The sequence below is a fragment of the Panthera onca genome, chromosome X, assembly GCF_046562875.1.
Source record: "Panthera onca isolate mPanOnc1 chromosome X, mPanOnc1 haplotype 2, whole genome shotgun sequence".
Taxonomy (NCBI): Eukaryota; Metazoa; Chordata; class Mammalia; order Carnivora; family Felidae; genus Panthera; species Panthera onca.
The window spans coordinates 6,948,325-7,092,503 of record NC_138357.1 but is presented as its reverse complement, the minus strand read 5'-3'; positions in this window follow the sequence as shown (position 1 = coordinate 7,092,503).

The window sequence follows — 144,179 nt, the reverse complement described above, 5'->3', positions numbered from 1 at the left end:
TAAATAAATGTTAAAAAAAAAAAAAAACCCACTTAGATTACACTTCTTTTTTTTTTTTTTTTTTTTTGCTTATAAGTGACAGAAATTTATTTCTCACAGTTCTGGAGGCTGGGAAGTCCAAAGAATCGGGAAATTTGATGTCTGGTGAGAGCTCATTTTCTGGTTCATACATGGCTGTATTTTCAAGGTCCCGACATGGTGGAAGGGGCAAGGTTACTCTATTCTCTTCAAAACTTCCAAAGGCTTCCTGTTTCACCACAACCTATAAATCCCTACATGATCTAGCCCCGCCTCCATTACTCCTTGACTTTATCTCCTATTCCTCTCCTTCTCATGCCCTTTACTCTGCAACGGCTTCCCTGTTTTTCCTTGATCATCAAAGTATGCTCCTGCTTTTAAGCCCTTGTTCTAGTTGTCTGTGATAGCAATTATCAATTCTCTTCCTGTATGAGAAATCCCACAACCTTTTCCTTAAGCTCGGGGATTCACTAGAAAGAATCCCAATTCAATACCAGGTTTATACTCTGGCTAAGATTAATCACAGAAGAAGATAGGAGTGAAAGTAGCAAAGAAAAAAGATACGTATTGACAGAGTCCAGAGAGATCCAGCATAGGCTTCTGATATCTCTTCTAATCCAAGGCCATCCAGGATGGACTTTCTTCTCTGGCAAAAAACTACAGGCACAAGTGTGGAATGTCTCTACCAAGGGAAACACGCTCGAATCTCAGGGCCTGAGGCTTTAATAGAAAATTGGTCACTAGGCACATCTTGCTAGCAATTGGCCATGGCAACTGAAACTCAGGACCAAAATAATGAAACCAGATGTACATTATCAATCTTAGTATTTGTGCAAAGCTACTGTGGTATGCTTTATATCTCCCAAGTATACACAACCAAATAATCAATTCATCAGCGATACAGAGAACATTCTGAGGGCTATATCTCTACGGATTGGCTAAGAGTAAATCCAAGACACTTGGAGACATTCAAGGAGCAAGCAACCAGCCCTGGCCATGTGAACTCTTTCTTCACACTCCCTAATCCTGCCATGCTTCCCTGTAATGGAATATACAACCTGGCCCCTGACACACTTAAATAACTTATAATTATGTCTTGAGAGAGGAAAATATTTATTTTGTTTGGTTTGGGTTTTTCCCTTCAAATTTTTATTTAAATTCTAGTTAGTTAACATATAGTCTAATATTGTTTTCAGGAGTTATATTTAGTGATTCCACTTACATATAACACCCAGTGCTCAAAACAACAAGCATCCTCCTTAATACCCCTCACCCATTTACCCCACCCCACACACACGTCCCTCTTTCAACCCTCAGTTTGTTCTCTATTACAAAGAATCTCTTATGGTTTGTTTCCTTCTCTCTTTTTACCCCTTCCCATATGTTCATATGTTTTGTTTCTTAAATCCCACATATGAGTGAAATCATATGGTATTTGTCTTTCTCTGACTTACTTATTTCACTTAGCATAATGCAATCTGGCTCCATCCACATCACTGAAAATGGCAAGATTCCATTCCTTTTGATGGCTTACTAATATTCCTGTGTGTGTGTGTGTGTGTGTGTGTGTGTGTGTGTGTGTGTGTGCGCGCCACATCTTCTTTATCCATTCCTCAGTCGATAGACATTTGGGATCTCTCCATAGTTTGGCTATTGTTGATAATGCGGCCGTAAACATCAGCATGCATGTACCCCTTTGAATCTGTATTTTTGTACCTTTTGGGTAAATACCTAGTAGTGCAATTACTAGATGGTTGGGGAGTTCTATTTTTAACTTTTTGAGGAACCTCCATACTGTTTTCCAGAGTGGCTGCACCAGTTTGCATTCCCACCAATAGTGCAAGAGGATTCCCCATTCTCCACATCCAAGAAAGGAAAATATTTAAAACAGTTATGGGAGTGGCTATTGAGCATATAATATGAGCAAAACCTAAGTGTTTGTGCTTGTGGGAGCCTAATATACGTTAGGGTTCCATTTTGCTGAAGCAGAAGCTAATATATTGTTCCTTCAAGTCTTTACTCACATCTCATGTCCCTCATTAAGGCCTACCCTGATTATCAAGTTTAATACTGTTACTGGCCCCCATGCCCCCGCTGCAAATGTCTGATTCCTCTTAACCTGTTTTATTTTGTTCTTTAGCATATACCACCTCTTAATATACCATGTAATTTACTCATTCATTATGTCTCCTTTCCCCACCACTTTCTCCCTGCCACTCCTGCCCTGGCCAGAATGTAATCTCCGAGGAGGCAGGAGTCTATTTTGTCCACTAATTTATTCAAAGAACCTGGAATAGTGCCCAAGACATAGTGGGTGCTCAATAAATATTTAGTATTTATTGAATAAGATACATAGAACATATCAAAGATTATTATTTCCATTTTTTAGATAAGGAAATTGAGGCACAGAGAGGTTAGGTGATTCAGGCAAATCATTTACTAAATTCATAGAGCTGAGTCTAAAACCATTCAGTAGAATGGCTTAGCAAGTTGTGACCACAGAAAGGACAAATTCAAAGTAATATACAAAATTAAACTGGATATAATTTTAATATCTAAGTAAATTTTATGATTCAATAATTATTAAGGATAGCAAGATTCCTCTGAGTTCAAAGATCTTCAAAATTAAACGGAAAAGACAATCTTAAGATACTTCCAGTTCAAAGATCTTTTGAGTTTGAAGGAAAATACATGTGATGATAAATAACAGTTAACACCTACATAGCCTGTACTATTAGCCAGGAACTATTCAAAGACTTTTACATATATTAACACATTTAGGGGCACCTGGGTGGCTCAGTCAGTTGAACGTCCAACTCTTGATTTGGGCCCAGGTCACGATCTCATGGTTTGTGAGATGAAGCCCTTTGTCCGGCTCTGTGCTGACAGCGCAGAGCCTACTTGGGATTCTCTCTCCCTCTCTCTCTCTGCCCCTGCTCGTGCCCTCTCTCTCAAAATAAATAAATAATTTTTAAACAACACACATTTAATTCTCATGACAACCCCATGAGATAATTTCTAGGATTATCCATTTTACAGATTAGGAAACTGAGGTACAAAGAGTTTAAATTCTTTGTCTAAGATCACACAGTTAGTAAGTGGTAGAGCCAAGATTGAAACCTAGGCAATCTGGCTCCAGAGTCCATCCTTGGGCACTAAGCACTATAACGTATCTCAAGAAGCACCAAATTGTAAGTGATCAACTTGGGTGGGCAGTGGAGGGCTTCTTCGAGAAATAAAAAATTAGGTAATGTGAGTTAGGAGGCCTATTCCCTATTAAGTAGAGTCATCTGAGACACAGTGACTGTATAGAAAAGGGCTCAGAATGACAGCACAGGTGGTCCAAAGACCTATATAGCTCCAGGTCCCATACCTGCCAACATCTCTGATTGTAAGTAACCAGGATTTAAAACAGCAACTATTTTCTTTAGTGAGTATAGATATTCTAAATGTGAGAAGATTTGAAATGAATAAAATAAAGGTTTGAGAGAACCAAACTATATTATTATATTTTTGTACATATTTGACATCTATGCACTTGATATTTAAGATAATTTGAACTTTTAGAGTGACAGCCTAGTAAGTCCAATTTAAAATGTGAAACTGAAGAACTGATTATACTTATGATTTTTTAAGTGAAGGCTTTTATTTTTTATTTTTAAAAGTGTATTTGTTTATTTTGTGAGAGAGAGAGAGAAGTGGGGGAGGGGCAGAGAGAGGGGGGGAGAAAGAATCCCAAGCAGGCTCCACACTGTCACTGCAGAACCCAATGTGGGGCTCAAACTCACGAACCATGAGATCATGACCTGAGCCAAAGTTAGACACTTAACCAACTGAGCCACCCAGGCACCCCTATAGTTATGATTTTAAGTGGAATTTTCCTGCATTCTTTAATATTATTGGAGAGAACTTATCTAAGAGAACTTTTGGTTCACTTTATACATAAATTCAACTTATTATGAGAATTTACTTAATACTCAGAGGCTTTGTTTACCAGACAATTAAAAGGCTTAAGAAAGGAAAATGAATACTATATATTAAGAATATAAATGCAGTTTAAAATATTTGAGGATGTTTAATTAACTATGTTGATAAATGCTACTATACATTATTTAAAAGCACTTTGAAAGGTTATTAAAATCGATTAGATTTATAAAGAGAATAATAAGATTTGTATGCAGAACTCAAAAGGGAAGAAAAAACTAGGTTTCGGGATTTATAAGCTTAATAAATTGAATATCAATATTTAAAATCCAAGGAAAACTTCTGAATAGTCTGCCTCAAGAAGACCAAAAATTCCCCTTCAGAACACCTAGGCTCTCTGAATTGGCACTAATGTCCTCGAGAAATCACCATGTTCCCAGAAATCACACATCACAGCTGTACATTTTCTTTGAGATAGGGAAGGAGAACTTTCTTCACTTCCCAAGCTATTTCCTCACAAAATTAAAGTGGGCAGATTCTTCCCCATCAGGAAAACTGGTTGTAACCCATCTGTTGTGTAGTACCAGGCCATACTGAGCAGATCTAACTTACGGAGCAAGATGGCATTTTTAGGAAAACCTCTGAGAAACCTCAATGAAATCCAGGAATCTTCAAGGAAACTTCAACCTCAAAGAACTTCAGTGAAATCCAGGAATCTTCAAGGATAAGGACGGTTTATTTATGTTTCTCTTTGCTTCCTTTTCTCAACCTACTCACAATCTACTCTGCCAATAAATTATCTTCATTATCTAGTTAAATGAAAGAATTGCAACTGCTGTAATACAGCCCGTTTTTGTGGCACATTTTTCCTCTGGGGATGAAGTTATTTAAATAATGTCCTCTGGCTCTGGTAATTCATATACTCAACAATCAACACTTTGGACCTCAGTATTGATTCGCTTGAATCTGTGGGCTGTTGTTAATGTCACAATCCCAGGAGGGTTGTTTGTGGCAGAGAAATCTTCTTCCATTAAAACTCTAGGTGTCAATTCACTAAAATAATTTTCTTTTAGATTGCTATTGAATTGAAGGAAAAGTTTTTCTAAGCCCTTTCTAATTGAATCATAAATCTGAAGAACAACCTTCTGAAAGCCATGAAGGATGCTCCCTAAGTGAAGAATATGTCATTCTTTAACCTAAAATCTTGTAAATCAGAATATCCCCCGGTATCTAATGTATAATGAATGTGGAAGGTTATTTAAATTCAGAAAGGTACAGCTATGTTGCACACATCGTAAGATAAATTTAATTGTGAATCTGTATGTAAGAGCACAGAATTTGACATTTAATAAAATTTATAGCTCAATGCAAAGCCAAAAGTATATGTTTGGTGTCAGGTGAAATTCAAGAATCAAAGAAAATTGAAAGATGTGGCCTGGGAAGACCTGAACGTGAGAATTAGTCTTTAACGCCTCTTGGGAAAGTCATTTGCCTCTTTGAGTTTCAAATTCCACATTAAAAAAAAAAAAAAAAAAAAAAAAAGGTGGGGTGGGGGGCACTGTTGAGGGATCCCTCACCTGCCTACCTCCCAAACTTATGAAAATCATACGTTCTCTCTGCACTTGGCCTTAATCTAACTTCTGGCAGTGATTCTGGTTTTGAAGAATATGAAGCCCCTTATGATGGATGAAATCTTCCATAGACTAATCTGATATTAGATCACAGAATGACGACATGATGAAAAATAGTAGATTACATGCTGGATTCCATTATCACTTTTTTGGACAATGGAAATTACTCTTCTCAATTTTCAATTAGCTCTATTTCTATCTCACCAGTCTTTTTTTTTTTTTTTTTTTTTTTTTTTTTTTTTTTTTTTTTTTTTTAGCTATCTTACCTAATTGCTCTGTATATGAGAGAGAGGCATCAATAACATTCAGATATGATATAGCCCATAATTTAGCAGGACTCAAAAAGATTTGCTAGCACACAAAAACTAATTACACAGAGTTTATAAAAGGGTCTCAGTCTTCATTAAAGGCACAACTATTATTATTTCCCCAGCTACTTTCTAATTGCACTCTTTATTATTGTTGACAAATTCAGAAGCTTAAGACTCAATTATGGAGACAGCCTATTGACTGCAACCCTCTCTCTATTAACTGTTCCTATTATAAGGAATTAGCAAAACTGTCAGATTCTCTCTAATTCATGAGGAATAGTTCTCTTTATAGATTAGAACTTGAACTCTCTGATTAATGGCCTCTTGGAAAGACATTCTCCTAAAATGATTTTCCAGTCATGAACTGACAATCTTCCTGTATTTAGAATTACGACCAATGTAATTCTTTTATTTTTGTATCTTACTCCTGACACTATGATTGAATTCAAGGTTGGTTATGACTTTTGGCATATACTGTAAGACATTCTGCTGGTACAAGAATCAGAGAATCAATAAAAATCGGTTGGCACTGTGTATTTTTAAGTTATCATCTCTGTATGTGTAAAAAAGTACTCTGAATTGAGTGAAAGAGATAAAAGAATAGAGGCATAATGCAAAAATCTGGTAGACGAGCTCCCAGCTCCTGAGACTTACACTTGTCTTCTCATCCCAACTTTACCATGAACTTCTACCACTGACATCATAACCTTGGTTTCTTCTTCTACCAAATGAGAAGTTGAGACTAAGTGATTACAAAGGCCTTTCCAGCTCTATAACTGAATGGTGCTGTACATGTAATGAAAACAAGGTGACACTGTTACAACAAAGTGTTCTTTATCCTTAGCATTCCAAGTCTCCAGTTTGTGACTTCTCCCTAGAACAAATCTGTCTTACAGTCAGTATTCCTTCTTTAATAAGTTCTCATTTTCCCCCCAAAGTCACCAAAAGATCTTTATCATACATTCTAGAAGAATGAACTCAGATTAATAGTCAAAAATAAGCAGCACATTAGATTAAAGCCCACCCAAGTGCATTCAATTTTTCCATCTGTGCCTTCCCAAATCATTAATACTGGCATATACAAATCACATCAACAGGTCTGATAGAAGACAAAATTTGTCCTTCCCACTTCATATAACATAGAAAATGGAGAGTTTCCTAGATCATTCAAGTTCCATTATACACATAAGTACACACTCACATCCCTTGCTTCAATTATGCAGATATTTCAAGAGAAAATGTGAGCAGAACAGACTCAAAGTTATGTTAAACCTGCTTTCACAGATTAGAAGAATGCTGGAGAGGAGCTTCAAATACTTTAAGGCAGGAATAAGATAGAACTTCAAGGTCTCAGACAGCTCTAGAGTAGTGGACAGCACAGTGGATAAGGAACCAGAATTCATTAGTTCAAGTGCAAGGTCTGCCCCTTATTAGGTATGCAAAGCTCTTCACTCCTCCAAGTCTGAGTTTATAAAAAGAGGATGGTAACTCTGTCACCCTCACCAAATCGGGCTCAAGGACTGAATGAAATACGTGTCTGTGAGAGCCCTGTGTGCTATAAAAGTGTTATGCAGTATGATCCTAACCTTGAAAATCTAAGAGCCTATGAAAAATCTTTTGCATCTCAACCGTATGGAACACCTACATTCTCCTGCCTTTAACACTAAGCAATACAGCTGAGGGGGAAAACTTTGAACTCATAACAACAGAAGACCTAGATTCCATGTCCCACATGGTTCCTCACTAACTATGTTTAATTAGATCTCCTAAGTCTGGTAATATTCCCATTCAACTTCTCCCTTATCCACTAAGAGAAATCCAGAACCAAACAGTGATAACTGGAAACCTACCTAGAAGAAACTTACAGAACGGCTAAAGCAAATTCTAGACTATTGTATTAAATTTAAAGGCCTATAAGAGACTCTTAAAAACTGAGAACAATCTGAGGGTTGATGGGGTGTGGGAGGGAGAGGAGGGGAGGTGATGGGTATTGAGGAGGGCACCTATTGGGATGAGCACTGGATGTTGTATGGAAACCAATTTGACAATAAATTTCGTATTAAATAAATAAATAAAATTTAAAGGCCTATGAATCAGATCTATGGAATGGTGAGTGTGAGTAATCTCTTTAGATATGCTCAGAGCCAGATGGAACAGGAATTGATCTTTACAGTTAGATCAACAGAAGCATAGGGAAGGATGACTGAGTTGGAAAAGATGAAACTCTCTTCCTTGGAGAGAAACTGCTGATAGCATTTTTGAATTTCATTCAAAATATTTAAGATACAACCTAGTAAACTGCTTTAACTATATAAATGATTGAAGAAACTAAAATTCAATACCTTCTATTCCATTGGTTGTACTAAGGGGGTTGTCCCCTTGAGATCATGTGACAGTGGCTGACTGATTTGACATTTCTTAGTAATAATCATGATACCACCCTTGTATATGTCCACATGGTAGACTGAATAATGGTCCCCAAAACTATCTACATCATAATCCCTGAAACTCATACATGTTACTTTATATGGCAAAGGGATTTTGCAGATGTGATTAAGAACCTTGAGATGGGGGCAATGCACCTAGGTGGCTCAGTCGGTTAAGCATGTGACTCTTGATTTCAGCCCAGGTCATGATCTCACAGTTCGTGGGTTCAAGCCCCGTGTCAGGCTGTGCACTGGACGTGAAGCCTGCTTGAGATTCTCTCTCCCTTTCCCTCTCCCCCTCCCCCATGCACGCTCTCTCTTTCCGAATAAATACATAAAAAAAGATAAATAAAAATATTAAAATATTGACAGTAAAGAACCTCGAGATGGGGAAATTGTCCCAGATTATACAAGTGGTCCCAAAATGTAGTCAGCAGTGTGCTTATGAGAGGGGGAAGCAGAGGGATATTTAACAACAAGAAGAGAAAGTAGTACACGTGACTATGGAAATAAGAGGTTAAAGTGATGTAGGCAAGAGGCCAAGGAATGCAGACAACTCTGAGAACCAGAAAAAGGCAAGGAAACAGATTCATTCCTTGAGTTTACAGAGGGAGTGTGGTTACCCTGCCAATACCTTGCTTTTAGCCCGGGGAAACCCATTTCAGACTTCTGACTTCCAGAACTGTAAGATAATAAATTCGTGTTGCTTGAGCCTCTACGTTTGTGGTAATTTGTTACAAGGAGCAGAGGAAGCTACTACAATTCACTCTCGCTATTTCCTTTTGACACACTTGACTCTTGACGGCTGACTTCATTATCACCTGTAGCTACTCTCAGAAAAGCTGGTCAGCATGTGGGCCTCGGATTCTTTCCAAAGATGCTCAGCTGCTTTCCTTGCAGCAAAGAAAGCCAGCCCCAGCCTATGTATATACTTCCTTCCGGCGGGGTCCGTTGACTGCTGAGGCTACTCAGTTGTCTGTGGTTATACCATGGGTTGGAAGCTGAGAAACACGACACTCTATCTTTCAGACACTGTGAGAATAATTTCATTCAAAATATTTAAGATATAACCTAGCAAATTGTTTTAACAGTTACAAATAACTGGAAAAAGTAAAGTTCAATATCTTCTAAACCGGTTGGTTTTACAAAGAGTGCTGACCCCTTGAGATCATATGTGACACTGGCTGACGAACTTGACATTTGTTAGCAATAGTCATGAAGCCACCATCTTATATGTGGAGAGCAATTTACAGTTTGTATATATTTCTTCATCTTCACTATAATCCTACTGGGGGGAAATATTATTACCCCCATTTTATAGACAAGGAAACAGGGGCTGAGGGAAAGTTTCCCAGTGTGTCAAAACCTAAGGAAGCCCCAGACCATCGACCCCAAACCTGGTGTTCTGACTACAAAGTACACAAACTAGTCACTATCCAAAAAGATAAGTGAGTTGCCCCCAGCATTTCTAGTGGCAGGATGAATAATATTTTATGGATTAATATATACTTGCTTAAGCTACGATATTTTATGAATTCATATGTACTTGCTTCTTTGTTATCTTCACAACTCAAAATCACTTCACTGAAGAGGCACTGTCATGCTCTAGAAAGAAAGCAAAATGTAGAATAAGGCACATTGGCCTTGAGACCTGACTGTTCCTCTTTTTATCTGTATGATCATATGACATCCGAAAGGTCACTTCATCCTCCAGGCTTCAGTTTCCTACAAAGTGTGTAGTATGTGGATAATCAACCCCATTTTACAGATGAAGACATAAACTCAAAGAGGTTATTTCCCCAAGTTCATATAGCTAATAACTAGAAGAGGCGGGACATCCAAACGGGTCTTTTGAAATCATTCGTTTATTAAACAAACCATTAATAAGCATCTATATCAAGGTAGGCCCCAGAAAGACAAAGAGGAAAGGCCAACCATGAAACACCCCTCATAGAGCTTACAGTCTGATAAGAAGGGACATAAAGGCTAACAGGCAATTAGAATGAAGTGTGGTAAGTCGCAGAGCCAAAGCATACGGGAGGACTTCTCAGAAGAAAACACACAGAAATTGAGATGCAGAGAATAAAATGTGACAGGCAAAGTGGGAGAGGGGAGGGAAGGGTTTTCCAGACAATCTGCGCATCTTGTGTGCAAAGCCTATACACACTGCCCAGTGCACACTCATGTCTATTAGTATTGTACCTTCTGACCTTTCAGCTTAAACAAGTGCTCCTAAACACAGTTTGGGATGGCAACCAGGGCATTCCCATGAGCCCGTGATGTTTAAAACTGCCAAAATGCGTAGAGCACACAGGAAATCGGTTTGCTAGCTCTAAGTGTCATATATTCTCTTCTTTAAATTTTTTTAATATTTTTGAAAGAGAGAGAGAGAGAGAGAGACAAGAGTGCAAGCTGGGGAGAGACTCTGTGTCTCTGTAGCAGGCTCCAGGCTCTGAGCTGTCAGCACAGAGTCCCACGCAGGGCTCGAACTCACCAACCGCAAGATCATGACCTGAGCTGAAGTCGGACGCTTAACCGACAGGGCCACCCAGGCGCCCCTATATTCTCTTCTTTAAATATTGTTTGTGGGATAGGGATACCAGTTGGCTATCACATTTTGAAGGGATACCACCTTTAAAAATCAACGAAGACTAGTTTTGAAATCAAAGCAGACTGAACACAAACATTCAGAGAATTCATACCAGAGGGAACAGTTCCTGATTTCTTCAATAGGAAAAGCAATTGCGACTGCTATTCAGGACCACCAGGTGGGCGCCTGGGTGGCTCAGTCATTAAGCATCTGACTTCAGTTCAGGTCATGATCTCACAGTTCCTGAGTTTGAGTCCCACTTAGGGTGAGCTCAAGCACTGCTTCAGTAAAGCCCCCCAGGGAGCCCCGTTTCTCTCTCCATCTCTCTCTCTCTCTCTGCCCCTTGCTCACTTGTGCCCTCTCTAAAAGACCACCAGAAATATTTTCTACTCAACAAGATGCAATATATAAAAGTATCTGGAAAAGTTAAAGACAGAACTCAATAATTTTCATTTTTCACATGAAGAACACATTTCTCTGCTTTAGACACTTTCCCATCAGATCCAAGACAAAAAATAAATCAACTAAAACACTTTTTTGAAAGGTTTAATGCATCATTCTAGTGGATGCCTTCTTTCATTGTGATCACATTATCCCCTTTTCAGTATGGTGCATATGCCCTCAAATTTCTGAAATATATCTTTAAATTATAAAAGTGTTTTTCCTTTCCACGTAACTGACTTGATTTAAAGATAGCAAATTCTATATTCCAGAGTAACATAAAAAAAAAAAGAAAGAATTAGAGCAAAGCAGCACTGATGTGTTCATTATTCAACCTAATTTCTTGAAATGATTTTTTTTAATAAAAATGTCCTTTTCCATGACTGAACCCTTTAACAGACTATATTTGACTTTTGAACATGTGCGATCTGAACTGAATATTGAACATCTGTTTAATCTTAGACCAACTGGAAAGCCATCAAAGCCACTCCTCTGTGTCTCTGCTTGCACAGAAAAGAAAATGAATTCTCCTTTTTTGAATACTAATTGAAATGATCTTTCCTAGATTCTTTGCTATATCTTTCCTGGGTGCAAATGTGAATAGGCCAACAGTGTAATCCAACATTTACCAAGTGCCAGAACAATCTCTGTCCTAATTCTAAAATTAGAAAATCAAACAAACAAAAGACTTGAAGCCTACACAATGCTGATTAAAATATTCATATTTTTTTTCATCCTCCAATTCAGGGGTAAAACAGTGATGATTGTTACGAAAATGTACAGACCCAACTAAAGAAACATGCCTCATCAGACTCCAGACCACGAGCTGGCAGTTTGAGCAAGTTACAGGCAAGGCGGGTGGTATTTAGATGCAGCTGTTTTGAATGAGCCTTTTTTTTTTTTTTTTTTTTTTGTCTTCCACTTTAACGCAATGATTTTGATGCCTGGAACAAACCATTAAACTTTCAGCTTAGAAGAATCACTAAATGCGTGAAGCGGATATCCTCACCTCATTATGTGGCTTCTCCTTCTGGCCTACCTCCATCCCAGAACATGAAAGAAGGATGCAGGACGGACTGAATCTCAGAGATGGGGTGAGGTAGGGGACGGAGAAATGCCCCACGGGGTAGATATCATCTGGTAGCTAACCCACATAAAACCAGGAATCATATGCTTACCATATTCACTCCTCGAGTGAAGTGTCATTTATCATTTTAGCAATTTCTCAGAACACAATGGTTTCTGGCATGGTCTGCATCTCACGGTTTCAGATTGTGCCTTTGAAGTTATAATGGTCACATGAAGTTATTTTCTGAATATAGATATGGATATACATATAGAGGTAGGAGTGGAGACAAAGAGAGAAAATCTAGTTGTCCTAATGGAACTATTTATTTGAAAAGATTCCTGAATATGAAATTTTATTGGTCATATGTATGACAGTGGGATAGAAGTAGAGGTAGGAATGAGAAAAGCTATTTGGACCCCAATGTAGTCTCTTATTCTCTGCTCCTGAGCACACAGGAAATCCTAACATGAAATGTCTACCATTTCTCTCAGTACGCAAATCTCAGCCACAAACTCTTGTCTAGGAGATATAGAACTTTACCTTTCTTCAATTCAAGTTGATTTCTACTTTGCAACTTCCTTCTTCCCAGTTGGTAGAAATTTAATCTCAGTCAGTTCATGAGTCCATCTTCTTTCACCCCTGTCGTATCTGAGTTCTATAGGGACCTCTATTCCCACTCTGCCATAGTGGGGAGTCCCGCTAGTTTTACCAACATCTCCCCCAAATATTTTGTTTGTGCCAGGAATATTCTCTTCCCCTAAGACTTAGGCTTTTGTAAACCATAGTCAGTTACCTCCTTTGTTTCTATGGCCCACTGTGTCAAATCCTTCCCCTGAGGCAACTTCATTCAACAAGTATTTACTGAAGTTCCACTACATTCCAAGCACCATTCCAGCAGTGAACAAAATAGGAAAAAATAAATCCTTGCTCTCATAGGGACAAACAGAAACTCGGCACACGACTACACAAAATGCAGTGTCTCAGTTGCAGATGAGGGCTATAAAGAAAAATCAAGCAGGGGAGGGCTGAGGAATGGAGGGTGCAATTTTGTAACTTTAGATAAGGCTTCACTATCAAAGTGGCATTTCAATAAAAACCTGAAGGAAGGGAGGGAGTGTGCCCATGTGACTATCTGGTGGAAGTGCATTCCAGACCAGCGACCAGCCAAGTAAAGCCAGGAACAGCAAGGAGAATGGAACAGGTCAGTGAGGCAGCAGAGGACCAGATGGGGGAAGCCATCCGCACAGTATGGTCTTGCCCAGCTCTGTGCAAAACAAGTATAATGCGAGCCAGATATTAAATTGTAAATGTTTTAGTAGCCACATTTTTTAAAAGGGTGGAGGGAGGTGAAATTAATTTCGATATATTTTATTTGATCTACTATATCCAAACTATTTCAACAGGTAAGCAATATAAAGATTATCAAAGAGCTACTTTGCTTTTCATACTAAGGCTTTACAACGCAGTATGTGTGTCACACTACTGGCACATCTCGATTTGGACTAGCCATATTTCAAGTGCCCACTAACCACATGTGGCTTGCAACGATCATATCGAATCGTGCAGTTCTGGATACCTGAGTGAGGAGAAGGGCAAAAAGGGGAAATATTAGGGGAAAAAAACAATATATCATTGACATCGTCCTGTCTACATACTACTTTCTATTTCCATATTCCTTTATTTTTTTTTAATGTTTATTTATTTTTGAGAGAGAGACAGTGAGAGCCGGGGAGGGGTAGAGAGAAAGAGAGAGACAGAGAATCTGAAACAGGCTCCAGGCTCTGAGCTGTCAGCACACAGCCCGAGGTGGGGCTCAAACGCACAAATCATGAGATCATGACCTGAGCCGAAGTCGGACAGTTAAGCGACTGAGCCACCCAGGCGCCGCTCCTTTTTCCTTTATGATGCGGGTCTAGAAGGTTAGGAGTACCACATTAGAGGCAGAATTTTCTTAAATCTTTTCCTTTTCTGAGTATAAAAGTCATATGTACCCATAAATATTCAAATAACACAGAAGTGAAAGTGGATATTTGTTCAAATCAGGTAAAGGTTAGGGATGGAATGAGGGTCAGGCAGCTCGCGGCACACATGATACGCTCAGTACCTGCAGCTTGACGTGTTGACCCATTGTTTTGGCGTGACAGTTTCGATCCATTTTTTTAAAGTTAAAGTTGAGAGAGCCCAGGTGCTAGGGACAGAAAATCTTTAATGAGAGCATGTAAGTTGCCATTACGAAGACATACCTAGGTAACTGCAAACTGATATACTAGAGTATTATCTAGAGATTAAGATAGTATTTGCGTCTCCTCTTCTGCACATCTAATCCATTCGGGGCACCTCGGGCTCATGGAGGGGTGGACAGACGCTTAAGGTCGCCATGCCTAGAAGCCGGAGGTGTGTGAGGTGGTCAGGGGAGTCAAGCTGGAACCGCACTGCTCAGGAGAGAGCCCTGGATGCGTCACTGACCATCAAATGCCCAGACATGATCCCACTCTTTTCCTCCAGCAGGCCTGTTTCAAGCCTGCTTCTAGCTCCTCAAACCTTGCATACCCACTCTTCCACACTTAGCTCCACTAGAATTTAAATTCCACAGGGACAGGGATTTTAATCTGTTTCATTCCCTGCATTCCCCAGAGCCTGATGCAGTGCCTGGCACAAAGCTGGTGCTCAAAAAATGTGTTAAGTGAATGCACAAAGCAGGTCGCTTTTGGCTTGAACTCCATCATCTTCCCATGGCCAAATCTGCAAACCCACCCACGGTGGCATCCTTTTCTATTTACTGTGGAGACCCTGTCTCCAGTCCTCCCTAAGGCAACACTTCCACTGGGGTTTTGGGTCCCATCCCTCTTCTGGGCTTCTTAAGGCCTTCAAGTCCTTCCCTAACCACCACCACACCCACCCCCCCACCCCCCCCCACTCTTTCTGGCATCAGTATCTCCCAACTTAATGAAAAACCCCGTCACAACTACATATTCCTCTCCACCACATGCTCCCAACTTCTCACCTCCCATTTAAAGCTAAAGTCTTCAAAAGATTTGTCTATATTCACTGTCTCCAGTTCTACTCCCATTCTCTCTTTAACCCACTCCTGTCTCTTGCCCACACCAAGGACACCCGGGCTACCACAGATCACCAGTGACATCCATATTGCCTAACCCAAGGGCTATTTCTCTCTACTCATCTTATATATCTCCTCAGAATCCCTGACAGAGGGAACCACACTGCTGATTTTCCTTTTATCTCAATAGCCACTCCATGCTCACATCCACTGGCTCTCCTCCTGCAGAGGCCTCTAGAGGTTGGGGTGTTTCCCCCACCCCCACAGTCATACTTCAGGGCTCTCTTCCTCTCACCACCATGTTCGACCCATTAGCAAGCCCCGTCACCTCTATTCCCAAAATAGACGTAGATCCCGTCAGTGTCACTCCCTCTTCGCCACCACCCCTGTAGCCCAAGTCACCATCCTCCTCACCTCAATTGCATCCTCCCATCTGTTCTCTCTCTGCTCCCATCCTGGCTCCCACAGTCTATTCTAAGCCCGCATGCAGTGATTTCTTTTAAAATCCAAGCCAGACCAGTCACCATCCCGCTGCGTGCCTTCCAATGACTCCCCGTTATGATAAGAGTAAAATCCAGGGTCTTTACTGTGGCCCCTCCTATCTGCCCAGTCTCATCTCCTACCATCCTTCTCCCCTTGTTCATTGGACCCCGGCCGCACTTGGCATTCTTGCTATTCCTCAGAAACTCTAATCTCTTTCTTGTCTCAGAATTTTTGTATACACTATTCCTTCTGCCTGCAACTCTCTTCCCATTTTCTCCGTCCGGCTGCTCCTTGTCTGCTGCAACTCTCAGCAAACGTGTTTGCTCTGCAGAGGCCTTGCCTGATAACTTTAACTCCCCTCCACCCTCCAATCTTCCCTCCCGAGCTAAGCTGTTCATGTGTTAACTCCATAGAACTTAAGATAATTCATAATCATGTCACTTGTTTTTTTCTCTGACTCTCCCACTAGACTGTCAGCTCTTTCAGGTCACTATCTCCCAATCTTGTTCAGTGCTGTATTCCCAGTGTCTAGCTCAGTACTTGGCTCATTCCATTCTAGGTGCTCAGTAAATGCTTGTCGAATACATGAACAAATAAATGAATGAATGGGCACGTGATGACCTAGAAAGGAACTGGGGGAAAGGGGGCAGAAGGGAAGAGCGCCAAGTTCCAAATTCAAATAGTTGATCTTCATCCCTGAGACTAGCCCTCGCATTTGGACTGTGACAGGAAATGCCAGAGCCAGTGGCTCAGTAGGAAAACTGAAGTGAGCACCTATTAGCTATTCTCAATCAAGAGTAGACACAGTCCACGGGCCCTGCCTTTATCTCAAGCCTGCACCTATAAACTGTCCAGTCATAGTTTGATGGTATTACTAGCCCATTGGTGCTTCAAAGCCTGAGCAACCAGATTGTTTAGACACCTGTCAAGACAGTTTCTGCCTTAGGACATTCATAAGCTATTCGAATCAGCAAACGGGACACAAGGGAAAGAGAAATGAGAGAGACTGAGACATCCTTAAGCTGGAGGTAAAGGAGATAGGCACACTCCTACCATGATTAAATTTCAAGAGAATACCCTTTTAGAATAAAAAAGCAAAAGAATGAAGTGTCTAGGTTCACTCAGTAGTCAATCGGTGTTGCCTCTACTTCCCTAATGCATACTCTGCAAAATAGTGGCATTCGCTGACCTTAATATTTGTAATATGGAGTTCATAATAGCAAGAGCTACCAAAGTCATGAAGATTGAGGTAATTCATGTAAAACAATTAGCACAGTGTTTGGTACGTAACAAATGCTCAATAAAATTTATAATTTTTGATTATTAGTAGTGGTAATAGATACACCAAATGGAACGTTTCTCATAGCATGAGACGCAACTAGATGATGAATGTAACTAACCTAACCGAATGCCTACCACGTAGTAAGTGCTCAACAGATGATAATAATCACTAATAATATTTACTTGTGTATTATTTTATTATTATTACTCTCTCAACAGACATGTGAAGTAGGTACGGGAGGTAATGCCATTTTAGATATGCAGAAACTGAGGCTTAAAAGGGTCACACAGTGAGTAGATGACAGAGCTTGGACATGAGTCCAGGTCTGAAGTCTCTTGGGCCAATGCCATTATGATTACTATGTGACTGTGTCACAGGTTATATCAGTCTGGCTGTCTTGTAAATAAAGTTTTACTGGCACACAGCTACACCCATTTGTTTACATATTACCTACGGCTGCTTTTATGCCACAACCATAAAGCTGAGTAGTTGTGGCAGAGACCATATGGCCCAGACTGCCTAATATATTTACTATCTGGCCGTCTCCACAGAAAGCACAGACCCCTGCTCTTCTAAAGTTTATTGAAAGACACTGCGAACAAACCTATACGTTGTAAACAATCTATACACAATCATTTTGTAAATTACCAATTACAAAATGAAGTATTAGAAATGGATCATCACCTAAATTCAGTCTTTTCCCCAAAGCACAACAGAATGTGATAACATCCCTTGGGGTCAGTGCCTCTTGATGCCAAGCAGGGAGAGCCAAAGCATAAACAACAGCATTTTTCCACGCAGACCTCTCAAGGCTTCCAGCCCTTGGTGACTGGAGGTGCCCTTTGACCCCAGGCATAAGCGCCGCCTGCTGTGAACCTTCTCAGACACACCTTCAGACTAAAATCCACATCATCCCCCACTCCTTTCATTCTATTCACTTTAACCGCAGTAGTAGTAGTCATCCCAGCTTGCTTGACCCCAGGACTCCCAGTTGGCAGCACTTATCACTTGGCCCCAGCAACAGAGCAAGAAACAAAGAGCACTGTCATTTGTGTAATGGTGCTGGTCGCTCGGTCCTAGATGCATAATATGTTTTTGATTATTAACACAGGGCCCTGTCCCATCTGGAGGTCAAGAAGCCACAATTCAATTAAACGTTCTGAACCCACAGAGACCACACTGTTCCCATCAAAGAAGAGCTTTCCTGGCTTAGTGTAAAACAGACTTGGCCCTTCCTTGTACACAGCTGGGATGGAGAAAGCGTCTTATCAATCAAATCTGTAACTTCACCAGCGGCCCTAGACAGCAACTTATGAAGAGGGATCTACAAAGTGACTGAGAATGACTTTAACAAAAGTCATTATGATAAACCCACTGACAGTCAACATACAGCTTTGAGTGTTTGAAGCTGTGATATGCGTCACTGAGAGTGATATCCTTATCACCGTTATCGAGCTTTTCCTTTGGGAACTTCCTGTAATTGTGCTGCACAGGAAGCTATCTTCTTCACTCTAACACTCTAACAATCAACATGCAGTTGATTGTGTAAGGAATATGCGGGCTGGGTGTCTTTCCCCCTAAATAGGTCACTATAAGAGAAAGTTAATCTATTGGTAGTAGGGATGAGAAGGCCTTTTCTTCCTGGGTGAAGGAACACACCGATGTATGAACGCAGTTGAAATTGGAATGTTTACACTGACTTACACTCTGTGTGAGAAATTAGTACACTCAGAGAGATACAGACTGAATTCTGTAGAAGGGCCATTCTTGAAAACATAAGAAAAATTAACTCCAAGTAAAAGACAGTATCAGATCCTCAAAGGGGTCATCTTTAAAAAATGCAATGCACTGAGATATTTTGATTCCTAAATATCACTCATAATCCAGACATGGCACCACTAAGGAAGCAACTGAGTCATATTTTACACTAATTATCTGAGCAACATTCAGGCCTTTGTCATATTTATTTTATCGTACTTCTTGAGGGCTAAATTCCGGTTCAGCTTCTTTCTGCTAAAATGAGATGTCAACCAGAATAACATTCAGGAGCTCATCCACAGTCTCTCTCGTCGCCAACTCAGGTCAAGCACCCTCCCCTTTTTCTTACGTGTACAGAGACAAAGACTAACTTAAGAAGCAGCAGCAATGTGGTTTTCTTGGCAAAGATGTATGCCGAGAATTGATGTTTTAGTCACAATTAACCTTTTGGAAGAAAATACACACTCCATTTAAAGAAACCCAGGTGTCAACAGTGAAACCGTGTGGGAATGCAACAGGCATTCGTCATTCTTTCTGGAAGTCCGGGATACGAACCCCTTTCCGATGTATGCTGGGAGGCAGGGCCCGCCTTTCCCTTAGAGAGGCTGGAAATGCCAGACATTTATCTTACCAGGCTCCTTGCTGCTGGAGTATGGTCATGTGTCCCGGAAGAGTACTTTGCTAACTAATGATAAGAATCACCTGAAGTTCTGGGCACCTGGGTGGCTCAACCATTCGACTCTTGATTTCAGCTCAGGTCATGATCTCACAGTTTGTAGGTTCGAGCCCCACATCAGGCTCCATGGTAGCAGTGCAGACACTGCTTGGGATTCTCTCTCTCTCTCTCTCTCTCTCTCTCTCTCTCTCTCTCTCTCTCTGCCCCCCCCCCCTCGTGTGTGCACTCTCTCACGCAAAATAAATAAATAAACTTAAAAAAAAAAAGAATCACCTGATGGGGCGCCCAGGTGGCTCAGTCGGGTAAGTGTCCGACATCAGCTCAGGTCATGATCTCACAGTCTGAGAGTTCAAGCCCCGCGTCGGGCTCTGTGCTGACAGCTCAGAGCCTGGAGCCTGCTTCGGATTCTGTGTCTCCCTCTCTCTCTGCCCCTCCCCTGCTCATGCTCTCTCTCTCTCTGTCTCAAAAATAAATAAAAACATTTAAAATGTTTTTAAAAAAAAGAATCACCTGAGGTTCTTGATAATAGCTACATGGGCTCTTGTCATAGAGATTCGGACTTAGTGACTCTGGGATTAGGCCAGGGAATGTTTACCTTAACAAGTACTCAGGAGATTCTTCTGATCAAAAAAGCCTGGTAACCAAACATTGGCGTGAAGTAGACAAGTGGTTCTTTACCTTGAATGCACATTAGATCCACCTGTGAAACTTTTCAAACCTAGGCTTCCTGGACCCCACCCTGGACCAACTGAATCAAAATCATCTGCAGGATGGAGGGGAGGAGAGGGGAGGGGACAGAAGTGGAGGGGATGGGGAGACAGGGGTGGAGAAGAGAGTGAGAGAGGGAAGAAGAGAGACAGACACAGAGATGGAGCCAGAGAGACAAAACGGGGGGGGGGGGGCGGGGGGGGAGCTAGGGAGGGGGAGAGAGAGAAAGAGAGAGAAGCTTCACAGATGATTCCACTGCACAGTGAAGTTTAAAAGAACCCTATTTTAAGCCAATGTCACCAAACAGGTGCTGGGACTTTGCTGTAGGAGTGACTCCAGAGGAGAGTGTGGCTGTGAGCAGGGATTAGTAGTGACTGCAGACAAGTGGGTTGCTGAGGTAGCAGGGACAGCAGTGCCAGCGACAGCACCCATCCTCAGTGGTCCTGCATTTGTGGACCTCAGTGAAAGCGATAGCATTCAGTAATGTCCTCACTCAGTCCATTCTTTGGTCTGAATTTGAGTGAGCATTGCTCACGGCTGCATAGTTCTGAGACTCATATTCCAACATTCCTAGTGATTAAATCCCTTCTCCGTCTAAATCTGCCAGAAGTGTTTCTGTTGCTTGCAAATAATGAAAAGTACTGCAAATAGGGGAGGCTCTGACTCTGCAGCAAGGGTACCTGAATTTGAATCCTATGTGACCTCTCTCAGTCTCTGATTTCCTCATCTGTAACATGGAAATGCTACTTAGTCTTACAGAGTAGTTGTGATGATTAAATTAAATGGTAACTCAAAGTATTGTTGGCAGGCCCCAGAATCTCTCTGAGAGGGGCTTAGGAACAGCAATCTGGAAAGCGGGTGAGGGATGTGTCTTGAAACTATTTGCACAGCAGACACAATATATTTACTTTGACCATATATTTACCTGCGGTGACTTTGAGGGTGGTTTTTAGAGATTGGTACCCAAAGCCACTCCAGAGAACTACCACTGGAAAGAGTTTGGCACAAGCCATTAAACGTTATTTTCCTTCTTTCATTCCTTAATACTTAACGTGCAAATCTAATCAGAGAACTAGATCCTAGGATAGTAGGATTTCAGAACTTGCAGGAAACTACTGTTAGTTACCTAGTCTACCGAACAGTTTTAAGTTACAAAAGTTCCAGTATACTTAAAGAACATAATTTACACACCCCACATATTTTCTCTAATATGCTTAACTATCATCCTATTTCCTATTTATAGCCCTTATTTATGTGATTTAGAATCCAATATGTGGCCAATGTCTTCTAATCAGAAGGCTATATTTTGACATATCAAGCAATATTAACTCACTCAATAAGGTCCTGCCATTAGTTGGCTGTTGCTATAGCAAAATGGAAATTAAAACTTGAGAATTCTAAATCTGATATCTGCCAGACGGGTAGGATGCAGACAAAATATATTTCCATTATGATGATGATTTTTTTTTGTAACTTGGCTCTCTACTCCCTCTTCTCTCCCCCTCACTCCATATGATCCCCAGCCCCTCCTCACAGGAAGATAAACCACTTTAACCACCTAGAATTTGATCATCCATATTTTTCCCCACTCAGTTCTATACAAACACATGCCTATATATACATCTCATGTAGAATTTTTTTTCTGTTGATGATTGTTTCACATAGATAAGATCATCAAAAACATAGTCTTCTGCATCTCGCAATTTTCATTTAATATTACTCTGTGGAAACCCCTTCAAATATTTTTTTCTTAACGGCTGCATAATATTCTATGATTTAGATATACCATATTTTATTCAGCCATTCCCCTATTGATAGATGTTTATTTTTCTTCCACCTTTTTACATTATCAAAAAATTCAGTGTTTATGTGTATATATATATATGTTCATATGTTCATATTATATATATATATATATATATATATGTATATATATATATATATATATATATATTCATATGTTCCTATATGTGGAGGTATCTAGTAAACCTAAAAAGCGGGAGTTGTTCAGGAGCTTGACACATCCCACTTCCATGGGGACAGAAGCTCCTATGCTCATGATCCTTCTAGACCTCACCTTATGTACCTCTTCATCTGGCTGTTCATACACATCCTCTATAATAAACTAGTAAACAATCTTGTGCTCAAGATCCTTCTAGATCTCACCTTATGTACCTCTTCATCTGGCATGCATCCTTTACAATAAACTAGTAAACAATCCTGGAAAAGCCCAGGAACTAGAGATGGGAGGTATCACTGGTGGTAGGATGTAGAAAGTTCTGAAAACCAGAAGGATTAATTGAAAGTCTAATTGAGAAACCCTTACATATATTGACTGTGGTAGACTGTGGAGAATCTAGAGAAACTCTGGATTTTTAAACACCAATCAGAGCTAAGGATGGAAATGCCAAAAGAGGAGGAGAATTAAGGAAAAGATAGCACCCTGAGGAGAGATACCCCACTATGGCTATCAATGAACAGCTAAGTAGCACCATACACTTGAAGAACATGAAAGGATCATACAAAAAGAATAATAAATTTAGAAGAAAGATGAAGAGGGGCACCTGGGTGTCTCAGTCGGTTAAGTGTCTGTCGACTTTGGCTCAGGTCATGATCTCACAGTTTGTGACTTCAAACCCCACATCAGTCTCTGGGCTGACAGCTCAGAGCCTGGAGCCTGCTTTGGATTCTGTGTCTCCCTCTCTCTATTCCTCTCCCCTGCTTGTGTTCTGTCTCTGTCTCTCTCTCTCTCTCAAAAATAAATAAACATTAAAAAAAATTTTTAAAGGAAGATGAAGAAAAGAATGAATACAGGAAACAATATAAAATTATAAAACAAAAATAGAATCCTATAAGGCATATCCCAAAATAGCTTTAGGAAATTAAAATATGGTAACAGAAAGTTTAACAGTCGATAGAAATACTGGAAGATAAATCTGAGGAAATCTCCCAGAATCTATAACAATAAAGCAAAGACACAGAAAGTAGGCATTTTTCAGAATATGAGGTTGCAGAAGTTTAATTCCTTCAATAACTTAGGTGAAGCTACCAAGAGGAAATATACCTATCTTTTAAGAGAATATGATGGTATAACAGTGACAGGTATATGAGAGAAGAAAAGATAATTGTTAAATTCACGGAGATTAGAGAGTTACATAAGAAAGGAAATATAATCATAATATACTACATGATTTAACCATCATTAAAATTTCTATGATAATAATAATGTAAATAGGGACTATAAATATAATTGTAATATGACCATATTAGAAGGATGGGATAGGAGATATGTATTAGGCTAGGAAGTCTGCAAGCTATGTAAGAAATTCAAGTCCTTTTATTCATATTTGGAAGTAAAAGAAAACATGTGAAACTTCAGTATAAAGAAATATAAGTAGTACATGTTATTTATACATATGGAGATAAATATGACAAGAAAGAGCTAAAAGAGTTTAAATTAACTACATCTGGGAAATGGTAATGAGGTTTGGGAAATACTGGATAGTTGACTGCTATTTTTATAGAATTTATACAACTATTTGATTTTAAACTATAAGTACATAAAACCTTGACAAAAATAAAATGAATTTTCAAAATAACACTGAAAAGAAACAAACCAAAATGTTAATGGCATATATCTAGGTGGTAAGATTATGAGTATCTTTAATTTTCTTCATTATACTTCTATTATGAAATTTCTCTTTAATGAAACTGGATTATTATTATAAGCAGATAAAAAAGACTGAGAGAAAAACTGAGGAAACTCAGCAATTACAATTATGAATACCTTACTATTGGGGTTAATATACAAAATATAGTAAGAACTTATACAAGTCAACACCAAACAATTCAATTACAAAATAGGCAGAGGACCCGAACACCTTTCCAAAGAAGACACATAAAAACATGCTCAACATCACTCATAATCAGGAAAATGCAAATCAAAACCATAGTGAGATATCACCTCACACCTCTCAGAATGCCCAGTATCCAAAAAACAAGAAATAACAAGTGTTGGCGAGGATGTGGAGCAAAAGGAACCCTCTTACACTCCTGGTGGGAGCGTTAAGTAGGTGCAGCCACTGTGGAAAACAGTATGGAGGCTCCTCAAAAAATGAAAAAAAGAATTACCATATGATCCAGCAATTCCACTACTGGGTATTTATCCAAAGAAAACAAAAACACTAATTTAAAAAGAGATATGCACCCCTATGTTTAGTGAAGTATTATTTACACTAGCGAAAATATGAAATATGGAAGCAACCTAAGTGGCCATCTATAGATGAAACGATAAATAATATGTGGCCTACACACACACACACACATACACGCACACACACTGGAATATTGTGCACCCATAAAAAAGAATGAGATCTTGCCATTTGTGACAACATGGAGGGAATTAGAGGGTATTATGCTAAGTGAAATAAGTCAGATAAAGACAAATATCTTATTATTTCACTTATGTGTGGAATCTAAAAACCAAGACAAATGAACAAACAAAGCACATAGACCCATAAATACAGAGAACAAAGGTGGCTGCCAGATGGGAGGTGGGGGGATGGGCAAAATGGGTGAAGCAGAATGGGAGGTAGAGCTTCTAGTTGTGAAATGAGTAAATCATGAGGATTAAAGGTACAGTGGGGGAAATAGGGTCAATGATACTGTTACAACATTATATGGTGACAGATAGTAGCTACACTTGTGGCAAGTATAATATAACCTATACAGTTGTTGAATCACCATGTTGTACCCCTGAAGCCAGCATAACACTGTATGTAAACCATACTTCAATGAAAAAAATAAACTAAAAATGCCTTACTATTATGAGAAAATTATGATATTAAAGATGAGTATATTCTGAAAATAAAGAAATATCTTGACTTTATTTTTTTTTTATTTTTTAACATTTATTTACTTTTGAGAGAGAGCACGAGCAAGGGAGGGGTAGAGAGAGAGGGACACACAAAATTTGAAGGAAGCTCCAGGCTCTGAGCTGTCAGCACAGAGTTGGACGCATGGCTTGAACCCATGAACTGTGAGATCATGACCTGAGCCAAAGTCAGACGCTTAACTGACTGAGCCACCCAGGTGCCCCAGAAATATGTTGATTTTTTTTAAAAAGGAGTTGTTCAGGGGCACCTGGGTGGCTCAGTTAAGCATCCAACTCTTGGTTTCGGCTCAGGTCATGATCTCACACTTAGTAAGATCGAGCCCCGCGTCAGGCTCTGCACTGATAGCGTGGCACCTGCTTGGGATTCTCTCTCCCTCTCTATCTGCCCCTCTCCCACTCACACTCTATCTCTCAAAATAAATAAACATTTGGAAAAATGTAGAAAAAAGAGTTGTTCAATGTGTGATGCTTTTGGCTGCAAGTAACAGACCTCTAACCAACAACAGGTTATGCCAGGAAGACATTTATTGTTTACTGAACTAGAAATCTAGTGGAAAACAGTCCCAGGGTTTGAGCGCTCAAAGACCTGATCCACAATTCAAGCCCTTTTTATCATCCTATTATACCATTCTCAGGTTTGTCGCCTCTTGGTCACAAGATGCATCCTCTAGCTCCAGACATTCATACAGGATTCAAAGCACAATCAGAAGGAAGAGGGCTCCCCCCAAACCCTTTTTATACAACTCTGTATAAGGAAGAAAACTCTTTCTCACGTGGCCCTTGTAATCTAGATGGCCAAAAACTGTGTCATACATACTTATCTCTAGATCTTATCTAGTCAGTGCTCAGTGGTAATTGGTTTGACTGAGTCCATTATCCCCTGAACAAGACCCAGGATTCTGTTAGCAAAGGAAAACAAGGTGGGAGAAAGGACTGTCAGAAAGGACATCAAAAATGCCTGCCACAGCAAGGCATGGAGCTAATATACTATTTTAGAGATTCTCACTAAACTATCTAACCAATGTATATCTGGAAGAAAATGATGATTCCATTGCACCAAAAAGACACACACCAATATTTTAGTACAGCATGTTCTCTAAAGATTGAGAACATAAGGAACATTTCCTAAGGAACTGCTAACTGCAAGGCACTGTGCTAAGCTTATCAGTGGGAATAAAGATGAATAAGAAATAGTCCCTGTCCGACACAACCTCAATATAGCTGTTCCAGAAGAGACATGATAGATCGAGTGATGGTTCTCAACCCTGGCTGCACATTCCAATCACATGGGAGCTTGTAAAATTCTGACTCCAGAGCCATGCCCTAAATCAATTAAATAAAATCCGCACAGGCAAAGTTGGGCCAAAGGTTAAAGCTCCAGGGCAATTTTAATGTATTGAGAACATGTACTAAGACTGAGAACAACAGCCCTTGCAACAGTCAAGAATCAAAGCTTTCTGGGACATCTGGGCGGCTTAGTTGGTTAGGTCATGATCTTGTGGTTTGTGAGTTTGAGCCCCATGTCGGGCTCTGGGCTGACAGCTCAGAGCCTGAAGCCTGCTTCGGATTCTGTGTCTCCCTCTCTTTCTGCCCCTCCTCTGCTCGTGCTCTGTCTCTCCCCAAAATAAACAAACATTAAAAAAAAGATTTAAAAATTAAAAAAAATAATAATCAATGCTTTCTATCTTGTTTTTACCCCTTTCCTCTACCTGGCACATCTCTTTATGAGGGGTTCTCACACACAACTTGGAACCCCCACCCCTGGTAATACCCCAGGATTTATTCACTTTCCAAACTCCCCAATCCCTTTCATCAAAATGACCTATCCTGTGGCCATGTCCTGTCACGCATGTGATGTAACCACAACTGACCTACTTCATTAATTCCCATTTTGCATTATATGGCTTACTGACAGAGTCAATGGGCACCCTTAGCCAAACGGTAGGAGCCAAGGGTAGGGCTTAGAGCTGGGTGAGGGAAAAGGTTGTGGAATGTGACTTGCCAGTGTTCAGGGCAGAGAGATTACTGCTGTTTGCTCTCAATGGATCAGTACTCTCCTGCTTTTCTTCCCCTGGCCAAGATTTTGCCCATCCGTCAGAGGATATTTCAGATAGACTATGTGGCCTTTTGGATGACCCTCAGGCATGATTTACAATACCTTCCTCTCTGATCCCATAGCACTAAATTCCTAGCACTCAGCTCACGCTGTACCGCCACACTGTAGCAGACTTATTGCCACCCACAGTAGGCTTCTTCCGGTAAGGACCTCCTCTCCCTGCTCTTTGTCCCCCATTCTAGTACTTCTGACCAAATTTCTTTTTTTTGTTGTTGTTGTTAACTTACATTTTAAATCTCACCCTACACAAACTCTAAGATCTGACATCAACTCTCCAACCACTGTTGTAGAATTCTCCACTGCAATAACAAATCTTTCTTTGCTCAAATTTTCTTTGAGATTCTCTTACTTCTTTCATAGGTTTTCTTAATTCTTATATTTTAACATCCAGCCGACTTCAGCAACATAAGAGGTGATGGGAGAAATGAGACATATGTTGCGAGAACTTGATAATTTTTGCATCTGAGTAATCGGTATGTGTAGGTTTATTGTATATAATATTGCTATTTATTTATAAATTACACATATAAATTTACATATAATATAAAATATTTAAGTATATGCTAAAATATATAGGGGTGCCTGGGTGGCTCTGTCAGTTAAGCGTCCAACTCTTAATTTCAGCTCAGGTCATGATCTCATAGTTTGTGAGTTCGAGCCCCACATTGGGCTCCATGCTGACAATGCAGAGCTTGCTTGAGATTTTCTCTCTCTCCCTCCCTCTCTCTCTCTCTCTCTCTCTCACAAAATAAATAGTTTTTTTAATAATGAATAAGATACATAAAGTAAGATTTATAGATATAAATGTAAAATATATACATATATAAATAAAAATATACAACATATAAATATTTTCAAAATAAAATTACATATAGAACATTTTGATAGTAAAATAATTTCTGTTCCTAGATACTTATAATTGCTTTCTAGTGTGTTAATACAAGTTATTTTATCAGTATTTACACAGTCTTATGACCTTTTTTTAATAGCTATATTATCTTTGGGGCTTAATTATTTTCTGCTAACTGTGTAAGGCTCAAAGGAGTTCTTGTCATTTTTTCTAGGTTTTAGGGATTTTTTTCTTGGTGTTTTATTATTTCTAAATTACTTCTTAATCTCATAAGACATTATAAGCCTACTCTCTCTTTCGGGTTGTTTTTAGTAACACTGAGTAGATACAAAACTCTTATGAAACCTACATATAATGAAATAGAAGTTAACAAACACTGTCCATCACCTGATTTAAGTATCACTGATACTGATATTCCCTGTGGGATCCTCCCTGCTCTCCTCCCCCTCCCCTGGCCAGAGATAGCCACACATTGAATGTTGTGTTCACCATTCTCAGAATGATTCTTTACCGGTTAACCACATGTTTGTCTCTAAATAATATGTTGTTTAATTTTGCAGATTATGAATTTCCTGTAAATAAATCTATATCATATGCATTCTTTAACAACTTGCCTTTGTTGCTCCAATTATGCTCTGTTGCTGCGTGAGTACTTTTATCTCTTCAAGGACAATGCATAAACTCTATACTAAGGTGTTTGGGTATTTCAATTACATGTATATTATATATGTGTGTGTATGGAATGGATATGCTACACATATATACATGCGATATGCTGTTATTATTGTTATTATACTTGCTTTAAAATGTTCATTCAGATTAACCAATGTTTTCTACTTTTATCATTCTTTATTCTTCCCTGCATCTCCACACCTTCATTGGGGATTATTTCTCTTCTGTATAAGTATTACCCTTTAAATCTGCTTGTAAGAGTTTCTTTGTTTTTGTTACTCTGAGATCCTTATTTTGTCTTTATTCTCTTTACATGTTTCGAAAAATTCTCAGCCATTATCTCTTCAAATATTGCTTTCTCCCGTTCTTGTTCTTGGACATCAATTTTGAATATATGTTCAAGCTCTTCTCTGTATCCTCCATATCCTATCATCTCTTCTATTTTCCATCTTTTTTGTTTCATTTTGGATAATTTCTCCTCAATCATTGTCTATTTCACTCACCAATTCTCTCTTCTAGATGTTAAATCAACAACTGTATAGCTTAATTTCACTTACTTTTTTTTTCCTGTTCTAGAATTTCTATTTGGTTCTCTTTCCAATATACATATATACATATATATTCTCATTTAATCTTCATATCAATCCTATATGGGAAATGCTGTGATTGTCCCTTATTTTATAGATAAAGTAACTAAAGCTCAGATAGTAAGTGATTTTTCTGAGGTCACATATCTTATATCCCCAAATCCATATGTAGCTACTCATTTCCCAATTTGTAGAGCTAAAAACCCTATCCTCAAGTATAAGTGAGAGTTAACTTCATATAGACTACCTAGAAATTGAAGTCATAACCTGAAATCTTACATGGCAATACATTAAAACCCATCTTCCTCCAGAACATCCAGTCCATGCCACAACCTAATGTATAACTATCTTCATCCCGCCTAACAGCAATAGACAGAAACTGGCCACAGGCCTCTTCTGGGGAAAAAGAAAGCCCTAGCCTGTACTCATTACTCAGACAAAGAGTGGGCCCTGACTCATAACCAATAAATATATATTAACCAGCGTTGTATGAAAGTGCAATGATAATTCACTAGACCAATCAGTCTCATCCCCAGAATGGAAATTAGAAAAAAAAAAAAAAACAACAGGTAAAGCCATTTGGTACTTTATACATTCATTCAACAAATATCTATATTTATAAATTAGTTGCTGTATTCCAGGCATTCTTCTGGGAACTGGGTTTGCAATAGTTAACTTAAAAAAAAAAAAAAAAAAAGATCTTCGACCTTGCAGAGCTCACTGTCTAATGGGAAAAAGAAAAAATAGCATCATAGGTGATATAAAAGCTATGGAGAAAAGGCAAAGAAAGTAGAGAGAGAGATCAAGAAAACTGGAGTGGACTAAGGTGGAAGTGGTAGGTGATGAAATGAAAACATTTGTTTTTAGGAGAGGTAACAGATGTCTTGTAGGCATTGTTGCCTGTTTGAGGTGGTAAGCTACTGGATGCTTTGGAGCAGGAGACTGATATGATCTGGCTTAAAATTTAAAAAGATCACTGGATGCTACATTGAGTAGATTATAGACAGAAAAGGTACAATAAAGGAGACACATCAGCAGGCTGTTACAATTAACTCAGAAAGAAAGTAGTGGACATTTGGACCAGAGTGGTCCCAGGGTAAGAAGTGGTTGAATTTTTGGGTTTCAACTGGCAGTAGAGACATAAGATTTGCTGACATATTGGATGTGGGATGTGAGAGAATAAAAAGAAGAGTGAGAATAATTCCAAGATTCTGGCCTATGCAACTAGAATAATGGGCTTACCATGTCCTGACTGTAAGAAATGCTACAGATTGCTCAAATTTGGAGCAGAACATCAGGAGTTCTGTTTTAGATGTTGTCTCACTCTGTTCAGGCTGCTATAACAGAATGTCATAGATTGGGTGGCTTATAACAAGAGACAGCTACTTCTCACAGTTCTGCAGGCTGGGCAGTCCAAGATCAAAGTGCCAGCAGATTTGGTATCTAGTAAGGGTATCCTTCCTGGTTCACAGATAGCTTTCTTCTTACTGTGTCCTCACATAGCAGAAGGGCTGAGAAAGCTCTCTAGGGCCTCTTTTATAAGGCATTAATCTCACTCATGAGGGCTCTGCTCTCATAACATAATCACCTCCCAGAGGCCTCACCACCAAATACCATCACATTAGGGATTTTGTTTCAACATACGAATTTTTGGGATACATAAACATTCAGTCAGTAACAGAAGAATAAAGTTTAAAACGTCGTTATCTATTAATGTGAAGATGTCAAGGTCACTGGATACATGAGCTGAGCGATTAGGGAAGAGGTTTTGGGCTAGAGGTACAGATTTGGAAATCATTAGCATAGAGATGGTATTCTAAGCCACAGAACTGGATAAGTCAAGAAGGATTAATGTACAGAGAAGAGATCTGAGGACTTAGTCCAAGGCAACCCAATCCTTAGGGGTAAGAGAAATAGAGGAATCAGCAATCAAAACGGATAAGGAGTGGCCAGTAAGATAGAAGGAAAACCAGGAAAGCACGAGTCCTGAAATCCAGGTTGAAGTGTTTCAAGGAAGAAGAAATGATTAACTGTATGAAATGCTACAGATAGGTCAAGCATAATGAGAAATGATAATTGACCACTGATTTCAATGAAAAGCTCTTTGACCTTGGCAACAGCTGTATTAGTAGAGTGCTGAGGATGAAACCCTAATTTGAGTAGGTTCAAGAGCAAATGTGAAGAAAGGAAATGAAGACAGTGAGCACGGGCAACTCTTTTCATGCATTTTTGCTACAAAAGAGAGCTGACAAATAAGACAATGTCTGGAGATGGAAGTAAGGCCAAGTTTGTGTTTTGTGTTGTTTTTAAGAATGGAGAAATTACAAGATATTTTTGTGCTCACAGGAATGATGCAGTTGAGCTGGGAAATGCTGATGGTAAAAGGAAGAAAGGGAAAACTGATGGAATGTTGTCTCTGAGCAAGCAAGAAAAGCAGCACATATGGAGGGTTTGGCTGTAGTAGGAGCTCATGTGGGTCCTCCATCGTACCAAAAGGAGGCTGACTGAGTATATGGACACAGATACAGAGGCTGGGAGGTGGGGTTCATCAGATAGTCTATTCTGGTGTAGGATAAAAGAGAAGCAAAAACTGAGAAAGTAGCAGAGTCTAGTTAACAACAGAGTTCTGGAGTGGAGATCCATGAATAGTTTCATCTAAGGGTATATGACAAGAAAACCCACCCTTGGAGCAGCTTTCTTGGATACCGAGTGACAGCTGTCAGCCCAGTGAGGTTACTCCTAGTCTATAGTCTTACAACAAACCCTAATTACTTAAGGTATCTCGAGTGCTTCTCTGCTCTTCAAAATCAAGAGAGATTAACAGACCTGCAGAAACTTTAGTCCCAAGTGTGGTATCTGAGCCTGCCTATTCTCCACTCTACAGGATCTTGAATTGCATTTATCCCAATCCAATATGTTATGGTTTTAACACCAAACTAGTAATGTTAACTGCATGACTTTTTGGCCCCTCCCAACCCTGTGAGACTTTGATACTAGGAATATCAGGCATTATAGCAGGTACATAATGAATTTAAATCTGCTATTCTGTTGTGGCTATTTTGGCACTAAACTATTCTGAGTGCCACTGTACCCTTCTATTGCCATTATAATTTTGCCGCAACTCTTCATCCATGCAAAATAATTTTAAGAGATGAAATTTTTTGTGCCCAGATTTTGATGATGGTGAAGTTCCCATAAATTTTGGTGTTTATGATAATAATTTTACACTAATACAGAGCTCTTTTAGTACACCAACAGCATCTGACATCTTTTATACAACTCATCAGTGGTTTTCATATCAATTCACAGTGTATTAACAGCAATCTGGCACAAATTTTGACCATAAGTAAAAGGGAAAAATTAGTTGGTTATGGCCATGAATTAATGGGAAATTCTTTAGCCCACAGAGGTATCTGTTGCATTTCCTCTATGAGTCACATAGTTGAAATTTTTAGGATCTGCATTTTAGTGTCACCACAAAGTAGGCATGAAAAATATGGTGTATGGTATTTTTTAATATAATTTATTGTCAAATTGGTTTCCATACAACACCCAGTGCTCATCCCAAGAAGTGCTCTCCTCAATGCCCATCACCCACTTTCCCCTCTCCCCCACCCCCCCATCAACCCTCAGTTTGTTCTCACTATTTAAGAGTCTCTTATGTTTTACATCCCTCCCTCTCTGTAACTTTTTTTCCCCTTCCCCACCACCATGATCTTCTGTTAGGTTTCCCAAGATCCACATAGGAGTGAAAACATATGGTATCTCTCTTTCTCTGACTGACTTATTTCACTTAGCATAATACCTTATTTGGACCTCATCAAAATAAAAAAGCTTCTGCACTGCAAAGGAAACAATCAACAAAACTAAAAGGCAACCGACAGAATGGGAGAAGATATTTGCAAATGACATATTGGATAAAGGGCTAGTATCTAAAATCTATAAACAACTCACCAAACTCCACACCCGAAAAACAAATAATCCAGTGAAGAAATGGGCAGAAGACATGAATAGACACTTTTCCAAAGAAGACATCTAGATGGCCAACAGAAACATGAAATGGTGTATGGTATTCTTATACGTGGGATGACAATCAATGCCAATTAGCCTTCATCAAATACCACATTTCCTTTTCTTCTAATTTTTTTGAGTATAGTTGACATACAATGTTGTATCAGTTTCGTGTGTACAACACAGTGATTTACCTTCTCTATACATTATGCTATGCTCACCCTATCTACCATCTGTCACCATAAAATGCTATTACAATATCATTGACTATATTACCTAAGTTGTCACTTTTATTTCTGTGACTTATTCATTCTGTAACTGAAAGCCTATATCTCTCACTTCCCTTCACCCATTTTGCCCACCTCCCCACCTCTCTCGCCTCTAGTAAACATCAGTTTGTTCTCTGTGTTTATAGATCTGATTCTGCTTTTTTGTTGGTTTATTCATTTGTTGTTGTTTTTTTTCTTAGATTCCACATATGAGTGAGATCATATGGTATTTGTCTTTCTCTGGCTTATTTAACTTAGCATAATACCTCCTAGATCCATTCATGTTGTCCCAAATGGCCCAATCTCATCCTCTTAATGACTGTGTAATATTCCATTCTGTATGGAACATCTTCCTTATCCATTCATCATCGATGGATATTTAGGTTGCTTCCATATCTAAGCTATTGTAAATAATACTTCAATAAACCTAGGGGTGTGTATATTTTTGAATTAGTGTTTTCATTTTCTTTGGCTAAATATCCAGTAATGGAATTATTGGATCATATGGTATTTCTATTTTTAATTTTTGAAGAATCCCCATACTGTTTTCCACATTGGGTATACCAATTTGCATTTTCACCAACAGTGCATGAGGGCTCATTTTTCTCCACATCCTTACCTGCACTTTTTATTTCTTGTCTTTCTAAATTTAGCCATCCTGATATGTATAAGGTGATATCTCACTGTGCTTTGATTTCCATTTCCTGGAGGATTAGTGATGTTGGGCATCTTTTCATGTGTCTGTTGGCCATCCATATGTATTCTTCACAAAAATGTCTATTCAAGTCTTCTGCCCATTTTTTGATTGGATTGTTTGTTCTTTGCTGTTGAGTTGTATAAGTTCTTTATATATTTTGGATAGTAACCTCTTATTAGATATAACATCTGCAAATATCTTCTCCCATTCAGGTTGCCTTTTTGTTTTGTTGATAGTTTCCCTCACTGTGCAAAGCTTTTTATTTTGATATAGTCCCAATAGTTTATTTTTGCTTTTGTTTCCCTTGCCTTAGAAGATAGATCTACAAAAATGTTGCTATGGCCTATATCAGAGAAATTATTACCTGTGTTCTCTTCTAGGATTTTTATGGTTCCAGGTTTCACATTTCGGTCTTTAATCTATTTTCAGTTTATTTTTGTGTATGGAATTAGAAAGTGGTCCAGTTTCACTCTTTTGCTCATAGCTGTCCAGTTTTCCCAGCACCATTTTTTAAAGAGATTATCTTTTCTTCATTGTATATTCTTGCTTCCTTTTTCATACATTAATGGAGCATATAAGTTTATTTTGGGGCTCTCTATTCTGTTCCGTTGAGCTATGTATCTGTTTTTGTACCAGTACCATTCTGTTTTGATTACTATAGTTTTGTAGTATATTTTGAAGTCTGGAATCGTGATACTCCCGGTTTTGTTTTTCTTTTCACGATTGCTTTGGCTATTCATGGTCTTTTATGGTTCCATACAACTTTTAGTATTATTTGTTCTACTGTGAAAAATGCTGTTGGTATTTTGACAGGGATTGCACTGACTATAGATTCCTTTGCATAATATGGACACTTTTACAATATTAATTCTTTTAATCCATGAGCATAGAATATCTTTTCCTTTATTTGTGTCATCTTTAATTTCCTTTATCAGTGCCTTATAGTTTTCAGAGTACAAGTCTTTCACCTCCTTGGGTAAGTTTATTCCTAGGTATCTTACTCTTTTTGGTGCAATTATAAATGAAATTGTTTTCTCAATTTATCTTTTTGCTATTTTATTATTAGTGTATAAAAATACAACAGATTTCCGGGTATTAATTTTGTATCCTGCAACTTCAGTTAATTCATTTATTTCTTGTAGTAGTTTTCTGGTATAGTCTCCAGGGCTTTCTATGTATAGTATCATGTCATCTGCAAATAGTGACAGTTTAGCTTCTTCTTTACCAATATGGATACCTCTCATTTCTTTTTCTTATGTGATTGCTGTGGCTATGACTTCCAGTACGATGCTTAATAAAATTGGTGAGAGTGGACATCCTTGCCTCATTCCCAATCTTAGAGGAAAAGCTCTCAGTTTTTCACCATTAAGTATGATGCTAGCCGTGGGTTTTTCATGTATGGCCTTTATTACATTGAGGTATGTTCTCTCTAAACCCACTTTGTTAAGAGTTTTTTTTATCATGAATGGATGTTGGATCTTGTCAAATGCCTTTTCTCCATCTATGGAGATGAACATATGATTTTTATACTATTTTTTGTTGATGTGGTGCAAATACCAGATTTCTTTATTAGCGCAATAACACTAGGCTATGGTATCAAATATAATCCAAATTTCCATGTACCTAACACATCATAAGTTTATTTCTTGTTCATATAATAGTGAAAAGTGAGCATATCTGTTTTTACTGACAGCTTTCCTCCATGCAGTATTGCAAGGACTTAGGCCCCTGCTAATCTGTGTCTCTGTCATCTTCAAGATCTTACTATTTGCATCTAGCCAATGAAAAAAGGGAAAGAGGATAGAAAAGTCATCCATTTCATAAAAGCCTTAACTCTAAAGTGAAATACATAATTTTCATTCCCATTCCAAATAATTAGTCAATGGCCACAAGAAGCAATGAATTCTGGAAAATACAGTTTCTGACTGGTCAGCTACCATTCAGCAACACCTGAAGGAATATAAATTGTGCTGCCCAGCATGGTGGTTAATCCAGAGATGGCTCCAAATGAACAATTCTTCACATTACTCATGAATTTGGGTAGGCCCCACCCATAGCAAATCTGGGATGCTCTGTGTCTTGTTTTAATCAACAGAATACAGAAGTGACCCTGTACCTGTTCTGAAACAAAACCTTAAGAATGCCTTACTGCTTCTGCTTTTGTGCTCTCGGATGTACTGAGCCACCATGTAAGAAGTCCAGCAACCATGATGATGAGACCACATGAAAAGGCCATGTGGAGAATGGGTGACCTAGATGTCCCCTCAGCCCAGCCAAGCCCAGCCTTCAGCAATACCCATCAAGGTATCAGACTATGTAAGTTAAAACAGCTTGGATAATTTAGCCTCAACCATCATCTGACTGCAGTCATGTGACAGAAGCCAAGAAAGTCCAGCAGAAAAATCACTAGACTGAGCCTAATCAATCTACAGAGTCATGTGAAATAATATGACTATTGTGCTAAGTCACTGAATAGGGGTAGTTTGTTATACAGCAATAGGTAATTGAAACACACAGCTAAGCTATCTTTGCTACAATTTCCAGACAAATGACCGTCCTTTACTTGAAACGTTTTTCCTGACAAAGACCAAAGACCATATTTTTCTCAAGAGAGAATAAAAAAAACTCTTCCTCCCCAGAGTAAAGCTTCAGTATCACACAAAAGTACCAAAATACCCATGGCATCCAATGGCCACACCAAAATGTCCTTCTTTGGAGGGTCAGGCAGTTTTCTTTGGGAGGAGAGGGTCCTATTGATATTTTCTAGTACTACTTCACAGGTAGCTGAGTAAATTAAAACGAAAACCAAAGAAGAAAAGAGCTACCTATTGAGTCAAGAAGATGAAAGAAACTTAATGTCATGTTATGTAGTTCAACATGGGAGAGTAAAAGAAAGAGAAATAGTGTATTTTATTTACCTCCGTGCAGCCTGAGTTATAGTAATCTGAACCGAGTATGACATACACATTTCTCTGTAGTGTGTAATAATTTCCAGTAAGTATGCTCAATTTTGAGGGAATTTTCCTGTTGAAACTCTTTTAAGCCTGTTTAGCATTTCTCTGTAGCCTACTGCATGTTTGCCACAAATCTGAAACAGTAGAGCAGCTTCAGTTAAAATTCAAAGATTGACGATAATCCACGCATTGAAATCCCACAGCACCAGGATGAGCCCTATGTGAAAAGTCCTACACTATACTCTGATAGGAAAAGCCCTATCAGACTAACATTATCTTGATGAATTACCAAGGTAGTTCAAATGTCTGGACTTCAATGTTCTAGACTCTGAAATTTGATTTTATCTTGTATTAGCCCACCTGAAATGGAATGGATTCATCTCCCCAGGGCAAAGCCACATTAAGCAAATCCACAGATACTGACTTATAAAACCAGAGGCCAATATACTAATTTATAAGGAATAATATGATTATCGCTAGTACATCTTTTGTTAAGCTTCTACCACTAACAACCCAAACAGCTTTTGTACATACACATTCTTTCATTTGATGTGTTACTATCAAGCTACATTCAAGTCCTGCTGACCCGTGAATCACTGCATTACTTTAAGGTGACTTTGTATGCCATATCTCCTTTATTCAAAGGCACCTCTGATTGAAATGTACAATTGATTCAATAACAGCTCCTAGGAAATAAAAGAAACACTACATAGAATGTACACACTGTAAATGGCATGCAAACTTTCAGCTACATTATTTATACCTCACACTAGGTAAAGGGTTATTGGTTATATTTACCCAGTACATACTATGCACCAGATGTTTTATAAGGCTCTAAGCATACAATATTGAGCAAGAATTTGCATGACCTCTGCCATCATGAAATTTATATCCCAGTGGGTGAGTTAGACATTATATCAATCACAATGTAGAGTAAGAAACTATAGTAAATGCCACGAAGGAAGCCAATGGAATGCTATGAAACATAAATTGACTGAATGGAGGCATAGACAAGTAAGCTATGGCCTAAAAGATAGGTAAGAGCCAGTGAGTAAAGAGCGTTTCTAAAATATGTTCTCCACAAAACTCCTGAGGCAGGAACTGGTCACCTTGAAGGAACTGAGAAGCAGCCAGTTTAAATGGACCAGAAAGGGCATGGAGGAGAGGATGGGAGTTAAAATGACCACAGGATAACTATGTAGGGATTTTGAGGGACTTTGGCTTTTAAAAACACTGAGTGAAATCAAGAGCCATGGCAGAGATCTGAGAAGAGAAGTAACACGATCCTGACTGCAGTTGCTAAAGAATCCCTTGGCTACTCCATGCATGTTAGACTGAAGGGGCACAAATGAGGAAAAAGAAGTTTAGTGAGGAGGCCATTGCAGTAACTGTAAAAGAGATGATGATGGCTTAGAATATAAGGTTGAAAGAAGGTTAAGATGTGGCATGGATTTAAGATAGTTTCAGGAAGAAGTGACAAGCCAATATCCACTCAACTGATGCTAGAGGAAAATACTTGCTCAATCTTAACTAGTACCTTAGCTTCAATCCACTACTTGCAGCCTTGCAATTAGCAGGCATTCAAGAAATATTTATTGAGTTGAATCTCCTGACTATTAGGATCTACCCTTATAGCAGCACGCCTTCCTCACAAATCTAGGCTTAATGGCTTAGTGAAGGGTAGTGGGCAGAGAAGGCAGGAAAAATCTTTTCCTCCTTTTTCTTTCTCTCTTTCCTTCTTTCTTTCTTTGAGAGAAGGCACAAATGAGCAAGGGGCAGAAAGATAGGGAAAGAAAGAGAGAAAATCCCACAAGGGGCAGAGAGAGAGAGAGAGAGAGAGAAGTGGAACTCGTGCTCACCCAATGTGGGACATGAACTCACGAACCGTGAGATCATGACCTGAGCCCAAGTCAGATGCTTAACTGACTGAGCCACCCAGAAGCACCCCCCTCTCCTTTTTCAAGGTACTGAAGTGAAAAGAGGGGCCTGTCCAGAGTTTTTCTGCTATCAAGTCTATCAAATTGTCTGGTATCATTTGTGTAGCAGAAGGGACTATGATGCCCCACTGGATCCCTCCCCAAAAAGCCAAACACATACTTCACAACACAGACCATAATGTTTCTCAAGGCAAAACGCGTCGCATCGGGATAACAAGCAAATTTTTTTAGTGTCTCAAATTATCTAACTCTGGTCAAGACTTAACTACTTACTCTCTTGACTTAATATACCAAATATGCAAATATGCTGCCCCCATCACTTCGAAATCCCTCTAAATTTTATCTTCAGTCAAGCATTTCCTGCATTCCTATTTTATGCCTGTGGTGCAAGATGAACAAGACACACTCCTACTCTTTCAGAACTTGGAATCTATGAGGGTTAGAAAGTATGCTGCCCTTATCAATATTAACTGCAGTTTATAGGTTTTATTACAAGGCTGTGATCTTTTTCACTTGCTTTCTCTCAAGGATTGCCAAGGGTCTGGTATTGAACCCTACTCTGGTATTTTAACTTGCTCTCCAATAAAATGAAACATGTAAAACCTAACTTCTAAAGTCCATTTACCAGTATGATTTTAGATTTGCTTTGTCTTAATTTCTGATTGACATTCCTTCAGCAGGGGCTTTTGGTTTCTTACTCAGTTGAGTAATTAATGACGTACAAGCAAACATTTGAGAGGTCCTTATTTTAAAGGACCTGCCATCCCTTTTGTAATGAGAGAAATCCTTTTTTTAGGTGACTACTTTCATCTTCATAATGCACTTTCTTCCAGCCAGCAATTAGCCAGACTTTTACCCCCCACTTCTCTTTATCATTTACTCAGGAAGCCTGCATAAAGAGCAATTAATTGGGTTAACCCATTCCTCCTGAGAGCCCAGAGACAGCTACAAACCATGAAAGCCAACTCATGGCTTGTGAGTGGTGGGGCACCTCCATGAAGGACACCTGTGGCAACCTCTTAGGCATAGAGCCCAAATCACTTCCTTTAATGTTTCCAATTCATGTTTTCTTGCTATTTTAGACTTTTTCCTTCTAAACCAATTATATCTCTTACAGAATTTATGTTCTGAGTTTCCAAATTTTTTCTGCCTCTTCCAGTTTTCCTTTTGATTTCTCAAAGAAACATCTCCAGTAAGTGGATGTAAGACAAAAATAACAAACATACCTTCCTAGAAGTGCCTGCGCTCTTGTCAATAACAGACTGGCAGTGGATGGAAACATGCTTTGGAAACTGTTAAGCCCCAAAATAATGTACGTGCTTATTACAACGACAATGATTATAATGATGAAGGCAGCAACACGGTCCTGATATCATTGCTGATCGCAAAACCCCACCTTTCCTTCATTGAATGTCCATCACATCCTTACTAAGGCTTTGAAAACAAAGCAGTACAACCATTGGACCAATACTACTTTAAACAAGTCAGTGAAAATACACTGCTATATACCACTCACGCTGTTTCTAATCACACAGTGTATGCTACACTCTGTCAGCTGCATACAAACCTGAGAATTGAGAATGTCTGACTCTTGTAACTGACCTTGATGACTTACATACACTCCTAAAACCAAAGTTCTGTACAAATCACAACAAATGAATAGAATTATCAAGCAGAACTACTAAATCATACCTCTATATCAAACCAGGTTGAGAGGGCATTCATTTGTTTCACAACATGTTTTCCTATTTCAGCTAAAAAGCAATTTCATAACAGCCCTCTCTTATGGGTGCTATCATAGTGAACGCTCTTCTGCCATTCCTGGAAGCCAAATCCTGTACTTCTGAGTGTGTGAAAAATGGAGATGGTAAAATGCACTTCCCAAGTGTGCAATTAGATCACCTGCCCTTGCTTTCTCACATGAGTGTCCCAGCAAGTCAAAATGAATCCTCTTGAAGATAAGCCATATAGTACTTTCTGTTTTCTATCAGACAGTTTGCATGACTGCAAAGTTGGGAATAGGGTTTGTTCTCCAAGGATGAGAACATTTCCTTTGTGGTTTCAGCGAATGGAATGCCAAGCGTGAACAGAGAAGGATCTATAAGAGTAGTAAGAGTCTGATAAATGTGTTGAAATAATGCAAAAGAATTTCACAGGAACAGATTTATGGTTCCTCTTCTGGACAGGAATAACTACAGACAATTCAACATTCAAATTCAAAATCATTTACTGAACCCCATGCTAGGTGCCATGCACTGTGCTGGGATCAGGAATGCCTACATCATTTACAGATCCCAGGGCAAAATGAAGATGAAGGGCCACTTTTTCAAAATCATTATGAATTTGAAGACGGTGACAGCAGAGCATTAAACCTCGTGAGAGACTCCTCTATGTGTAGGATGCTGTGTGACCGTAAAGATCATACACTCGGACTGGGGTTCTGTAAGAGTATAGAGAGGGAGTGAGGAAAACTGACTTGGCTCTGTCCATGGGTTTCAGGCAAGGTTGCTCAAGGGAGGTAGTAACTAAGCAGGATCTTGAGGAGGAGGCTTTCTCTAGAGAAAGAAAGGAAGAGGACCCTGGGAATAGAGAGGCATTCTACAAAGAGGGAACAGCATTTAAACATTCATTTACCAGATACTGAGCTCCTACTTTGTTCTAGACACTATGAGGACCCAAAGATGAAAAACAGCTCCTGCTCTCCAGGAATTTATAGGCTAGTAGAGAAAACACACAGAAAACACAAGCCTATATGGAGGCTACTACAGACTGAATGTTTGTCTCTCCCCGAAATTCATATGTTGAAACCACATCTCCAGTGTGATAGTGTTTGCAAGTAGGGCCTTTGGAAGATGAATACATCATGAAGGTCAAGCTCTCATGAGCGGGATCCGTGGTCTTATAAGAGATTCCAGAGACCTCCCTTGTCTCTTCTGCCATGTGAGGACACAGCAAGAAGACAGCCATCTATGAACAGGGAAGAGTGTTTTCATCAGATACCAGCACTTTGACCTTGAACTTCCCAGTCTCCAGAACTGTAAGAAATACGTATTTGCTATTTATGCCACCCGGTCTATGGTATTTTTGTTGTAGCAGCCCATACGGACTGAGACATTCATCCATTCGTTTGATAAATATTGAGCATCAACTGTGGGCCAAGTACTGGGATAGGTACCTGGGGTACCATTGTAAATATCTAGACTTGGTCCTAGAGTCTATTGGGAAAATAGAGCAAGCAATTTAGCAAGCAATGATAATGAAGTATATGTGCTATGATTGGAGAATCCAGAAAAAAAAACATCTTAATCCAGTGATGGTAGGCATGGAATGGGAAATTAAGGAATGCTTCCTACAAGAGCTGGGAGAGGGGAGTTGTTAATCATGTTTTAAAATGTAGACTTTATTCTAAGGACAATGGGAAACCTTGAAACTTTCAAATAGGGGTAGGACATAATGATTTTTAAATCATTCTGGCTACTATGTGGATTGACAGGGAAAAGCACAGTATACTTGAGGAATATTCTGAAGGGGAAAAAATGCACATTTCTATCTTCCAATTAACCACTAAGCAAAAATGGCCTCTCTCTATAATCTGCTAAGAAAAAAGCATCACCGTGGCGCTTGGGTGGCTCAGTCGGTTAAGCGTCCGACTTTGGCTCAGTTCATGATCTCAGTTTGTGAGTTCAAGGCCTGCGTCGGGCTCTGTGCTGACAGCTCAGATCCAGGAGCCTGCTTCAGATTCTGTGTCTCCTCTTCTCTCTACCCCTCCCATGCTCATGCTCTGTTTCTCAATAATATACGTTAAAAGAATATATAGAAAAAAGTATCACCTATGACTTTGTGTCATATTAGCCAGGCTTGGACAAAAAGAATGGCTGTGTGTGTGTGATGTAACAAACCTTATGGTATCATCAAAACTCATCATTAGCTCTTTCAAAATGCAGGCATTTTGCCAGATTCATAAGTGATTACAATGCACATGCTGAAATAAACATGGTGCCCAGATAGGTTGTAGACTAGATCCAGTCATTCTTCAGCAAGGGACCAGGTTTCTTATTTTTGTTTTCACAAGTACAGTCTTTGACAGAAAATGGGTGCTCAATAAATGCTTGCTGGCAAATTCATCTGCTTGGCATTTAAGAACACCGCTCCAAATGATTTGATGTAAGATTACATGGTCATGCTTGCAAGCTATTTCTACATCTCCGTTATCTAACACAACAGGAGAATGTCTGCGATGATATTTGAACAATGTTTTCAAAGAAATTGTTCATGAGAATCTCCTTTTAAATCAGTGACAGACGTGCATTTGGCAACATTATTTATTAACAGTCTTTGTGAAGAGATAATATGGTTTGTGATGTGACTGCTGTCAGGACCGGGATAGGGTAGAATTGTAGTAAAACACCCCTAAGAACTTAGAAATGGGGAAAATAAGGCTACCCTCTGAGTTAAACTTTAAAATCAAAACATAATGAATCACAGCAGGGATATGCAATCACCTTTACAATACAGAAGACCTCCCAAGCCTGCAGGACTATACAATAACCGGAATGAACCCGTTAACATGACTAAAGAATGTGTTAGTCAGAAGAGGACTTGGTTACCTAGGAAATCAGGAAGACATTAAGAGTAGGTGAGGCAGGGGTGCCTGAGTGGCTCAGTAGGTTGAGTGTCCGACTCTTGATTTCAGCTCAGGTCATGATCTCATGATTCATGAGATCAAGCCCTGTTTCAGGTTCCATGCTGTCCACAAGCATTGGGATTCTCTCTCCCTCTCTCTCTGCCCTTCCCCCACTTGTTTCTCTCTTTGTGTATCTCTCAAAAAACAAAATAAAAATAAACATTAATAAAAAAGAGTAGGTGAGGCAAATGTTAGCTGGATCATCCAAACTCTGTCACAAGCTAAGACTTTCTAACCCCATCAACAAGGCCATCCAGGCCACCCTTGCTGTGAACATGAATGCCTGAAAGCATTATTCATTCAATTCACATAACTCATCCACTAGGTTTTGGTTCCATTCTCACCATGTAACTTTCTGATTCTGGTCTACTTCCCCTAGAGACTGGCCTATAGCTGCCGTTCTCAACCTTGTTTGCAAATTGGAATTGCCTTAGGAACTTTAAAAAAATACAGATGTCTCGGTCCTACCCCAGAGATTCTAATTTAATTTGCAAAATGATCTAGTTTAATCTGCAAAATGACCTGGGATGAGGATTTTAAAAACTCCCCAGGTTATTCTAATATGCGACCAGGGATGTGAATCACTGAGTTAATAAAAAAGAATATGTGCTTCTACAGACTTAAGGTACTAGAAGTATACGCTGTGACAGGTGGCAGGTATGAATTACTATCCACAAACTCAGAAGTATGGTAAAAAAAATAATTGACTTTACTTTTTTCCATAGCTATGATTAATTGCTATTTTGAATCCCAGGTGGGAGTATTTAATCTTGGTTGCATCACTTTCTCCTGAGTTGCTAAATTGGTGAGAACATAATAGCATGATTGGTTCAGTCTTGTCCTTGGTCTCATGTTCCTCACTCACATCCACTGAGCCATCTTCATTTCCAACTGGCCTTTGGTCCTCCCTCTGTCCACACAGATCACTGCCACATCCTCCTTGCCCTGACCACAAGACTTCTTCAGGTTTACCATTTCTCTGTGCCAGGTCTGTGTATCTCCCATGTACTCAATAGACATTCTCCTGCTCCTGCACTGCACTGGAGTCTGGACTCTGGACAGTCTATGAGGCTGTCTCAAGCCCACCCACTAGCCATACCATTCAGACATTTCTATCTTGGCGTGTCATTGATTCACTGGACTCTATCTGGGAAAAGGGAGTGGAAAGTGCAGGTCCTCTCTGCTCTCCAATAACCCAAAATTATTTACAATGACAACTGTGCTCCTCTACCTGGAGGACTCAACCTAAAGAGGCAAGCATAAGGCCACTTACTCAAAGAACCCACCAAAATCGAAACTCTGGCTTCACACTGACTTCCTGTCCCTCAGTCTGAAGAATCCTTAGCTGAGGCAAATAGTACTCTCATCACAGCCAAATTTAGTGTTCACTGTTGCTGCTCTGGTACTTATTTCCCACCCACCACCCTCCCCAGGGCTAGACTTTTTGAAACTCAAAAGCCAAGAATAAATTTCTCCAACCTAGTCTGTCATCTTTCCCCTAAAGCAAAGAATGGTACACCTGGAGCAAACAAAATGAAGAGGAGAGGGAATGTTGAAAATACCAGAAAAATAAGCTAAGGTTAATTTTTCAAAAATATTATCTTGTCATACCATTAACAGTTCTCATTAAAGAAAGCAGGGGCGCCTGGGTGGCCCAGTTGGTTAAGCGTCTCACTTCAGCTCAGATCATGATCTCGTGGTTCATGAGTTTGAGCCCTGCGTTGGGCTCTGTGCTGACAGCTCAGAGCCTGGAACCTGCTTTGGATTCTGTGTCTCCCTCTCTCTCTGCCCCTCCCCCACTTGTACACTGTCTCTCTCAAAAATAAGCATTAAAAAATAAAGAAAGGACATTTGGGCTCTTTCCATAATTTGTCTATTGTTGAGAGTGCTGCTATAAACATTGGGGTACAAGTGCCCCTATGCATCAGCACTCCTGTATCCCTTGGGTCAATTCCTAGCAGCGCTATTGCTGGGTCATAGGGTAGATCTATTTTTAATTTTTTGAGGAACCTCCACACTGTTTTCCAGAGTGGCTGCACCAGTTTGCATTCCCACCAACAGTGCAAGAGGGTTCCCATTTCTCCACATCCTCTCCAGCATCTATAGTCTCCCGATTTGTTCAGAGCCTAAATGTCCATCAACTGATGAATGGATAAAGACATTGTGGTTTATATACACAATGGAATACTACTTGGAAATGAGAAAGAATGAAATATGGCCTTTTGTAGCAATGTGGGTGGAACTGGAGAGTATTATGCTAAGTGAAATAAGTCAGGCAGAGAAAGACAGATACAATATGTTTTCACTCATATGTGGATTCTGAGAAACTTAACAGAAGACCACGGGGGAGGGGAAAAGGGGAAAAAAAGTTACAGAGAGGGAAGGAGGCAAACCATAAGAGACTCTTAAATACTAAGAATAAACTGAGGGCTGATGGGGGGTTGGAGGGAGGGGTGGGTGGGTGATGGGCATTGAGGAGGGTACCTGTTGGGATGAGCACTGGGTGTTGTATGGAAACCAATTTGACAATGAATTTCATATTAAAAAAATAAAGAAAGGAATTTAAATTATAATTTGGACTTTCCTGGCAGTGTACCTACAGTGATTCTTAACCTTTACATCATTCATAGACCTCTTTAGGAATCTACTAGAACTATAGACCCTCCCTCAAGAAAAATGCGATAGACATATATTTTGCATACCATTTTCAGATGTTCTATGATCATCTGAACCCCAAGACGCCAGATTAAGAAGTGCCAACCTAAGGGAAAAGAATATGTTGGTCATGCCATTCCATATTTTCACTCCTGTGAAGATTATTTCTCATTGTATATTAGTAACTGCTCATTCTGGCTTTATACATCAGTCTTATGAACTTGGTTACTATGAGTTCAGCTCTGAGGACTGAATTTGCTCTCAGTGAGTTAACTAAGCATGTTCCTGTGCTTGCAAGATTGACAGATGGCACTGGACTAATGCCAAACACTGTAAAGCCTCCTGTGTTAGAACAACAGCTTTGCCTCCAGCACACATAATTTTCCTCTCATTTGAATTTTTAATGAATGAAGCATCTTATCCCCATGGCAAAGCCACCTAGCACCAAGGATGCATAGAGCACTGCTATGTGTCAAAGACCGTGCTAGAGAAAATAGTCATGGCCCTCAAGGAGTTTACAATCTAACATAGTAGGAAAAAATAAACTACAGTCCATCTAGGACACAGTTTGGCCAACTACAGCCTATAAGCAACATACAGCCCAGCACTGCTTATTTTTGTAATACACTTTTATTGAAACACGGCCACACCCCTTCATTTACACGTTGTCTGTGGCTGTTTTCATGCTACAAGGCAGAGCTGAGTGGTTGCAACAGAGACCATATGGCCTGCAAAGCCTCAAATATTTACTATCTAGCCTTTTACAGAAAAAAAAAAAAAAAAAAGTTGCTGACATCAGCCCCAGAGCCATGCTTCTCCGACTTTCATGAGCCTATGACTCACCTAGGGAATATTGTTGAAATGTAGATTCTGAGTCAGTGGGTCTGAAGTGGGAGCAGACATTCTACATTTCTGACAAGCTCTCAGATAACATCCGTGCTGCTAGTCCAAAGACCACCCCTTGGGTAGTGAGGATTTAGAACTCTGAACTGCTTGTTGGGTTCTTCACTGAAGAGTTCCCCTGTGTCTGAGGAAGTTCTGTAAGGAGATTTTCTCATCTTTACAATAGGGCAAAACATTTACCTTGCACAGTTGTTGATTATATACAAAATATATTTAAAACCTCACACAGTTCCTGGAACATAGTTGTCTCTTCATAAACAGTAGCTAGTGCAATAGAATGTTTTGCATTTTATCTCTCCTTTTCCTAGAAGAAGAGGTGATGGAAAATTCTCACATTGGGAAGGACAAATCACTGTAGAAATATTAAATAATCCTATTATTTTCCATAGATCTAGGCTTTCAAGGGGTAAGTTCTACTATCCAGTTTTCTAGACCTTTCCCAAAATGGTTGAGGGTCTTGAAGATCTATCTTAACCTTTGTACTATAAGCCCAACTCAGGCCCAATTTATAGAAAGAGAAAATATTACTCCTGACTTTGGTTTTCCTTTTCAACTACTCTTTCTATTCTTTTAGAACGTATTAAAAGAGTCTTATGGCCCATATATAGCCCATAACACACAAGGTACAGGTATGTATAAAATGCCATATTCAGAACAGGCATGACAAAATATATACTGTACCCTGAGTTCAAACGTCTCACACTGTTCCCTATCAAATGTTTATGGCAACTAAAAACAAAGAAAAAACTGCTTTCATATGTTCTGAAAATGATGCCTCAAGTTGTCTCAGTTGCTAGTGAATGGGGACAAAAAGTATTTTGAAGTATTAGGTTATTTAAATAACATGACCTTTCAGTGGACCTTGAAGGTGATACACCCCCTTAAGATACTAGTATCTGGGAAAGGCATGTCTGAAGCTGTCCCTTGGTAAATAGCAGTTCCAAAAGCCTCAGTAAAAAATACATCAGATATACAGAGTCCCAGCACATGGCAAGCCACAGACCTCAACATGATACTGGTCGAATTCCACTAACCATAGAAAACTAAAGATCTTCCTGAATTTAATGTATTCTAAGAAATAATTATGAATAATCAATCCAGATTTGCCAAACCATTTCATGACCGTATTCATTATTTCCCAATTTTCTTTGATCTCCAAGCCCACCCTTCTACAGTTGGTTCTATGATTCTGGGGCTGGGAGTCTGCATACCATATTTTCCAGATTTCCATGCCAGCTGGTTCCTTGATGGTTCTGCTGATGAGGAGAACTAGCAAGAGACTAGAAGGTAGGAGGAGGGAAGAACACACTTCTTTATTGTTTGTGCTTACCACTGGCATGGCTTCAACAATAGAGAACAGCTTTGGGTCTAGCATCCTGCTTATTTGGGAACCCCAACATTGCTATAACCAGTTCCCCATATTAAATCCCTGCTATTTGAAACACCTAAAGTGGATTGGTTTTCCTGACTAGATCTAAGACAAAGTTATCCGGGCGAGACCAGTAAACCAATAAAGGAAGAAGTCCCCAGGACAAGGTTCTCAGCCTCCTCAGGCTCTCTCCAACTTCTTCAGAGGGAGAGAGAGGTCTGTGATCAGAGGTTCAGACAGTGATAGGATGTTGTATACAGGCATACGTTCTAGCACTAATGGCTCTACTAAGTCCTGTACTGTGCATATAGATACCAAATTTGAAAGTTTAGATGGGTTGCTCAGCCACTAAGACAAAGGGAAAGGCACTGAGAGTCATTCACTGTGAGAAATACTTCGGCTAGAAAAGGTATGGAAATCCAAGGTCACTATTTACCACATACATGAAATCTCCAAACACAAAGGTTTTTCTTAAAACCTGTAAATTAGGGGTGCCTGGGTGGCTCAGTCGGTTAAGCGGCCCACTTTGGCTCAGGTCATGATCTCACAGTCCGTGAGTTCGAGCCCCGTGTTGGGCTCTGTGCTGACAGCTCAGAGCCTGGAGCCTGTTTTGGATTCTGTGTCTCCCTCTCTCTGACCCTCCCCCATTCATGCTCTGTCTCTCTCTGTCTCAAAAATAAATAAACGTTAAAAAAAAATAGAAAAAAAACCTGCAAATTAAATTGTGGGCACAATCCCAGACTGAGCAAAAAGAAACCAACATGACATTTTAGAACATGACTGATAAGTACCTGGAATGATACCACAGGATTTACCTCATATTTCTTGATATGTAGGGGGGAATCTGTGGCTGCTATTCAATTTCTACTTTGGAGTAAGTAAGGCTAGAGAGACTTCTGGGAACCTGACTCAGAATACGTAGGACCTTAGAGACCAATTATAGGACTCATGTTGGCCAACTTCTGAAAGAACACATCTAATTCCTGTGTTCAGGTAGCCTCAGGAGCCTTCCTGTGCTCAAATACTAAGGAGTGAGCGAAAAAGGTGAGAGCCAGCCGCAGAAATTGCTTCACGCTCCAAGGAGAACTAGTAGGGGAAATTGCCCCCCACCCATATATGATGAATCAGAGTCGGGGAGGTATCTGGGTGCAGCCACCCAAGCAGAACTTGAGGGTATGCTTCCAGACTGAGGGTGTGGGAAAGAGGAGTGAAATTAATAAATCAGTAAGGAGATTAGGGTAGGAAAACTACCTTTGAATTATAGGAATGCTATAGAGGTAAACCAAGAACCATGTAAATTAAAATTCCGGCCCCAAGTGGCAAAGGAAAGCAAGAAAATCATCCAGCATCCAGGCTCAGCTACACAGCACTTGGGAAGCCTGGGGAAAATACCACCCACATACCAGAGCACTGCTTTCTATGTGCAAATTTCCATTCTAAGGATCCGGATGGAAAACAGAGCTAGGAAGACCTTGGGAAAAATGTTTTCCATTCCCTGAAGACAAACTAAGGAGGGAGATGAATACAAAAAGATTTTTAACCTGGGCTTTAAGTGAGAAGGGTACCAAGAAGTCACCTTGGTCATATCTCAAAAGACAATCACAGTAAGCAAACAAAACAGGGATAGGCAGAGATAGACAATCCACCGTGCCCTTCTTCCCTCACCCAAACATGCTGAAAATGTGAGTCCCATCTTTTAAGAAGACATAATAGGATTCTGAGGCAAGAATGCAGGGCGTTGCTCAGGACAGTAAAGGATGGGCATTTGAGTGCATCTGGCCCTGCACTGTAGGCTGAGGCCCCAGAGACAGATGCCAGCACCTGGGGGAGGGGACCTATGCTGAGTGCTGAGCAATATCACAGCCTGGGTCATAGCCCGCCGAGGCAGTCCACCACCATAATGACCCTCAACCAGGGCAGCTGCAGGAGACAAAGCCAGCCCATCAGCAGTCACTACCTCCCCGTGCCTGTACTTAGGTGGCCGTGTTCACTGTTTCCCTTAGTCGCTATGTGTGCTGGGGGCTGGAGCTTACCTTGCACACTCTAGGGATGGACTGGAGAACACTAGTGCCCCCAAAGCTGGCAGAACAAAGGAATGGCCATCCTGGTTCCACCTTTCTTATGGTGACCCAGCATGGTTTAGAAGAAAGCATACAGCCTCCTGAGCCACAAGGAGCTATTTACATGTAAAGAAATTCAATTCAAATTTTAAACGAAGTTCCTCAGTTGCACTAACTAGTGCATAAGCACTACAGGAGTTAGTGTAGAGATAGAACATCTCCCATCATTGCAGAAAGTTCTTTCGGCCAGTGCTGCTCTAGAATCTGAAATCCTAGCCCTGCCACCTCTTAATTATGTGTTTGGGCAAATGATTTTAGCTCTCTGAGCCTCAGTTTTGTCTGTGAAGAAAGCTAGGAGGAGAAGCAAACTCACAGAGAAGGATCCAGTGAGGTCACAAAAGTGAAGTACTCAGCAGAATGCCCGGCACATAAATAATAACAAATCATTAATCATCTAAGTAAACTAAAAAAATCCTTGAAAGGAAATACCATGCAGTCTGGTTCACTGGCATGTTCTCCGGAGTCTTGCATAGGGCACACACTTGGCAAATATTTACAGGATGCCCTGCTAGACAAAACAGTTGGTAAGAAATGGAACTGCCCTTTTCCAACTGTACCCAGGCAGACCAGGCTGCCTTTGACGCTTCCTATTTCACAAACAACTGTGAAGGCTCCCAGTGAGCCGCTGTTCATTTGAGAAGTGCCAGATTATTCCAGTTTCATAAGAATGAGCTTTTAACCACGAGCAAAGCAGAAAACCAGCCAGGTTTAAGATAAGCTTGGAAATTCTTAAGTAACAGATAAATTACCTCAGATAAAAAGTGGCCAAGGAAAGAGGTAATCTCGTGGGAATGATGAGCTTGGAGCATTTGTATTCAGGCATTGACATTTTCCCCAAACACTTTTAATTATCGTTATTCCCAGTACATTTGCAAGAGAAAGCCTCAAGCAGACTCCGGAGCTAAGAGGAAATATTATTGGCAATCCTGGCAGCATCGGTTGGGACCGGAGTCCATCAGCTGTGGCTAGTCACATTTTGCGATACGGGGGTCAAGCTATGTGACTTCCTCCACCCCCTCCTCACTCTATATCCGTAGCATTTGTCCCAACCCACAATCCTAGCCCCACATTCAGAGTATGGCACCCACTGTCCCTCATCCCACATCTCTCTTCAACTGCAGCTGCACTTCTCTGCTCCCCTTAACAGCAGGACCATGTTTTCCTCAACCTGCTCCAGTCAAGCTCTCTGTCTCCATTTCGCCATTGAAACCATTTCCAGAGCAATGACTTTTTCCACATTGCCAAGTCCGATACCAGTTTCTGATTGGGAATCAATCATTGGACGTAACCTCTCACTAGAGATCAACACAGTTGCCCACATGCTTCTTTTTGAAACTCTTTTTGTGGCCTCTTCAGCTCCTGGTTTCCCTCCAATGTCCCTGGCTTCTCTGCTCCCTTGCTCAGCTCCCTTCTTCACATGTCAGTCCGTGGAAACTTGCTCAGAGTTCATTTAGATTATGTTATTTCCCTGCTTGAAGCCCTCAAAAATCTTCCTACTCCACTTAGAACGCAATCCCGACTCCTTAGCTAGGCCAGCAGGGCCTTCTGTGATCTGAGTCCTAACTCCCTCACTAACTCCGTTCTGCCCCTTTCATCCTTGTCTGTCTTCAGCAACACTGACCTTCCCTTTGTTCCACGTGTGCCAAGCTCATTCTCACCTCTTGACTTCTGCCCTAGCTTGATCCTTTACCTGATCCTTTACCTTCCTCGTGATCTTTACATGGCAGGTGCCATCTTGTCATCCAGATCTCAGCTCAAGTGTTACTTCCTCCACAAAGCAAAGATGTGACCTGATCACACATTAGGCTATTTATAATGTCTATCTCACTCATTGTGAATATTCATACATTTTGCTGCAGAAATATTAATGTATTTGATTACAGGATGTTGTCCCTAACCCTGTTGAGTGTGTTACATGATACAAGATGTATTACCTTTTAGTATTCTGAAAAACTTTGAAATCTTCTTCATATCTGGCAAGAGCTTTGGGTAAAAGACAACAGATCTGTATAACTCCATATTTATTACACACATGAAGAAGCCAAAGTTCCAGAAAAAAGGGAAATGAATTAAGGTATCATAGCTAGATTGAGAACTCAGCTCTTCTATTCATTATATCATGTTATCTCCACTATACCATGATACCACCCTCTGGACCATGCTACATACCTGGGGTGTCTTGCAAGAGAAATTTGTCTTGCATCATTTGAGAAACAGAAAAGCAGGTTAAAAGAAGCCAATTCCCTTAATCCCCATTGTTCACTTAATGTTCTCAAGAGACAAAGAAGACAGTTATACTTCCAAGAGGTGATTTGTGGATGGGAAAGGAGAACTGAAGATGTTAGAGTTTAGAGAAAATACTATTCTTCTCTCTCTTTATCCTGTCAGTTTCCATATGGGTGAGGACAGATCAGAATATTGAGAAAAATTAAATCCCAAATTGTGTACATGGGAAGAAGTAGAGGCAGTGCCATCCACTGTCTGTAATGACAGAGCACTGTTACCACAAATCAGTCTGGAACAGGACTGGGGAACTAGGTGGATTTTAGCACCAGGACAAGATGGAGTCATCCCTTTGGTAGCTGGCTCTCTATGTCAGCTGCTCATGAAGCGGAAGGCCCTAGGCTGTCCTCTCCTTATTCTACATTCCTCCTCTGAAGTTCAGATTTCATCCTTATGAAGCTTCTTTAACTGGACCTACTATGCCTGGTCCAGCAGTCAGGACAGAGAACCATGGCCAACTGTCAGAACTGGAGCAGGTTGGAGCCATGGAAAGCACAAACCATCTTCCAACCAATGGCCATACTTCAGAGGCTTCTGAACAGAGAAAGGATTCAAAGGTACAAAGATAGAACACGGGCTTTTGTTCTGAGACAGAACAGTTAGAGTAAGTAGTTAGTTAGGCTTTAACAGGATGCACGTTAGTTAGGCTTTAACAGGATGCATGGAGCCAACAAAGGGAGGGTCAAGCCCCTTTATTGAGAAGGTTAGCAGCCTGTTCTGGCAGTACTCTACAAAGTCACAAGAAGCCAGATCAAACCAGACAGGCCCAAGACAAAGAAGGCCACGGAATCCTTGACCAAGTAGAAGAGAAAAGGTGTGAACCCCTGCTGGCAAAGAAATCTCCTTTCCAAATACTAAATATTCCTCCCCTTAGTTAGCAACTCCCAATAAAAGATAAAGAGCCAAACCCCAGGCACAACCCTCCCTTGAGCTCAGTGCTCTCATATCTCGAGAGTGTACTCTCTCTAATAAACTCTTCACTTGTTCCACTCAAATGCTGTGTCTGGTCCATCCTTGAATTCTTTTCTCATCTATCAGACTAAGAGCCTCCAGAAAAGTCCCAGGGATAGACTAGCAGAGTTGTGAGGGTCCAGAGGTCTCCCCAGTTCGCCCAGTACCAAAACGAGAAACAGAATAAATCAAGGCATTCTCCTGATGATTATAACAATAAGGCAGCTACTGTGGATTGACCATCTGCTTGATGCCTGTCAGGTTCTGTGGTGAGTGCTGTACACATAGTATGGATTTCATCCTCACAACCACTCCAGGTATCTGTTAGAGCTTACCAGGAAAACAGAAACTCTGTATGCTAAATAGAAAGGTTGAATGCAGGGAATTAGAACCTTTGCAACCTTTGGCAGGGCTAAGGGAGTGAAAGTCAGGAAGGCCACTTCCCAGAAATCCAAAAGCGCAGAAATCTCACGAAGGCCACTGTGACGATGTCAGCTGCTACAGCACTTCGTGGTGGGAATCTCAGGAGGACAATGAAAACCGAGGGAAGCATCTGCAAAGGATCCAGCTTCTCTTCCTCTTTCGCCTTTCAAAGCTCACACAAGTCCCTCCCAGTGGAACATTACAAACCCAGACTCACACCAGAAAGGCATTCTGTGAAATGTTGCTCTAAGTGTCTCCCCTGTGAGCCAGAGAAATTTTAGAGAGTGGCGAGGATGATGCTAGGTTGACAACAAACAATCCAACCTACTTATAAGATGGGCATCTTGACCCCAATTGACAGATGAGGAAACTAAGTAAATGTCAAAGGTCACACAGCTAGAAAGCAATAGAGTTAAGACCAGTCTTTTCCTATTTTGTCAAACTGTCTTTCTCAAAAAGAGGACCAGCCAGTGATCACGTTTACTGGATGTGAGAGGCTACAGGGACCCCAATCAGAAACAAATACAGTCCACGTTCAATGCAAGTTTAAAGGAACTTTATCCGTGAACGTAATGGGTTTTCCTAAATTGAGTCAAACATAAGATGCCCGGTTGTCCAGGGCAGTCATAGTATATACCTATTGTTCCAGAACCCCCATGTAGTTTAGCATTTGCTCTGGTGATTTTTAAATGAAGCATTAGTAGTAGTAGTTGCATTAAAATAAGCTGGGATGTGTTTGGTACCCTCTACTTTGTGGATCCAGCTTCTGCCATGGTTTCCTCTCGAAGTGTGTGAGAGGCATGTACCATGCACGGAGTGCTCACTTTAAAAAACTGTTAAATCTCGGGGCATCTGGGTGGCTCAGTTGGTTAAGCGTCCCACTTCAGCTCAGGTCATGATCTCACGGCTCGTGAGTTTGAGCCCCACGTCAGGCTCTGTGCTGACAGCTCGGAGCCTGGAGCCTGCTTTGGATTCTATGTCTCTGTCTCTCTCTGCCCCTCCCCAACTCATGCGTGTGTGTGTGTGTGTGTGTGTGTGTGTGTGTGTGTGTGTGTGCGCGCGCGCGCACTCTCTCTCTCTCAAAAGTAAATGAACATTAAAAAAAATTTAAAAACTGTTAAATCTCAAAGATAACCATCTCTGCCGATCCATGATCAACATTTCCTATTCAAGGACATAACTGGAGCACAATCACTGATGAAATGAAGTGTTCTCTGACATAAGGGCTTAGTAACAGCTCCTTCGGCCTAGCCAGACAACTTGATGTACAAGCAAGTTCTGCTGTGGCCCAGGCCTTGACCAGCAAGTGGCTCAAAGCAGGATATGTTAGGTGTATATAAACAGGGAATAGAGACAGTAGCCTTGCACTAGTGTATGGAAAGTAGCCTGATTGCTCCTGCTATAGTGAATCTGTTATTTATTGTATGGTGTAATATTGTTTGGCAATGCTTTTTTTTTATTTTGCAAGAATCCTTCTGGGAATCAATAAACTCAAAATATCAAAGTGCATATTTAATGAAAAATTAAGTACCAAATTTCTATTTCTCAAAAAAAATGATGATGAATGGGAAACTTGCACAAAATGCTTGACAGCATTTACTCTCCACCATGGGAGCCAAAGTGATATCACTGTGCCCACAATGACAACCAGAAGACACAAATATGCTGAAGAAGCATCAGCATCTCCTTCAAAAACGAGTAGTTATTTTAAGAAGAATCTGCCCAAAGAAAACGTGCAGCTGCAGAAGGTAGACTTACATAACACTGTGAAATGTAATTTTCATTTCGATCCAATGACTGCTCTTAATTCATATAAATCATTTTCCATTCCAAATTTCCTAATACTTTGAGGGAAAGTACAGCTGTCAATATATCGGTTCCATTAGCAGAAAAACTTCACAAAGAGTTAAAAGATGCTAGTTGTATCTGGGCCACCAAATGCTTCAAATAGAATATCCAATAATTATTTGATTTCTTTCATTCAATTCACAGAATCACATTAAAGATATAGAAGGTGATTCTGGTGAAACATCTGACTTCATTGTGAATTTGTAAAATCCATAAGAAGTTTCAAGATTGAACATAAAATATTTGTTTTTGAGTGGCAATACACAAGGCACAATGTCACTGTAAAAACGTTGTTTTCACTAATTCAAAAAGAAACCTATGGAGGATAAAATGTACTCTGATTTATTTGTGGTACACACATCATTCATATGTACACCCAAAGGAATCAGATGTCTCCCAGTTGAACTAGAAGCTGTACTTCTCAAAATGTATAAATAGTTTTATATATACACAGTTATACAAGTCAACTATAGCATTTTCATCAAGAAGCCAACTGTAACACCAAAAGTTACTCCACTATATTGGTATGTGCTTTTTCACTTTGAATACCTTCATCTATTACATTTTAGACATTTTTGAGCCTTTAAAGAACTACATTTTAAATCAACCTAAGTATCTTCTACAAATTGAACTTTCTTATAAATTAGTTATCTAGAGTTTGGTTGAATTTTGTTCAAAATCATCTAAAAATTTTATCTGAGTCTTTAAGGGGACTGATAAAAACTTTACCTTTTGAAGCTTTTCGTGAATTGTATTTACTGAAAATGAAGTCTGCAAAAGATACTAAAATATATTTCCACAAAAGCAAGGAAGAGACTGAAACAAATCAAACAATGGCAGGGCATATGGTGAGCAAATTTTGATTTTTAAATTCTATAACTGGGTTTTGGATTATTCTTATTTGTAAGAAGAGTTATTTTCAAGGAATTCCTTTTTTAATTGGATAAATATACATTATGTACCATAATGGAATGAAACCTAGAAGGCCTATGATCTTGTACCATTTAAAATTGGCAAAGAATTCCCAAAATATCATAAATTCAGACAACTTACTTAACAAGTTTTGTCTTATAAAATATTTGCTTGGGGCGCCTGGGTGGCGCAGTCGGTTGAGCGTCCGACTTCAGCCAGGTCACGATCTCGCGGTCCGTGAGTTCGAGCCCCGCGTCGGGCTCTGGGCTGACGGCTCGGAGCCTGGAGCCTGTTTCCGATTCTGTGTCTCCCTCTCTCTCTGCCCCTCCCCCGTTCATGCTCTGTCTCTCTCTGTCCCAAAAATAAATAAAAAACGTTGAAAAAAAAAAATTTAAATAAAAAAAAAAAAATATTTGCTTAAGAAAGCATCTCTGAGAAGAGATAAGTCAGTACCTGTGAAAAAGTCTGGATGAAAATATTTACAAAATTAAATATGAAAACATAAGAAGACTATCCTCTATTTAACAGAATTTGCTCTGAATTTACCATATACCGGATACCTCTGCAACCACGGAGATTGAATGTTCTCAATTAAGAATTTTATGGCCCATAGAGAAGAGGTCATTAAAGGTATCAACAGGACCTTCTCCATTCCCTGCCTCTGGCCTTCTTTGCTCATCTTTTGTCGTCTCTCACTGCAAACTCTATTTTTTCATATGGCAGAAAACCTAGCAACCAATGTTCCTATGTTTTACATCTTGTAGATGTTTTACATCTTGTAGCTTCAGCCATTAAGAGGCCCTCTAAGTCCCAAATCCAAAAATCCAAGAGAATGGATTTATTGAAGATTTGGTCAGGTGCTTTGGGCCACGCAACACAGAATGTCACTGCGCAGCCATGTAAAGGGCTGAGAGAAGTAGTTTCTGGAAAAGTGTGCTAGGCGAGAAATTTATAGGTGCCCACTACACTGAAGACTATGGTCCTATTGGCAAATCAGGAAGGAAGAGCTGGTGTGGGACCAGTGAAGAGATTATAAACATTTTGCCCAATTAATTATTATTAAATTTTTTAAACATACCAAAAAAAGTCACACAATGGTACAATGAGCACCTCTCTATAGCCACTATCTAGATTCCACAATTGTTACCATTGTGTTATATTTGCTTCCTGTCTCTATGCATGTTTGTGTGTACGTATATCTTTTCTCAACTATTTAAAAGTATGTTGCAGATATCATGACAATTTACTCCTCAATACTTCAGCATGCATCTCCTAAGAATAAGGTTGTTTTCTTATAAATCCACAATACTACTATCACACCTTGAAATTTAATAATTCCCTAATATCAGAGTTAGTTCATATCCAAATGTACCTGATTTCACAAATAATGTCTTTTATAGTTGGTTTTTAAACCAGGATCCAATCAAGTAAAATATCTGTTTTTAGATATGTAGTTTTGAATTACTGTTCAAATTTAGATGTTCAGCAGACAGTTCAAAGTGCAGGCCTGGAGTTCATTCAAAAGGCAGTCTCCAGTTAGAAAGGACATTAGAAAATGATGAGCTTCCATAAGAAAGGGGAGAAAAGAGATGAGAAGCTATTGAATGGAGTTTTAGTGAATCAAAGGAAGGAAAAAAGACGCTGACAGTATCCAATATTGCAAATCAGATGAGGGGGATAAGGTCTGAAGGAAAATCCATTCACTTGGTAAGCCAAATCCTGTGGACCGCAGTTCTGGCAACACAGGAAGTCAGACTACGAGGGGTTAAGTACAAGTGAGTTGTGAAGAACTAGAACTGAGTATAGTCCTCTCTCCAGAAGTTTCCAGTAGAAAGGAAGTAAAGAAGTTACGTGGACCAGAGTTCCCATTTTTTTCCACACCATGAGCCTTTTTCATATTTCTCTCCCCTTACTAGCACCACTACCCTGGAGGCAATGTTTGCAAAGTTACTGTTTATCAAATGGTGTTTAATGATAATGGAGTTCATAATTTTTCTTAATCTAGGCTAGTTGCTCACTAGAGCTTCTCATTATCACAAATCAGAGTTCCCCTGAAGGGAACAGTTGGTAAGCAGTATAGTTAAGCCCTGGCAAAAGGGGGGAAAAAAAACATCATCTTCTCTAAAACACAATGGAAAGAGAGACAAAATGTTGAGGTAGAGAGGGCACCCACAGAGACAAATTTAAGCTGTAAGCATGAGAAAAAAGATGTTAAAGAAACACTGTCAAAGGACCTCAAGCTAAGTCATGTGATGAGGGTATGAGGAATATGTTGAAAATATATGGAAAATAATTGAGAAAGCGGCTGGGTCAACTATGAGAAAGTAGAAGTCAGATTAGCAAGTTGCCTGTTTCAATTTAACAAATATTCCTCGAGCCTTTGTTACAGCCCAGGCACTCTGACAGGCCCTAGGTTACAAAGACACACAAATCCAGATTTCACCTGCTTTCTAAGAAGACATAGCACCTCCCTGCCTTGGTACTCATGACAAAACACCCTGCTGCTTTTCTTCCTGGTTCTTGACCCTCCTTAATTCACTTGGATGGCCCCTTTTCTTCTGTAGCTCCCTTAGAATTTAAGGCTTAAATGTCTTTGGACCACAGGTTTTCATCCTAGGCCACCTGCTCTTCTCATTTTACACGTTCTCGATGGGTGCTCACATCTATTTGTACTGTTTCAAATAGAAGCTCTCTGTTGTTGACTGTCAAACCCCTACCTCCAGCCCACTGTCAAGAGCCAGAGTTATATAATGAAGGGAAACAAATGAATATTTAAAATAAAAACGAGCTGTGGCCATTTCTCTTCTAGGGAGTACTATTCCTATCAGTGGTGAAATAACTCCTACCCCTTCTTCTCCATACAGAGATGTGGTGGCTGGAGGAAGAGAGGAGGAACGATTGGGGAGAACTCAGAAGATACAGACCACTGTTAGCAGAAGACTTTATGAATCTTTGGATGTTCAAATATGGCTTGAAGAAAGCAACTATAAAGAAATTTTGCATAATAAAATAGGAGGCTTGGTTTTGTTTTACTTGTGTTTGTTTGTTTCCATTGCTAGGAGGCACTGAGAGAGACAAAGTAGAGAGGTCAAAGCAATTTAGGAGGAGGCTGCCACTGAGGTTGACAGGTTGGCCCAGGGCTTCTCAAGAACAAGGATGACAGTTATTCATTTTAAAATTGCTCTGCATTGCTGCCACCGAACCCCCTTGCATCTCCACAAATCACTGAGTCAAACCCGCTGCATATACAATGGCCTTGTGTGATTGAGTTTTTGGTCTGGGCTTTGTGAAAATTAAGGCAAAGTAGCTGAGTTCAACAGCTGGGGTAATGTGGCACGAAACCAGGGCAGAAAAATGATCCATCAACTGAACCAACTCAGCAGAGTCAAGAATTGAAGTCTAGAGGCAAGGAGGAAAAACATTAATCACCCCCTCAAGAATCTACCGAGACTTAGGGAAGGATGTAGAGCTCCCACTGCATGTGGAATGTGGTTTGAATCATTTCCATTTGAATTTCAAAGGCCAGTGTATCTCAGCAGACTCTAGTTACACAGAAATCCAACCAACTGCAGGACATACACACTTGGAGCCTGCCCATGGGACACCAGCTGCAGGTGTCCACAAGTGACCTCATGCTCTCATCACCCTCTCTAAAACCTGCTCCACCTGCACTTTTCTGTATTTTAATGAATGGCAGTTACCACCATTTACCCAGTTTTCCATGTCACTCCTCCGTATCCCTCTCCCCTTACATCTCATCAAACACTAAGTTTTATTATTTTTACCTCCATAAATACCTATTAAATTCTGACTCCCTCCCTTCAGTCCCTTGGTTCAAGCCCCCAGTGTCTCCAGCCAAGGCCTCACTGATTTCAATGCTTCCATTCTCACCCTACCACAGCCCCTTAACCTTGAAGTCACTGAAGTGTTCATTCCAAAATGCAACCAGATCATGAAACCCTCCTGCATAAAATATTGGGATGATCACTCATTGTCCTGGGGATAAAATAAAGTCCAATTTCCTCTTTATCGGATGTCATTTGCAAATAATTTCTCTCATTCCATAGGTTACCTTGTAGTTTTGTTGGTTGTTTCCTTTGCTGTGCAGGTTTTCATTTTGATGTAGTCCGAATATTTTTGCTTTTGTTTCCATTGCCTCAGGAAGCATATCTTAAAAGAAGTTGCTCCATCCAATGAAAAAGAAGTTATTGCCTGTGTGCTCTTCTAGGATTTTAATGGTTTTAGGTCTCACATTTAGGTCTTTAATCCACTTTGAATTTATTTTTTTATAGTGTAAGAAAGTGGTCCAGTTCCATTCTTTGGCATGTTGCTGTCCAGTTTTCCCAACAGCATTTGCTGAAGAGATAGTCTTTTTCCCATTGGATATTCTTTTCTGCTTTGTCAAAGATTAATTGACTATACAAAAGTGTGTTCGTTTCTGGGTTTTCTATTCTGCTCCAATGATCTGTGTGGCTACTTTTGTGCCACTACCATACTGTGTTGATTACTACACCTTTGTAATATAACTTGAAGTCTGGAATTGTGATGCTTCCAGCTTTGCTTTCTTTTTTCGAGGTTGCTTTGGCTATTTGGGGTCTTTTATGGTTCCATACAAATTTTAGGATTGTTTGTCCTAGTTCTGTGAAAAATGCTGTTGGTATTTTGACAGGGATTGCATTAATGTGTAGATTGCCTTGGGTAGTATATACATTTTGACAATATTTGGTCTTCCAGTCCATGAGCACGGAATGTCTTTCCATTTCTTTGTGTCATCTTCAGTGTCTTTCATCGGTGTTTTATAGTTTTCAGAGTACAGGTCTTTCACCTCTTTGGTTAAGTATGTTCCTAGATATCTCATGTTTATTGGTGCAATTGTAAATGGGATTGATTCCTTAATTTCTCTTTCTGAGGCTTCATTATTGGTGTGTAGAAGTGCAACAGGTTTCTGCACACTGATTTTGCATCCTGCAAGTTTACTGAATTCATTTATCAGTTCTAGCATTTTTGGTGGAGCCTTCCAGGTTTTCTATATATAGTATCATGTCATGTGCAAATAGTGAAAGTTTTACTTCTTCCTTACTGATTTGGATGCCTTTTCTTTCTTTTTGTTGTCTGATTGCTTTGGCCAGGACTTCCAGTACTGTGTTGAATAAAAGTGGTGAGATTGGACGTCCTGTCTGATTCCTGACCTTAGGAGAAAGGCTCACAGTTTTTCCCCATTGAGGATGATGGTAACAGTGGGTTTTTCATATGTGGCCTTTATTATGTTGAGGTATGTTCCCTCACAACCTACTTTGTTGAGGATTTTTATCATGAATGGATGTTGTACTTTGTCAAATGCTTTTTCTGTATCTGTTGAAATGATCATATGGTTCTTATCCTTTTTCTTATCGATGTGATATATGACATTGATTGATTTGTGATTAGTGAACCACCCTTGTAACCCAGGAATAAATTCCACCTGATCGTGGTGAATGAGTTTTTTAAATGTATTGTTGGATTCGGTTTGCTAGTATTTTATCAAGGATTTTTGTATCTATGTTCATCAGGGATACTGGCCTGTAGTTCTCTTTTTTAGTGGTGTCTTTACCTGGTTTTGGTATCATGGTAATGCTGGTTTCACAGAATGAATTTGGAAGTTTTCCTGCCTCTTCTATTTTTGGAATAGTTTGAGAAGAATAGGTATCACTCTTCCTTATATTTTTTTTATGATTCCCTATGAATTTTTAAAAATTTTTAAAAATATTTATTTTTAAAAGAGAGAGAATGAGCATGAGCAGGGGAGGGGCAGAGAGAGAGGGAGACTCAAATCCAAAGCAGGCTCCAGGCTCTGAGCTGTCAGCACAGAGCCCGAGGTGGGGCTTGAACCCAGGAGCTATGAGATCATGACCTGAGCCAAAGTCAGACGCTCAATTGACTGAGCCGCCCAGGCACCCTTCATTGGATAAATTTTTTAAAATAATTTTTCATTTAACTTTTAGTTAACATATAGTAAAATATTGGTTTTAGGAATAGAATTAAGTTATTCATCACTTATATATAATAGCCAGTGCTCATCACAAGTGCCTTCTTTAATACACATCACCTATCTGGCCCATCCCCCACCCACCTCCATAAACCCTCAGTTTATTCTCTATCATTAAGAGTCTCTTGTGCTTTGGGGTGCCTGGATGGCTCAGTAGGTTGGGCATCCAACTTTGGCTCAGGTCATGATCTCACAGTTCATGAGTTTGAGCCCTGCATTGGGCTCTGTGCTGACAGCTCAGAGCCTGGAGCCTGCTTTGGATTCGGTCTCCCTCTCTCTCTGCCCCTCCCCCACTAGTGCTCTGTCTCTCTCACTCTATCAGAAATAAACATTAAAAAAAAATTTAAAAAAGAGTCTCTTGTGGTTTGGTTTCCTCTCTTCTCTCCCTCCCCTTCCCATATATACCTGCATTTCTTTTCTTGAATTCCACATTTGAGTGAAATCACATGGTATTTGTCTTTCTCTGATTGACCTTTTCACTTAGCATAATGCATTCTAGCTCCATCCGTGTTGTTAAAAATGACAAGATTTCATTCTTTTAGACGGATGAGTAATATTCTATTGTATATATATACCACTTCTTTATTCATCAGTCGATGGACATTTGGACTCTCTCCATCGTTTGGCTATTGTTGATAATGCTGCTATATAACACCTGGGTGCACATACCCCTTAAATTCAGAAAATGTATTTTTGCATCCTTTGGGTAAATACCTAGTAGTGCAATTGCTGAATCATAGGGTAGTTATAATTTTAGTTTTTTGAAGAACCACCATACTGTTCCCTCTTCTTTAAATGTTTGGTAGAATTTGCCTGTGAAGTCATGTGGTCCTGGACTTTTGTTTGTTAGGAGTTTTTTGATTACTGATTCAATTTCATTGCTGGTATCAGTCTGTTCAGTTTTCTATTTCTTCCTGTTTCAGTTTTGGTAATTTATATGTTTCTAGACATATTATATGTTTCTAGAAATTTATCCATTTCCTCTAGGTTGCCCAATTTGTTGGCACAAAGTTTTTTATAATATTCTCTCATAATGGTATTTTTGTGGTGTTATTTCTCTCTCCTTTGTGATTTTATTTATTCATGGGTACTTTCTATTTTCTGTTTGATACATTTGACTAGAGGTTTATCAATTTTATTAATTTTTTCAAGGGGCCAGCTTGTAGTTTCAGTAATCTATTCTTTTGTTTTTTGGGGTTTTTTTTAGTTTTTATATCATTTATTTCTGCTCTAATCTCTACTATTTCCTTTCTTCTATTGGCTTTAGGCTTTGTTTCTTGCTATTTGTCTGGTTCCCTTAAGTGTAATTAGGTTGTTTACTTGAGATTTTTCTTGCTTCTTGAGGTATTCCCCTACTGCTATAAGCTTCCCTCTTAGGACTGTTTTTGCTGCATCCCAAAAGTTTTGTACCATTGCATTTTCATTTTTGTTTGTTTCCATGTGCTTTCTAATTTCTTCTTTGATTCCTGAGTGACCCATTCATTGTTTAGTAGCATGTTGTTTAACCTCCATGTATTTGTGGTCTTTTCAGATTTTTTTTTATGATTGACTTCTAGTTTCATAGCATTGTGGTAAGAAAAAGTGCATCGTAGACTTTAATCTTTTTGAATTTGTTGAAACTTGTTCTGTGACCTAATATGTGATCTATTCTGGAGAATGTTCCATGTGCACTTGAAAAGAATGTGTGTTGTGCTGTTTTAGGATGGAATATTCTGAATATATCTGTTAAGTCCATCTAATCCAGTGTGTCTTTCAAAGCCATAGTCTCCTTGTTTATTTTCTGTTTAGATGACCTGTGGCTTGATGTGAGTGGTGTGTTAAAGTCTCCTACTATTATTGTGTTATTATTGATTAATTTGTTTACATTTGTTATTGTTTTATATATTTGGGTGCTTTCATGTTGGGTTCATAAAGATTTATAATTGTTATATCTTCCTGTTGGATTGTCACTTTTATTATTATATAGTGTTCTTTGTCTCTTCTCTAAGTTTTTTTTTATTTGAGTGAGAGAGAGAGACAAAGAGAGGCAAAGGGAGAGAGAGATAGAGAGAATGAATCTTAAGCAGGCTCCATGCTCAACATGGATCCTGAAGTGGGGTTCAGTCCCAAATCCTGGGATCATGACCTAAGCTGAAATCAAGAGTCAGATCTTCAACTGACTGAGCCACCCAGGCACCCCTGTCTCTTCTTATAGTCTTTGTTTTAGAGTTTAGATTGTCTGATATAAGTATTGCTTACTCCACCTTTCTTTTGACATCCATTTACATGATTGATGTTTTTCCATCCCCTCACTTTCAATCTGCAGGTGTTTTTAGGTCTAAAATGAGTCTCTTATAGGCGCCATGTAGATAGGTCTTGTCTTTTTTATCTATTATGACACCCTATGTGTTTTGATTGGAGCATTTAGCCCATTTATAGTCCATGTAATTGTTGATAGGTATGTATTTATTGCCAGTTTTAAACTTCTTTTGTGGTTGTTTCTGAAGACCTTCTCTGATCCTTTCTTGTATTTCTCTCTTTCTTGTTTTTCTGATTTTCTTTAGTGATATATTTGGATTTCTTTCCCTTTATTCTTACATGTATATTAACAGTTTTTATTTATGGTTACCATTAAGTTTGTATATAAACCTTAATATAGACTGTCTATATTAAGTTGGCCCTTCATGTTTGAACCCATTCTTATCTCCTCTCCCCCCCACATTTTAGGTATATGTTATTATGTTTCATATCCTTATTTTCCGTGAGTTCCTTGATTGATTTTTACACAGATATTCATTTTTGCTACTTCATGTTTCTTGCCTTTATACTGTCACTTTTGGTCTCTCCTTTCCACTCAAAGATTCCCCTTAAAATCTCTTGCAGGGCTGGTTTAGTGGTCATGGTCTCCTTTAGTTTCTGTTTGTCTGGGAAACTCTTTATCTCTCCTTCTATCTTGAATGATAACCTTGCTGGATAGAGTATTCTTGGCTGTAGATGTTTCCCACTGAGCACTTTGAACATATCATGCCACTTCATTCTGGCTTGCCAAGTTTCTGTTGAGAAATCTCAAGCCAGCCTTATGGGTTTTCCTTGTAAGGTACAGACTTCTTTTGTCTTGCTACTTTTGAGATGTTTTCCTTATCACCATGGTTTGCAAATTTAATTATAATATGTCTTGGTGTTGGCCTGCTTTTGTTGATTTTGATGGGAGTTCTCTGTGCCTCCTGGATGTAGATATCTGTTTCCTTCCCCATATCAGGGAAGTTTTCAGCTATTATTTCTTAAAATAAATTTTCTGCCCTCTTTCTGTCTCTTCTTCTTCCAGGACTCCTATAATACGAATGTTATTCATTTGATGGAGTCATTGAGTTCCCTAAGTGTATTCTTGTGTTGCATAATTCTTCTTTCTCTCTTTTGTTCAGCTGCGTTATGTTTCATTACTTTGTCTTCTGGTTGTTCATTCCTCTCCTTCTTTAGTCCTGCTGTTCATTGCATCAAGTGTGTTTTTAATCTCATTTATTGCATTCTTCATATCTGATTGATTTTTTTATGTCTTTTATCTCTGAGGTAAGGATTTCACTAATGTCTTCTATTTTTTTCTCAAGCCCAGTGAATATCCTTAGGATTGTTGCCTTCAATTCTCTTTTAAGAATGTTACTTAAATCTGTTTCTCTGGCTGTGGCCTTATCTCTTCCTTTCCTTTGGGATAATTCCTCCATGTTTGCATTTTGTCTAAGGTTTTGCATTCTTCTCTGTTAGAGAAGCGAGTTATGTCTCCTGCTCCTGAAAGCAATGGCTTTATGAAGAAGATGTCGTATTGTGCCCAGGGCCTACCACTTCAGGAATTGCCTCTGGTGTGTGCTGTATGTGCTCTGCTGTTGTGTTCTGGCTGCTCTCTCCTTCATGCCAGTCATCTGCAGAGGCTCTAATTGCCTGCTATGGGCAGTATTTGGTACCTGACCTGAATGTGGGGGAATTTTAACTAGGCGTTCTCTGGTCTGCCTGTGAAATGAGACCTGTCATCACTTCCACCAGAGCTGAGGCCTTGCAAAACTCTCTGGTTGGGAGATGTGTTGTGGGCAGGGGTTTGTACTGTTCTTCTGGGAGAGGAGCCCACTGAACTGGGACTGAAGCAAGCGGTACAGAGAAGGGCAGCCCCACTGGAGCACAGGGTGGTGGGATTAATGTAAGCAAGTTAGGCAGCCAGTGCTGGTGCTGTGCTGGTTCCAATATGTGACTCTGTGTTTATGCTAAGAGGTGGGGGAGGATAATGGCACTGTAAGCTCCTCTGTTCTCAGTGAGATGTCTCTGTGAATGCTGCGTCTCGGGGACATGCTTCAAGAAGAGCAAATACTCTTCCCCCTGTGCCTCAGGTGCTCTTCAGATCATTCTTTCCATACTCTCTGATCCCGGGTTGTTTGCCTGCCTTCTCTCTAGGATCAGGATAGTGCCCTCTGGGCTCTATCCCAGCCAAGCCCCACTCCAGGCTTTAATCCCCACTGGTTGCAAGAACTCAGGAAATTTAGTCCTTCTCATTTTCCAAGCAAGTGCCTTTGGGAAAATGTTCTCCTTGTGCATTCCCCTGTGTGCTCTCCTCTCTCTCGCCCTTCTCTGCAACCACAGCTCCCTCCCCTCTGTAGCAGCTGTGATCTATATCTCCCCTAAACTACATCTCCACATTTCCTACCTTCTTTGATGTGGCCTCTTCTGTCCCTTTAGTTGTGGAGTTTCTTCTTTCAGTCTTCAGGTTGCTTTCTGGGATATTTAGGATGATTATCTACTTGTGTTTGTGGGATGGGGCTAGTCTAGGGTCCTCCTACTTTGCCGCCATTCTCCTGCCTCCCCAACTGCTGTGAATTTTTAAATGATAATCCTCCATCATACAAAAGTAAAATGTTTTCCTATCCATCAGCATGGAATATCTTTCAATTTTTTTGTGTCATCTTTAATTTCTTTCATCAGTGTTTTATAGTTTTCAGAGCACAGGTCTTTTACCCCCTTGTTTAGGTTTATTCCTAAGTATTTTATTATTTTGGGTATAATTATAAATGGAATTTTTTTTCTTAATTTCTCTTTCTTCTACTTCATTATTGGGGTACAGAAATGCAACTGATTTCTGTACATTAATTTTTTATCCTGTGACTTTACCGAATTTATTTATTAGTTTTTGTATTTTGGTAGAGTTTTCTGTATATGGTATCCTGTCATCTGCTAATAGTGAAAGTTTTACTTCCTTATCAATTTTCATACCTTTTGTTCCTCCTCACCTGATTGCTGTGGCTAGGACTTGCAGTACTATACATGTTAAATGAAAGTGGTAAGAGTAGACATCCTTGTCTTATTCCTGATCTTAGTGCAAAAGCTCCAGTTTTTCAGCATTGAGTATGATAGCTATGGGTTTTTTATATATGGCCTTTATTATGTTGACGTATGTTCTCTCTATACCTGCTGTGTTGAGAATTTTATCATGAATGGATGTTGTACTTCGTCAAAATATGTAAACAAATAAATACATAGATGCATGCATACATACATACATAAAAAAGTCCATACTACCCAAAGCAATCTATAGATTTAATGCAATCCCTATCAAAATATAAACAACATTTTTTATAGAATTATAAAAAATAATACTAAGATTTGTATGGAACCACAAAAGACCTTGAATAGCTAAAGGTATCTTGAAAAATAAGAATAAATCTGGAGATATCACAATCCCAGATTTCAAGATATACTACAAAGCTGTAGTAATCAAAACAGTATGGTACTGGCACAAAAATGGACACATAGACCAGTAGAACAGAGTAGAGGGCCCAGAAATAAACCCATACTTAATTGCTCAATAAATCTATGACAAGGGAGGCAAGAATATACAATGGAAAAAAGGTAGTCTCCTTAACAAATGGTGCTATGAAAACTGGACAGATAGGTACAAAAGGATGAAACTGGACAACTTTCTTACACCATACACAAAAATAAACTCAAAATGGATTCAAGAGCTAAATGTGAGATATGAAACCATAAAACCCCTAGAAGACTACATAGGCAGTAACTTCTTTGATATTAGTCACAGATACAGTTTTCTTGATATGTTTCCTCAGGTAAGAGGAACAGAAGAAGAATTAAACTATTGGGACTATACCACAATAAAATGCTTTTGCACAGCAAAGGAAACTATCAAGGAAACAAAAAGGTAACCTACTGAATTGGAGAAGATATTTGTAAATGATATATCTGATAATGGGTTGACTGAATTGGAGAAGATAATTGTAAATGATATATCTGATAATGGGTTGATATCCAAAATATATAAAAATATTGTACTATTCAACACACACACACACACACACACACACACACACACACTACATGATTAAAACATGGGCAAAGGACCTGAATAGACATTTTACAAAGAAGACACGCAGATGGCTAACAGACACATGAAATGATGTTCAGCATCACTCATCATCAGGGAAATGCAAATCAAAACCACAATTAGATATCACTTTCCACCTGTAAGAATGAGTAAAATAAAAAAGACAAGAAATAACATATGTTGGTGAGGATGTGGAGAAAAAGGAACCCTTGAGCACTGTCAGTGGGAATGCAAACTGGTGCAGCCATGGTGGAAAATAGTATGGAGTTCCCTCAAAAAATTATAAATAGAATTACTATGTGATCCGGTAAATCTACTATTGGGTATTTACCCAAAGAAAATGAAAACGATAATTCCAAAACATAATTCACTCCTATGTTCATTTTGGCATTATTTATAACAGCCAAGATTTGGAAGTACCCCAAGTGTCCATTTATAGATGAATGGATAAAGAAAGCATGGTATGTATATGTATACATATATATACACATCAGCCATAAAAAGAATGAAACCTTGCCATTTGCAACAAAATGGAAGGGGCTAGAGGGTATAATGCTAAGTGAAATCAGCCAGAGAAAGACAAATACCATATGATTTTACTTATATGTGGAATTTAAGAAGGAAAACAAACAAACAAACAAAGAAAAAAGAGACAAACAAGTAGACACTTAAATACAGAAAACCAACCGGTAGTTGCTAGACGGGTGGTGGGTGGGAGGATGGGTAACATAGATAAAAGAGATAAGAGCACACTTATCTTGATGAGCACTGAGAAATGTATAGAATTGTTGAATCATTATATTGTACATCAGCAACTATTTAACAATGTATGCTAATTATCCTTCAAAAAAGAGTAAAATGTTTTCTCTACTAGGTGCTTTCTACCAGTTATAAAAGAGAAGGATCATAGTTTGAGGCATTTTTGATGAAGGTCCTTATGATATTAACTTCCTGGGACATTGTCTTTGGGAAAAGTCTATAACTCTTGATCTCTTTCCCAAGTTGGAATCTGAGGTATAAGTATAGTTTGTGTTGTCCCAATATGTGCACATCTAGCTTTTTAGGACTACAGTGATGAGGTGACATTAATGTACCCTGAATGGTCCTCCAGTCAATCAGATTGCTGTATAAAATGAAATGAACCTGACTAGTTAAATAGAACATCCCTCTCCAAGGTGATGTCAAGCTTCACCCCTCATCCTCTTTCATTAATTTTCAGTTTCAGTCTGGAACCAAATGCAATTCTACTTACACTGTTACCCATAATGAATTCATTGAGGAGTGCCTAGAAGGATACAAGCAGTTGTCTATTTTTCAGGGTTTTCTTAAATGGAAAATGAAAACATTATTTTAAATCCACTTGCACGGTGATTCAGTTTCTTATTACCAATTGGAATAAATGAAAACCTCATCTTAAAGCCTGAAGAGAACAACACTTTTGAATAAAAATATTATTAAGCACCCGGGAGCTCTGGTTTTCATGGTTCCAGCTAGGGTTGCCAGATTTAGCAAATAAAAACACAGGATGCGGTTAAATTTTATTTTCAAATAAACAAATAAGTTTTTAGTATAAGTATATTCCATGTAATATTTGCAACATACGTTTACCAAAAAAATTACTTTTCTGAAATTCAAATTTAACTAGGTATTCTGTATTTATCTGGCAAACCTACTCCTAGCTTTGCTAGGTCTCTTGGGCTAGGTGGCTAGTATAAGTCTTAGGAGCAAGCAGTTAGCAGGCAGTTGGTACCAATCTGGTCCAACAGCAGGAAGACATTTTGACATTAGGTAGCATGTGGCAGGTAGAAAATATGACAGTAAGTATTATAGACGGGTGTTCAGGCAGGTAGACAGGCATGACCATGGTGATCCAGCAATAAGGATACTGCCTCAAGGTCTAAGGACCTAAGACCAAAACAGGACCTCAGTGGGAAAGAAACTGAGATATACATCATTGGATTAAGGCAGCCCACAGGAGTTAGGTAGTAATTGAACAGAGCCAAGTTTTTAGAGTGGGAATATATGATAAGGTCTCAGCTACTATAACCAGGGTACAAAGTTAAAGCAAGATCAGAGACAAAGTTATTCATATCCAGTTATTGGCACACAGCTCCTTACATTTCCTGATCAGAATAGGTTGTTAATTACATGGTCCCAAAGCCTTGGCTGGGGCTGAGCGTATGTTTAGGATTAAGTAACCATAGCTTCATAAACTGAAGAGCTATTAACATGTATTAGCTATTAGGGGATTGGGCTGCAGAAAGTTACAAGAGTCATTTACTGGCATCCAATTTCAATTGAGTTCAATTGAAATTCAGTTTTCAGTTGAAAACTGACATCAATTTTCAAAGAAAGGGTATTTATTGAGACTCCACTAGATGTCCAACACTAGGTTAGGTGTTTAGGGCACTGGAAGACATTGCGCTTGTCTTTATTTTTCTATATATATGTTACTGAGTAAATGATTGGATTTGGACTTCAGTCTGGAGGTTTCTTCCTGCTTCTCTTTACTAAGTATAGCTTTAATCTCTGGAAATAATGTAAGAGGCAACCAACAGGAACTTGGAAAAGTAGGGAGATTTGGTAAAAAGAACAGAAATTGGTGTTTGGGCCCCAACATCCCACGTTTTCCCTTACCCAACAACATAGGCAACACAAACCCAACATTTACTGGCCCCCACCGTCTGGCAACCAAAGGAAGTAACCTAGACAACACCGGGTGAGCCACTACCTTCAGGAGGGGGTAGACTGGTAGTTGCTCTTTGTTAGTTTGTGAGGGCTGCCATAACAAAATACCAAAGACTGAAGGAATGCTTGCAGCCTGTACATCTCATAAACTCCAGACTCAACTTTCTAATTAATATATTCAAACTGTTGGCTAATAAACATCTGAAATTCAACATGTTCAGACCTAAATTGATTGTTTCCATCACTAAACCAGTTCTTCCAATATAGCCTTCCTTTCTCTATTGAGAGCAATTCCATCTTTGTAATCACTCAAGCCAAAAATTTAAGGATCACTTCCTGAATTTCCTCTTATATCCTGCCTCCAGTTTTTATTTTTTAGCGAATTTTATTGATTTCAAAATATATACAGAATCTCACCATTTTTCACAACCTCTACTTCTATACTTGTTCAAGCCGTCATCATTATCTCCCTGGATTACTATAATAGCCTATTAATGGTCTCCCTGCTTTTCCTCTATTCTTCAATTTATCCTAAATGTTTTGACACCAGTATGGTCCTTTAAAAACCTAAGTTTTACCATACCATACTTCTAACTCAGAACCCTCCAGTGGCTCACTGGGCACTCAGTAAAACCTAAAGTCTTCAAAATGGCTTAAAAGCCTTAAGTCATCTGATCTCTCATCACCTATTGGATCTTATTCTTTCCCACTCCCCCAGTCACTCTACTCCAGCTACTTGTGGTGCTCTTCAGATACTCCTGCCTTTGCTTTGGCAGTTCTATTCTCCTACCATTTCTCTGTTTAACTAGTTCACTTTACTTACCTCTTTCAAATCCTTGCTCAAATGTCACCTTGTCAGTGGGGGCATCTTGGACCATCCTTTTTAATAATGCAATTGGCCCCCAATCTGACACTTCTCACCCCCTTTATCTTCTCTATTTATTTTTCCATAGTATTTATCCTTTTTAAAATATCCTATATAATTTGTTGTTTATGCATGCCTGCTTCTCCCCACTAGAATATAAGCTCCTTGAGTGCAGGGATCTTTGTCTGTTTTGTCCACCATTGTATTCCAACTGTCTAAAACTGTGCCCCTTGCATAACTGATGCTCAATTGGTATTTACTTAGTGAATGAAGGAATGGCCTGTATTCCTGAGAACGAGGTCTGTGGCACATTTTTGTAGGAAGAGTTAGGCCTTACACAACAAATGATAATTATTTGTCATCATTATTGAACATATGATAGGTGCCAAAAAACTTTCTGAGCAAGGGTTGTCTGCTCCCAGTTAGATGGAGGATTTTTCCTTTGGGGATTGGTGATAAGGACTTAATATTTTTATTAAGACCCAGATAAAGTCCTCTTCATATATAAACAATATTTTAGCTACTACACAGGTAGTAGTGGGCTCCAATTGAGCCTTAGAGTCAATGAGATACTTTGTAGGACAAATTTATGCTTGAATTTGATTCTGTATCTGTAGCTCCTAACCAGATGCATAGTGGATATTCAGTCATTGTTGGTCGATTGAGGGAGTTGGCTGAATGGATGAATAGAAAAATCTCCTGATTTATGTTCCCATGTGCCTTCTCCTCCAGTCACCCTGGGTTATTTCCCTTTCTTCATGTATTATTTATCCTTATACCCTTAACACCTAGCATTTTGCCTGTCATATAGTAAGTACTCATAGTAGTTTGGATGGGTTGGCGAATGAATAACGAGTCACCGATGTACTAGAAATGTTCATTAAATTCAGTCAGGTCATTGCTTTGTCAACTTCACCTGACCATGTGGTATACACAAAAGTTAAATCCATCTACACTGTTGAAGGATTCATGCTGTATCCTTCACTGATACTGGCCTGTACAGTTTCATCTATGAAGAAGGGAATGTAACTTTCCTAGTTTAACATGGTTATAGCCTCAGCGTTGTCACTCTTTTTAAATAATTCAAAAACTCCCTAACTCCAGCTTTTCCATTCATTCATTGTCATGGGTGCAAACTATATTGCCTCCATGGGAGGGCTGCCAGCATATTAAAAATAAGAATATAATATTTCCATAGAAGAACCTTTTAATATTAACATAAAATGTGTAAGCATTGACAGAACAATTAGATTAATTCAGCTCTTAGGGCTAGCTTGTTGGGAGCTGACTCATCTAAAATGGTGTTAAACGATTTAGTTATACAATGAATCTATAAAGAGCTGACATAAAATATAAGCTTCATTTTTATATTTACCTTTGCATTTTAACATTATTAAAATAAAAAATGAAAACATTCTTCATGAGAAACATTTGTATTAATTTAGGTTTCTCATTCATGTAACAGTAGCATTAAACTTACAAAAGATGTGTAATAGCACAAAGAATATTAGGCACTTGTCTTCTGGTTTCAAGATGGTATAAGGCTGTGTATTCACAGAGAAAAGGCTATTAGGAATTTTAATTCAGATGAAATAAAGTAGACTGATTAAGGACATCTTTTACATCAATTAGGATTAGGCTTGTCTATGAGTAACAAATATGTGAAAATTAGTGCCTTAAACAAGATGTGGATTTATTTCGGTCTGGACAGAGGCATTTCAGGGCTAGGATGGCAGCTGCATGGTGTTGGGGACCCAAACTCCTCTTATTCTGATGCTCAGCCATGCTTGACTTAGATTCCCAATGTCACCTCACAGACCAGGTTGGCTCCAGCCATTGCATCCACATTACCTATAGCAGAAAAGGGGAAGAGGGAACAAGAAGGGTACCACTTCCATTTTTCTTGGAAGTATCATGGCAGACTTCTGGTTGTCTTGAAGTCAGTCACAATGCTATTCCAAACTGCAAAGAGGTCTTGGAAATGTAGTTTTCTTAGCTAAGCAACAATGTATCCAGCTTAAAAATTGGGATTCTTTTATTAAGAAAGAAGGAGAGAATGGAAGGCAAATGGTCTTTCCCTTATCCAAGGAAGGCCTTTGTGTCCCTTATCCAAGTGGACTGCTGGGAAAAGAATGCGTGCCTCATGTTGCCTTTACGTGATGATTTCATTAATCTTCATCAGAGCTACAATGGATTCTACTGAATTCCAACAATGCCTCTGGGGTGATTGGACTTCCCCCCCCCCCCCTTTCATGGCCATGTGAAGTTTGTTTCACATCCTGGGCATAAATATTTCTCATCAGTATTCTTCATGATCAGCTAGCTGGCTTATGACTGATTTTGGAGAGAATTAACTGGTTTTTCTGTTTGGTTAAAAGTCTTCTAAGAGAAACGTAACCTATTTCTACCTTTTAATTGACCCACTGACTACACAGGACTTCCAGATCACCAAGAATCTGATAGAGATTGAGTCTGTTATAGTCAGGATATTTTTTTAAATTTTGGATTTCTCTCCAGCTCCTCCCAGATAAATAATGGACAAGAAAATGAGAGAAATATCACTTGTTTTGATATTAAGCATTTTCCCATTGATATAATAATAACAAATATATTCATACTAAAAATGCAGGACTGTTTGGCATGATGTAATATGACTAGTATTATCCGGTCATTGTTTCAGTTGACATTTCCTCTCTTATAAACTTTTATTGTGCTAAGAATACTTAAAAATTTGAGTGAATAGATCCCATGTTAAGTGTACAGTATAACAACACATTATTGTTGACTATAAGTAAAATGTTTGACAGCAGATCTCTAGAGCTTATTCATCTTCTTTGACTGAAACTTTATGCCTGTTGATTAGTAACTTCCACCTTTCTCCCCTCCCCAGCCCCTGGCAACCACCACTGCACTCTTTGATTCAGTGAATTTGACTATTTTAGGTATCTCATGTAATCGGAACCATGCAATATTTGTCTTTCTGTGACTGGCTTATTTCACTTAGTATAATGTCCTGAAGTGTTATCCTTTTTTTTTAAGGCTGAATAATTTTCTGTTATATGTATACACAAAATTTTCTTTATCCATTCATCTGATGATGGGCATTTAGATTGTTTCCACATCTTGGCTGTTGTGAATAATGCCGCAGTGAACATGAGAGTGCTATTATTACCTTTTGAGTTTCTGATTTTAATACTTTTGGATAAATATCTGGAAGTGGGCTTTCTGGATCATATGTTAGTTCTCTTTAAAAAATTTTAAGGGACATCCACATTATTTTCCATAGCAGCTACACCATTTAGCATCCAATTGCTTCACATTTTTACCAATACTTGTCTTTTGTTTACGCATTTGTTATTTATCTCTTTTCAGGAACCTGTCCCACCTTCCTCTGGGGAATTTTTTCCTGCCCTCATTGCAGTTTACAGGTGGATAGATAATCAAAACCAAGCCAATCATAATATTCCATCATCCTGGCCATATTGATCTGTCAGGGTTAAGTTAGAAGGATTAGAATTGAAGGCCAATTGTAGCTCTAATTTCTATAACAAAGAGGAATTCTTACTGTATTAGGAAAGAATGGAGTCAAGCAAAAATCTGTGATCTCTGGCAGGAATAGGAGAGGGAGAGAACCTATGTAACTCAGTAGCATGAGGTCTCCAGTCTAAGCCCATTCTTTGATTCTTTGGTTCTGAGAGCCAATCTATCATTCTATGCTTAAGCTGGTTTGGATTGGGTTTTTGCCATCTGCAACCAGAAGAATTCTAACCATACAACTTTACTTTTTAGAGCATTTAGCCATGATCTACCTTGGATTCTAGTTATTTGTGTTTTCATCTTATCTCCTGCACGTAGATGTGAACTTCTTGAGAAATAGAATCACGACAGACTCTTCCTATGTCTTAGATGATTCCCACTTCATACCAAGTGGGTCTTAATAAGCATTTTAATTTACCAAATTTTATATACATATATATATATATATATATATATATATACACACACATATATGTATATATATGTATATGTATATATATACACACACACATATATATAACTTCTTTACCATATTATATATATATATATATATATATATATATATATATACATGTATATATATTTATATATTCTATCCATAGAGTCATACTAGCTACTATTTGTTGAGTATTTGCTGTGTAGTAGGTACCTTCCAGAGTGATGTATATGTTATTTCATCTTTACAGCCCATTTGGGAGGTAGGCACTATTACTCATTTTACACATAAGTGAACTAAGTTTAAAAGAAGTTAAAGCCACTTGCCCAAGGTATCAGTAAATGGTGAATGTTAGACTTGAGCCAGGACTCTTGATTACAAAGCCCGTGCCTTCAGTTATTGCCAATGGTTATTGGCCATTTACTCTCTAAAGTTTAGATTAGACATGACTCCCAAATACCTACCTACAATGGGATAATTTTGTGCCTTTAAAGAAAGTTCTGATGTTTGTTACTTTTTAAAAGATTACAGTCGAATTGAATATAGGCCTCAAAGGTAAAATTATCCTGTCTTTCCCTCATATTAGATTGGATTTAGACAAGTGGGCTTTATATATCAAAAAAGTCCTGCTTCCTGAAGGAAGAGAAACTGTTTGAGTACTTATTGTGCTAGAGATCAGGTCAAATTTGACCATGAATGTTTAGGCTTACAGTATACTTTTAGGGATAGAATTTCATATTTACCTCATACCATAATAATTTTGATTAAAAGGTGTAGCAATTATAACTATTTATGAGAAACATGCTTGTTCAAAAATGCTTCAGTTGAATATAGAAGTACTACAAAAGGCAAACTTCACCATTCGTGTTTATTCAGGTTGCCTGTATTGTGTGGTATTCCATGAATTCAAGATGTTTCCAATGCTATGGCTAATTTAAATTAAATTATAGTACAACCCAAAGTACATGTCTACTCATTTATTTCAAACCTTTTACTTCAAACTATCACTCATATTTTTCAAACCATTACTGACTACGTAATGTGTATCAGGTACTGTGGTAGGTGCTGGACAGTCTCATGATGAACAAGACACATACAATCTCTGTCTTTATGCAGCTTAGTTAAGGTGACAGATGATAAAGGACTAAAGAAATAAAGAAGAAAATATCAGGTGATGATAAATATTATGTTGAAAATAGGATAGGGTAATCTGATTGGGAATGATTGAGCTATAATGTGAGGAAGCTGGTAAGGGAAGGTTCTTCTGAAGGCACAGAAACCTGAAATAACAAGAAGGAACCAGCCTGAGAAGGTGTAAAAGAAGTATTCCAGACCAAGGGAATGGCTAGTGCAAAGGACCTGAGGCAGAAATAAACTTAGTGCTGTAAGGTGTTGGAAAGATGATTGGTTAAGTGTTATTTTTTGGATAGAATATGATGCAATGACGTAATGGCCCTGCCACTGTTAACTGGAGAAAAGCCTTATAGAGATTCAAATCACTGTCAGAAAAACTTTGCAAATGTTAGCAGTGGCAATTCCAGAGGTGGTGGGATTAGGAATTACTTTTATTTTTGCTTCTCTATATTTTCTGTTTTCTTGTTTAATAATAAACATAATTCTTTTGCCAAAAAAGACAAACCTAAGGATGGCCTCCATCCCTAGGATGGATCTGCAGCAGTCCCCAGAGCCTCAGTTGGCTTGTGACCAAGCCCCAGAGAGACTCTGACTTGTCAGAGTAGGTAGGGTATGAGACCAAACCTGGGTCACCCAAATGCTGTCTGTTCCCTGCCACTCACTAGGCCGTGTGTGGGCAGGCTACTCTCTATCTTGGGAGTCTCACATTTTCTCATCTCTAAAATGAAGAGCCTGGACTAGAACATCTTTACGATCATTTCTAGCTCAAAATTTCTATTTCTATTCTAAACCCCTTACTATGAAAATTCTTGTGGCTATATTTTGCCCTAAGAGGAGCATAGCACTGACTGATAAGCAAAATTTGGGCCAGTGAAGCATCCACGCACAGACCAGGGAGAGAAAAATAGTTGATATGCTAATTTTTACTTTCCCTTTCCTTAGCCCTTTATACAGAAATGCTAATATTGCTAACATTCTTAGGGAACAGGAGCTGGCCAGTAGGCCTTGGATTCTGGCTTATACATTTGGAGAGAGGTTCCTCATAAGCCAAGGCTGAAAGGGTCTTTCCAGAACATCTCTATTGTCTCCTAAAACAATATCAGGTCCTTTTCTGCTTTGATGGAAAGAAAGTTTAGAACAGGAAGTGCAGGGAACATAAAGAAGTTGAGGAATGCCACTGAGATGCAATGGAAAGACTTGCCGGTGTCGTCACACTTGCACTGAGGACTGATTGTTTGTGCCGTCTGTTGTTTGGAAATGGATAGAAGCTGCAGAGGAAATGGCTTCATTGTGTAAAGACACAGAGCCATGCAATATAGTAGGAACATTGCCATTGAGTCGCACAGTTCATACCAATATATGATTTGGCTGTTTTCTTTGTTGTATTAATACTGGTAATGTCATAAGGAGAGCTTTATTCCAGTAGAGCTTATTAATTGACTGAAGCGGGATGAGGAACTGAAAACCTCTAAAAAAAAGAATCTAAAATGAGCTGGTGCCATTCCATGCTGTGAGGTATTGAGTTATTGATAATAGCAGTCAGCACTGCTCCAGGTACAAAAGATATTAAGAACATTAAAAAATGGAAGAAATTACTTCACCAGTTCTCTGTACCTTGATTTTCTCATCTGTAAAATGGGAATTGATTTTGCAAATTATGAAGCCTTTAAAAATATGAATAGCAATCCCTATGAAAATAACACCAGTATTCTTCACAGAGCTAGAACAAATAATCCTAAAATTTGTATGGAACCAGAAAAGACCCCAAATAGCCAAAGCTATCTTGAAAAAGAAAACCAAAGCAGGAGGCATCACAATCCCAGACTTCAAGCTGTACTACAAAGCTGTCCTCATCAAGACAGTATGGTACTGGCACAAGAACAGACACTCAGATCAATGGAACAGAATAGAGAACCCAGAAATGGACCCACAAACGTATGGCCAACTAATCTTTGACAAAGCAGAAAAAAATATCAAATGGAATAAAGACAGTCTCTTCAGCAAGTGGTGCTGGGAAAAGTGGACAGAAACACACAAAAAAATGAACCTGGACTACTTTCTTACCCCATTCACAAAAATAAACTCAAAATGAATGAAAGACCTCAATGTAAGACAGGAAGCCATCAAAATCCTCGAGGAGAAAGCAGGCAAAAACCTCTTGGATCTTGGCCGCAGCAACTTCTTATTCAAGATATCTCTGGAGGGAAGGGAAACAAAAGCAAAAATGAACTATTGGGACCTCATCAAAATAAAAATCTTCTGCACACCAAAGGGAACAATCAACAAAACTAAAAGGCAACCAACAGAATGGGAGAACGTATTTGCAAATGACATATCCGATAAAGGGTTAGTATCCAAAATCTCTAAAGAACTTATCAAACTCAACACCCAAAAAACACAGAATCCAGCGAAGAACTGGGCAAAAGACATGAACAGACACTTCTCCAAAGAAGACATCCAGATGGCCAACTGACACATGAAAAGATGCTCAACATCACTCATCATCAGGGAAACACAAATCAAAACCACAATGAGATTCCACATCACACCTGTCAGAATGGCTAACATGAACAACTCAGGCAACAACAGATGTTGGCAAGGATGCAGGGAAAGAGGATCTCTTTTGCATTGTTGGTGGCAATGCAAGCTGGGGCAGCCACTCTGGAAAACAGGATGGAGGTTCCTCAAAAAACTAAAAATAGAACTACTCTATGACCCGGCAACTGCACTACTAGGCATTTATCTAAGGGATACACGTGTACTGTTTTGAAGGGACACATGCACCCCCATGTTTATAGCAGCACTATCAACAATAGCCAAAGTATGGAAAGAGCCCAAATGTCCATTGACAAATGAATGGATAAAGAAGATGTGGTGTATATATATATATATACAATAGAGTATTATGCGGCAATCAAAAAGAATGAAATCTTGCCATTTGCAACTATGTGGATGGAATTAGAGGGTATTATGCTAAGTGAAATTAGTCAGAGAAAGACAAATATCATATGACTTCACTCATATGAGGACTTTAAGAGACAAAACAGCTGAACATAAGGGAAGGGAAGCAAAAATAATATAAAAACAGGGAGGGGGACAACACATAAGAGACTCTTAAATATAGAGAACAAACAGAGGGTTGCTGGAGAGGTTGTGGAGGGGGGATGGGCTAAATGGGTAAGGGGCATTAAGGAATCTACTCCTGAAATCATTGTTGTACTATATGCTAACTAACTTGGAGGTAAATTAAAAAATAAATTAATTAAAAAGATATATAATTTATTGAACATTACTAATTACGACATGGAAACTTAGTGGAATGAAAGAGTTAAGGCAGTTCCTGAAATAATTAATCCCGTCCTGGGAGCTCATTTATTCAGCATGAGAGCCTCACTGATTTTAAAAAATATTTTTTAACATTTATTCATTTTTGAGAGACAGAGACAGAACATGAGTGGGGCAGGGGCAGAGAGAGAGGGAGACACAGAATCCGAAGCAGGCTCCAGGCTCTGAGCTGTCAGCACAGAGCCTGACACAGGGCTAGAACTCACAAACTGTGAGATCATAATCTGAGCTGAAGTTGGATGCTTAACTGACAGAGCCACCCAGGTGCCCCCTCACTAATTATTTGACTAATGTCAACCATGTTATACCTACTCACATATATGCAGGTTTATATTGAAAACAATCATAAGAACATGGTGTATCAATTCATAGGAAGCTCAAAGCTCTCAGATGAATTTTGGCTGCCATGGATTGAATTTCTCTTGAAATTCACCCTCACTGACTAGGGTTTGGGGAATTGCTGGTGCTAATCAGTTTAGGGGGAGACAAAGGAAGGATTTCTCTAATTTATTGTATTAAAATAAACTTTCAATTGGAAGTAAGTGTTCATGTAAATTGGTGTCATGTACAAGCCTAGGCATTAGCATTCCATTAACTGTTAGTTGTAGTTTTGTTGTCTTACGGTGGAATTGTTCAATTCAGGAAGGGGATAAAGAGTTAAAATGTACGAATGGCAAAACAAGCCCTCTTCATATGTGAGTGATGCTTGGATGGAGGCAGAAGATACTAGCAGCAGTTTGTCCTTGCCCTGTATGAATTAATGATTGAGATGTGAGTCACAAGGGAAGTAAGACTGTCCCCAAACAAGGTAACTGAGGGGACTCCCAGGGAGGGGAATGTGGAAGGCATTATGAGATAGGATATTCTTAATCTTTTCATAAAATCCATCAGAACAATTGGACAGTCCATTAAAACTTGGCATGTTACCAGCTACATCTAGACATCCAGAGAGTATACTGCCATCAGTCACAAAGGACATTCTGTCCTAGACACCCTAAGCCGACACCATGTAGCAATGGTAGTGTGTCAGTGGGATCATGGCACAAGTTCTGTCTTATGGCAGTCATGAGGGTTTCTGTTCACCATATCCTAGATGTTACCAGAACTGTAACAGGAGACACACAGAGTTCATTTTATCAGGTCTCTTCATTGTATGGCAGGAGATATTGGCAAGCTGTCTTACCCAAAGATGCACAACAAACCTCCTGTTTCTTAGTCTGATGATCTTCCTACTATAAGAAATAACTTATTTTGATTCTTGCTTATGTTCCTTAAACATACCTCATAAGGCATTTAAACTGTATGTTTAATATATACAAGGAAAATCAATACAGAAGGAAAATCATTGCCATCACAGTGGCCATATAATAGCACTTTTCTTAGGCTGCTGTGGTGGTCATATCCAAAAGAATAGTAGCTTTATTAAGGAGACCAATTATCTTGACTCATTGTGTGCCAACACCCTTCTACCAAACACATTCTTTCCTGTTTATGTCACACCACCTGAGAGGTCTTGAAATATAAGTCCAGCAAAAGAGAAATGTCAAGTTCTATTGCCAGTTGCTTCTAATCTGGATCATATCAAAGGTTGCATAATATTGCCCACATGTTCAGCATACTCCCAGGGGAAAGAATAATAAGTGCTGTCTGAAGGACATTTTGTTTCTTGAACATATTCCTTTTATGCCAATAGCTGTGGTGGGCTGGTGGGCTCCAGGGCTAAACGTATAGACCCACAATGATTTCTTATTGGCAGACAAGTTGCTATTACTTTCCTTGCATGCTCTTTTCCATTCCCAAATGGTCTCCCTTTTGGGCCTCCTATGATTACCCCCATCCCTTTCTCTCCCCACTCCCTGCACCCCCCCACCCTTGAAAGCTATCTGTTGTATTACACAAGTCTGCAGTGTTACAGCAGTTTGGACCCAGCTCCCAGACAGATACTTTGATTCAGGAAATACTTGTCAGAACGCAGACTCAGCTTATCTCCATTTAGGATGAATGAATTACAGGAGCAAGTCTTCTGTTCTTTTGCCAAGTTCACAGTCCATAAGCACAGAATGCTTTCAAGCATGTGTTGACTGGAGATGTATGTTAGTTATATGTTGTGATTCATTTGAGGCATCCTTCCTTCCTTGTAGCACCTCATTTGTCAAACTTTGGTAGGAAATGAGCTATTTCACATATGTGAGTTATTCAGGTAGGATGTTACTCTTTAAGTACTAAAGCTTGACTTATTTTAGTTTCTCTCCTTTTTAAATGTGTGTATATATACATATATATATATATATATAATTTTTTTAATGTTTATTTATTTTTGACAGAGAGAGAGAGAGAGACAGAGCATGAGCGGGGGAGGGGCAGAGAGAGAGGGAGACATAGCATCTGAAGTAGGCTCCAGGCTCTGAGCTGTCAGCACAGAGCCTGACACAGGGCTAGAACTCACAGACCGTGAGATCATGACCTGAGCCGAAGTCAGATGCTCAACTGACTGAGCCACCCAGGTGCCCCTATTTATATATTTTTGAGAGAGAGAGAGAGAGAGAGAGAGAGAGAGAGAAACAAGCTGGGGAGGGTCAGAGAGAGAGGGAGAGAGAGAATCCCAAGCAGGCTCCACATTGTCAGTGCAGAGCCTGATGCAGGGCTCGAATCCACGAACCATGTGATCGTGACTTGAGCCCAAATCAAGAGTCAGATGCTTAACCGACTGAGCCATCCAGGCACCCCTATTTTAGTCTCTTTTATGGACAGGTTGCTTAAATGAATTGTATACTCCTCTGACTTATACACTGAATAGAATAGACCATACTGATCCTGTTGTTAAAGCTTAAGGGTGAATATGAGCATCAGTGATTTTATTGTGTCCTGAGACAGTGCTTTCCAAAGGAACTATTAAGGGGTGTGAGACAACTCCCTATACTCAGTGGCCCCAGCTTGTCATACTAGAGTATGTAAATTCTGGTTCCTGATTTGGGAAATTATCCATGTTGCTTTCATTCCTCGGAGCTACCAGTTGCAAGAATCTCTTCTTTCCTCGTTGGCTACATGGTCCCCCAGCATTTCCCCCTCCCCCTCCCCCTCCCAACTACACTGTGTCCATCTTCCAGTTTCCTGCAGCTGATATTCTGTTCACTGGGAAACCACAACCAAGCATGTTAGAATTGTGTATGCAGGCAGAGGGAATGAACAGATTCTGTAAGGTTGCAGAGAGCACTAATAAGAAGGAAGCGTGGGAACAGAAACATCTGAAATTTGACACATCCCATTTAAATGCTCAAGGTTTCTTTTTGTCTCCTTCCCAATTCTAGGCTGTGTTGTAGAGAGTGTTGTTTACATTGTTTATTATGGCAGGGCCCCAGGATTCTGCTGAGGTGCCAGAGGCACGAGAGGTGTGTGTGTATGTGTAGGGGGATGGTTGCAGTGTTAGGGTTGTGGCTTATTGCAGAGGGAGGCCATTGATGCACTCTGTGTCCATTCTAACCAGAGCAGTATCCCTTTACATATTTTGCACATTGAAGGTAAGATTCATCAACAGACATACAGATGATAAAAAACAAAACAAAAGCAACAATTACAAAAATAAAACAATTTATGTTCCTTGAAAAAGGGGGGGCACCTGGGTGGCTCAGTTGGTTAAGCATCTGACTCTTGGTTTGGGCTCGTGATCTCATGGTTTTGTGAGTTCAAGCCCCACATGGGGCCCTGTGCTGACAGTGAGGAGCCTGCTTGGGATCCTCTCTTTCTCTCTCTCTCTCTCTCTCTCTCTCTCTCTCTCTCTCCCTCTCCCTCTCTCTGCACATCTCCCACTCACATGATCTCTCTCAAAAATAAACATAAAGAAAAAAGATAAATTGGTATAACTAATGTGGTAGTATAATTAGGTAAATAAATGCTCAGTTACACTCTCCTAGAGCATGCTTTATAACCTGCTGTTATTATGGGTTGGAAAGGCATTTAGCATTTTCTAGGTATTAGGATGTCATCTAGTCCAAAGAGTTTAACTCAGTTTTGAGGATAAATAACACAACATTTAAAAATTGCAAGTACCAGGACACCTGGGTGGCTCAGTCGGTTAAGCGTCCACCTCTTGGTTTTGGCTCAGGCCATGATCTCACGGCTTTGTGAGTTTGAGCCCCACATTGGGCTCTGCGGTGACAGTGTAGAGCCTGCTTAGGATCTTGTCTGTCTGTCTGTCTGTCTGTCTGTCTCTCTCTCTCTCTCTCTCTCTCTCTCTTTCTCTCTTCCCATCCCCTACTCATGCTGTCTCTGAATCTTTAAAAAAAAAATTAACTTAAAAATAAATTGCAAGTACCATTTTACCTAAACTGTACATTTCTTTTTCCTATCTGAGTTGAACAGTGGAGCACGTAAAAGTCCAATAGAAACAGTGAAGTCCAATAGAAATGTAATGTTAACTAAGGTATGGAATTTAAGATTTTCTAATGGCCATGTCAGAAAGTAAAAATAAATAGGCAAAAATAATTCTAATAATTTGAATATTTTATTTAACGCAGTATATCCAAAATATCTTAATTTTAACATATAATCAATGTAAAAAAATCATACTGCTTTAGTTTTTAACTTCAAATTACTTAAAATGATGTAAAATTAAAGATGCAATTCCTCATTCACACTAGCCACGTTCTGCCACATGTGTCTAGTGACTCCTATATTAAATAGTATGATTTTAGAACATTTTGATACATTTAAAATGTTCAACAAAGATTGGATGGCCCTTTCATAGGAAGAGCTTAAAGCAAAATCTCATTAATTTGGGCTCCACTAGTTTGGAAATATGATAATTTTATCAGAGTTCAGCTGAAGTTTACAGTCTGATTGCTCTGTGGAGAAAGGTTTGACTTGGCACATTCACCATATAAATCAGATCACAGAAGGCATGCTTAATCCACTTAAGAGTATTAAGCATTTTTTGGGACTTTAGCACATTTATGAATGCAAAAATATTCTGTTATGCATAGCAGAGTGTCCTATATTCATTAAAAGGCATAACAGGGTAACGTTTGCTTTGTGATACTTTGTAAGCAGTTAGTTATTATTACACTGTTTTTGAAGGATTTGTATAAGTCAGATTTCCTTTAAAGTTTGTCCAAAAGTGTGATTTGTTAATATTTCAGTTAATTGTTACTTACATAAAACTTCACAAATATAGTCTATGTCAGCTTAAATGTAACAGTAACATGGTGCTTTGTTTTGCGGTGATACTGTCTCCCAGGGCAGTGAAGTTAAAATGAGACAAGGTGCTTCATAACTTATAAAATATCTCATGCATGTTATTCACTCAATCAGTAAGGAGTTATTTACTGGCTTTTATAAGCCAAACTTTGTGGTAGATAGTAGGGATATAGCTGGGAACCAGATGGACACACATGACCCCAGCCCTCAGGAGCTTACAAGCTGGTGGGGAGATACAGGAAAATAAATAGGGAATTAACATAGAGGGTGGTAAGCAATATGATAGGGGAAACTCCAGTTGCTAAGAAAACATATAGGAGAGCCATGTAACTCAGACTAGTTGGATAGGATAGTCAGGGAAGCCTTCCTGGAAGAAATGACATCTAGGCTGAAACCTGCAAGTTGATTTGGAGTTAGCCAGGTGAAGGAGTGCACTGAATGCCTCAGAAAGAGGAAGCAGCATGCACAAAACCTAAGAGGTGAGAAGGAGAACATGAAGTTGTCTTGGAATGGAAAGTAGTTCTGTGCTACTGTAGTAGGGAGTCCAGATGAAAGAAGGAACCATGGTGAAGGTGGGAAGGCCAGTAGGAACCGGATCATAAAGGACCTAAGGAAGTTTGACTTTGTTTGTTCATCTGTTTGTTGGTTTGTTGGTTTATGGATTTATTTATCGGTTTATTATTTTAAAGTTTTTATTTAAATTCTATTTAGTTAAATACAGTGTCATATTAGTTTCATGTGTACAATATAGTGTTTCAACACTTTCATATGACATCTGGTACTCATCACGAGTGCGTTCCTTAATCCCCATCACCTATTTCTCCTTTATCCCCTCTACCTCCCCTCTGGTAACCATCAGTTTGTTCTCTACACTTAAGAGCTTGCTTCTTGGTTTCTCTGTCTTCTTTCCCCTTTGTTTATGTTTGTTTTGTTTGTTAAATTCCACATAGGAGTGAAATCATGGTATTTGTCTTTTTCTGACTGACTTATTTCACTTAGCATAATATTCTCTAGTTCCATCACGTCATTGCAAATGACAAGATTTCATTCTTTTTGATGGCTGAATAATGTCCATGTGTGTGTGTGTGTGTGTGTGTGTGTGTGTATAATGTATGTATTGTATATATATATTGTATGTATGTATATACATATATGTATGTATGCATGTGTGTGTGTATACACACACACACACACACACACACACACACCACTTCTGTGATGGATACCTGTGCTGCTTCCATATTTTGGCTTTTGTAAATAATGCTGCTAAAAACATATAGGCCTATGTATTCCTTTGAGTTAATGTTTTTGTATTCTTTGGGTAAATACCCAGTAGTGTGATTACTGGATCATAAGGTAGTTCTATATTGAACGCTTTGAGGAACCTGCATACTGTTTTCCAGAGTGGCTGCACCAGTTTGCATTCCCATCAACAGTGCACAAGGGTTCCCTTTTTTCCACATCCTCATCAGTACTTGTTGTTTCTTACATTGTTGATGTTAGCCATTCTTACAGGTGTGACGTGATATCTCATTGTAGGGTTGATTTGCATTTCCCTGATGATGAGTGATGTTGAGCATGTTTTCAAGTGTCTGTTGGCCATCTGGATGTCTTCTTTGGAGAAATGTCTTTTCATGTCTTCTACCCATTTTTAATTGGATTATTTGATTTTTGGGGTGTTAAGTTTTATAACTTCTTTATATATTTTGAATAAAAGTGAAAACATAATGGTCCAAAACCTCTGGGATGCAGCTAAAGTGGTTCTAAGAGGGAAATTTATAGCAATACAGGCCTATCTCAAAAAGCAAGAAAAATCTCAAATAACCTAATCTTGCACCTAAAGGAGCTAGAAAAAGAACAATTAAGAAAACCTAAAACAAGCAGAAGGAAGGAGATAATAAAGATTAGAGCAGAAATAAATGATATAGAAACTAAAAAAGCCATAGAACAGACCTATGAAACCAGGAACTGGTTCTTTGAAAAAAATCAATAAAATTGGTAAACCTTTAGCTAGACTTATGAAGAAAAAAAGAGAGAGGACTCAGATAAATAAAATTACAAATGAGAGAGGAGATATAACAACAAACACCACAGAAATACAATCATAAGAGAATATTATGAAAAACTATATGCCAACAAATTGTGCAACCTGGAAGAAATGGATAAATTCCTAGAAAAATATAAATTACCAAACCTGAAAAAGGAAGAAATAGAAAATTTGAACAGACCAATAACCAGCAAAGAAATTGAGTCAGTAATCAAAATCTCCCAATAGCTTCTCCCACAATACTTCGTGCTTTTCCTTTCCAACTGGGGCCTTGCAGAATTGCTCCTGCAAAGAAGGACAGCGAGGAGGGCTATTCTGCCATTGACAAGGTAATGACCAGGGAATATACAATCAACATTCACAACTGCATCCGTGGAATGGGTTTCAAGAAGCATGCCCCTTGGGCACTCAAAGAACTGGAAATTTCCCATTAAGGAGATGGGAACTACAGATGTACACATTGATACCAGACTCATGGTATACATACACAATGGAATATGACACAGCCACAAAAAGAATGAAATCTTGCCATTTGCAACAAAGTGGATGCAGCTAGAGAGCATAATGCTAAGCAAAATTAAGTCAGTCAGAGAAAGACAAAGACCACATGATTTCACTCACATGTGGAATTTAAGAAACAAAACAAATGAGCAAAGGAACAAAAATGAGAGGCAGAGACAAACCAAGTAACAGGCTCGTAACTATAGAGAACAAACATAGTTACTAGTGGGGAGGGGAGTGGGGGATGGGGGACATCGGTGATGGGGACTAAAGAGTGTACTTGTGATGAGCACCAGGTGACATATGGAAGTGTTGAACCAGTATATTATACACCTGAAACCAGTATTACAGTGTATGTTAACTAACTGAAAGTTAAATAAACATTTAACAAGTTCCTAGCAGTTACTTTTCTTTTTCCAGAGTTAGAGAGCAATTCACTTCTAAAACAGTTTTCCTTCATTCTGGAAAAAAAATCATGAACTATCCTCTTTAAATTACATAAATGAAATCAGTATTCTACCATTGTTCTTAAATAAGGATGTAATTGGGTACTGCCATAGAGTGGGAGAGGTAAACGAGACAATGGTTTCGTTTTTCAATAATCTTACTCAGTGATAGTAGTGTTTTTCTTATCATTCCCATGCATATCGATTTGTACCCGCAAGTTTATGTAGGAACCAAGGATCATTATGGCAGAATGAGTAGAATTTCCACTTCCCACTACACTGCAGTTCAAAAATACAGTAGTAAAGCCAATCTGATGGGTGGGATGGCCCCTAATGAGGCCAGATGGTGAAAGACAAAAAGGACTCCTGAGAGAGAGAGAAAAAAAGCCTGGAATAGTGACTCAAATGCAACACCAGAAGTCAAGCTAGTTCTGGTTAGAGGGGGTTGATGTTTCTACCAGCTTTTGCTGGCTTAACTCTATTGCTGGTTGGGCCTTGGGAAAACAACTGGTGTGGGCGGGTGAGCTTGTGCACACGTGTCCTCGTGTGTATGTGTGTGTGTCCGTGTCTGAGAGAGATTATCACAAGTTGTAACTCTTAAGGCCCTTACCAATTAAGATGTAGCATATCCTGAGATGATCATAAGGCCAGGAGGTGGAGTATGTTATCTTTTCTTCCAAGTTTGAATGGGGCAGAGACAACAGCAGTGCCAGCAGTGGGAATGAGAGCTTAGCTTGCATGGAGATCCTAGACCTTCAGTGTAGAATAACAGCAGCAACTAGAACACCTCTTTTCACAGTTTGTTCAATCTTCAGCAACAAATAAGAACATTAGGGATTAAGCCTTTGGACCAAGAACCCTGGGAACTTTGGGAACTATAAGAGGCCAAGTCCCAGAGAGAAGGGTCCCGGAGAGAAAGATCAGACTGCTTGAGCATTTGTATGGGTAAGGGTTCCGGGTCACTGTAATCTAAGGACAAAATAGGAAAGAAAACACAAAGTGCACTTATCTAGGGACCACAGACATAGATGTGGTCTGGCATCTATGACTGTTCTGGATATCTTACTTCTCTGGAAGGTAGAAGCCTTTCCTCAGAGACCCTTTCACTTGCATTCTCCCACCTGGCACACCATGTGCAGTGGCCAGGCTACACCCTAAAAAAGTGTACTATACTTGGTTTTGCTACAGGAAAGGGTAATATAAATGATCAAAAGGATGTATGCTTGCAGGAGGGCTGACTTATGAGAACAGATTCAAATATGTTCAGATTCTTTGCAGAGAAGGATGAAGACTGAGAAGGGATAGGTTCAAAATCTATAAAACTGAAAATATGGCTTGAGTGACCTTAGACTGGTTAACAAAATCACAGAATACCAGAGCTACAGGAAAACATTACTGTTTCCATCCTCACCCCACCCTAAAACTTTAACGTGGTAATTTTTTTAATTCCATTTGATGACATAACTCTGTTCCAAAAGAGATTCCCTTAATGTGTGGGTTCTTTCCAGACTTGGTAAGAAAGAGTGTGGTGACTACTCACGATCCTTGACCAATGCCCTAGGTCACGTTCTGAATGGAATTTCTCAAGTTCTTAGGAATCTGTATAATTTTGGATGTGTGTGTCTTGTATATGATAATTTTTAAATGTACTGGGATTATACTGAAAGAACTACTGATGGGGAAAAAAGATAAAGGAACAAAAGATTTAATAAAGAAAATTTTGCCTATATGGAACTACCTTACAAAGAATCAAAAACAGACCTTCTCCCAGAGATTTTTTATAAGGGAAAAAAAAAAAAAGCTGAGATTTTTTTTTTTTTATTTGACACACCAGTGAAGAGATTTCCTAAGGAATTCTCTGAGGTATAAAAATCAGGAAACTTTAAGCAGTAGAAAAAAAAGAGGCTCATGATGGTTATGCTAATGTGGCAGTAAAAATTTGCCTTGAGTCTACAGGTCTTTGTATGGGACTCAAAATAAGTCTCATTTTCATGGATCAAGAAAAGAGCCTTTATGTATAGATCTAGCACAGGTCTAGCTAACAGGGGTCACTCTAGTTCATGATCTTTAATCAGCAAGGGGTGTGTATGTGTGTGTGTGTGTGTGTGTGTGTGTGTACGTGTGGTTATGACCAATTGTGGTGAAAGTCAGAATTCAGTTTTGATTATGCCTTAGCAAGTACTGCCATAAAGAATTTTCCTCCTCCTTTCCCAAGTGTCCATTTGGTGAGATAAACCTATCTCTTTCCCATAAAATACAAACAGGCTCATTATGGCAAGATTCTTTCCACCACAAAGTGCTTTCTAATGCACAAGGCTCCTTTGATGCTCTTTCAATTTGAGTCAAAATAGTTTTCAGTGCATAGCATCTCAGTGAAGTAGTCTCTTTGAGGCTGGCCTGTGTCCAAAATATGCAGGGTCAATCCCTGGGTCCCCTGAGCTATCTAAAGCCATGAGGATCTGCCCAGCCAAGTTCACCCCACCCAAAAGTAAACGATAATTTTTTTTTTACTTGTATTTCTCAATAAGTCACCATACCCTTGAAACAATTTGCATTCCTTTCTGCATGGCAGTAGGAATAGAGTGTATCCTATCTAAGGAAAGAAACCACCAGGACAAGGTCCCTTGCAGGCAGGATAGGAACTCTGAGTAAGTCTAATGGAAGAGAAGCATGAAGTAAGGTAGGAAGTCTTGACACAAAAGGATAAGTTCTAGTAGATTAGATAATAGGTTTTCAAGGATTTTCCCTTCTATTCCCAATAAAAGGATTATGGACCCACACCCATAGTGTCATGTGACTTGCAATGTCTCATATGGGAGGGCTAAGAGGTACACCTTCTCAGTCCATTGATGTAAATGGCCAATGGGATGTGAGTGGACATGACATCTGTCACATCTGAGCAGAAATCTTAAGCTAAATTGCATCGTATGACCGTGATTCTTACTTTTTTCCCTAGGCCATGAATGTAACATATCCCAAACAGAATGAACATGCTCCTTTAGCCTAGGTCCTAGAATGAGAAAATGCATGAAGCCACCTCACAGCCAAGAGCAGACCCAGACCCACCAGCATGTAACATGAACAAGAAAGAAATCACTGCTGTAAGTCACCAAGAGTTTGTGGTTGTTTATTACTGCAACAGAGTTGACTAATACGCAAGGGATGCCAAGGCTGTGTCCAGAGACAAGGTGGGAGGGTAGAGGAGTGGACATGGGAGACAAGTATGCTGCAATAGTTTTTTTCTCAATTCCCAGGTCCACTTGAGAAAATTCTATGTCCTTGTATCATAGAATGGCATGACATCTTTTGCTGTTGCTCCCAGGACTGGAGCTTTACCATCTCTGGGGGATCTAGTATTAATTCCTTGGGGTCATTCCCTGTTCCTTGGGTCCCCTGGATGAGGAAATTCATGCCAGTAGAGCCCTGTACGAATTGATTTTTTTCCCTCCTACTACCACCATCTTCACTGTAAAAACAGGAAATCAGAGCTGACTTGTTTCAGCAGTAGTGGAAAACCGATGCAGTTACCCAGCACAATATCTCCAGTGATTTATTAAAGTTCATTTAAATATTTACTGCCTCACAACACTTCCTTGCATCACTTGTCACTGGAACATGCTATTTTTTTTTAATACTCAGCAGTAAAAGCAGGTAAGCAGATGTTCTCAAGCTGTTACCAACCAATGGCCAATCAGTGTAATACAAGTCAGCTAAACTTGACCTTACGCAAATGTAGTTTCACATATGAACAAAGATCCTTTTTCTTTCTATTAACATCTCTTCTCTATTTCTCATTCTGGTCCTTCCACCTATGAAGCTATCATTTAGTAGCTACCTATCATATGCCAGGCAATTCACAAATGTAATTTCTAATCTTAACAACAACCCTTCAAGGTAGGTATTGTTCCCAATTTACAGTCAGTAACTTACTATATAAGCTTTCTATGGCTGCTATAACAAATTACCACAAACTTAACTGCTTAAAACAACACCCATTTATTATCTCACAGTTCTGCAAATCAGAATCCAGGTATGGCATTGCTGAACTGGGTCTCCCACTTAGGGTCTCACTGGTTGAAGTCAAGGTAGGGGCAGGGCTGTGCTCTTTACCAGGGGGTCTGAGGAGAATGGGCTTTCAAGTTACTTTAGCTTCTTGGCAGGATTCAGTTCCCTGTGGTTGTAGGTCTGAGATTCCCATTTCTTTACTGGCTGTCAGCCAGGAGTTTTACTCAGCCCCTTCAGGCCCCTACATTCCTTATCTCATTGCCCTTCCTTCTTCAAACCAACAAAGGCGGGTCCAGTCCCTCTAACACTTTGAACCTCTCAGACTTTCCCTTCTGCCTCCTACTTCCTGCATCTCTCTGACTTCATTCAGCTAGAAAGTTTTCTGCTTTTAAGGGATCACGTGATTAGATGGGGCCCATCTGCATAACCCAGGACATGCCCCACCTCAAGGTCCATAACCTCAATCACATCTGCAAAGTCAATTTTGCTATGCAAGATAACATATACACAGGTTCTGAAGATTAGGATGTGGACGGATGCCATTGCAGGGCTTTATTCTACCTACCACTTTTCCCCAGATCACACATTTAGCAAGTGACCGAAGTTGATGCGAATCAGGTCAACTTGGCATTAAGGCTCAAGCTCTTCCCATGTGTCTACCCTGCCTTTCTAACGTTTAATTTGTTAGAGTATGTAATAAATAGGAAAACAAAGGAGGAAAACTGTCTTAAAGCAGAAATGTATTTAGTAAATACAGTCTGTTCCCAATTTTCAACATGACTTATACCTTTGGAATAAAGGACTCAAAACAAAGTTTCAAATAATTCAATGCTGTTTCACTCCATATTCTGAAGGAATAGTGAGTGTGTATATTAAATATACATATGCTTTTCACAACAAATGTAGATGAAATTGTCAGAATCATTCTGCAAATTCATCCAAGACTGAAGATGCTTATTCCTGGCAGAACTGAAAGCACTTTAAACAGAAAATACTCTCTTAGATCCACTAATACCAGAAGATAGCACAAGGGTTTCGATACATTAGGCACACATTGCCTCCAATTGTCAGGAGTCACCCAACCCTCACAGTATTTCCCAGAAAGGCGCACACTGACATCCTGGTAGGAGCAGGGTTTGTTTTTCCTCTTACCATGCACTTGATTATAATACCCACACTTCTGTAGATCCAAATATTAGCAGAACCTCATCAGAGTTAAAACTGTAATGTCGAGCAGAATGATGACTGGGGCCAGGACAAATCACTTTTGAAGTTAATGTGCCTGTCACTGAAGCCCAACCACAGACAAGGGACACACACAAAGTAGGTGATTAAGAAATGCTTGCTTGCAAAGCTGTGGGAACTTCAGAGCAGTAGCTGAGACTGACTCTAACTTCTTAAATTTTGATCACGTGTCTCAGTTAAGCTGAGTCTGATCAAAAGGGAGGGAATTGTTAAAAAGAAAACCACAGGCCTAAAATGGTGTCACTTTGGGGCGCCTGGGTGGCTCAGTTGGTTAGGCGTCCAACTTCGGCTCAGGTCATGATCTCGTGGTTCATGAGTTTAAGCCCCGTGTCGGGCTCTGTGCTAACAGCTCAGAGCCTGGAGCCTGCCTCTGATCTGTGTCTCTTTCGACTTCACCAATGAATTCCCATATCCAATGATGATTTATTCATTTATTTACTCAATATGTATGTTAGGTATTTTCAAGTGGCCATCCCTGAGCAAGACATTGGAGGCATGTCATGTCTTTGTTCTCAAAAAGCTCATGGTCTAGTTGGGTAATTCTAAGCCATGTAAGAGGATAAGGGTGAGTTGCCCAAAGTAGGAATTAGTAAATATCTGTTGAATAAACAATAGTTAGAATCACAATGGAAACATGTGAAAAGATGCTAAACATCATTAGTCATAATGGAAATGCAAATCAGAACCACAGTGTGAGGGGTGCCTGAGTGGCTTCAGTCAGTTAAGCATCCAACTTTGACTAGGTCATGATCTCGCAGTTCATGAGTTTGAACCCTCTGTGTTGACAGCTCAGAGCCTGGAGCCTGCTTCAGATTCTGTCTCCCCCTCCCTCTGCCCCTCCCCTGGTCACACTCTATCTATATCTCAAAAATAAATAAAAACATATAATTTTTTTTAAAAAAAGACAGTGTGATACCACTCACACCCACCAGAATGGCTATAATTTCAAAAAATGGAAAACAACAAGTGTTAGTAAGAATGTAGAGGAACTAGAATCTTCACACATTGTTGACAGCATTATAAAATGATGTAGCCACTTTGGAATATAGTTTCCTCAAAAGATTAACCAGATGACCTAGCAATTCCAGTCCTGGTGGAATTTATTAAAGTTCATTTAATAAAGTACATGAATTATGGAGTATATGCAGTAATGCTATATATATACTCCTAGGTGTGTGTGTGTGTATATATATATATATATATATATATATATATATATATATATATCCCCAAAGAATTAAAAACAGACATTCAAACAAAAACTTGTACATGAATGTAGCCTTATTCATGATAGCTGAAAAGTAGAAACAATCTATTTATCCATCAAATGATGAATGGATAAACAAAGGTAGTAGAGCTGTATAATGAATATGACTCTGCAACAAAAAGGAACAAAGTCCTGATACATGCTACAACATGGATAAACCTTGAAAATGTTATGCACAGGGAAATAAGCCCCACACAAATGGACAAGTAGAGTATGATTCCATTCATATGAAATAGTCCAAAGAGACAAATCTATAGAGACCAAAAGTAGATGAATGGCTGCCTAGGGCTGGGGTTGTTGGGGGGAACTGGAGGGTGACAGTAGATAGAGGGTTTCCATTTGGGATGATGAAAATATTCTAAAGTTGTATCAGGGTGATGGTTGCACAGCTCTGTGAATATACTAAAAACCACTGAATTATACATTTTTAAATGGTCAATTGTGTGATATGTGAATTATATCTCAAATAAAGCTATTATTTAAAATATCTTCTTGAACTCTTCTAATGGCAGGAACTTTGCTAAATTATTTACACCCATCTTCTCACTTAAGTCTGACTATCACCTTATAAGCAGATGCTGTGTTTTATTCCATTTTATAGTTAAAGGAAGTTGTAGCTTAGAACTGATCCCATATCACCTGGCTAATCAGCAGTGGACCTCAGATTCAAACCCAGTGAGCCTGGCACCAGAGTCCTCTCTTTCCCTCCTCTCTTTACTGAACTGAGTAAACTATTCTGACCAGAGAGGCAACTTGGTGACACAATCTGGGGAGTGAGTCCAGACACAAATGGAGAGCTCTATTAGAAGGCACTTGAGAAGCAATGGAAGGGATCATGGAATCTGGAATCACACATCTGTGCTTGGCTTCTGTTCTTGCCTCCACTCAAGACGATGTGACTTACAGGTGCCAAAGATTTGTAACTTCTCTGACTTCAGTCTCTGACTCCATGAAGGGATACAAATAACCAGAACCGCCTCTCAGAGTTGTTAATAGCAGCCAAAAGGATAATAACTGTGGCCATTCTTGGAACGTAGGAAACACTGTGCATATGTTAGGGATTATTACATTCACTGCCTCGAATTCTTTCATGCAAAAGTCTGGAGCCATGTGCACAAAAATGTATACATAAGGACAGTCACCAAAACATTGCTACTAATAGCAAAATCTAGGGAGACAATCTAAGTGCTTATCAACAGGCAAATGATTAAATAAATTGTGATACATGCATACTATGGAACGCCATGTCCACTGAGTTGGTAGTTTTGCATATAGTGATATTACAAGTGATAAAATAACGTCACAAAGTTGCATGCATGCTACTATCCTATTTTAGTATTTTTTTAAAACTACACCAGTGATTTCTCTCTTAATCTAGATAATGGTTACATAGGTGTACACAAATATAGAAAAAAAAGGGAATATATACTTAATACCTGTGCACTTTTCTTTATATATCTCAATAAAAAGTAATATATATATGTATATTTATACTTAGTCTGTGCAATGATAAAAGTTTTTAAGTATACACATCAAACCGTCAACAGAGGTTACCCTTGGGGAGTTAGACTGGAGAGGGGGTAGAATGAAAAGGGGCTTTCTTATACTTTTCTATGCCTCAACATCATTTTTAATTTTTCAAATTAACATATATATCTTCCATTACTTTCTTAAAAAGATCTTTAAAAGTAGCCAGGGATCAGGGGCGGCTGGGTGGCTTAGTTGGTTAAGCGTCTGACTTTGGCTCAGGTCATGATCTCGTGGTCCGTGAGTTCGAGCTCCATGTCAGGCTCTGTGCTGACAGCTCAGAGCCTGGAGTCCACTTTGTATTCTTTGTCTCCTTCTCTCTGCCCCTCCCCTATTCATGCGCTCGCTGTCTCTCTCTCTCTCTCTCAAAAATAAATAAACATTACCAAAAAAATCCTGAATTCTATTCGAACTTAATTCAGAGAGCACCTGCCGTCAGATACTTTCCCCAAAGAGCAAAATCCTTAGCTAGGTGGAGGAGGTGCATGGGCTTATAAGGCCCCTCCTTCTGCCTTGGCTTGAGGCACATGTAAATGGTAGTCTCTGATGCCGAAATACCCATTTTTAAAGGACTTCTGTTCACAGCCGTCAGACTGTGGTGGTACCTTCAAGTACCTGCTACTCATAAGTATTCAAATGAGTGTGTACATATGCCTAGAGGAAACCACAGCTTGGATTCAGATCTCCAGTGGGTTTTCCAAACTCCTATGAGGGCAGACATCTTCCAAGTTGGTGGCCAGCCAAGGTATGACAAAAGGCTACAGAACAAACAAGGCATTAGAGTCCTGTCTGTTGGTAACCACTAATGAAGCACCTTTATCAGAGGCCATCCTTCGATCTCCTGCTAGAACTTCAAATGAGTACGACTGGCTTCATTTGAGTGCTTAGTAAATAATCACTAGTGGGGCTCTGCCAGAATTTGCATTTTACCAAATATTGACATCTGCTCAAACGAGAAGGATAAGTGATTCCTGAAACACTCTCCTTTCTTCTCCCTTAACATTAATCGTTTATGTGGTAAAAACCAGCCCTGGACTCATGTCAACCGTCGGGGTGATTGTGGGCTCAAGCACATTCCAGCTGTATACCTTGGGCAAGCTCCTTATTTCTCTGAGCTTCAGCTTCCTCTGCTGTTTAGTGGGGATGATGTTGCATGGGGTTGCTGAGAAGCACAAATGATGTGTGTGAATGTGTTTTACATTGGAAGGACATTGTAATAATAGCAGAGGTTATTTCTGCATAATGGGACTATAATTTCTTTTTTTTTTTTTTTTTTTTACGTTCTTCACTACGCTCATGTAGACTTCCGAGATTTCCACAGAAAGCTAGAGAGGAAAAGAACATGCTCTTATAAAATACAATGCAAATGGTAGACATTGCTTCTATTTAATAAATTGGATTAGGGAATCCAGCGAAATAGTTTTGGGGTAGGGAAACTGATTTGGGTTTGGCACACGAGAGAGAGCAGGCATGTGGGGAGCAGACACACTAGTCATATAACCTTGAGTGGATCACTTAACCTCAGGGATCCTCAGTCTTATCATCTGCAACACAGTGATAAGTCCTACCTAAAAATATTTTGTGATGACTAAATGCATGTGAAAGCCATCTTCTAGCACAAGGGCTGATTCATAGTAGGTGCTCAATATATATGTCTGTTCTCTATACTTGGAAGGAAAGAGGGAGGGAGGGAAGGAGTTTAGCTCCATAAATCTACCCTACCCAACTTAGTGTAAGTACTTTTTAATTAATAGAGAGGGCTCTAATTGAGAAAGTGTAAAGCATTCTAAATCTCTCAGATAAAAACACATGTCATCTATTTCATGTGTCTAGGAAAAGCAAAATCAATATTTGAATTAATGGAAGAAATTAAATGGCTGCAGAAATAGTTTTTGAATTTAACAAGTTTCAACAAGAAAGTGGTTGGTAAATGATGATACAGAGACCCACAGAGCACTTGCCTTTAAAACAGTCTTCACCAAAGTTCAGAAAGAAAAATCAATCTATCTATTGCCTGGTGGGTGCTCTGGCAGATTACCAAAGCTAATAGACCTGGGGTAAGCCCAAGCACCATTACTCACTTAAAAGTCAAGCCACCTAAGGAAATGTGATAAAAAGAAAAAAAAAAAAAAAAACAGATTAGCAGTTTAAGTACTGAGCTGACTGGGTTTAGGCTCTGTGGCCAGGTAGCACATAAAATCCTAGACTATCACTGCTGAACAAGCCCACAGAGACAGAGTCCACAAGCACTTCGTCTCATTTTGGAGATGGGGGAATAAGACCCAGAGAAAGGAAACTAGCAGACTCCAGGTCCTTGAGCTACGTGCAAGGGTTGGGACTCCAGCCCAGAACTCCAGACACCCAGTTTGCTCTTTTTAACTCCATTTGGAGCTTAAGGCCCAGCCAACACAAAAAGACGTGGTGAATACATGCCTGCAATTATTCTCAAGGTCGTTAGAAGGAAAATTACTTACTACTGCTCCCCGCTCCCCTTTGTATACTTCTTGGAAGCCTATCTCTGCAAGTCTCACCTCGAATATGCTGCCCCGGGGCTGAGCCCTGCCTCCCAACCAAGCTCCCGGACACTCACACACTCGACGACGTACTCCCTACTCCCGTAAGTGCCTGCCTTGCAGGGCATTTCGACCCACAAGTCCAGGAGCAAAACAAAGGTGTAAATGGGAAAGGAAACTTGAAAAGTCAATAGCCCCAGAAGATCCGAAGCTAGATAAAATCCAGCGGATTTAGGAAGTGGTTCAGAGCTAAGCCTGGGAGGGTGGGCATGGTCTGAAACTGTCCTCCTGTCAGCGGTTAGTTTGTGTCCTAGCGCAGACGGTGGCGCTTAAAGGAGGCAAGTAGGCCACACGCAATGCCTGTCTCGTCAGATGCCGTGGCTGTGTTCATCAGACAGATGTGCGGATCCAAGGGTAAACTTAGAAAATGAGAACTCTACAGTAGCTTGTTTATTGCTTTGTTCTGATTTCAGTAATGGTCCATGAGACACTTCTTCAAATTATACTGGTGTTTATTTTACCCTGACAATGGGGAAAACAAATCGTACCGACCACATCTCAGTTTCAAATGTCCTGGTCAATAAGGTCTGGCCACCAAAGCTTGGCTTCATCATATTAGTTAACTTGGTCTCCCTGTGCAAGATAACGTGGCTGAGATAACTTCTCTGAGCAGGTCTTAGGCATAAATAGGGCAATAAGAAATAGGTCCCTTCTTGTCTCTTGCTTCACTAGCTCAGGTGACATGGACCCTGTCAGAGTTCTGAGTCATAGCCACCAAGTGAGAAGTAGTTTCCCCAAGAAGGAGGGTGCTGAATAATTGATATCCTGTTACTCCCAGTCTGGTCCTCAGGCTAGAAGACTTGGTATCACCTGGGAGCTTGTAAGAAGTGCAAAATGAGGGGCGCCTAGGTGGCTGAGTCAGTCAGTTGAAAACACAATCCTTGATTTTGGCTCAGGTCATGATCTCACCGTTGGGGGGGGATGGAGCCCCATGTCAGGATCTGTGCTGCTGATGGTGCAGAGCCTGCTTGATTCTCTCTCTCCCTCTCTCTCTGTCCCTCCCCCACTTGCTTGCACGTGCGCTCTCTCTCTCTCTCAAAGTAAATAAAAAACATTTTTTAAAAACCTTTAAAAAAAAAAGAAAAGAAGCGCAAAATGCTCCCCAGACCTGCATTTTATCAAGATCCCCTGGTGATCTGTATGCGCATTAAAGTCTGAGAAGCCCTGGTCTAATAGTAGTAATACTAGCAACCAACATTTATTTAGTGCTTAGTCTTGCCGGGCTCTGTGCTAAGTGGTCCCCACACATTTTCCTGTGGTGAAATGGGCTTTCCTGAATGCTAAGAGAGCTAGACGTGGACACAATGCTCAGGAAGCTCAGAGAGCCTATTTCTGTGTTTTAAGCCAGGTTTGAAAAGCTGTTACCTGGTTTTGGCCTGAGGACCAGGAAAGGCCAGAAGTCTCCAAACCTTCCTTGAAATGGGCAAATTTAGTAGGTAGACTATTTGAGGCAGTTCTTTAGGAATGACTCCCAAATATAAAAGGACTCTGATTCAACATAATGCTGAAGGCTCCAGCCAGTGTAATAAGGAAAGAAAATAATAGTCACACAGATCTTAAAGGCTGAAATAAACTTAAAAACATCACTATTAGCAAATGACATGATAGTCTTATATAGAAAATCCCAAGGAATCTAGAAAAAAAAATACCTTCTAAAACTAACAAATTCAGCAAGCTCACAACATACAAATAATGTTTGCCTATGAAAGCGTATCACTACGTACAAAATTTCCTCATCACTGTAGCATGGGGTGGAGTTGAGACTTGGATGGAAGACTAAGCTGGAGGCAGGTCAACAGAATGTCATTGCCAGGAGTGGTGTTGGTGGGTCTTATCCTTTAGAGTTTTTAAGATACAGCAGCAGGCTTTGGGCTCCTCTCCTTCTCTGTGTACCCACTGCACATCCTGTGAGATTTTGGATCCTTCAGGAAATGACCTCACTGGGAACAAATGGACTTGTATGGTCTTTGCCCACACTCCACAGCCCTCCTAAAAACGATGCGGCCTTGTCTGATTCTTCCAACAATACTCTAAGATATAGTTACTATTCCCGTCCCAGTTTTTCAGACAAGTAAACTGAGGCTCATGAAGAGTAGGCAGGTTTCCCAAGGCTCCACAGCTATTAGGAATCAGAGTTAGGATTCTAACCCATTTCTACTTCCGAGTCTATGCTCTTAACCATCTGACACGGTTTTAGTCGTTCTTTGTTCTTCACAGACATGAAAAGGAGTCTTAATTAAACTACAGTATCTCAGATCCCTGGGTTTTTTTTTAAGCTTTAATGGGAAAAGACAGGGTTACAAGGTCTGCCTCATGAAGGCTACCCTTAAAAACAAAAGTTATTGGAATATCAGATTCCTCCCCCAGCAAAAAAGAAAAGAAAAAAGAGGAAAAAGGCACCGTACCTCTGCGTCTTACCCAGAACACTGAATTTAGGAATAGTAGAGCTAAAAGGCTCTCTAGGGTTATTAGTCCATTTTCAATTCACAAACAGGGAAACAGGCCTAGAGAAGGGTGGATGATCCCGCATGGTGAATAAACCCCAGTCCCAGGGCAGTGCTCTTCCTGTGCATGTTCTCCGGGTGCACGCCAAAAGGTAAGTTGCCACTAGATTTCCAATTGTATGCTTAAACAACAATTCCTGGAATCGCGCATCCTAGGAGTCTAAAAGCTCTTCCATATGTCGACGTGGAATTCTGCTTCCCTCAAACTCCCTCCCCATCAGTCCTGGTTTGACTCTCTGGAGACATATTCAGACATTCTTCAGACATTCCAATTTTAAAGCCAGGAAAATATCTGAGTTTGGGATATAAATTTAGCTGTCTTATGCCTCCCATGTGCTCATTTCCTCATAACTTCTGCAACTTTAATTTATGCTGCATAATGACAGTTTGTGCTGTCTGCTTTGCTATGGCCCAACGGATACTTTCCTGGTCTCAAGTGACCAGTGTAATGCAGTCTGACCCAGTTGGCCTTTGGGCAAGGCAGACTAGAAAATCACTTCTTTCCAGTAGGTACAATACACACGGAGCCCACAAACAACACTTTCCAAAACTGCAAAGTGAGCAAGGTTTCAGATTCCCAAAATGCAGCAGTCACTTGGGAAAGAGGGGGATGCTTGTAGGGACTGGCGCTCTTTTGCACAAGCTCATTTTCCAGTGCCTTCTGCACTTGATCTGTGTAGCAAAAGCTATGTTCATAAGTTACATTATGAAGTTGAAGTTTCTGCCTCAGTACAGGTACATGTTGCAACCACTCAACTATGCTCTTGTAGCATGAAAGCAGCTATAAACAATTCATAAACAAATGAGCCTTATAGTGTTCTCATACAATTTTATTTGCAAAGACAAGCAGCCAACTAGATTTGACTCAAGGGCCATAATTTGCCTACCCCCGGCCTAGACTGAATAAATTCACTTTCCAGGGGTGCCTAGGTGGCTCAGTTGGCTAGACATCCAACTTTGGCTCAGGTCATGATCTCACAGTTCATGGGTTCAAGCTACACATGTAGCTCTGTGCTGCCATCTCAGAGGTTGGGGCCTGCTTCGGATTCTCTGTCTTCCTGTCTCTGCCCTTCCCATACTCATGCTCGCTCACTCTCTCTCTCCCTCTCTGTCAAAAATGAATAAACATTTTAAAAAATGAAAAAAAGGGGCACCTGGGTGGCTCAGTCGGTTAAGCATCCTACTTCAGCTCAGGTCATGATCTCATGGTCCGTGAGTTCTAGCCCCGCGTCGGGCTCTGTGCTGACAGCTCAGAGCCTGGAGCCTGCTGCAGATTCTGTGTCTCCTTCTCTCTCTGCCCCTCCCCAACTCATTCCCTCTCTCTCTCTCTCTCTCTCTCTCTCAAAAATAAATAAACATTAAAAAAAATTTTAATGAGAAACTGTTAAATTCACTTTCCAGAAGTTTGGCATTAAAACTCTACCGTAAATCTATAGCCTTACCAACATAAACCTTATTTTCTAAACAAGCTATATGTATATTATAGCTCCCTGAACATACTTTCTCAACCCCATGCCTTTTTTGATACTGTTCCCTCTACCTGCAATGCTCTGCCCTGCAGTCACTATCTCAACAGGCTTTGAAATGTGGGACATTAAATGTGCTGTCAGTTTTCAAGGACCAAAAATCAAAGCACACTAAAAGACATGATTTGTGAAGTTCATAAGCCAGGACTCTAGAGGGCGCTCACAGTAAAACACATACGTGGCATCGTTGATGAGCCCAAAATATTTCACCTGATTTATCCCATACATCATGGAACTAAATATCATACCCAGCACTAGGTTCCCCAATATTGACAGCGAGCCTATAGAATGTAACGGGCAAAGGAGAGACATTTTGTTTTCAGGTGAATGTAATGACTGTACAATTTTGTCTATATTGTGAATTCCTTTTTTCCTACCTGCTTATGTTTCCAATGTGCTTTCTTTTCTTTTTATTTCTTTATTTATTTTGAGAGAGAGAGAGAGAGGGAGAGAGACAGAGCAGGGTAAAGGCAGAGACAGAGGGAGAGACAGAGAATCCAAGAGAAAGAATCCCAAGCAGGCTCTGCACTGTCAGTGCACAGCCTGATGTGGGGCTCGGGCTCACGAACCATGAGATCATGACCTGAGCCAAAATCAAGAGTTGGACACAACTGACTGAGCCCCCAGGTGCCCCCAACGCACTTTCTTTTAAACATGAACATATTATTATTTATTCTAGGAATACCACAAATGTAGAGAAAATAAGCAAACATGATTGTGAATTACATGAAAAGCAATAAGTTATTCCTTAAATACTTTCATGTGTAATTTTACCTGATAAATTTTCATAATTAGTACCTGTAAACAATAGCAGACTTACTTCCACAGGACTTCCAGAAGCTAAACAAATTGAGTGTGAAACTATATTACTCACTGAGTAAAAGATCCATTCAAGATATGCCAGTTTGAAAAGATTTCCAGCTCACTATAATCTATTTGGAGAGCAAACAACCATGGCATCCACATTTGGCTAGAAGTCCTCAAGTGGTCAAGTTCACAAAGTGTACTCAGCACTGGATTCTCTGAATGTTTCTCTCTTCATCAAACAGAAAGAACCGCCATAGCTCTTAGTATCTAATTCTCAATGGAAAGTTAGATATCAACATCAAGTATTAGTTTGATTCTAATAATCACTTGCACCACAAGGAAAGATATATCCCTTAGGACAGTGCCATAGAACACAAAATAGATTTTGATTTTAAGCATTTCAGTGACATGTTTTTAGGGCTGCATAACAAACACCAGAGTGGACCTAATTCTCTTAAATTGAACTAATTGAAATGGCACAGCAAGGAAAATATCATGCCTGTTAAATTGATTCAAATTATATAAAACCCAGGAGAACATCAGCAAGGCTTTCTTTCTCAGGGTAAAAAGAAAAGGTGGAAAGAACTTAGATATGGGGCCTAGAGCCACAACTATTATGGACAAACTTTAGGAGAGAATACAGGACTGTCTGGTAGCAAAACAGCCCTGCTATCTGAAGGTTTCTCTGATCCAATGTTTCCAATTAACACTCTAAGCATAGCCTTCAAGGAGGAAGAATAGGATGGCCTAGGCTAGAAATTAGGGTAGAAAATCCATGAGACCTTTATCAAGCATCCACACATTAAAATAAGCTGCACTTCACAGTTTATTTGGCAAAAAGCACCCCCAAGGCCTGCTGCTATATCTTAAAAACTCTAAAGGATAAGACCCACCAACACCACTCCTGGCAATGACATTCTGTTGACCTGCCTCCAGCTTAGTCTTCCATCCAAGTCTCAACTCCACCCCATGCTACAGTGATGAGGAAATTTTGTACATAGTGATATGCTTTCATAGGCAAACATTACTGTGTATCTTGGGCAGGCCTTGGCCATTATTGAGTGGAACTGATATATAGAGCCAATAATATTGGTTTTGCTTCAACCTCTTGAAGGCAGTAGATTGTGCTAATACAGACATTTTTTTTTCCTGCATTAAGGCAGTTTCTCAACTGGATGTTTCCATAGTTATCTTTATTAAATGCTTTAAGTAACACTCTCTATTTTCCAATGCTGAGCAGAATTATGGGAAAATTAATTAAAAGATGATATTTTTCAAAATACTTATTTCAGTCCCTTCAAGAAATGCATGAGAAGCTGCTCTTCGTCTCCCAAGGATAGGGCAAGAATCAACTGTCACATTAAAATCCAGACTGGGCAATCTCCTCTCCGTTTGGAAGTTCAGAAAGTCTATGCAGAGGATAGTCAAATAAGAATGACCAGGAATGATTAGAAGAGCCCTTGGCAAATCCCATGTCCCATCCCAGCTTCTTTCGAGAGCGGGCACCATGGTCCTACAACTAGAGAATGATAACACTTGGGCCGGGGTTGTGGATAGCCCCACCCTGGGTAGAGTAAAGGGCTCTGTCAGGGCGCCTGGGTGGCTTAGTCGGTTGAGCGTCCGACTTCAGCTCAGGTCACGATCTCGCAGTTTGTGGGTTCAAGCCCCACGTCGGGCTCTCTGCTGACAGCTCAGAGCCTGGAGCCTGCTTCAGACTCTGTGTCTCCTTCTCTCTCTGCCCCTCCCCCGCATGTGCTCTCTCAAAAATAAATAAGTGTAAAAAAAAAATTTTACATAAATTTTTTAAAAAAGGGCTCTGTCGTGCTCTCACAGTCCCACTAGTACAGGGTATCACAGTGCTTGATTAGATGGAGCCTCTCCAGGGAAGACTAAAGCAAAGACTTTTTAAAAGCCAAAAGGATGTTGTGAAGGGTCTTTTTCCCCTTTGTGTTTCTGAGCTTTGTTTGGAAGTCATCTTCTGAGAGGTGTCTTCGGCCGAGAGAGAACAAGTCAGGGCCCAGATAGCAGATGGTGGGGAGCTGGATCCCTCAGACTGAGTACAGGTTCTAAAGAAGACAGAGGAGAGAAATACAAGTTTTCCCTCTAGGTTGCCCATCCCAACCCATCAAAGAAAAGAAAATGTGGTTTCGTGGAAAAAACATGGCTTAGGAATGAAAACATGCTTAGTGAGAATGTCTCACATGTTTTTGGTCTCTCAGGAGCCTTAAACCTGTCAGTGCCAGACTGGAAGCCCCATCAACAGAAACAGGGACTCCCCCTCCCCAATAGTCCATATTCACACTCTGGAAGCCTTCACCTTAAACTATACCTTTGTGGCCTGAAGAGACAGTTCATCAAGCAGGACTCTAACCAAGAAAGAAATCAGTGCCCAGGAAGAACAGAGCGGACTTATTTTGCTGCAACAATATAATCCCAATACTAATTCAGAAACACTTGTAGACAGCAACTATAGGTTTTGAAGAAGGCACAGGATGGGATTTTTTAAAATAACATTTTACTGACTCTCAAAGTAGCTGTTACTGTTACTAAACTGTTGCTATTACCCACAATCGCTACAATTTGCAAACAGACTGTTTTCTGTAGAGAGTTTACAATGTGCCTGATATGGGTAAAGGCAAAGGGTTATTATGAGATTATAGAGAAAACTGTTCGTGATTGTTCACTGCTCAACCTAAGGCCTTGACCAAGTTGCTGAGTTTGTCCTTCAACTTCACACTGTCAAGAAATGTACAGAAATGCGACTCAAACTGAAGAGATACTCTCACAAAATGTTGAGGTGGATACATATTAGGGTCCAAATGTGTTATAGCACTCCCCATATTTTCTACTCTATTTTTATTGCCTGGTGCTTTTATCTGAATAGTCATAGGCAGAAGGTTATTGCAAATCATGTTTTCAGTTGCCATAGTGCCTCCTATTTTAAAGGAATAAATGCAACTCCCTAACAAAAATTTTTCCCTCTAAGGAACTGGTAGATATGTGGTATACCACACATCCCACCAGTGTCTGTTCAATGGGGGAAGTTTTCAAGGGACCAGAAAAAAAAAAAAAAAAAGGAAGCCTGAAATCTCATTGCCTTCATTCTATTCCATCAGTTTCCATTGTCTTGTCACTTTCTTAGGAACCATGATTAACATTCCTATCTTTTGTTGGTTATATGTAAATACCATTAAGGATGTTCGTTTTTAATTTTCAAAGAAATTACAAGTGCACATACAGGGAGAAGTCAGAAACAGTCTGTGTGTGCTGGTTCCTGACCTAGATTCTTCTTAGTCACCTTGCCTAGACAAGGCACCATGAGTCTCCCTGTCTAGCTTGGTGACAGGGCTTGCATGGGTCCTCTGCTTTGAACATACCACTGAGACCTACTAGTTGGCTAGGGACAGAGTGTCAAGGTGACCAAAAACCTCCAAGAGGCCACACGTTAGTTACCTGATCTGTCTGCTGACTACATTCTGACCTGTCCCTCCAAGTCCCCCAGTTCAATTCCATGCTTCTGTGGGAATGAATTTGGGAGTTCTCATGCCTGACTATGCCTGAACTGGTAACTGATATAATTAGCTACTGCTCACCCTGTGTTTCTTTCTGGCACTAGAAGGAAGAAGGTCTATTTCCCACATTCAGACACAGGGCAGTCAGGGAAGGTTTCAATTAGTCTGTGGCCTGGTTATTGTTTATGAATGATCAGTGAGGAAGTTTCTCTCTGCAGCTGAGCACTGCAAACCCCTTCGACCACACAAAGCTGCTAAGGGGGTGCAGGAGACTCTCACTGCACTTCACCTTCCTTAAGCAGCTGACGTCTCCCATCCTGCTTACAAGCATAGTTCCTCAAGAACAATGTAAAGGGACAGAGGGATTCAAGAGGAAAGTAAAGCTTGCAATCATGTCCAAAACCTCTATTTCACAAGTGGAGATTCAGAGGACAAGAGATTAATGATGCCATGTGGCAGAATCAGACCAGTGCTGGAGATAAATTTGCTCAGGATTCCCCTTGAAGGCTGAGGTCGTATCACAGGCATGACTTCTGCTGCCCTGATCTTCACTGATGAATGGTTCCCCTGTATCTGGAATAAATACCTTCACTAACCTATCCATGAAGTTTCCAGTGGGATCCAAATGGAGTGGAAAAGGATAAAAAGGCAACGCTAGGAGTGGATTCCTCTGCAGCAAAGCGAAGACCTAGTCACGTGGTTGCCAGCTGGCAACGATCCTCACAAGAATAAATGGATGCCTCTAGGGAAAAGCAGTGAATGCTTAGACCTGAGAATGAGCGTAACTAGCAGTATGGGATGGTATGGAAAGCTTGGGCTTCAGAGTCGGGCTGACTGGGGTTCTAGTTCGCATTCTGCCACCTGCTAGTGCACTAGTGCTGGCTATTCTTTCTTTCACGCCACTGGCCATGAGGGTAGAGGAGTCAGATCCGACTGGCCAAATACTGCCTTCCTCCTTTTCCACACCATTTGCATCCTACTGGAAGCTCCATCAAGAGCTCAAAGAAAACAATTCTCCCAGACAGGAAAGGACTATTCATCAGTCAACACTGGACATTACCCTTAGATGGCTACTTAACCTCTCTGAACCTTGCTTTCCTATTTACATAAGAAGAATACTCAATGAAAAGAGGGCTAAAGGGGATTCTATCTAGGATGTGCCCTTTACAGTCACATCTCAGACTTAGTCATATTCCCAGCAGAGCCAAGTGGACTATTTTCTACCTCAAACACATGCCAACTACCTGACAAGAGGTGTTCTTTTGGCATGCGGTAAAGAAAGGGAATCTAGGAGCTGGCTGCTGCTGGTAGGGAGAAAGGCAGTGGTAGCTACAGTTCTATGAACAGGGAGCCACAAAACAAGCCCCACCCTTTGAGGCTGAAGCTACTACAAATCGGCATGTGGTAGAGGAGATAAGACACAAGGAGAAGACATATCTTGCTTAAAGCTTGGGGGATTTCTAAAGCATCCATAAAAGCACAGACTATTTCCTGGGAACTAGAATGTAACTGATGTGAAGATGTAATTGACTCAACTGCATGGTAACTGGACTGTCTGAAGCAACCATGTGGCAGCAGATGGGTGAGGCCTGCTTGGAGTCCAGCCAAAGAAGCCAGAGTTGGACTGACTCCCAGGTCTGCAGCTTTGCCCGAGCCCAGGGTTCTGATCATTGAAAAACCAATTCTCATCTCAGTCCTAGTGTCATCAGGACATGATAGCTAATGACACTGACCATGGAGGTCGGCAGGTTTCCTCTACTCTGAGTCCATGCCCACCAAGACATCTCCTGATAGAAGCTTTGCTTCCTCATGTGTGGTTTCCTAAAGGGCACAGGACGCAGTTGTATTTCCATTTAAATGACACTGTCGCACTGTGATCTATACTGTTGGGTCTCTTCAGCGAGAATTAGATTTCTGCTTCAGGCTCCACACTTAATTCTTGACAATCTTGACTCAAAGCCAGCCTAGTTACTATTTCTTGCCTGTTGTTCCTGGACTCTTGCATTTCTTTGTCTAATCAATTGCCACTGGGTGACTATCCGTGGCTGTTTTGTCCTAAAATAGTTTCCCTTCCATTTGATATGTAAGAATTCCAAAATTCTGGGAATTTGGCTAATTGATTGATGCTGGATAAAGGGGAAGGGACCACATGGATCACCAGGGTGACTGAGAAAGCCCTATTCCTCTCAGTTCCCTACCTGCAGAGCATCACAAGATGACAAAGCACCCAACAAAAATGTCTTTCAATTATTAAACATCACTCTGGAGTTAGGTAGGAAGCATTAATACCCAAACTCCTCTGGTGCTAAAGGCACTGTGACATCCACAGACTTTCTGAAGAGACTGGGAAAGCAGGCAGTTATTTATTTTCTTTTAAGCTTCCTCTAGACCCCAAGGGTCAAGATCACTGAAAAGACTGAGAACCCCATCAGTCTCTTGTGAATTTGGTTAACTGTCAGTCAGTCCCCACAGCTCAATTCCTTCCACATTCACTGACCCCATCAAAGTACTGAACAGGTAAGGCTAGGAACCAGACCAGAGCTATCGTGACCCTGTCATGGAATGCCACCCATGAGGCTAACTCTCTCTTGAACTTTATTCTTACCTACCAGAGGAGGAATTTAGAAGGGGCTCTTGGGCTCCACCAAAGGAAACATTGGGATTTCTATAATATTGAATGCAAATGCTAGAAGGAATTTCACAGGACGATTCATCCCAATTTTATAGATACCCAATTTGCAGCCTACAAAAGTGATGTGACTTCCCCAGAGTCACAGGGACCTAACTGCAGAGCCAGTACTTAAACTCAGCTCTGGGGTGCCTCACTGGCTCAGTCAGTAGAGTATGCAACTCTTGATCTGGGGTCGTCAGTTCAAGCCCCATGTTGAGTGTACAGCTTACTTTAAAACAAACAACAGAAACAAAACTCTCCTGGTTCTCCACCTCATCACACTGCCTCCTGTGCACAGCTGCTCTGAGTGACGGAACCCTGAACACAGTTGAGAGAGAGCAAAGAAGAAAGAAGTAACTATGAGGGCCTGCAAGCCCTGGGCCTTTTTCCAACCCCTGAAACAGGGTCAATTTAAGGATAAGGAATCTGTTTGGGATAACAGTCTCTTCCGGGTAAATTCTTGTTCTTTCGTATTTTTTCCTTACACCTTTGATCCTCCTCCTGTTGAGAAGGGGTGTCTTACTTCATGTCAACAGTGAAGGGAGAGAGGTGGGACCTCAGATCTCCCTGGGCTCTTCTCATGCTTTTTTAGCCTCTGCAGGAGAATGGCTGCACTGGTCTGGTCCTTGAACTGGTGATCACTAAGATGTAACCAGTCCCGTCTGGCCTTTGGGGTTTATATACTCACCCCTGGAGCCCATTTGTCACAATCTGAGAAGTCCCTACCTACAACCATTTCCTTGGCCCGACCCCAGGCTTCTATTGATCTTCTCATGGGTGAGGCACCTGGAAATCTCTGAATCTGCTGCCTACCATGTGCAGGCCATGGAGAGCCAAAATCATCTATCTAGCCACCTTTCTCCATCACTCACTAGGGCTCTAAAGAGGGTGTGAGGAAAAAGCCTCTTTGCTTTTAGTTTTCCCTGTGTAATAACCTCCCAACTCCAGTACTTGATCCTATAGAGGGTGGTCAGGACTTGTTTGTCTCACACCACCTTCTACATCAGCCTTCTTTCTCTTCCCAAAGTCTACTTAGGCAGAAGGATTGGGCTTTCTTTTCCCTTTCCTTTTGTGGTAGAGATTTCCCTTAGGTCATAGCCAACTCCCTTTTCAGTGGGCACTAAGGCTAATGACTAAGCCTTAATGGTGGAAGAAACAACCTACACATATTATGGCAGAAACCCCATGATCCGTGTTGGCCAGGCATGGCTCTTGATTCAGAAATCTTGGGATGGCTGCGAACTAGAGATTAGCAAAGAGGCAAGTTTATTGGCTACCTCACAGATAAAAACAGAGATGCTCTGGTACAAAACAGAAGAATAGACCCAGGGGACGGCCAATCAGTACCTCTCTCTCACTGGTGGTCCTGAATGTATGTCCAGGACTTACAAGGACTCCATGGAACACAGTTGGAAAAGGACAGCAACTGTGCAACCCTGAGGAGGTCCCTTTCCCTTCCTGGACTTCAGTTTCCTCAAACGCAAAATGAGGAACATGAACTAAATAATCTCCAATCTTGTCAAATGTTCTGGTTAATCAAAAATTTTAAAAATACAGACACAGGGGAAAAAAAACACTGCTTAACAATGAAGCTCTGCCAGATGAAACTGTTTCTTCTCTGATGCTTCAGGAGAGGATCTCCAGTGCCTGTGGATCATCAATAGGAACATCAACGCTCATGTACTGGAGCTGCATGAAAATGTGGATTTGTAGGAATTCCCAAGTGACTGAACATCAAATACATCAAATAAATGTTTTGCAGCAATCACTTTCATTTACTTTATCCTGGAACTTGTTTTTTAAAAAATAAATTGACAAGATTTGTATTTGTAAATTAATTTGCAAGGTATGCTCATATAATTCATTTTCATTTTCTTATCCTGGATATTTTTTTTTAAGATTTATGTATCTGATGTAGCTACAACAACAAAATTAATATACAATGAACTCTTTCTATTGAGGACGTTACATGTGAAACCCCTCTGTGGAAGAAAAAAAATGCTTAAAATTACCTTTGATTTGAATGTTCAACAAGTAAAATCTTTCCACAATGAACATCTTATTTTTGTATTTTGAGATTTTATTTTGCTAAGGCAACATGGAGCTCTAAACTTGATTAAAACGTGTTTATGGGCTCTTGTTGGGAAGGAAATAAAGACACCTGCAGGAAAATAACAATCGAGAACCCTTTTCTCTGTAGCAAAAGTCATGCTTCATTCCAACCTGTAAAGGTCAGTCCCTGTTGGAAACAACAGTATACTTATCTACAGTGAGATAGCAGCTCCCCCATGAGGCCTCATCCAGAACTGAGAGAAGAAAACCGAAAGATAGAAGGAGAATTTCCAGTGTAAGACCTCACCTTGAGTTTGTCCTTTGAATCTCAGGGTGGCCTTTAGTGTGGGGAGGGTGGGGGCTTTGATCTAATGCTCCTTTGGAAATATCCTGTTCTCTCTTCTGTTTCACTACATTAAACTCTCTGGTTGAAAAGAAAGCTGGATTCTGGTGAAATATTAATAAACTGTAGACTGGAACAACTGAAAATGTACATGATCGTTGACTTTCTCAAAGGTTTCTAAAGGGAGTTAGAAAGGGAAGAAGGGAGTACAAGGATGGGGGATAAGGGGCGGAGAAGAAAAGAAAGAACAAGAGGGAAGAGGGAAGGAGCTAGAGACAGAGAGAAAGCAGAGAGATGAGAGGGAGCAAGTAAAAGGGGAGGGAGGCAGAGAGAGACAAAACGAGGACAGGAGAGAAGGAAGACAGAGACAGGAGAAGACCAGAGAAAACAGAGGGAGACAGAGAGAGAGAAAAGCCACAGCCAGCAGCTCGGCTTTGCTCACTGGGATGCTTTCTTCTGTCAAAGTCAGTCATCCTCTTAAGGACCTGCTTCATGCCAACGAACTTAATTGATAAAGCAGAAACCCACAGGTTCAAGTTGTGTGGAAGAAACAGTTCTGTGCCGTGTGACTGGTGTGCGAGGCCTCGCTAGTAATGAGGTAGCTGGGAAACCCAAGGTTCTGAAGGTTACTTTTCCAGTATGGAATGAGAGCAAAGGGACTGGCCTACTTGCAGGATCATTGTCTTCAGGCTGCGATAAGGGCTGCAGAATTAATCACCCCACTCCACTCCCAAGCACACTTCGGGAGCAGCACAGTTGTCTGCAAGACACAGTACCTGGCTCCCTTGGCCAGAGCTGGCTGGAGCCACCCAGCCAAATGCTCTCTCTTTAGCACTCGCTCCTTTTTCCAGCTGCACCCAGGCCCCACCCTTCTGATATGACAAGGCAGTACTACGTGGCATAAGCTCCAGCGGGCGTCCCTGGTTGAAGTCAGGGATTGCTCCAGTCTCATAGAGGGAGACCTTAGGAACGACCAGGGGTCCCCTTCTACCCACCCAGTCCCAGCAGGAGCAAAGCTCAGCCTTCTGTCAGGTGGCTTCCTGCTAGCAGACTCTTTCTGCATCCGTTCTTGCTTCATTTCACTTGGTTTCCTCGTCAGAAGGTGACTTCAATGTCCGTGATCCCTGCCTAGTATGGGCATTGCATTCTACTTCACTGAAATGTCCTTAAGCCATGTTTCCCCCACGGAAGGAAGGCCCTAGGTCCTACCACTGAATAGTAGCAGAGCTCTGCCTTCTGTCCACAGTGGCTTGCCTGTGACACTACCCTGGTTTACACAACAAATTCTGCTTTGGCCTTCCTCTGGCTACAACCCTTCTGCAGGGGTGAAGAGTGCACAGAGCTAGGAGGATGCACCTCCCTGGAGCCCATGCTGTGCTCTTTCAGCTACCAGTTAGAGCACCCAGGACCCAAGAATTCCCTTCCCAAATGACCTCAGCCTGCTTCCTAGGCCTGCTCAGGTGTCTTCTTCTGGTCTGTCCTTCTGGGGCCACCCACACCAAGGCACATAAACCCTACGTCTGAGGGTTACCAAGGGATGGCCATTTAGAGGGACCTGAATACATGGCCTGGGGCATCCACATGCTTGTGCAGGAGATCCTTCCTGATGTGGGGCTGAGATGGTTTGGGAAGAAAAGTGCACCATCACCCTCAGGCACAGAGCTCTGAGCTGCCCAAGAATTCAAAATTGGATCCTGCCCTCAAGATTATTATGAAGGTAGATTTGTCAAGGTGGAAGGATCGAACATATTGCATTCAATAGCCTATTAGTGTGATTTATAACATTTAAATATTTAGATAAAATGATATGCAGACCTCCATTTGTACTCTTGTCCCAGGCTTTGCAACTGTTAGGAGTGGGCCTGCCCGAATATGTTGAGTATAAGTGACTTGCCAAAAATGATGTCTATTGTTTTTAATGTTTCAAATTCCTATTTAAATTTTAGTGAATATACAATGTAAAATTAGTTTCAGGAATAGAATTTAGCGATTCATCACTTACATATAACACCCAGTGCTCATCACATGTGCCTTCCTTAATGCCCATCACCCATTTAGCCCATCCCCCCACCCTTCTCCCCTCCAACAACCCTCACTTTGTTCTCTATAGTTGAGTCTGTTTGCCTCTCTTTTTTTTCTTTCCCCATGTTCTTCTGTTTTCTTTTTTTTAATGTTTTATTCAGTTTTTGAGAGACGGGGGTTGGGGGGGCGAGGGGAGAGAGAGACAGAAAGAAAGAACGTGAGCAGGGGAGGGGCAGAGAGAGGAAGACACAGAATCTGAGGCAGGCTCCAGGCTCTGAGCTGTTAGCACAGAGCCCATGCGGGGCTCGAACTCATGAACCACGAGATCATCATCTGAGCCAAAGTCGGATGCTCAACTGACTGAACCACCCAGATGCCCCTGTTTTGTTTCTTAAATTCCACATGAGTGAAATCATATGGTATTTGTCTTTCTCTAACTTATTTCGCTTAGCATAATATATTCTAGCTCCATCCACGTCACTACAGATGGCAAGATTTCATTCTTTTTGATGCTAAGTAATATTTCATTGTATATATATACCACTTCTTTTTTATCTATTCATCAGTCAATGGACATTTTGGCTCTTTCCATAATTTGGCTATTGTTGATAATGATGCTATAAACATTGGGGTGCACATGCCCCTTCAAATCAGTACTTTTGTATCCTTTGGGTAAATACCTAGTAGTGTAATTGCTCTGTCATATGGTAGTTCTATTTTAAAATTTTTGAGGAGCCTCCATACTGTTCTCCAGAGTGGCTTCACCAGTTTACATTCCCAACAACAATGTAAGAAGGTACCTCTTTCTCTGAATCCTCACCAACATCTATTACTTCCTGTGTTGTTAATTTTAGCCATTCTGACAGGTGTGAAGTAGTATCTCATTGTAGCTTTGATCTGAATCTCCCTGATGAGGAGAGATACTGAGCATCATTTCATGGGTCTGTTAGCCATGTGTATGTCTGCTTTGGAAAAATGTCTATTCGTGTCTTCTGCCCATTTTTAACTGGATTATTTGTTTTTTGGGTGTTGAGTTTGATAAGTTCTTTATAGATTTTGGATACTAACCCTTTATCAGATATGTCATTTGCAAATATCTTCTCCCATTCCACAGGTTGCTTTTTAGTTTTCCTGATTGTTTCTTTCACTGCATAACCTTTTTATCTTGATGAAATCCCAATAGTTCATTTTGCTTTTGTTTCCCCTATCTCCAGAGAGGTGTCTAGTAAGAAGTTGCTATAGCGAGTGTCAAAGAAGCTGCTGTCTGTGTTCTCCTCTAGGACTTTGATGGTTTCCTGTCTCACATTTAGATCTTCCATCCATTTTGAATTTATTTTTGTGTATAGTGTAAGAAAGTGGTCCAGTTTCATTCTTCTGCATGTTGCTGTCCAGTTTCCCCAACACCATTTGTTGAAGAGACTTTTTTCAATTAGATATTCTCTCTTGCTTTGTCAAAGATTAGTTGACCATATAGATGTAGGTCCATTTCTGGGTTTTCTATTCTGTTCCATTGATCTATTTATCTGTTGTTGTGCCAGTACCATACTGTCTTGATGATTACAGCTTTGTAATGCAGCTTTAAATCTGGAATTGTGATGCCTCCGGCTTTGCTTTTCTTTCTCAAGATTGCTTTGGCTATTTGGGGTCTTTTGTGGTCCCATACAAATGTTAGGATTGTTTTGTCTAGCTCTGTGAAAATGCTAGTAGTATTTTGATAGGGATTGCTTTAAATGTGAAGATTTTTCTGGGCAGTATAGACATTTTGACAATATTTGTTCTTCCAATCTATGAGCATGGAATGTCTTTCCATTTCTTTGTGTCATCTTCAATTTCTTTCATAAGTGTTTGATAGTTTTCAGAGTACAAATCTTTTACCTCTTTGGTTAGGTTTATTCCCAGGTATCTTTCAGGGTTTGGTGCAATTGTAAATGGTATCAATTCCTTGATTTCTCTTTCCACTGCCTTATTGATATATAGAAATGCAACACATTTCTGTACATTGATTTTGTATCCTGAGACTTTACTGAATTTGTTCATCAGTTCTAGTGTTTTTTTGGTGGAGTCTTTCAGGTTTTCCACATACAGTTTCATGTCTTCTGTGAAGAGTCAGTTTGACTTCTTCCTTACCAGTTTTGATGCTTTTTATTGTCTGATTGCCGAGGGTAGGAATTACAGTGCTATGTTAAATAACAATGGTGAGAGTGGACATCCCTGTAGTTTTCCATAACCATAAAGGAAAAGCTCTCTGTTTTTCCCTATTGAGGATGATGTGAGCTATGGGTTTTTCATATATGGCCTTTATTATGTTCCCTCTAAACCGACTTCATTTAAGGTTTTATCATGAATGGATGTTTACTTTGAGAAATGATTTTTCTATGTCTGTTGAAATGCTCATATGGTTATTATCCTTTCTTTTATTAATGTGGAATATCACATTGATTGATTTGTAAATACTAAACCACCTTTGCAGCCTAGGAATATATCCCACTCGATCATGGTGAATAATTCTTTTAATGTACTGTCAGATTCGATTTCCTAGTATCTTGTTGAGAATTTTTGCATCTATGTTCATCAGGGATATTGGCATCTAATTCTCCTTTTTAGTGGGGTCTTTGTCGGGTTTGGGAATCAAGGTATGCTGGACTTGTAGCATGAGTTTAGAAGTTTTCCTTCCATTTCTATGTTTGGAACAGTGTGAAAAGAATAGGTATTAATTCTTCTTTTAATGTTTGGTAGAATTCTGCTGGGAAGCCATCTGGCCCTGGACTTTTGTTTGTTGGGAGATTTTTGATTACTGATTCAATTCCTTTTCTGGTTATCAGTCTGTTCAAATTTTCTATTTCTTCCTGTTTCAGTTTTGGTAGTTTCTATGTTTCTAGAAATTTATTAATTTCTTCTAGACTGCCCAATTTGTTGATATATAATTTTGCATAATAATCTCTTATAATTGTATTTCTGTGGTGTTGGTTGTGATCTCTCCTCTCTCATTCATGGTGTTGTTTATTTGGGTCCTTTCTCTCTTTTTTTAACAAGTATGGCTGTGATTCTTTCAAAGAATCAGCTCCTATTTTCATTTATCTGTTGCACTATTTTTTGTTTGTTTGTTTGTTTCTGTATCATTCATTTCTGCTCTAATCTTATTTCCCTTCTACTGGCATTTGCTGTTCTTTTTCTAACTCCTTTAGGTGTAAGGTTAGGTTGTGTATTTGAGACTTTTCTTGCTTCTTGAGTTAGGCCTGTATTGCTATATACTTCCCTCTTATGACCACTTTTGCTGTATTGCAAAGGTTTTGGACCATCATGTTTTCATTTTCATTTGTTTCCATGTATTTCTTTATTTCTTCTTTAATTTCCTGGTTAACCATCCATTCTATAGTAGGATGTTCTTTAACCTCCATGTATTTGTGGTCTTTCCACATTTTTTCTTTTGGTTGTGCAAGTTTCATAGCATTGTGGTCAGAAAATATGCACGGCATGATCTCAATCTTTTTGTACGTGTAGAGGCCTGATTTGTGACCCCATACGTGATCTATTCTGGAGAATGTCCCATGTACACTTTAAAAGAATGTGTATTTTGTTGCTTTAGGATAAAATGTTCTGAATATATCTGTTAAGTCTATCAGGTCGTGTGTCATTCAAAGCCATTGTTTCCTTGATTTTTCTGCTTAGATAATCTGTCCATTGTTGTAAATGGGGTGTTAAAGTCTCCTACTATTATTGTACTATTGTCAGTGAGTTTCTTTTTGTTTGTTTTTAATTGTTTTATATATTTGGGTTTTCCAAAGTTGGGGGCATAAATATTTATCATTGGTAGATCTTTATTATAGACTCCTTTATTATGATATAGTGCCCTTATTCATCTCTTGTTACAGTCTTTGGTTTAAAATCTAGTGTGTCTGATGTAAGTATGGCTACTCCAGCTTTCTTTTGACATCCACTAGCATGACAGATGGTTCTCCATCCCCTCACTTTCAAGGTTGAGTGTCTTTAGGTCTAAAATAAGTCTCTTGTAGGCAGTATATAGATGAGTCTTGGGTTTTTTGTTTTTTATCCATTCTGATACCTTATGTCTTTTGATTGGAGCATTTAGTCCATTTACATTCAGAGTGATTATTGATAGATATGAATTTTGTGCCATTTTACTACCTGTAAAGTGGTTGTTTCTAGATATTTACTCTGCTCCCTTCTAGTCTTTGTTGCCTTTGATCTTTCTCACTCAAAGAGCCCCCTTTAATATTTCTTGCAAGGCCAGTTTAGTGGACATGAACTATTTTAGTTTTTGCTTGTTGGGAAACTCTTTATCTCTCCTTCTATTCTGAATGACAGAACTTCTGGAAAGTATTATTGGCTGCATATTTTTCCCATTCAGCATGTTGAATATATCATGCCACTCTCTTCTGGCCTTCCAAGTTTCTGTGGATAGTTCTGCTGCTAACCTTATTGGTCTTCACTTGTAAGTTAGGGATTTCTTTTCCCTTGCTGCTTTTAGGATTTTTCCTTATCTCTGTATTTTGAAAAATTTACTACAACATGTCTTGGTGTTCACCAGCATTTGTTGGTTTTGATGAGAGTTCTCCATGTCTCCTGGATTTGGATGTCGGTGTCTTTCCCAGATTAGGGAAGTTTTCAACTATAATTTCCTCAAATAAACCTTCTGGGGGTGCCTGGGTGGCTCAGTTTAGTGACTGACTCTTTATCTCAGCTCGGGTCATGATCTCACAGTTGGTGGGTTGGAGCCCTGCATTGGGCTCTGTGCTGACACTACAGAGCCTGCTTGGATTCTCTCTCTCCCTCTCTCTCCCTGCCCCTCCCCCACTTGTGTGCCACCCCTCGCCCTCAAAATAAATAAATAAACCTTAAAAAAACAACCTTCTGCCACTTTTTCCCTCTTTTCTTCTTCTGGGAGTCCTATGATACAAATGTTTGCTTTATGGGTTGCTGAGTTCCCTAAGTCTACATTTGTGATCTAGTATTTATCTTTCCTTCTTTTCAGCTTCATTATTTTCCATAATTTTATCTTCTTTATCACTTATTATTTTCTCTGCTTCTTCCATCCTGGTGGTCATTACATCCAGTTGTTTTCACATCTTGGTTATAGCATTTTTTATTTTGGCCTGACTAGCTTTTAGATCTTTTATCCCTGCAGAAAGCATCTCCTTGATATCTTGTATGCTTTTCTCAAGCCCAGCTAGCATCCTTATGATTGTTGCTTTAAAGCCTGGATCATATATATTACTCATATCTGTTTCTATTAGCTCCATGGCTGTGACCTTTCCTTGTTCTTTCTTTTGGGATGAATTCCTCCACCTTGGCATTTTGTCTAAGCTTCTGTCTTCTTTGTATTAGGAAAGCCTGTTAGGTTTCCTGAGAGCAATGGCTTTATGAAGAAGAGGTCATATGCTGTTTAGGGCCTGGTGCTTCAGGAAATGTTTCTGATGTATGTTGTGTGCACTCTGCTGCTGTGTTTTGGATGCTCTCTCCCTCAGGTCAATCATCTACAGAGTTTCTCCTTGCCTGCAGTGGGGAGTGCTTGGACCTTGATGAGAGTATGGCAAGTTTTAACTAGGTGTGCTCTGGTCTGCTTGTTAAAAGAGGCCTGATCCTCTTTCCACTAGAGCTGAAGTTTTGCAGCACTCTATAGTAAGTAGACTTTGTGTATGCCAGGGAGTCTATGCTGGTCTTTTGGGGAAGGGGCCCATCGCACTTGTTCTCAGGCACATTACTCTAGTAAAGGAGCACCTGAAGGGTGCAGGGATGTGGGGCTTGGTGTAAGCAGCTCAGGCTTCCACTTTTGGTGCTGTTCTGCTCACTAAAGTTAGTCTCTGCTGACGGGAAGGAGATAAAAATGGTGTCAGCCCTCTCCCTCATCCCTGGAGAGGGGAGTTCACACCTGCCACTGTCGGGGAAGCCCTCACAGAAGAAGGAACAATCTCGCCTTATGTGTCCCAGGCATCCTTCAGATCCCTGCCTTCACCATGTCCAGGCCATTTGCCTGCCTGGCTGCACAGTACCCCTGTGGTTTATCTCAGGCATGTCAGGTGAGTTTCAAAACTCAGGATGGTGTGGAACTCTCCTGGTCGTCTGGAGGAGGGTCTCACCCCTCCAGTTTGTCCCAGAAGGGCAGTCACATCAACACACAGGAGCTTGGATTTTAGAGTAAAGTGCAGCAAAAATCCAGTGTCCAGGTTAACTGCCCTCAGCAGGTATCTCTGCCCCTATGCTAAGGAACAGGGAAGCACAGTGGTGCCTACTGGCTCTTCTGTCCCCTTAGAAGCAATGCCATCTCTCCCAGATACACTGTAAGAAGGGGGAAATGTCTCTCCCCGCGGATCCCAAGGGATCCTCAGATTTCACCACCCAATCCTGGGTCTCTGCCCTCCTCCACAGGAGCACCACTGCATCTGCCAGGCTCCACACTGGCCATGGCATGGACTTCTAAAACTCTAGTCTTTGACCTCCACTGGTTTTAAAAACTCACAATAATCAGCCTATCTCATTTTCCCGATCAGTGGTTTTGGGGAAGAGTTTTTCTTGTGCAATCCCCTGTGCATTTTTTTGCTCACTCGCTCTCTCTCTCTCCTCTCTCCATGATTAGGGCTCCCTCCTGTCTGCAGCACCCACCATCCTTTCCTCTCCCAAATTATGTCTCCACGCCTCCTACCTTCTTCAACGTGGCCTCCTGTGTACTTCTAGTTGTACAGTTAGTTCTCTCAGTCATCAGATTCATTTCTTGGGTGTTCAATATGATTTGATATTTATCTAGCTGTGTTCGAGGGATGAGGCAAGCATAGGCTCCCCCTACTACTCCACCATCTTAACTCTCCAAAAATGATATCTAAATATGATTTTAACTGTAGATGCAATATTTCTTTTCTTGAATCTCTTTTGTATTTGTGATATACCTTCGCATCCAAGAAATTTGTAAGGGCTCTGTCATGGGCTGATAGTTTGGGATACTTAGTTATGGCAACCTTAACCAACTAATACAAGGCTCTTAAAGGAAGACATTCAAAATGGAAGTCTTCAGTGTCCTGACATTTATGTCTCCATGTCCCCACATGGAGAAAACCTGTCTCATCCCAACATAGCATAATTTTCTTCTTCTATATTATCTGAAATTTCAAGGATTGCCATTTTCTCTGCTCAGCTGCCTCCACTTGGCCTTTACCATTGACATTGTCCTCCCTTTTAGACCGACAACAGTGTACCTTGAGGATATCCAATTACTTCCTTACAAAGACTCCAATTGTGGCAACTAGTTAGGTATATGGTTAATCAACTTCTAGATTCTGTCCTATTGACCTAATCTAAAATGTCTCCCATAAAGAAAGCTTGCAGCCCTTCAGATCAGGAAGCCATTTTTGTTACTAGGAATCTTTTTGGAATTTAGGTCAAGGGGAACCCTTTAGTCAGCTGTTTCTTATCCTTCCCTCTCTTCTGACACAGTTAACATCTCAAAACATGTCACTCAACACTAGAAACAAGCTGCTGACCTGACTGGATGTATCTGTGTCTGAGTTTTCAGGAACAAAATATCCCAGAGAATTCATAATTTGTTTTGCCATTTTGTTGGTTTCTAGTTCTGAGATAGATTGTCAGAGTTTAAACTGTCAGGTGCCATTCTTCCTGCTTTGACAATATAATTCTTAATTAATGCTATAACTATCACCAGTCATCCCTTAATTAGTTTCCCTGTTAGATGATCTTCATGTGTGTTCAGAAATAGACGTGGAGGAGAGAGAAGTTCAGATGCCATTCATATAGACTATAATGTGAATGGGGCTTCCTAGAGTTGTTCAACGTCCAACCTGCAACCCATATGAGGTGGCCCTGAGGGGATGGAGTGATAGGACAGGGGAAAATATGCTCAGGACCTCAAGTTCAGCTGCGGAGATGCTGACAACCTGAGACCAACCAGCCAACACTAATTTTAATTATATTTTATCATAAGTTTAAAATTTCACCAGTGGCTAAAAGGCAATGTTAGTTTGAAAAACTATCTTTACTGTGAAACTATCTTTCAACTGAGAGAAAGAAAGTGTATGTGTATCTCCTATTCAGTAGGTGTGTACTACATTGGACATTATCTTTTTCAATTTAACCATTGAAGAAAATCAAATTTGATGACTTAAATGTTAAAATTCATTAGAACCATCATTAATTGATTCATAAATAATATAGTGAAAAGACTGGTTTTGGAGCCAAACAGATCAGAACCGAAATCTTAGATCTTCTATTTAATATCTGTGTGGCCGTGTCACAGTCACTTTGACCTACACATCAGTTTCCTCAGCTGTACAATGATACCAGCTTGGCACAGTTAGTATGAGGACAGTCCATAGAGTGGGTGCTGTGTATAGGCAGTGAATAAACATGACTTATTCTATATGACTTTATGCTGGAGCAAGAGTCACAAAGTTTCAGGTCACTAGAGAGGAAAAGGTGTTAGGAGTTCAGTAATTATCAGGTCTGAACTTGTCCAAGGAGCTTTGAAGGATGCGGGAGGAAGACGGCAGCAATGTTAAGGAGAGCACTGGGTTGGTGAAGCCTCATCACACTGACCTCCTATTTGAGACACAGATCACATCACAAGGCTCCTGATTTTCCATCAAGGCCTTCCTCTGTTATTTTACCCCGAGGCCAAGATTATGGCTTTTGAAAAAGATTATATTCTGGACTAGGGCTACATGGAGACTGTCAGATTTGGAGGAGGGAGGGTCTCTATAGTCTACCCCTTGTCACCATCTGCCCTCAGTCATGTGTGCACTTTATTTTTTCTGCCATACCAGCCTCATACTGTTCTCATCAGTAGATACCAGGCAGCTAGCAGACAACAGGCTTTTCCGAAAGGCCAGTTTGCACTGGTAAAACTATCCAGTGGAACTGACAAAGCAGGCCCCTGAAACAAAAAATCTGTCAGGGACCTCAAGAGAACCACAGCTTTATGCTCCATTGGAAAAAAATATATATAATATAATATAACATAATATAATATAATATAATATAATATAATATAATATAGCTTCCTGACAGTAACTCTTTCTTTGTTAAAAAAAAAAAAAAACCCTAATCTCAGTCTAGAGCTTCTGAGTATTGGTAGAGAGAAAATCCTAACTTGTCAGTGGAAAGCAAATGAAGTTCAGTAGTTTGTTTTCATTCTCATCTTCTCTCTCTCACACACACACATTCTTAGAAAAAACTACTTAGATTATTTGTCATTAGGTAAACTCCCTTACCTATGATATAATTATCAATGTCCAAAATTTGTTCTCCAATATCAAAAGGTTTAACACAAACAGCATATCAGATGACAATTTTGGTAACAGGATTGCTTTTAAAATGGGAAATGGTATTAGATTGGTTAGACACACAGTTGCAGAATCTTAGAAGCTCTGCATTACAACAGACCTTGCAAAGCTATCTAATTCAATTCTTACATGATGTCTGTATAGCAATTACTTTATCCCCAGCAAGGGGTCAGCTAGCCTGTGCATGACTGCCTCTCCAGTGTTGGGGAAATCAGCACATTCTGGGGCAAACCAGACCACCAGTCTATTGGTGGCCAGTTTGGATTGCATAAAGTTCTACAAAATTACAAAATCATGACAGCTTCATAAAGAGGAAATGTTGCACAAGTAGAATATTAAAGACAGTTATTAACATTGGAAATAAATCAATTCACAAACTTTCTCTAAATGATGTTGCTTCCTATTACCAAAAGAAATCTATGGTGATATTATTCAAGGTTTTGAACTACATGAAACTATGCACAATGGGATAACAGAAAAGACCAAATGGTTCTAGAAAAAGACCCTAGGATTAAATGGGATGATGTCTCTGAATTCACTACAGAGGAAGGTCTGCACTTCTCTGGTTAACAACAGCCTTACCATTTGCTCTATTGACTCCAACTCCTACATCTTCTGGAAAGATCTCTACCAATTTTCCTCTGCCATTCAGTCATTCAACACATATTTATTGAATGCCTTCATAAGTGCCAAACACTGTTGGAGTCACTGGTAATGTATCAGAGAACAAAACAGACATTCTTGTGGTATTTTTATCTTATCCTTCTTTGCTTGTTGATCCCACATTTCTACCTAGCTTCTACCCCGAACCTCTACTTTTCTCCTCATCCAAATGTCTCAGAAGACTTGTTCACAATTAGTGCCTCCACTTTCTCACTCACCATTCACTCTCCAACCCACTGCTGTCTTCATACACACCCACCATTCCACTTAAACTGCTCTCCCTCTGGTCATCAATGATTTTGTAATTTCCACACCTAACAGACTTGATTTCTCAACTGCATTTGATGCTGCCCATGACTCCTCCCTTTTTTAAGCCTCCAAAGTCCCTTGCTTCTATAACATTCATCTCTCCCGGCTCTCTGTTTTCTTCTGCCTATTCTTTAAATGTTAACAAATCTCAGAGTTCTTCTGATCTCAGCCAAATTCATTCTCTCTCTCTCTCTCTCTCTCTCTATATATATATATATATATATACACACACACACACACATATATATACATATAATTTTTTGCAGGGTAATTTCATCCCCTCTTTGGGGTTTAACTACTAGATAAGATCTTTCCTAGCTTCAAACCCATACACTCAACTGCCTGCTGGACCTCTGTACCTGGATATCTCATAGGTGCTTCCATTATAAGTAGTCAGAATCTTCCCCCATAAAAGTTCCTCTCTTTCTGTTTTCCCCTTATTCATGAATACAGCATCATTACCCACCTAGTTACCTATGCTGGAGACTTTGACATTGTCGTGGACCTTCCCATGCTCTCAACCTCCAAATCTAATCAATCAAGTGCTACTGATGTTACAGTTTAAATGTTTCTAGACTCTGCACACTCTTCACCATCCTTGATATCACTGCTTATTTCATGCCCTCAGCATAGCTTACATATACTTCTGTAATTGTTCTCTTATTAGTGCCCATGTCCTCTAGCCAAAGACCATCAGGAATATACCTGTAGTTGAACAAGTTGGGTTTCTTACTCATTGCAGTGAAGGAGAGAACACCAAAGCTAACCTATGGTGGGATAACCATGGGTTATCTCAGTAAGAGGGTGTTAAAAGAACCAAATTATAGGATTTGGGTTTGGCTGGTCTAAGGAAGTAGGGCTTCACTCTGGAATGGATGCTGTCAGAAAATAGGGGCAATTTTATAGTTAGGTATCTCAATTTTATAGTTAGGTATCTATATGAACAGACTAGAGCAGAAATAAAGTTGTAATTGGTAAAGAAGTATCAGTCACTCATTTTAACAGAAACAAGACCAAGTTTGGTATTCTATAGGTGGCACAGCAAGCTTATTTTTGTCTGTATTTAAACAAAATAATGAAGTAGCCATGTTTTGTTTCACTTTATCATGGTCTCAGAGTAACTTTGCCTGATGTTAGTATTCTGTAAAATTGTTTCTGTCCAACAGGTTGTGAAGGCCAGGCCAGCTTCCAGATTATCAATGGTTTCTCTTTGGTCTTTCTATCCCATTAGTGTGCCTATATTAATTTTTGTCTTCTTCTGATTCATCTTCCACACTTCAGCCACAAGAATGCCATCGAAACTGCAAATCTGATTGTATCACATCTAAACTCCTTCATGAAGTGTTTCCCTAAACCCCTTGACGGATGCAACTCCTGCTTGCTTTGAGAGAGCAACTTGTCACTGCCATCATGGAGGCACATATATTTTGCCTTGTTACATCACAGTTATCTACATTTGACTCAGTGTAAACCCCCCCGCTACATTCTAATTTTTCAATATGATGAAAGATGTCTATCAGTTATTGTCTCAAAGTCATACCAATTTGGATGAGATCACAAGAATACAAGCTGGTAAATCACAATGCTGATAAATCACCATAGATTTTAAAGACTGATGTATTCGATCAAAGACCAGTAGATGGTGTTAAATCATCATCAAAGACATTTTTGCTTATTAAGTGCACATTTCAAATGATGCTAAGAATACATCAAATTAGCCAACCAGACTCATCCCTATCCTCTAGGAACCTGCAACATAATATAATCAATCTAGACCAAGACACACATATTAAGAGTAGCCATTAAACAGAAAAAACTAAAATTATATATGTACATATGTTCATACAGAAGAAATAGGGAGCAGCGACAAGGAAAACAAGCATTATGAGATTTTTGTATGGGAGGACAAGCAACCACCAACTTACATTTTTTCCTTTAAGAAGTGATGAGGGCTCTGTTAGCATCCAGCAGACAAGCCAATGGTCAGGTGTCTGGCAGGCAGCAGAGGCCATGTGAGCAGGTCAGCATGGGTCAGGCAGACAGGCAGGCAACACACAAGGGGGATACAGTCGGGGGCTTCCCTGTAAGGTGAGGGGTGTGGAATCTGTTCAGCCACTGCTTGCTTGGGCCTAGATCTATGGCTGTAGAACTCAGTGTCCACCGTGTGGAAAGCTGGCCTGCCGATGTCAGGCTGGCCTCCTTCTGGAACTAAAGCTCCTTTACTGTAAATATGGACATAGTGTCAGGGGGCGTGTGGATCTGCTCTCCCCAAACTGAGGAGGAATAAACGTTTCATGACATCCTCTTCAGCAATCCACCTGCAACCCTCAAACTCCAGCGGCTTGGTGAGGAGGTCTGGTTCAAAGGGCCTCAACTCAGAGAAATTCTAGAAGATATAATCAGAGTCCATTTAATAGTAAAAATTGATAAAGTGAAATTCAACAAGCATCAGTCCCCTATCATGGACAAGGCACTGTATTGTAAAAAAAAAAAAAAAAAAAAAAAATGCAATGATAAGAAAACCGAAGTTCTGGCTGTAAAGGAGCTTATAATCCACCAGAAGGAGTAAGATAAGCTCACAAATAACTACCAGACCAAGTTTGATATGATGAGTATCAGCTAAGAGGTGAGAGCCAAATCCCATGGAGGTTCAAAAGAATGAGAAAGTGCATCCACTTGAGGAGTCAAAATGTTCCACAGATGAGGGTTCTTTTTAAACAAAGCTTTAGAACAATTCCAACTGCCAATACATTTCCAAATCTCAAAAAAAAAAAAAAAAAAAAAAAAGCCTGGTTCAGGTTTGGAAGTCAGAGCAATGGGACAGAATAAATTCATCGCAGGAGAGAGGGGATTAACACAGAGGAGGAAACTGTGAGTAATGCCTGTGTGTAAAGAGGTAGGCAGGGAAGGGGCACCCGAGTGTCTCCGTCCGTTAAGTGTCTGACCCTTGGTTTAGGCTCAGGCCATGATCTCACAGTTTGTGAGTGCAAGCCCCACATCGGGCTCCGTGCTGACAGCATGGAGCCTGCCTGGGATTCTCTCTCCCTCTCTCTCTGCCCCTCCTCTGCTCTGTCTCTCAAAATAAACTTAAAAAAAAAAAAAAGAGGTAGACAGGGAAGAAGTAAGAGCGGCTGAATGAGACTGAGGAAGAAAGCAAGAAAAGTAGGGGGAGAACAAGAGACTGGTGTCCTGGATACTGAAGAAGGAGAGAATTTTAAGAACTATGAGATAGCCAATAGTATGGTGTCAAAAGCTTCAGAAAGGTTCAAAAGAATGAAGACTGAAAGGAGGCCACCGGGTTTGGCAATCAGGAGGTCCGTGATAACCTCAGTGAGCGCTTCACTGAAATGAATTGACAAATGAATAGAACATATGAATGGAAACTTTTCTTTGAAGAAGAGTAGCTTGAAAGAGAGAAAGAACGGAGCGAAGGAGTTCTTCTTCGAATGCTCACAGTTATAAGTTCAGGAGAGAAGGGAGGTGATTGCTGGATAAAGGTCTCAAGGGGGCAGAAAGAAATGGAGTCCAAATGATACTTGGATAAAATAACCTAGAGAGAAGGAACTACAGAAATCAGAAGGTAAGGCTATGAGTAAGTCTAGAAAAGGCAAGAGAGTGGAGTTGGGGAAGCTCATCCCTAGTTGCCTCTCTCATCTCTGATCTCTTCCATGTATGAAGGGGATTAGCATGGCTCTGGCCCCACAGTCCTGGATTCTAGTCCCAGTTAGGCACTTGTAAACTCCATGGCCCTGTGTATATTTTTGACTCTCTGAGTCCCCAGTTTTTCATCTGTAAAACTAAGAAAACAATTATTTCCTTGCAGCAATCTTTCCATAATAATGCTGCATGTAAAGAAACCTGCAGAGGGCCTAGCACATAGGAGGTACACAACAAGAGCTGTTATTATCACCATTATTTACAGCATGAGATAAAAAAAAAAACACTGTTATATTGTAATACGCAAAGTAGGAAGAAGAGGACCTCTCACACAGGTTTCCTGGGAAAATAAAGGATGATCTGTGTAAAGTCCAAGTCAGTCTTTTTCCTTTGTAAGGATCACCTCCTAGGATACGCTGAAAACGGGCTTATCTCACATCTGCTCCTGAATCTCCCACCTTGCAGCTGCTCCTCCTTGCTATTTTCAGCTCGGCCACGCGCCACCTCTTTCTTAGATGCTGGTCGCCTCCAGAAACACCGGAACACAGTCGCCCACTACATAGCATGCTGCTCCCTGCACAGGGGCATCAGCAGGAGGGCCAATGCAGGGCAATTCACACTTCCTTGTGCAGCTTTGTCCCGTCAGTCCTCACACCTCCACCCAAGGTGGTGGCAACTGAGTGTTTCCTGAGGAACCAAGAGTAACTAAAGGAGACCGCAGCACAGGAGGGAAAAGACCAAAAACTGTGTTCTCCATATGACTGTTCCCATGGCCCAGGAGTCAAGCGCCCCACAAGTTACTCTTTACAGAGTTCCCACCTAGAACATTCCCAGCTACCAGCCCTTCTGCTCATTCTGTAGGTCCATCCTCCTGGACTGTCGGCACAATAACCTGGGGGACCTTTTGCCCTCTAAACCTGCTCTCCCACTCCAAGATCCTCGTGCCGGTACAAAGAGAGCAAGGAGGAGTCATTCGGCCATCCAGCAGGCAATACAAAACCAAACACACGCTTCTCCCCTCACACACCGCCATCAAGTCAGATTGAATGAATTATTTGAAGTTGCACTGTGTGTGTGTGCGTGTGTGTGCGTGTGTGTCTGTGCGTATACCTCTCCTGCCTAATTTCTTGCCTTTAACCCCATGGTTACCCCTGGGTTGACATCTGTCCCCCAGCCCCACCCCCAACCCCCAACACTGTACTTCAATCACACTGAATTATTTGAAGGGCTTCAATATATTATGCTTCCTACTGCCTCTGAGCTTTCTTAAATGCTGTCATTTCACACGAAATCGTGCCTGGAAAGAGTTCAAGGGAGAACGAGAGAAAAGGGTGTAGGGAAACAGACAGTGGCACATGTTGCCAATGTGGTGCACATAGTACAGCCTCTATAATGGGCGAGCCTACACATTTCAGCTGATTCTGGGACCTTAGGTATCAGTTATACTTTCACATGTACAGAATTACACACACTATACACACATACACAATACCTATCTATACACAAATTCATACATTTTATATACACACACACACACACACACAATCTAGCTCCAATCTGAGTAAGAAGAAAATTTCCCTAAATTAAACATGGTCTACACAGATCTCTGCCCACAGTAGGAAGAGGCAGTGGGAGACACAGGACAGGACAAGGGAAAGGGGAACAATTGCAGAGCTATTATCCACCTGGCAATGTCTCCACAAACAACCTGCACAACCTTTGAAATGACCTCTTTCTCGTACCTAGGTGTCACATTCCTAAGTGTCACCAAGCTCTTTTCTCTAAGATGAAGAGGAGTAAAGTAAGGACTTAAGATCCTCCTGACCAAATACACCTCCAATTAATATGTGAAGGAGCTACTGTAGCACAAGGCACACACTAAACATTCAATAAATAATAACTATCACCATTGCATTGTCCCAAACTGTATCACCCACAAATTGAGAAATACGAGCTTCACCTTTTCTAACAGCCCTGTACTTTCCAAAACCTAATTCTCTTAACAAAAACATAAGCCTCCCACACTTCACCATCAAGGTTTTATTTTCCCTTTGTAAAATGTGTCTTATTCATAGGTTGTTTGGGGCTTGTGGATACAAGCCACACGCATCGCTGTCAAATACGCTGCTCTGTGCCTGTTCTCTTTATAATAAGGTTTTGTTTAAATGAGTTGTTAAATGTTACTCACATTCTGCTATGCTTAGAGAAGATATAATTAGGTCAAGCCAAAGAAACTGAAACCCTGATATTTATTTAACCTCTTAAGTGAAACCTTTACAGAGTTGAAGCTAGTTTGTTGTTTTTCTCTATATCATTTAAGTTTTTTTGATGATGTATTTTTAATGAAAATAAACATAAGTTTCATCCAAATTGGTTAAAAGTCTCAGTTACAGGATGAAAAATATCAGATATATTAGCTATAATATCAGAAAATTGCCAGGGGCACCTGGGTGGCTCAGTCGGTTGAGTATCCAGTTTCGGCTCAGGTCATGATCTCACAGTTCGTGAGTTCGAGCCCCGCACTGGGCTCTGCTGACAGCTCAGAGCCTGGAGCCTGCTTTAGATTCTGTGTCTCCCTCTCTCTCTCCACCCCTCTCCCGCTCATGTTCTGTCTCTCTCCCTCTCAAAAATAAATAAACATTAAAAGAAAAAAAAAAAAGAAAAGAAAAATGCCAGCAAGCTAACTGATGGGTTCAGAACTCAAAAGATATGACCTTGGTTTCTAATTTCCCATTCTTAGTATGGAGCCCATATTCCTAGGACTTATGTCATGATCACGTTCTGAGGCTTAGTTTGGGCTTTCACAGAAACTAATGCATTTCCATAAATTCCACATACAGGAAAAAGTGAAAAGGAAACTATAGTTTATTTCATGATTGCTTCTTGCTGGGTTCTTCTATAAGCATTCTCTCATTTAATCCGCACAACAACCTTGTAATACAGGGATCATTATATCAACTCCAGGGCTGAGGAAATGAGCTCAAAGCCTTTAAATAATTTATTCAAGGTCACAGTCTTTGTAATTGATGGGCTTTACAACCAACCCCGAGTTACTGCAGGTATTGGAGAATTGTCTCTAATTCCGATGCTTCATTAATTCTCACAAGTCTGTTCCCAATTAATTCAAGTGAGTGATGCTGGACTAGAGTTCAAAAGCAATTGAATTTGCATGTGATAATTTAAAGCATCTAAAGAAAAGCATTATTCTACCTTTTCCCAAAAGACTTATACAAAATATATATATATATATATATATATATATATATATATATATATATGTATATACACATATACATACATACATACTGTTGTCTCTTTGGTCTTTTCCTCCTGAGGAAGGTGTGCTCAACTCTCTCTCACCTGCACAAGTAGACTGTTAATTGATAACTGGCCTTATTCATAATTATATGAATCTCAGTCCACAATGTCAAATGCACCAGAAATATCACTTTTTGTTTTCTATAATGCAAATGAAATTATATTTTGAGCTCCATTTCACTGGATGGCAAAAATATAATCTCGGCCAATTTGAGGTCTCCCTATTTCCCCAGGGATGTCTGTTGTTACCTTATGGTCTTGACTTTTTCTGCAGCTTCTGCGTCACACACGAGGGGTCATCCAGCTGCTTGTATGCTAGCAGGACACGAAACCCGCTGACACCGTGCAGATCCCTCTCACAATCATTCCTACTGCCACTCTAGGACTCTGCCTGGGAATGGGAAACGGGGTATGCGCCCCTCTTTTGAGGCCCCACTGACATCTTTACTCTAATCAAATTCCCTCCATTGTTTCTTCCCTCCAGCCTGGAAGAATCTCTTTCTGGTTCAGTAAGGGAGACTCCTGTCCCCCCATTTATTTCCTTCTCCCACCATTTGCTGCCCCCCCCCCAGAATCTTCTAAGTAACCCTAAGGGCTGAGCCTTTTGAAGCACAAAGTAGAGAGGACTCGCATACTTTTTCTTTCTGCCCTGTCATAACCACCGCTAATAAGCATAAAGGCAACTGTGTGTTTGAAAAGAGAAATGAGAAAGAGGTAAATACCCGAAGGGAGAAAAACACAGCTTAGTATCTCAAAAATATTTTCCCACCATCTTTACATGACCTATTTAAAGGCACATTCCCCCATCTTTATTAATGATTCTTTTTTGGACAGCCTTCTTCATTTAGGAGGTATTCAATGAATGGTGCCAAAAAGCCACAAAATAGGGGCCCATAATCTCATTTAAAAGATAGGATATGGAGGTGCCTGAGTGGCTCAGTCAGTTAAACGTCTGGCTCTTGGTTTCGGCTCAGGTGATGATCCCGCGGTTTGGGGGTTTGAGCCCCACATCAGTCTCTGGGCTGACAGTACAGAGCCTGCTTCAGATTCTCTCTGTCCCTCTCTCTCTGCCCCTCCCTGGGGTGCACATGCTCATGCACACATGCTCTCTCTCTCTCTCTCTCTCAAAATAAATAAACTTAACAAAAAAGATAGGAGGGGCACCTGGATGGCTCAGTCGGATAAGCGTCTGACTTGGGTTCAGTTCATGAACTCATGGTTTGTGGGTTCCAGCCCTGCATTGGGCTCTGTGCGGACAGCTCAGAGCCTGGAGCCTGCTTCCGGTTCTGTGTCTCCCTCGCTCTCTGCCCCTCCCCCTCTTGCACTCTGTCTCTCAAAAATAAATAAACATCAGAAAAAAAGAGGGAGACAGAAAAGTCAGAGAGGAAGATGAAATGACAAAAGCAGAGGTAGGTGGAAAAGGCAAGGCAAGGATTCTTCCCTAGAGCCTCCAAGGAATGGAGCTCTTGATTTTAGCCCCATATTACCTATTTGGGATTTTTGACCTCCAGCACAGTAATAATTAAGCTACTAATTGTATGGTAATTGGTTACAGCCTCAACAAGAAACTCATACACATATGAATTTTTTTACTGTCTTATTAAATTCTTTATGTTGCTATACTGTGGTAAGAGAAAATGACTTGCTTAGTTTCTCCTTGGAAGAATTTATTGTCTTTTCCATTGTAGCCAAATCATCACTAACCCTCATTAAAGTTTCATACTTGCTTGAAAAGAATGTGAAGTCTTTCTTTAATAAATCTGTATTTAATAAATATGTATTACATATATATATTACATATTAAGAATGAATATATATAAGAATGAATCATTATATATAAGAATATAAATTCATGTATATGTATATATGATACATATATCATTCATATATTATATATAATTCATACATGTAAGAATCAATGTACATATATTTCATAATTCTGGTCAATCTTCTCTAATCTTAATTATGTTTTGTCTACTTGATCTATTAGTTTCTGGGAAAGAAATGTTAAAGTTTACTATATGTGTAATGGTATTTGCTCTATACATTTCAGAATGATACTGGTAGGTACAGAAAAGTTTATTATGTTGCATCTTCTGGGAGGATAATAGCTTGTATCAATACAAGACAGATCACCATGTCTCATTTGATTGGTTTTTTTTGTATCCCACATTTGGCATTTGGCCTTAAATTATACTTTGTATCAATACAGCCATATGCCACTTTCCTGAAAAAGTAAAAAAAAAAAAAAAACATTTTCCTGGTATTTATTTCTATCTCTTTATTTTCAACTTCTCAGTGTCAGTTTATTCATTTGGCTTTTTTCTAGATGTCTCTCTTTATGATACATAACTAGACTTTGTCAAAAGGGTTGTTTTGGGGTTTTTTAACTTTAATTCCAGTGTACTTAATATATAGTGTTATATTAGTTGTACAATATGGTGATTCAACAGTTCCGTATATTTCCATATATTACTCAGTGTTCATCAAGATAAGTGTATTCTTAATCCCTTTCACCTATTTTACCCTTTCCCAAACCCACCTCCCCTCTGGTAACCATCAGTTTGTTCTCTACAGTTAACAGTCTTTTTCTTGGTTTGCCTCTTTTGTTCCTTCTTCTTTTATTTCTTTTTTAAAATTTTTCTAAAGTTTATTTATTTTTGAAGGAGAGAGACAGAGTGTGAATGGGGGAGGGGCAGAGAGAGAGGGAGACACAGAATCAGAAGCAGGCTCCAGGCTCTGAGCTGTCAGCACAGAGCCCGATGCAGGACTGGAACCCATGAATCGTGAGATCATGACCTGAGCTGAAGTTGGACACTTAACCGACTGAGCCACCCAGGTGCCCCTCATTTGTTTTATTTCTTAAATTCTACATATGAGTGAAATTATATGGTATTTGTCTTTCTCTGAATGCCTTATTTCACTTGGAGTTAAAGTCTCTGGATTCAATCGTGTTGTTGCAAATGGCAAGATTTCATTCCTTTAGATGACATATATACACACACACACACACACACACACACACACACACACACACACATATATATATATATATATATATATATATATATATATGACTATTACTCAGCCATCAAAAAGATAAAGAAGTGGTAGGAAGTATATATATTTCTTTATCCATGGACCCTTGGACTGCTTCCACGTTTGGCTATTGTAAATAATGAAATAATGCTGCAATAAAAATAGGGGTGCATATATCCCTTCAAATTAGTGTTCTTATATTCTTTGGGTAAATATCCACTAGTGCAATTAGGGTAGTTCTCTTTTTAATTTTGAGAAATCCCCATGCTGTCTTCCACAGTGGTTGCATCAGTTTGTATTCCCACCAACAGTGCACAGGGGTTCCTTCTTCTCCACATCCTTACCAACACTTGTTGTTTCTTGAGTTTTTTATTTTAGCCATTTTGACAGGTGTGAGGTAATATCTCATTGTAGTCTTGATTTTCATTTCCCTGACGATAAGTGATGTTGAGCATCTTTTCATGCATCTGTTGTCTATCTGTATGTATGTCTTCTTCGGAAAAATGCCTGTTTATGTCTTCTGACCATCTTTGAATTGGATTATTTGGGTTTTTGTGTTGAGTTGTATAAATTCTTTATATATTTTGGATACTAATCCTTTATCAGATATGTCATTTGCAAATATCTTCTCCCATTCAGTAGGTTGTTAGTTTTGTTGGCTGTTTCCTTTGCTTCTAATGTTGATGTAGTCCCCCTAGTTTATTATTGCTGTTGTTTCTCTTGCCTCAGGAGGCATATATAGAAGGATGCTCTATATATATTTTCAATGTCAGAGAAATTACTGCCTGTGCTCTCTTCTAAGATTTTTATGGTTTCAGGTTTCACATTTAGGTCCTTAATCCATTTTGAACTTATTTTTGTGTATGGTGTAAGAAAGTGGTCCAGTTTCATTCTTTGGCGTGTTGCTGTCCATTTTTCCCAATGCCATTTGTTAAAACAACTGTCTTTCTCCCTTTGGATATTTTTTCCTGCTTTGATGCAAATTAATTGACCATATAATTGTGGGTTGATTTCTGGGCTTTCTATTCTGTTCCATTGACCTATGTGTCTATTTTTGTGCCAGTAACATACTGTTTTGATTACTACAGCTTTGTAATATAACTTGATGTCTGGAATTGTGATGTCTCCGGTATTGCTTTTCTTTTTGCTTTGGCCAGTTGGGAGTCTTTCTTGGGTCCATACAAATTTTAGGAGTGTTTTTTTCTACTTCTGTGAAAAATGCTGTCGGTTATTCAATAGGGATAGCCTTAAATGTACAGATTGCTTTGGGTAGTATGGACATTTTAACATTTGTTTTTCCAATCCATGAGCATGGAATATCTTTCCCTTTTTTGTGTCATCTTCAATTTCTTTCATCAGTGTTTTATAGTTTTCAGAGTACAGGTCTTTCACCTCTTTGGTTAAGGTTATTCCTAGGTATTTTGTTATTTTTGACGCAGTTGTAAATGGGATTTTTTTTTCTTATTTTGTCTTTCTACTGCTTCATTATTAGTCTCTAGAAATGCAACAGATTTCTATACATTGATTTTGTATCCTGTGCCTTCACTGAATTCGTTTATCAGTTCTAGTAGTTTTTTTGGTGGAGTCTTTTGTGGTGGTTTTTCTATAATATAGTGTCATGTCATCTGCAAATAGTAAAAGTTTAACTTCTTCCTTACATATTGGATGCCTTTTATTTCTTTTCGTTTTCTGATTACTGTGGCTAGGAATTCTAGTACAGTGTTGAATAAAAGTAGTGAGATTGGGGGTGCCTGGGTGGTTCAGTTAGTTAAGTGTCCAACTCTTGATTTTAGCTCAGGTCATGATCTCATGGTTGTGAGAGTGAGTTCTGTGTCAGGCTCAGTGCAGAGCTTGCTTGGGATTCTCTCTCTCCCTCTCTCTCTGCCACTCCCCTTCTCATTCTCTTTCTCCCTCTCTCTCTCTCTCAAAATAAATAAATACACCTCAAAAAAAAGTGGTCAGAGTGGACATCATTGTCTTGCTCCTGATCTGAGAGAAAAGGCTGTTTTTCCTCATGTAGTATGATGTTCACTGTGGGCTTTTAGTATGTGGCCTTTATTATGTTGAGGTATGTTCCCTCTAAACCTACTTTGTTGAGTGTTTTTATGATGACTATACCATGAATGAAACCCAATTTAAATGTCTGTCTTTTCTCTGAATAGGGGAATGTAATCTATACATATTTATGTTATTTTAATGTTCTATTTCATATTTTATATTTTCCATGTTCTCTCTTTCTCTTCCTACCTTTCTTCCTCTCCCTCTTTTCCCTTTCTAACTTTACCACTCTTTGTTGACTTGATTAGGTTTCCTTGTTCCTTTCTTTCTCCTGTAGGGATTTGTTACATAGCTTCTTTCTGTTCTTTTAGTGGTTACCCTTAAAATTTTAAACATTAAAAATTACATCTTCTTGGGGCACCTTATGGCTCAATCGGTTAATGTCTGACTTCGGCTCAGGTCATGATCTCACGGTTCATGAGTTCGAGCCCTGCATCAGGCTCTATGCTGACAGCTCAGAGCCTGGAGCCTGCTTCCGATTCTGTGTCTCCCTCTCTGTGCCTCTCTCTCTCTCTCTCTCTCTCAAAAATAAACTAAAACATTTTTTAAAACTTACATTCTTCCTTCATCTTATAGAACTTATCAGTATCCATACACTTCCCGTTAAAAATAAATAAATAAATAAAATTCTTGGGGCACCTGGGTGGCTCAGTCGGTTGGGTATCCAACTTCAGCTCAGTTCATGATCTCATGGTTTGTGAGTTCAAGCCCCACATCAGGCTCTGTGCTGACAGCTCGAATCCTGGAGCCTGCTTTGGATTCTGTCTCCCTCTCTCTCTGCCCCTCCCCTGTTTGCACTCTGTCTCTCTCAAAAATAAACATTAATTTTTTTTTAATTTAAAAAAAAGATAAAATTCTTAGCACCCTATCTTCCTTTCCCCTTCCTTGTCCATGTCTCAAATTGTAGTAATCTAGGATTTAGTTCTGAATATTTTTAAATTAGTTGTCAACTGTTAAACTTAAATATAAGTATTACTGGTCTCTTTACATACTTCTGGCTCTTGTATTCTAATTTTCTGCTTTGGATTCATTTCTCTTTTTACTCCAGTACATCCTCGAGTATTTTTGTCAGTGAAGGTTGTAGGTAATAACTTTCTGACTTTCTGCATGTCTGAGAATGTCTTTATTTTGACTCACTAGATTCCTGGTTTGACTAAATATAGAATTATAAGTTAATTATTTCCTTCAGAACTTTGAAGATACTACTACATTGCCTCTTTTTAATTTTTTTAATGTTTATTTATTTTTGAGAGAGACAGAGCACGAGTTGACGAGGGGCAGAGAGAGAGGGAGACACAGAATCCTAAGCAGGCCTCAGGCTCTGAGCTGTCAGCACAGAGCCCAATGCAAGGCTTGAACTCACGAACTGCAAGACCATGACTTGAGCCAAAGTTGAATGCTCAACCAACTGAGCCACCCAGGCACCCCTCCATTGTCTTATTAAACAAATTTTCTCCTTTAGATAAACTTTTCTTTCTCTCTCTCTTGATGGAAGCCTTTGAAATTTTATCTTTGGAGTTATGAAATCCATAAGAATGTGCCCACATGCGGGTCTTTTATTATTCTTTCTGCTCAGCATTGAATGACACATTTATTCTGAAGATTCCTGTTCTTTTTCAGCTCAGGAACAATTTTTCTGTTTCATTATTTCTATTATTGTTTCTTCCACCTCACTATGTTATCTCTCATTAAATGGAGACTAAACTTCCTAGAGTAATTGACCGTATTGCTTAACCTTTCTCTAAAATTTTCATGTCTTTGGTTTATAAGATTTTTTCACTTGTTTCACTTTTTAATCTTTGATTTTATTGTCCAGAACACTAATTTGGTCTTTGGTCATGTATATTCTGCATTTAACCCTTTTATTATGCTTTCCTTATTTTGTAAAAGTGTAATTTCCAAGAACTCTTTTTTGTTCTCCAAGCTTTTCTTTTGCGGTAAATTCTATTTTGTTTATCGGGTGCAATACCTTTTCAGATGTCTCTGAAAAAGTTTTATTGTTGTTATTGTTTTATTCTTTGTGTGTTGCGTCCATTACTCCTATTTCTTCTGGGATCAGTCTTTGTCTTTCCAGTGGTACTTGGCTGTCGGTTCATGTTTATAAATGAAGGACTAGGCTATAAATACAGGTAGTTAGCATGGTTTTTCTCTGCATTTGTGTAGGTATGTTTCCACAACCGGCTGCTCTGGTGAATGGGAGGTAACTTGTGTGAGCTCAGCTCTATATAATTGGACAGGACATAAAGCATGTCTTTGGACACCTTTGCTTGAAGTAGAGCACTGTTACTGCAATTGCCAACATATTAAAGAATTTCTCTTTTGAGTAGAACTATCTTTCCTTCCCATCTGACTCTCCTGGGCCTGTCACAGAGGCCACAGCTAGCTCAAGTTCTGTTCTACTTCTTGTGACTGCTATATCCATACTAAGAGCAATTCCCAGGTGGCTCATTCAGTTTGGTAAAGTGCAGTTTCCTTCTTGTTTTCCCCTTGTGATTAAGTGTGTGGCAGCCTTCAGCTCTGCAAGAATGAGAGAGTATTGCGGAAAGGGGTTGAAGAAGAAGAGCAACTAGTCCTATTATTCTAACGTAGTTCTTTAGTGAATTTTACTGGTGGTTACCCCAAGGATCCCTTCTGCCTCCCAGCATTTACTGAATGAATTGAGACTTGCTTTGGGTTTGTTCTTACTCCTGTATGTGTCTTGGGATGTAGTCTCCTTTCTTCTCATCTATGTGATCCTGTCTGCTTTCTATCTTCTAGGAATCCCTCAAAATTTCTGGTCTGCCAGTGCTACACTCTCTTGTTTATAGGCATTGTTACTCATACAACAAATATTTATGGTGCTCCTATACTATACCAGTCACTGTTTTAGGTACCAGGGATATAACGGCAAATAAGAAAGACAAAATCCTCAGCTCTCGTGAAGCTTACCTTCTAGTAGAGGAAGACAGAGAACAAATATATCACTAAAATGCTCAGTTTATCAGATGGTGATAAGTGCTCTGGGGCAAATTTGGCAAAGAATAAAGGGACAGAGTGCCTGCTTGGGTAGTGGGGTGGCAGTATAAAGATGTGCATATTTACATCGAATATTAAACATTTAACAGAATATTGCAAATCAAAATGCACACATGACCAATTCTGAAGGCACATACTATTATTCAATTAAACAAATATTTTTGTAAAGGAGATAAAGTGACTAAATGGGCATTCTGCAGTCAGAGCTCTCTTGTTCTGTCACAGCAAATTCTTGCTCATATATGAGGAATGGGAGCACGGCCGATTGAAATAAGATTCAACAGGAAGGTGCCAGATCAAACAAAGAAAGATGTTTATCTGAAGCAGGCTAGGAGGGAAAAGCCAAGGGGTGAGGTCAAGGTCACAGCAGGGAAAATGGTGCCAAATATCAATCTTCAAAAGGCGCAGCTCTGATGGAAGTGAGAGCACGAACCGTGTAGTGCATAGCCAGGGAAACTGATCCCTAGGACTGAAACAGGTGCTTGGAAGGGGTCAAGGAACTTGATTCCAATATAAGTCTGGGGAAAGCCAGTGTGGGCTAGAGCCAGGCAGGGCTGGACCCCTTACATAAATAACATAGTCACTTCCTGTCTTGATACATTACTGTATTTAAGTCTTCCTGTCACTACTTATACAGAGTTGCATGACAAACTATGGTAGGATTAAAGCAATGCTCCTTCTCTATCAAAAAAAAAAAAAAAATCATTTGAAATCCTGAGAGGATTAAGAGCTAATAACAACTAATAAGCATAATAATAATGAAAATTTGGGGGCACTTCCTATGTACATTGTGATAAGCATTTTACAGGTGTTATTATATTTAATCTTCAAAAAATTCTAGGACATAAGTAGTATAATTAGTTCTATTTTAGGATGAAGAGATTTGCCTGAGGTCATGAAGCTGCTGTGGGGTCAAACCGTGACTTGACCCTGGCCTGAATGACTTCATACTGCATATATATTCTTAACCATAACATACTGTCTCCTACGTCCTGCTAAAACGGTACCTCTGGTAGCTTCACTTCACCATTTAGAGCCCCCATACCATGTGCTATTTTCAAATTAGATTAAAATGGATTACTTTTTTCGATTTTAATGAAGGCAGATATGAGAATATTAATTCTGACAGTGAGATGTTTTCCTAATTACACTTCAGTTTAATAATATCAGCGTGGCTGAAATTTGAGCTCAACTTGTCTTTGCAGGTCCTCTTGTGGTACAACTCAACTACTACAGTTTGGATCCTTCAGCTATCTTATACTCCTGGAGATTTTCCAAAAGTGAATTGTAAAAGATAAAAGAGCAAAGTCAGCATTTACAGGCCTGGAAATTTTTTTCTAAGAAATATGTTTCTGACAATTTTTTAAATTCACTTTTTTAAGTTATTATGTTAATAGCTAAGAAGTAATTCATAATATATCTGTCTTTCGGATGCTGTTTGTGCCAGATTCTCAGTTCCAGGTATGATACCGCTAGAGCTACACTGTCCAACATGAGGGAAATGTTGTAGATCTGTGCTGTCCACTAGTCACTAGCCACACGTGGCTAGTGAGCACCTGAGATGTGGCTAGTCCAACTGAGAAACTAAATTTTGTGTTTTATTTCACTGTATTTGATTTTAATTAATTTGAATTTAAAAACTGAAGCAATGTGGGGCGCCTGGGTGGCTTGGTTGGTTAAGCATTTGAGTTCGGCTCAGGTCACGGTCTCACAGCTTGTGGGTTCGAGCCCCAGGTTGGGCTCTGTGCTGACAGCTCGGAGCCTGGAGGCTGCTTCTGATTCTGTGTCTCCCTTTCTCTCTTCCCCTCTCTTGCTTGTGCTCTGTCTGCCTCTCTCTCTCAAAAAAAAATAAATAAATAAATAAAAATAAAAATAGACTGAAGCAATGTAAAATATTTTTGCTACATTTGCATTATTTTATTTCCTCTATTTTGATAGGACTACATTTCACCTCGGAATTGAGCATCGGAATTGAGATGTGCCGCAAATGTAAAATATATACCAGGTTTCAAGTACTTAATATGAAAAAAAAAAGAATGTGGAATTCTTATTCATAATTTTATATTGACTATATATTCATGTATAAGTATATTGCTTTAAATAAAATAATCACATTAAAATTAGTTTCACCTGTTTCTTCGTACTTGGGTGATGTGACTAGTAGGTTGTTTAAACAATATACATGGCTCATTTTATATTTGTAGAACGTTGCAATATTAAGGACTTCCAACACACACCCTGTTTTGCAGAGAGAATCTATGTCTGGGGTATTACACCTGCAGCAAGGGTCACAGTCAGGCCTGATCTTCATCATAGTCCCAGCAGCAGCTCTATCAGCTTTGTATCCCAACTGGGTTGCAGGAACGCAACACAGGATGCCATGACAAATTGTCAATTTGGCTGAAACAGCATATTCTCATGAAAAAACAATATTGAACTGTGCCTATTTATAGAAGACCTTTTAATAAAATCTCACAACCCCCAAGTCATAATGGCGAGGTCTGTCTTCCTGGGGCACCCTTTTCTAAACGTTGCACTGTCCTCATCTCCCCTATTTGCTGTTGAGGGTCAGAATACCCCTGGGACCAATGTCAGCTTCTACAGTCTTCTCCGTAACTCTTTGTAAGCAGTCCAGGGATCCTTACTCAGATGCTATCCAGGGCTTGCCCTGAGCAT